Source organism: Haliotis cracherodii, unplaced genomic scaffold (genome assembly GCF_022045235.1).
Source record: "Haliotis cracherodii isolate W230 unplaced genomic scaffold, xgHalCrac1.p SCAF_13, whole genome shotgun sequence".
Classification (NCBI taxonomy): domain Eukaryota; kingdom Metazoa; phylum Mollusca; class Gastropoda; order Lepetellida; family Haliotidae; genus Haliotis; species Haliotis cracherodii.
In genome coordinates, this window is record NW_027266268.1 from 9,667,027 (window position 1) to 9,795,772 (window position 128,746).

At 44.6% G+C, this 128,746-nt stretch overlaps 6 protein-coding genes across 7 annotated transcripts; 4 read left to right on the top strand and 2 right to left on the bottom strand.

Moving 5' to 3' along the window:
- The first annotated feature begins 7,100 nt into the window (after positions 1-7,100).
- LOC139458860 (uncharacterized) lies at positions 7,101-29,787 on the top strand. Its single transcript, XM_071240292.1, has 5 exons — positions 7,101-7,197; positions 9,954-10,581; positions 22,056-22,242; positions 28,027-28,241; positions 28,953-29,787. The coding sequence occupies exons 2-5, from the start codon at positions 10,468-10,470 to the stop codon at positions 29,121-29,123; spliced, it is 687 nt and encodes a 228-aa protein (XP_071096393.1). The 5' UTR covers positions 7,101-7,197; positions 9,954-10,467; the 3' UTR covers positions 29,124-29,787.
- A 2,119-nt stretch (positions 29,788-31,906) lies between these two features.
- LOC139459592 (serine/threonine-protein kinase Nek7-like) lies at positions 31,907-46,799 on the bottom strand. The gene is made up of 8 exons (XM_071241152.1): positions 46,600-46,799; positions 43,970-44,032; positions 42,377-42,487; positions 41,652-41,760; positions 39,841-39,948; positions 38,312-38,406; positions 37,966-38,079; positions 31,907-37,314 (listed from the first exon to the last, which is right to left on the bottom strand). The coding sequence occupies exons 1-8, from the start codon at positions 46,789-46,791 to the stop codon at positions 37,108-37,110; spliced, it is 999 nt and encodes a 332-aa protein (XP_071097253.1). The 5' UTR covers positions 46,792-46,799; the 3' UTR covers positions 31,907-37,107.
- A 6,195-nt stretch (positions 46,800-52,994) lies between these two features.
- LOC139459593 (nuclear pore complex protein Nup214-like) lies at positions 52,995-98,285 on the top strand. Of its 2 annotated transcripts, none has more exons than XM_071241153.1 (28): positions 52,995-53,087; positions 54,665-54,791; positions 56,726-56,952; positions 57,950-58,145; positions 58,714-58,842; positions 59,113-59,216; positions 61,169-61,266; positions 63,334-63,400; positions 72,015-72,150; positions 73,332-73,487; positions 75,507-75,809; positions 76,413-77,066; positions 78,248-78,387; positions 78,980-79,129; positions 79,748-80,016; positions 80,805-80,978; positions 81,080-81,234; positions 82,800-82,883; positions 83,405-83,658; positions 85,222-85,534; positions 85,902-86,210; positions 87,352-87,555; positions 91,880-92,945; positions 93,748-93,816; positions 94,267-94,580; positions 95,550-95,733; positions 96,676-97,047; positions 98,113-98,285. In XM_071241153.1, exons 1-28 carry the CDS (start codon positions 53,046-53,048, stop codon positions 98,144-98,146), a joined length of 6,330 nt encoding a protein of 2,109 aa, XP_071097254.1. In that variant the 5' UTR covers positions 52,995-53,045; the 3' UTR covers positions 98,147-98,285. The 2 variants fall into 2 exon arrangements, with proteins under 2 accessions (XP_071097254.1, XP_071097255.1); XM_071241154.1 differs by having other exon boundaries at positions 76,413-76,952.
- A 2,104-nt stretch (positions 98,286-100,389) lies between these two features.
- On the bottom strand, positions 100,390-103,870 carry LOC139459598 (protein FAM78B-like). The gene is made up of 3 exons (XM_071241161.1): positions 103,677-103,870; positions 102,580-102,693; positions 100,390-100,957 (listed from the first exon to the last, which is right to left on the bottom strand). The coding sequence occupies exons 1-3, from the start codon at positions 103,868-103,870 to the stop codon at positions 100,390-100,392; spliced, it is 876 nt and encodes a 291-aa protein (XP_071097262.1).
- A 694-nt stretch (positions 103,871-104,564) lies between these two features.
- LOC139459602 (polyisoprenoid diphosphate/phosphate phosphohydrolase PLPP6-like) lies at positions 104,565-106,840 on the top strand. Its single transcript, XM_071241165.1, has 2 exons — positions 104,565-104,957; positions 105,746-106,840. The coding sequence occupies exons 1-2, from the start codon at positions 104,672-104,674 to the stop codon at positions 106,126-106,128; spliced, it is 669 nt and encodes a 222-aa protein (XP_071097266.1). The 5' UTR covers positions 104,565-104,671; the 3' UTR covers positions 106,129-106,840.
- A 4,542-nt stretch (positions 106,841-111,382) lies between these two features.
- On the top strand, positions 111,383-121,324 carry LOC139459448 (dentin matrix acidic phosphoprotein 1-like). The gene is made up of 3 exons (XM_071240893.1): positions 111,383-111,526; positions 119,712-119,826; positions 120,048-121,324. The coding sequence occupies exons 1-3, from the start codon at positions 111,383-111,385 to the stop codon at positions 121,322-121,324; spliced, it is 1,536 nt and encodes a 511-aa protein (XP_071096994.1).
- Positions 121,325-128,746: the final 7,422 nt, after the last annotated feature.

Here is a 128,746-nt window from a genome sequence, read left to right on the forward strand (position 1 = left end):
TTACGCCGCTTTTAGCAATATTCCAGCAATATCACGGCGGGGGACACCAGAAATGGGCTTCACACATTGTACCCATGTCGGGAATCGAACCCGGGTCTTCAGCGTGACGAGCGAACGCTTTAACCACTAGGCTACCCGACCGCCCCCTCTGACTACAGGAATAGTCACCTCTAACGACAAGCATGGGTTGCTGAAAACCCATTCTGCTCCGGATCTTCACTACAACTAGTTCAACGTCTAATACTGCATACCCACTTGGACATGTCTTCAACACGAATAACAACTTAAATTTGTCTCGGCCCTGCAACCTTAGGCGCTTCGAAAATTCCTCCAGCCAGACAGACCGTGCACGTGTCCGACTTTATCAGGTCACGATGCTGCTGTAACAGGAACAAGGAGTGGCGGCGCTCTAATGAGTAAAAAACACCTGTAAACAACTCCGTCAACAGTCAGCAATGTGTGATAGTTGTCTGGGCAGGGAATGGCTGCCCTGGGTCAGTGCTTCGCGTAACCGAACAACGCAGATTGCGTATAAATGTCGCAAAGCATATATCAGGTAACTGGACTCTGAAGCGATGTGGCACGCCTTGTGGGTCACGTGATGCTAGGAGGGTGTGGAGGCAGGGTGGATTCAATGACGTCATTCTAAGAAATGTAACGTGAGGTACTGTACGTGGCAATATCCAACAAGTACCGGACTGACAACCTGCCATGAGTAAAGGGGATGTGAGTACACTGTTAGTCTGCCTCACAGTCCCTGAAGGGGCAGTCGGGTAGCCTGGTGGTTAAAGTGTTCGCTCGTCACGCCGAACACCCGGGTTCGATTCCCGACATGGGTACAATGTGTGAATCCCATTTCTGGTGTCCCCCGCCGTGATATTGTTATTATATTGCTAAAATCGGCGTATAACCATGCTCACTCACCCACAGTACCTAAACCACATTATTTCCCTTCTCCCAAGCGCTTTCTCTGAAGCAAAAACTGCACATGAAGCAAGTTTAGATTTTTCTTAGGTTTAGGTTCTGAATCTCTCATCTCACTGGGCCTTCTTTTCAATTTTAATGAAGTTATTTGTTTCTATCAAAATTATATATTTCCAGAGCCTAACACTGTTAGAATCCTGTATAGTGTTGTGTATACACTGTGTTAGTGTCCTGTATTGTGTTGTGTATACACTGTGTTAGTGTCCCATATAGTGTTGTGTATACACTTTGTTAGTGTCCCATATAGTGTTGTGTATACACTTTGTTAGTGCCCCATATAGTGTTGTGTATGTACTGTGTTAGTTTCCCGTATAGTGCTGTGTATACACTGTGTTAGTTCCCCGTATAGTGCTGTGTATACACTGTGTTAGTTTCCCGTATAGTGCTGTGTATACACTGTGTTAGTTTCCCGTATAGTGCTGTGTATACACTGTGTTAGTGCCCCATATAGTGCTGTGTATACACTGTGTTAGTTTCCCGTATAGTTCTGTGTATACACTGTGTTAGTGCCCCATATAGTGTTGTGTATACACTTTGTTAGTTTCCCGTATAGTGCTGTGTATACACTGTGTTAGTTCCCCGTATAGTGCTGTGTATACACTGTGTTAGTTTCCCGTATAGTTCTGTGTATACACTGTGTTAGTTTCCCGTATAGTGCTGTGTATACACTGTGTTAGTTTCCCGTATAGTGCTGTGTATACACTGTGTTAGTTTCCCGTATAGTGCTGTGTATACACTGTGTTAGTTTCCCATATAGTGCTGTGTATACACTGTGTAAGTGCCCCATATAGTGTTGTGTATACACTGTGTTAGTTTCCCGTATAGTTCTGTGTATACACTGTGTTAGTTTCCCGTATAGTGCTGTGTATACACTGTGTTAGTTTCCCGTATAGTGCTGTGTATACACTGTGTTAGTGTCCAGTTTTGTGTTGTGTATACGCTGTGTTAGTGTCCCATATAGTGTTGTGTATACACTGTGTTAGTGTCCCATATAGTGTTGTGTATACACTGTGTTAGTGTCCCATGTGGGGCTGTGCATACGCTTTGTTAGTGTCCCATGTGGGGCTGTGCATACGCAGTGTTAGTGTCCCATATAGTGTTGTGTATACACTGTGTTAGTGTCCCATGTGGGGCTGTGCATACGCTGTGTTAGTGTCCCATATAGTGTTGTGTATACACTGTGTTAGTGTCCCATATAGTGTTGTGTATACACTGTGTTAGTGTCCCACATAGTGTTGTGTATACACTGTGTTAGTGTCCCATATAGTGTTGTGTATACACTGTGTTAGTGTCCCATATAGTGTTGTGTATACACTGTGTTAGTGTCCCATGTGGGGCTGTGCATACGCTGTGTTAGTGTCCCATATAGTGTTGTGTATACACTGTGTTAGTGTCCCATATAGTGTTGTGTATACACTGTGTTAGTGTCCCATGTGGGGCTGTGCATACGCTGTGTTAGTGTCCCATATAGTGTTGTGTATACACTGTGTTAGTGTCCCATGTGGGGCTGTGCATAAGCTGTGTTAGTGTCCCATATAGTATTGTGTACCGGGCAGGTGTTGGGAAAGGTGTATGTGGAAGGTGGAAGGTGCAAGTGGCGGGTGTAGGTGTACCGGTCAGGTGTAGGGGAAGGCGTATGAGGAAGGCGTGGTGGAAGGTGTATGTGTACCGTGCAAGTGTAGGGGAAGGCGTATGAGGAAAGTGTAGCGGAAGGTGTATGTGTACCGGGCAGGTGTAGGGGAAGGCGTATGAGGAAGGTGTGGTGGAAGGTGTATGTGTACCGGGCAGGTGTAGGGGAAGGCGTATGAGGAAGGCGTGGTGGCAGGTGTATGTGTACCGTGCAAGTGTAGGGGAAGGCGTATGAGGAAAGTGTAGCGGAAGGTGTATGTGTACCGGGCAGGTGTAGGGGAAGGCGTATGAGGAAGGTGTGGTGGAAGGTGTATGTGTACCGGGCAGGTGTAGGGGAAGGTGTATGAGGAAGGTGTGGTGGAATGTGTTTTTGTACCGGGCAGGTGTATGAGGAAGGTGTGGTGGAAGGTGTATGTGTACCGGGCAGGTGTAGGGGAAGGTGTATGAGGAAGGTGTGGTGTGAGATGTATGTGTACCGGGCAGGTGTAGGGGAAGGCGTATGAGGAAGGCGTGGTGGAAGGTGTATGTGTACCGGGCAGGTGTAGGGGAAGGCGTATGAGGAAAGTGTGGTGGAAGGTGTATGTGTACCGGGCAGGTGTAGGGGAAGACGTATGAGGAAGGTGTGGTGGAAGGTGTATGTGTACCGGGCAGGTGTAGGGGAAGGCGTATGAGGAAGGTGTGGTGGAAGGTGTATGTGTACCGGGCAGGTGTAGGGGAAGGCGTATGAGGAAGGTGTTGTGGAAGGTGTATGTGTACCGGGCAGGTGTAGGGGAAGGCGTATGAGGAAGGTGTGGTGGAAGGTGTATGTGTACTGGGCAGGTGTGGTGGAAGGCGTATGAGGAAGGTGTGGTGGAAGGTGTATGTGTACCGGGCAGGTGTAGGGGAAGGTTTATGTGTACCGTGCAGGTGTGGTGGAAGGTGTATGTGTACCGGGCAGGTGTAGGGGAAGGTTTATGTATACCGTGCAGGTGTGGTGGAAGGTGTATGTGTACCGGGCAGGTGTAGGGGAAGGTTTATGTGTACCGTGCAGGTGTGGTGGAAGGTGTATGTGTACCGGGCAGGTGTAGGGGAAGGTTTATGTGTACCGTGCAGGTGTGGTGGAAGGTGTATGTGTACCGGGCAGGTGTGGTGGAAGGCGTATGAGGAAGGTGTGGTGGAAGGTGTATGTGTACCGGGCAGGTGTAGGGGAAGGCGTATGAGGAAGGTGTGGTGGAAGGTGTATTTGTACCGTGCAGGTGTAGGAGAAGGCGTATGAGGAAGGTGTGGTGGAAGGTGTATGTGTACCGGGCAGGTGTGGTGGAAGGTGTATGTGTACCGGGCAGGTGTAGGGGAAGGCGCATGAGGAAGGTGTGGTGGAAGGTGTATGTGTACCGGGCAGGTGTAGGGGAAGGCGTATGAGGAAGGTGTGGTGGAAGGTGTATGTGTACCGTGCAGGTGTGGTGGAAGGTGTATGTGTACCGGGCAGGTGTAGGGGAAGGTGTATGTGTACCGTGCAGGTGTGGTGGAAGGTGTATGTGTACCGGGCAGGTGTGGTGGAAGGCGTATGAGGAAGGTGTGGTGGAAGGTGTATGTGTACCGGGCAGGTGTAGGGGAAGGCGTATGAGGAAGGTGTGGTGGAAGGTGTATTTGTACCTTGCAGGTGTAGGAGAAGGCGTATGAGGAAGGTGTGGTGGAAGGTGTATGTGTACCGGGCAGGTGTAGGGGAAGGCGTATGAGGAAAGTGTGGTGGAAGGTGTATGTGTACCAGGCAGGTGTGGTGGAAGGCGTATGAGGAAGGTGTGGTGGAAGGTGTATGTGTACCGGGCAGGTGTAGGGGAAGGCGTATGAGGAAGGTGTGGTGGAAGGTGTATTTGTACCGTGCAGGTGTAGGAGAAGGCGTATGAGGAAGGTGTGGTGGAAGGTGTATGTGTACCGGGCAGGTGTGGTGGAAGGTGTATGTGTACCGGGCAGGTGTAGGGGAAGGCGTATGAGGAAGGTGTGGTGGAAGGTGTATGTGTACCGGGCAGGTGTAGGGGAAGGCGTATGAGGAAGGTGTGGTGGAAGGTGTATGTGTACCGTGCAGGTGTGGTGGAAGGTGTATGTGTACCGGGCAGGTGTAGGGGAAGGTGTATGTGTACCGTGCAGGTGTGGTGGAAGGTGTATGTGTACCGGGCAGGTGTGGTGGAAGGCGTATGAGGAAGGTGTGGTGGAAGGTGTATGTGTACCGGGCAGGTGTAGGGGAAGGCGTATGAGGAAGGTGTGGTGGAAGGTGTATTTGTACCGTGCAGGTGTAGGAGAAGGCGTATGAGGAAGGTGTGGTGGAAGGTGTATGTGTACCGGGCAGGTGTAGGGGAAGGCGTATGAGGAAGGTGTGGTGGAAGGTGTATTTGTACCGTGCAGGTGTAGGAGAAGGCGTATGAGGAAGGTGTGATGGAAGGTGTATGTGTACCGGGCAGGTGTAGGGGAAGGCGTATGAGGAAGGTGTGGTGGAAGGTGTATGTGTACCGGGCAGGTGTGGTGGAAGGTGTATGTGTACCGGGCAGGTGTAGGGGAAGGCGCATGAGGAAGGTGTGGTGGAAGGTGTATGTGTACCGGGCAGGTGTAGGGGAAGGCGTATGTGTACCGGTCAGGTCTAGGGGAAGGTGTAGTTGGAAATTGTGGTGGAAGATGCAGGTGTACGAGGAAGGTGCTCCAGCGTCCCGCCAGTGTAGGCGGGGGCCTTCAGCTGATCTAACAGATATCGGCTATATATCTCTCTTATCCATGCCGTACCGGAAGCTGAACAAGCCGTAAAGAGACACGGAAGCAAGTTTAACCACATATGTCGGAAACTGCGGTTTCCAACTTAGCAAAAAATCCGGAAGTTGTGGTTTAAAAATTGTCGGTTTGAAAATAAGAGTGGAAGATTTCAAAGACAACTCGTACGCTACACGCGATAACCCCACCCTTATCTTGTCCCCCCCTCGTGATGAAGGATGTCAGCTCAGCAAGACATTAACAGGTGCTTCCGAACACTCCCCCCCCCCCCACCCCCTCCTCATTCTCCCACCCCTACATGATCATTAAGACATCACACAACCAGGGAACTATTATTGTTGTGTGCATTTGTTAAGTCAATGTCTATAATTTGGCAACATGTGTATTGACTGATTCACTAAAGCGTATATATTAAATAGGGGTGTCAAGATAAATCGAAATATCGATATATTGCTATTGGGAAGCACTTACAGACAATAAATCGATTGTTAAATCAGTTTCCGATCAATAGTATCGTTTTCAGTTAGGAATATCGATAGTTTCGATTGTATTAAATACATCAATTAATTACATGCAATGCTGTACAAATTTGTTTTTCTTTTGATCATGAGTGGTAGTAATTTACACATGAATTTTCTTTTTTTTAAATTATTAGGGTAAAAAACAACAAATCAGTCATATCTCAAAATTTACTTTTTATTTGTTGTTATTGTTATCACATTCAAAGGAAACTTCAGTTCCAAGATTTAATTCAACTCTAAAATCCATTTAAAATGATACACTGAAAACTATCGATATTTATCGCAATAGTTGCTTGCAATATCAATAGTTATCGCAATAGTTTCTTTCAATAGCAATAGTTATTGCAATAGTGATTTCCAGACCAATAGTCACCCCTAATATTAACTCAATTTTTCAATACGCATATTGCCTCATTTTAATTTGGATAATTTGTGATCTTACGATTATCGATGTGACTTTTCTGAGTATGCAGTTTGAACAATATAAAGGAAGCAATCTGATGCCATCTTCCCGAGGCAATGGAGAATACTGATGATAAAAGTAGAGTTTCCACCCTTGACGAACGAGGCTGAAATTTCGTGGCTCAATCGTAGCGCCATCAGTTGCTTGTACGAGTTATTGAGTTGGATCTCATCAACAGATCCAAATTAAAATGAGGAGATTAACTTAAAGAGTATAATTCATCTCAGTCAATCTGTATAAAATCCAGTCTCGTTTTTCAGCGGTATGTATATTGAAGGAACATTTCAAGCAATGTGTATATTGACTGAACATTTCAGTCGAGTAAGGAGTATTCAGCATTCATGGGTAAGAAAATATGACGGAGTCTAATAATAGATGGTATTCGGGATTCAGGGGAGGGGTTGACACCCTCACATACACACAAACACACGCACGCACGCGCACGTGTTGGTTGTCACGGTCTACCGTGTGGCTGGTGACAAGTCTCACGTACTATATGTGGCTCGTGTCACGTACTATCCACTGCAGTTGTACCAAGTGACAACACTCATTAATATGCCGCGGGGATTCGAAAACCAATTTCTTAGCACCCGTGCTGTCCCGACCTCCATTAATCGATCAGTCCCTCGACATGGCTGTCTACTATGCCAGACAACCCCCCTCCCTCGCCTCCTCCCGCAACATCTCCCTCCCCCCCGCGGCGTCTTCAGACGTTGCCGACACGACGATCTGGACATATCGATCTGATGTTGACGCCGTCTTTGTGTTGACCGCGAGTCCTGTCATGAGAGGTGGATGATTTGGCGGCCGAAGCGCGGACCGAGGGCCGGACAGTTGGACAGACAGACGGACGGACATAGGCACGTGAGTACACCGGCCGCCTTGGTATGTATACATGTGTATGCTTGTGTATCTGTGCATATGGTCGCTTACGTTGTGGATGTACGTCGTGTCCGCTGTCATGTGAAGGCCAGAGGAAACCTGTTCACATACAGATGCAGGGACAGAGGGTCGACCACTGCTCAGTTACTCCGCACCCTGACAGCACACACGCGCACTCATGCACGCAGACACACACACACACACACACACACACACACACACACACACGCACACACACACATGCTCAATTGTTTGGTTATAGAGAAGGAGTCATTGTCTAGATTCAGATAAAACGAAATGTTTGAATAGGTCAACCCCTTCGCCGATGGTAGCCATTGCATCCCTGATGACGTACATCGCTGAAATTCTCTCCTGGGTATCTGTTCTACAACTGATACAGCAAAGTGAAAGACCAATGTCCATGCGTCCACGCAACCACCTGGTACCCGTTCTACAACTGACGCAGCAAAGTGAAAGACCAATGTCCATGCGTCCACGCAACCTACGGATACCCGTTCTACATCTGACGCAACAAAGTGAAAGACCAATGTCCATGCGTCCACGCAACCTACGGATACCCGTTCTACAACTGACGCAACAAAGTGAAAGACCAATGTCCATGCGTCCACGCAACCTACGGATACCTGTTCTACAACTGACGCAACAAAGTGAAAGACCAATGTCCATACGTCCACGCAACCTACGGATACCCGTTCTACAACTGACGCAACAAAGTGAAAGACCAATGTCCATGCGTCCACGCAACCTACGGATACCCGTTCTACAACTGACGCAGCAAAGTGAAAGACTCCATGTCCAAGTGTCCACGCAACCACCGGATACCTGTTCTACAACTGACACAGTAAAGTGAAAGACCCCATATCCATGCGTTCAATACCACCTGGTACCCGTTCTACATCTAGCATAAGAAAGTCAAACACCCTTTATCTTACCTCTATGTCAGAATGATGAGATCTGAGTGGTTCACGTGATCTTGATAAAATACGATGAATCTCGCCTAGGAGGGAATAAATTCTGAGCGGGAGAATAAATCCCTTATACCCCGCCACGAAGAACACTAGCTGCACGTGAATTTCTGACTGGGAGAATAAATCCCTTATACCCCGCTTCGAAGCAAAAAGCCTCACGCCTCACGTGAAAAGCACGCGACATAGCACAACCTAACCTCAGCTGAATCGGACAGCTGTTTTGAATTTGTTTTAATTCTTTCACAATGGCAAATAAAAACATGTCGGTAAGATTCGTTCGTTGTTGCAGTATCACACGGTTTCCGGCTCATGGTATAAAAGCTAACCGCGATAATAATATGCATCAAAGCAACCACGGGTTAGCCGTTCTGCAACTGGCTCACTCGGGTGCATGGGCCAAACGCACCTCGAAACAAGCAACAGACACATATCGTTCATGTGGAAATAGTCGTCAGAGAGAATCTGCCCTACTGCGTGATCAGGCGTGGCCAAGTGTCGCCAAACGGGGACTGTGCTGACAATTACCACTAACAAGACGCCTCCTGTCGTCAGCCCAATGCAGCGTCGCACGTCTAGCGTAAAAGTGCAATCTCGCCAGTCATTGGGTGTGAGATGAGTGTCTATCCCTGCTGTGTCTCCACAGCAAAACACAGTCAAAACACATACGTATCAAACGTATCAATTTCTATATGTATAGTTATCACCTTCTATATGTAGTGTCTACTTAACTCCTCGACGGATAATCTTCTCCCGGTAGACACTACTATTTTTAACATTTTGCAGTTGCGTATGATCTATCGCAGGACTCTTGTATTGTAGACGCGCAAACATCGTTGCAGTTTGCAGGTTCACAGCACAACTGATAAACAAAACATTATGTCAAAAGATCATCACAAAATTCATCGCGGCGTCTACTTACGACCTTGAACTTCGTGATTTAGGCCTAAATGAGAGTAGCTTCCCTTAGATCAAGTGGACGGTCGTTAGAAATCGGTGGTCTCATGTCAAGCTATGTAATTTGTGAGACACGAATTGAACATATTGCGTAGTTTATGAAGTCACATAGCCAACATGATCGACATGGCTAGATGATTCGATCGTTTCACGAGCTCCCGCGACTGCAATGCACTGTGCAAAAACCGAGTTTGAAACTTGATTTTCCGTTGACGGCATATGTTTTCAGCTTAAGGATGTTTGCATTTAAATGCTGTTGTGAACATGATTTTAGAATCGGCATCATCGTTTGTCATTAATAGAAGAAAGCTACGCACTTTATTGCCAGGTTGCACGCGTACCTTGCGAGAACAGGCGGGCCGAATGATCAGTGGTACGAATGTTGTATTCGTACGCCAACCGTAGGCCTATACATGTACCAGCAACGTACTTTTTTCAACGTTGAATTTCAATAATGATTTTGTGAGCCATAAATAAATTACGACACCCGTTCCGTTTTGCATTTCGAAACATATGAAACTTGCTTCCGCCTGTTAACTGGAATTCGTTTAGTAACCCATATTTATCACATGCATGTGTGTTTTCGAAGTCATCATTTGTTCAGGGAACACTTCTGTCTTTGCTGGGAAGATATGCTTGCCTCATAGCAATGGTCGTATTTATTGTGTATAGTGTGTCCTACTGCGTCTCAGCAAATGATCTACTAAACCCTCGCGCGCGATGAATACAAATGACGTTATTCAATGTGTGTGACATGAATATGGAATCTACCATAATCACTGTTTGTGTTTCCAGGCGTACATGCCCCCCATCAGTGACTACGTCCCCTCCATCAGATGACCGGACATCGGACATGCGACATTACCACGAGGATATCTACTCAAACATCCGTTAATTTGTTATAATAGCGTGTAATTGTGGCGCACTAGCGACAGAGCAGGAGGCTGCTGGCCATCTCAGTCTAGATCCATCACTTGGCGACAATTAGCCGACTGATAGTAACCCCTCAATAGCTCTTGCACTACTTGTGTGTATCACTACTCTGTGAATGAAAGTGTCCCGTCACTCATTCTGTAGTTTGCCTCCGCCCCCGCACTTGCCGCCCCGCGCGTGCTCACTCATTCATTGGTTGGAGGAAGCACGCGAGCTCCGGTTTTTGTCATATTAATTGTTAAAGGCGAAATAAAGATGTTGAAATGACATAAAAATAAACACAGGCTTGAGTCAGAGCCAAGCGTTCACAGCTGACCGTTTGTATATAAGGCGGGAGTGTATAGGCGACAGCAGACAGTACGACTGACAAACAGACATGGATCTGATTCAAGTAATATGCGTGTTCCTACTCAGCCTGATCTGCACGTGCAGGGGGAGGGCGTGGCCGTTCACTGACCGGATCAACTTCGTGGGGCCGGACCCAGCCGAGGTGAGACTTGACATTCTTAAAATAAACTTCTAGAACCAAAACTACTTTTGATCAAATAAAGTTGCTTTATAAAACCGATTTCAATACATAACACTGTAAATATGTTTCTTCAGTAATTGTTGTTTGTGTGTCGCGCGAAATATGTGAAATATTCAGAATATTCCAACCCCCTCTTTTGAAGTTGATGATATATTTCATATCTGCGTACATCCCACCTCTCCCCTCCTAGCTGTCCAAGTCAGCGCCTCGACGCTGTGTTCTTGTAAAGGATTTATTTTAGAATTAATTACCTCAAACATTTTCGTCACCCCCAGTCTTACTAAACCAACTATGCCAAATGTGTCTGATATACTCGATTGTCACGGTGTCACGCGGAAAGAGAGATGCTTCATCAACAGTCACTGGCCCATAGCATGGGGCCACGCTACGTATGCCTGCTGTGTCTGTGTGCCTACGGGTATCTTGGGGTTGTGTTTTGGGACACAACCTTGCTTTGTCTAGAGCTGAAAGTGGTTCTGTATATTGTCTGTAGTCAAACGTACGAAAGTTGGTGGAAAGCTATTCAAGATGTGTGTTTTACCGATCCCTGACGAAACCATCCCCAGAGGGGTACCTTAGCACACATCACAGGGATACGTCGGCATTACAAAGTCGCAATATATCCCAAATATATAATTATGTTTTAGTCGAGTTTTGTAGATTCTGTAAAGCCCACATACGTATGTTAAGTCCAGTTTTGTAGTTTTTGTAAAGCCCACAACGTATGTTTAGTCCAGTATTGTAGATTATGTAAAGCCCACAACGTATGTTAAGTCTAGTATTGTAGATTATGTAAAGCCCACAACGTATGTTTTAGTCCATTTTTGTAGTTTTTGTAAAGCTCACATACGTATGTTTTAGTCCAGTATTGTAGTTTTTGTAAAGCCCACAACGTATGTTTTAGTCCAGTATTGTAGTTTTTGTAAAGCTCACATACGTATGTTTTAGTCAAGTATTGTAGATTATGTAAAGCCCACAACGTATGTTTTAGTCCAGTTTTGTAGTTTTTGTAAAGCTCACATACCTATGTTTAGTCCAGTATTGTAGATTATGTAAAGCCCACAACGTATGTTTTAGTCCAGTTTTTAGTAAAGCCCGCAAAGTATGTTTTAGTCCAGTTTTGTAGTTTTTGTAAAGCCCACAACGTATGTTTTAGTCAAGTATTGTAGATTCTGTAAAGCCCACAACGTATGTTTTAGTCAAGTATTGTAGATTCTGTAAAGCTCACATACGTATGTTTTAGGGAGTAGATTCAGAAAGCAGCAAAGTGAAAATAGCGTTGAACAGTTTTCCACTTCAAAGAGTCATGCCAAACATCAGTTATACATGTTCTATCGTTTAGATAGATTATATTAATCGGAGATGTTGTGTTAGTTACACAAAACTTCGGAAACAAGTTATGCCTTTTATATGTAATGGCGTGTAAATCACCGTGATTATTGCTTGTTTAACAACGTGGTGGAGAACTCTGGATTCACAACGCTAATGCCTTCTCAAATATTCACTTCAAACAGTCACAGTATTGTTCCTGTGCGCATGAAGCATGTGATGTAACCAGGGTTTTAAATCCCCCTCCATGCGCAGGTTGCACATGACGTATGCCAACATGCAGCACCATCTGTCAATGGCGGGTCTGCCGTTACTGCAAAGCGCAAAGTCCAAGCGTCAACCTAGGATTTACTGCGACCCCCCTCCCTGCATACAAAGTCAGGCTATGTCGTCCCCCGCAACCACCCCCTTGCACACAAAGTCAACATTTGCCGCCCGCACCCTAGTTGAGGGATAACCAGGGTGTTTTACAAGGGGCCGATAAGACCAAGTCTGACGAAGTAATGCCGCCATTACGTCAGGGCGGAACTATGAGATCTATCCGATCCTTGACGGAGACTTAGTGTCTCTCCCTATACCCTGATTACGGAACGAGACTATGAGATATATCCCGTTCTTCACGAAGTGTCTCTCTCTACCCTGATTGCAGGACGAGATTATGAGATATATCCCATCCTTTACTAAGTGTCTCTATCTACCCTGATTGCAGGACGAGATTATGATATATATCCCATCCTTCACGAAGTGTCTCTCTCTACCCTGATTGCAGGACGAGACTATGAGATATATCCCATCCTTCACGAATTGTCTCTCTCTACCCTGATTGCGGGACGAGATTATGAGATATATCCCATCCTTTACTAAGTGTCTCTCATACCCTGATTGCGGGACGGGATTATGATATATATCCCGTCCTTCACTAAGTGTCTCTCCTACCCTGATTGCAGGACGGGATTATGAGATATATCCCATCTTTTACAGAGTATCTCTCCCTACTCTGATTGCTGGACGTGATTATGAGATGTATCCCATCTTTCACGGAGTATCTCTCCCTACTCTGATTGCAGGACGAGATTATGAGATACATCCCATCTTTTACAGAGTATCTCTCCCTACTCTGATTGCTGGACGAGATTATGAGATATATCCCATCTGTAACAGAGTATCTCTCCCTACTCTGATTGCGGGACGTGACTATGAGATATATCCCATCCTTCACGAAGTGTCTCTCTCTACCCTGATTGCAGGACGAGATTATGAGATATATCCCATCCTTTACTAAGTGTCTCTCATGCCCTGATTGCGGGACGGGATTATGATATATATCCCGTCCTTCACTAAGTGTCTCTCCTACCCTGATTGCAGGACGGGATTATGAGATATATCCCATCTTTTACAGAGTATCTCTCCCTACTGATTGCTGGACGAGATCATGAGATTTATCCCATCTTTTACAGAGTATCTCCCCCTACTCTGATTGCGGGACGTGACCATGAGATATATCCCATCTTTAATGAAGTGTCTCTCTCTGCCCTGATTGCAGGACGGGATAATTGGACAGGAGCCGGGCCTGGGACACTAGACGCAGCTCGATAGTAAATACTTCTTCCGCTCGCCCCGGAAGTGTCCCATTCGCCATATTGTGACCACCCTCTCCTCCCACAAGCCTTGGCCACTCAACACACCACTTGACACGGCATAATGCCGAGTGTGTACATTTAGCAACATATCGGACGGAAAATATTTCATTTCATTTCCGAATACTTGTTGATTCTTACACACCACCTTGTCCGCCCATAGTGCGAAAAATACAACTACTGCATGTGTCAGAGAGTGCACCATGCTTCGTCCTCGTAGACCCGTGAAGATTCCGGGCTAGAATAGGTCTTCAGCAACCCATACTTGCCGTAAACGGCAACTATGCTTGTCGTAAAAGGCGACTAACGGGATCGGGTGGTCAGGCTCGCTACATGTCATCGATCTCAATTGCGTGGATCGATTCTCATGATGTCAATCACTGGATTGTCTGGTCCAGACTCGATTATTTTACAGACCGCCGTCATATAGCTGGAATATTGCTGAGTGCGGCGTTAAACAACAAACCAACCAACCAACCAACCTTACAGCTTACCTGGGCTTGCTGCATCTGCTACAGGCGGGACGCCATGTTTACTGCTGCATCTGCTACAGGCGGGACGCCATGTTTACTGCTGCATCTGCTACAGACAGGGCGCAATGTTTACTGCTGCATCTGCTACAGGCGGGACGCCATGTTTACTGCTACATCTGCTACAGACAGGACGCCGTGTTTGCTGCAACAGCTACAGGCAGGACGCCATGTTTACTGCAGTTTCTACAGGCAGGACGCCACGTGTACTGCTGCAGTTTCTACAAGCAGGAAGCCATGTTTACTGTAGTTTCTATAGGCAGGTCGCCATGTTTACTGCTACATCTGCTACACGCAGGACGCCATGTTTACAGCAGTTTCTATAGGCAGGGCGCCATGTTTACTGCTGCATCTTCAACAGGCAGGACGCCATGTTTGCAACATCTGCTACGTGCAGGACGCCATGTTTACTGCAGTTTCTACAGGCAGGATGCCATGTGTACTGCTGCAGTTTCTACAAGCAGGACGCCATGTTTTACTGCTGCAGTTTCTACAGGCTGGACGCCATGTTAACTGTTAACTGCATCTGTTACAGGCAGAACGTCAGGTTAACTACATCTGCTACGGGCTGGACGTCAGGTTTACTGCATCTGCTACAGGCTGGACGCCTGGTTTACTGCATCTGTTACAGGCAGAACGTCAGGTTAACTACATCTGCTACAGGCAGGACGTCAGGTTAACTACATCTGCTACAGGCAGAACGTCAGGTTAACTACATCTGCTACAGGCAGGACGTCAGGTTAACTACATCTGCTACAGGCAGAACGTCAGGTTAACTACATCTGCTACAGGCAGGACGTCAGGTTAACTACATCTGCTACAGGCAGAACGTCAGGTTAACTACATCTGCTACAGGCAGGACGCCATGTTAACTGTTAACTGCATCTGTTACAGGCAGAACGTCAGGTTAACTACATCTGCTACAGGCAGGACGCCATGTTAACTGTTAACTACATCTGCTACAGGCAGAACGTCAGGTTAACTACATCTGCTACAGGCAGGATGTCAGGTTAACTGAATCTGCTACATGCTGGACGTCAGCTTAACTACATCTGTTACAGGCAGAACGTCAGGTTAACTACATCTGCTACAGGCAGAACGTCAGGTTAACTACATCTGCTACAGGCAGGATGTCAGGTTAACTGCATCTGCTACATGCTGGACGTCAGGTTAACTACATCTGTTACAGGCAGAACGTCAGGTTAACTACATCTGCTACAGACATGACGTCGTGTTTACTGCAGTTTCTACAGACAGGATGTCCTTTTTACTGCAGTTTCTACAGGCAGGGCGCCACGTTAACTACATATTTACTGGAACTGATACAGGGGGGACTTTGTTTACTACAGTTGTTTGACGCACAATAACTTGAGTACCACATACGGAATAGGTTGTGTCTAATGCAAAAGCTCACGATGCAGACATGACATATCAGGCCTATTTCACACAACGTTAGCACTTCAACATGGTCTGACAATAAACATAAGCCATAGTTCCGTACTCCTATACTTTAATATTGCATTATTAAGCCATCACAAAGAAATCCTACACACAGGCACGCGTGTATTTTGGTGACACCTCACACAACCGTCATTTGTGTCAGGCTCCTAAAGTGTTACAGTTTAAACTACAAAAGCAATTATGGACGTCATTACGATATGTTAATTGTAAAATAACATAATCAATGTGACCAGAGCAGATTTAATTGTAGTCAGTATTCTAATAATGTAACGTTACGCCGCCAGATTTGGCGTCGTTAGCTCACCGACTACAAGACGAGACGGGTTATTTAGGGTTTAGGATATCTAGTTCATCCCGACGGGGGACCAGATCCTTTTGATGATGGCGTTAATTAATCATCTCTGTAGCTAGGGACTGATTACCATTGTTTCCGCGATGTGGCGACGTTAAATCACGCCATTCAACTGCAAGTAAGCATATTCTATTACCAAGCGACACAACTGACCACAAACTGAAGTAGTATCTCTGGTCTAACTATCGCAAGATATCTGGTCTAGCTGAAGTAGGATATCTGGCCTAATTGAAGTAAGATATATCTGATCTAACTAAAAAGGGCTTCTGGTTTAACTGAAGTAGGATATATATACTAACTGAAATAATATCTCTTGTCTAACGTGAAATCCTTGATGCGTTCTTCGCGTTTTTGGAAGTGTCAATTCGATTCACTCAGTTTTACAAAATGAAATGTCAATGTTTGAACGTAAAGCAGACTAATTGTTTGGCAAAATATCTATGGAAAAGAATGCCGCCATCTTGGATGAAGATAAGATAAACTTACGACAGGTATGGTGCTATCTTAGATTTACGACAATCTTAAGATATCTTAGGGCTACGATAGTTTCGAAAATATGCTACGATAGCCTACGATTTCCTTACGATAAATTTACGATAATTTTAGGGCTACGATCGTTTCGAAAATCTAAGCCCTGGTCGTCACGGAAGCGGGATCTCTGATCAAACAGACATAGCATAGCTGGTATAACTGAAAAAAGGTTTCTGGTTTGACTGAAGTAGTATCTTTGGTCTAACTGTCTAGAGCAGGGTCTCGTTTCTAACAGAAACTGGGTCTAACTTAAACAGGCCTGTGTGTTTAGCCAGTTCTCCTCATTAGCTGTGTCAACGTGCATGTGTTGACGGGGAATTAGCTCTTGGGGGAATAAAGGACAAAATCGACATCACTGTCCCGGAACGCTTTATGCACAACATGTAAACAATAAACAACAATTGCACAATGAGCGGAATACCTGCTCTGACAACACAAACACAGCAATGAGCAGACTTTCCAGCTCAGGCGTACAAGAGGTGAGCGGATCTCCAGCTCACCTCAGGGCGTTTCCCACGAGCAGCATATCCTGCTCGAGGTCGTCCCTATGCCAGCACTCGGAATACCAAGCCTGACTAACCCCTGGTAACTGTGTAATGGTAGCACATATATAGCAATGAACAACAATGGACAGACAAAGAGACAACGACGTTGCTTTGGACATATGGGCGTGATTAACAAACACAGTTCATGGGATGATCAATTAGGGCAATAAATGCCATACTATAAAAAGCAGTAGTTAAAGGGAAGTGATATGGTAGTCCAGGCTGACTGACAGTCAAAATACAATGAAATATTGGTGAGGATTAACAACGGGGATTAGCGCCTAAAACGTAATGACAATTAAGTTATGGAGACATGGCTACAGGGTAAATTGCCCTTGAAGTCAAATGTACTGCAGACAATGGTAGTCATAAATCAGTCGCTATGACAACTTCCCTCCGTTCCGCGAAGCTTGGACCCCAAGCTTTGACAAGTCCAAATTGATATGTGTGAACTTTTTCACCAACGGAAACAATAGTGCAAAATGTAAACAAAATCAGTTAGATGAATTCGTGATATCGTTGAAATTCTTGTGCAACAAATATACCTATGCAATGACGGTATGAAAGTGGTCATCTAGCCAATTTGATTAAGTGCCAGTTTGAAAGTGATCTTTGTAATGTGCAAATTCACTACGAGTTAATTACCGCTTTGGACAGATTCAATAAATATATTATTGAGGTTCTTTGAATTCAGGAGTCTGGTTTGGTGGTGCGACTCAGTACTGAATAATGATAATGAGTAATGTCATAAAAAGTACAAATTAAACATCTCAGCAAATATTTCACATAAAGAAATTTGAAACCAGGAGTCTAGCTTTACCGCGTGACTCAAACGGTACTTGTGGGTACTATTGCCCTTTTAAGTACAATGGGTGCTCTTCCCGTGTCTTTGACGGAGCTTGCCCAGATATTGTGGGTGCGATGCCCAAGAAAAGAAAATCCTTAATTCCGACATCAAAACTCTGAAATGCTGAATACTGCTGTGCTGTTAGTTACTTATTACTGACATACAATAAACATATGTGTAGGGGTGGCTCACCCAAGAATATCCCTAATCTGAATTCAAAGTCCTAGACAATAGATTCAATTTTGTACCAAACCGTGCACATTAATTACTTGTAACAAATGACAAATTTTGTCGTTTAGATTTTTGAAATTACGAGTCGAGCTTAGAGGTGTGACTCGATAACCCTACAGCTAAGGTTTGTCTGGGGCCCTAGCTGCAACTATATGTCTGGCGTGGCCTGGAGACATTTCAAAGATTCCCTACACAATAACTTCAAAGATCTAGCTTGACTAAAGATGTAATTTGGAGTATATTGCACACATACAAAACTGAATTTTGGAAAGACACATTTTGGCATTAATATGCTGGCTTTGATTAATCATACCTGGTTGCACTATTCAACAGTCACACAATATATATCCTTGATTGAGTCCATGTAAGTAAACACAAATCAGTAAGTCCCAGTGAGATATCTTGTACACAGTGTCCATCTTGTAGGTGCCCGTGAGGCGGTTTCTGTATGATCTGCATCATGATGGCTGTGGTCAGGATCACTGCGGAATAGGCGTTTATACTTCCTTGGTCCTGTGTATGAACGAAATCTTGAGAGATTCGGAGAGATTCCTGTTGTTTTCTTCAATCTTGTTTCTTCATGGCTCGAGTTGATGATTGTTATTCAGGGTGGTAGGCATACAGAGAGGTTACGGGATCGGGAGTAAGCTCAAAAGTTACTCCAGCCGGATTCTAACACCAGTTGTCAACGTGCATGTGTTGACGGGGAATTAGCTCTTGGGGGAATAAAGGACAAAATCGACATCACTGTCCCGGAACGCTTTATGCACAACATGTAAACAATAAACAACAATTGCACAATGAGCGGAATACCTGCTCTGACAACACAAACACAGCAATGAGCAGACTTTCCAGCTCAGGCGTACAAGAGGTGAGCGGATCTCCAGCTCACCTCAGGGCGTTTCCCACGAGCAGCATATCCTGCTCGAGGTCGTCCCTATGCCAGCACTCGGAATACCAAGCCTGACTAACCCCTGGTAACTGTGTAATGGTAGCACATATATAGCAATGAACAACAATGGACAGACAAAGAGACAACGACGTTGCTTTGGACATATGGGCGTGATTAACAAACACAGTTCATGGGATGATCAATTAGGGCAATAAATGCCATACTATAAAAAGCAGTAGTTAAAGGGAAGTGATATGGTAGTCCAGGCTGACTGACAGTCAAAATACAATGAAATATTGGTGAGGATTAACAACGGGGATTAGCGCCTAAAACGTAATGACAATTAAGTTATGGAGACATGGCTACAGGGTAAATTGCCCTTGAAGTCAAATGTACTGCAGACAATGGTAGTCATAAATCAGTCGCTATGACAGCTGTATTGAGCTGCTGGCCCACTAGAGTGGGCAATACGTGCAGCTAAGCTCCTTAATATGGGGGTATTGAGAAACTGTTTAACGTGCGATTGACGATGAGTCCGCTGACAATCCATTAATACACTCACTTGCTGAGTACAGGGACTTGGTGAATGAAAGGACGTATTGATGAAATAGTCAATCTGATCGATCGACAAACGTCTGCCCTCTCTGTGTTGTCTGGCTGTCTCGCTATATCTGTATCCAAACACAAGCTCTGCGTCTGCGTTGTTCTTCTGTCACTGGGGTGCATATCTCTGCACCTGTACCCCAGCACATGTCAGCCCACCCTCTACCCCCACGGCTTGTCCTGCTGTCACTCGGGGACATGTGTCCCTGCACCTGTACACCAACACATGTCAGGCTGACTGCCACCCCCGGTTTAATGCCGGATTATAGTGCCAGACAGCTGAGATACCACGCCGCAATGAATACCCCGACCAGTTTTATCCCGTTAATGATGAGCGCCAGGAAGGGTACCATCTGTTAACCTCTTTTGGTATGACACGGCGGAGGATCGAATCCCCGAATACCCGCTGAAAACCGACGTGCAGGAGTATGGTGCTGACAAACCCAGAGCATTCGAATTCATGATTTGTTTGTTGTGTAACGCCGCACTCGGCAATATTCCAGCTATATGACGGCGATCTGTAAATAATCGAGTCTGGACCAGACAATCCAGTGAATGACATCATAAGCATCGATCCACGCAATTGGGATACGTCGAACTCATGAACACAGCATTAGAAATCATGAACACGGCATTCGAAATCATGATCACAGGATATCCACACATACACACACAAAAACCCACTACACCACACTCACGCACGCACGCACGCACGCACGCACACACACACACACACACCAGACAATCCAGTGATTGACATCATGAGCACCCATCCACGCAATTGGGATTGATGAAATGCTTCAATGCTTCAACCAAGTCTGCGAGCCTGACCACCCGATCCCGTTAGTCGCCTCTTACGACAAACATATCCGCTTTTTACGGCAAGCATGGGTTGCTGAAGACCTATTCAACCCCGCATCTTCACTCGTCATTATTCATTGGGTCACGTTCAGTTCTATTTCCAGTAGTAGAATGGCGATATCCGTGTTTTGTCTTACTTCTTCATTAATTCATTACGTTCGTGACCAAGTCATAGTAAGATCTACCATAGATACGGGAGTACTACGAGAATCTGCCACGCGCTTCAGTCTCATCAATCAACATCGTCAATGCATCATCTGAATATGGGGATTCAATACACCATCGTCAGTGGATAGTCTGAATATCAGATTCAATATCTGAGCGTCAGTTGATAGTCTGAATATGGAGATTCGGTTTCTGATTGTCAATCTGTAGTTTCATCGTCAGGCATTTGATTCCGTCATTACATTTTCGTCCTGTGTGATCTGTGTCAGTGGGGAATATGCCTTCTAGATGACTATAGTGCAAGAGTCACCGTGTCCCGCCCACCCCGGACCTACTTTTCAGTCTCCTCGCCACTGCTAGTTCTGGGTCGGATGTCTCTGGAGAAATCACGTCCAAATACGCCTCCATTGCCAATCAGTTCACAAGTAATTAATCTTTAACTCCATGACGATCGTTTTGGGCCGAGTAATTAACCCTTGATTGGTGCATCCCGGTCTTTCTGCCGCCAGAGGGCGCTGGGGACAAAAACCGAGACACCCGCATGACCGGTTACCATTGTTCTGATGGCATGAAACTACAGTGACAACTTGGTTATAAGACGTAAACTGTAGTTGCGCAATCACTAAAATAAATAATCTCAGCTGGAAACCGCTAAGTACGTAGGTTTCCATACATCCATCCAATGCATACTTCCAACCGATACTTCTTGCCACCCAACCGACCATGCACTTCATGCCACCGACCCTCCACACCCTGCATTCCACCCGCCATGCCCTGCAATCCATCCGCTACTCACTGCCTGCTTAAACCCGCTATCCACCCGTCACACCCTGCTATCCACCCGTCACACCCTGCTATCCACCCGTCACATCCTGCTATCCACCCGTCACATCCTGCTATCCACCCGTCACATCCTGCTATCCACCCGTCACTCCCTGCTATCCACCCGTCACATCCTGCTATCCACCCGTCACATCCTGCTATCCACCCGTCACACCCTGCTATCCACCCGTCACATCCTACTATCAACCCGCCACAGCCTGCTATCAACCCGCCACAGCCTGCTATCCACCCGCCACAACCTGCTATCCACCCGCCACAGCCTGCTATCAACCCGAACCACCCTGCTATCCACCCGTCACACCCTGCTATCAACCCGTCACACCCTGCTATCCACCCGTCACACCCTGCTATCCACCCGTCACACCCTGCTATCAACCCGTCACACCCTGCTATCAACCCGTCATACCCTGCTATCAACCCGTCACACCACGCTATACACCCGCTAAAACCTGATATCCATCCGCTACACGGCCTTTCCTCCCGATATACCCTGCCTTCCTTTCGCTTCATCCGTAAATCTACCCGTACCCGCCACAACACGCTTTACATCCGCTACAACCCGTTGTAAGTGCATGTGTCCTTCTGCTAATATTTTCGAACTCTTGCAGGAACTACCGCGATGTCCTCGGGAGAACAAGCCCTGCAAGGTTTTGGTGCGTGAATACTTTGGCAACGGGACGCTGAAGCAGGAGACCCGTAGCGGCAGCATGTGTCTGTGTGAAGGCGGCACGTGCCCGACTGAGTGGGACCATAACCCGGAGAGATCCGTCACCAGATTCCTCCGCACACCACGCGGTAAGTTTGACCCATCACCATCTTCCCACAGGCACGTGTTAAGTAAGCTCGTCACAATATCCATCACCATATTCCAGCACTCACTTGTTAAGTAAGCTCGTCACCATGTCACGACCATATTCCAGCACACACGTGTTAAGTAAGCTCGTCACCATATTCCATGACACACGTGTTAAGTAAGCTAGTCACCATATCCATCACTATATTCCATGACACACGTGTTAAGTAAGCTCGTCACCATGTCATGACCATATTCCACCACACACGTGTTAAGTAAGCTCGTCACAATATCCATCACTATATTCCACCACGCACGTGTTAAGTAAGCTCGTCACCATGTCACGACCATATTCCATCACGCACGTGTTAAGTAAGCACGTCACAATATCCATCACCATATTCCACCACGCACGTGTTAGGTAAGCTCGTCACCATGTCATGACCATATTCCAGCACGCACGTGTTAAGTAAGCTCGTCACAATATCCATCACCATATTCCAGCACGTACGTGTTAGATAAGCTCGTCACCATGTCATGACCATATTCCAGCACGCACGTGTTAAGTAAGCTCGTCACAATATCCATCACCATATTCCAGGAAGCACGTGTTAGGTAAGCTCGTCACCATGTCATGACCATATTCCACCACACATGTGTAAAGTAAGCTCGTCAACATATGCATCACCATATTCCACCACACACCTGTTGAGTAAGCTCGTCACCATATCCATCACCATATTCCAACACACACGTGTTACGTAAGCTCGTCACCATATTCCGGGACACACGTTTTAAGTAAGCTCGTCCCCACTTTCCACCACTAAACGTGTTCAGTAAAACCCGTCTATATAATTATTCCACCATTAACGTGCTAAGTGATCTAGGTGATTCAGTTGCCGTAAGTTATGCATGTACTTTAATCTAGATGTCGACAATGTCAGCACTGCAATAGAGACGAGCACAGTGGTCGATATTGTGAAGAACAATCAGTTGTTATCCCCATAACACCAGGCACAGGTTGACATGATGAACGATGTTTATAATATAATGGGTAGGTTTCTCGGCAGGATAAAGACAACGAATAAAACGGAGTAGGTCAGGTAGTAGTCTACTACTTTCAGTGTTTACAAAGTTACATGGCGTCGCCCTTGCATATCGAATTGACCATCGGGGATCTGGACATTTTATTGAATCATGTCTAAATAATTGTCTAAAATATCGAAAATCAGTGAATACAACTTTAAAGACATAAATTGCGAAGCGATGTTAGCGAGAAGGCCAGCGGGATCAGTTTCCATATCTGAGACTGTGCTTAAAGAATGTATGGTATGACTCTATATTATCGCGGTCTCCATATTATCATGGTATCGGTAAATCTCGTAAATCCACATCCCCTGTTGACTGTTTATTTATTCAAATCTAAGCACGATATTTCATCGCTTGATCGAATACAGGACAGATATACACGTTAACTTTTTTATAATACATTTAGTTTCTTGAATGTTTTTGAAGTTGAATTGCCCCTACCTCCATTCGAAATTAACGAAATTAGACGCAGTAGCTTGACCCAACCTAGGTCGTATGTACGCTGATTATGCGTAATCCAAAAGAGGAAGTGATGTAAACAACATAATCCTCACGTATCACGCCACAATATAGCCATACCGCGATAATATAGAGTTGTCCGCCCTTGAGTCGCTAATAACAGGTAAAGAATTCGGTAAAGAAAATCAGCATCGATCAATCCTAATTAATGTGTTATAAAAATATAACGAAGAACAAGAAACATTTTGCGTATGACCATATTTGTAATAGGTCTGTAAGCGTGCACCATTACGATCTATTGTGCATTAACTACGATAATATAGCGTACCATCCTATAGATATGTGCGAGTTGGGGGTCTTTTCCCGAATTTAAAACAGTAGGATTTGGTCGTAATATTTTACCTTGTTTCGCTTTGTCTCTGTGTGGGGGGTCTAAACAAACGCGACGTCTCATAAACGAGGGTAACCTCCCTTTAGCAAAGGGCAGTTACTCTAGCGGGCGAACCAATGGATTGCCGCCAAAGGCGATCACTGACATTGAAAGGTTATGTGTTGGCAATTGGGTTTTTTGCCTTAAAGTAGTCACGCCACTGTCTACAAAAGCAATTTTCAGTTTAAGTACATTAACTGTCCGACTGACTAATCACTGACCATGTCACGTAATATATCAATGCACACATTCCAGTAAAATTTGCAATGTCTGGGTATTTTTGTGAAAGATGAGAATACTGTTTTCGACAATGTAAATTAAGAATGACATTATATTATAAAGAGGTTGTCACGCTTGCGTGTATTGGAATGGTAAACGTCCTTTATTAGGAATAAGGGCTCGCTAAATACAATGTCATTAATACAGGATATTTACAATTCCAACACACACTCGCTTGATAACCTCTATTATGTCTATAATATATTATGTATTATGTTGGGCGTCACACGCACATCATATAGTGATATGTACTATGCTGGGTGTCTGACGTCAGCTGTATGTGAGACAGACAACGGGTGAGATGTACAATGTTGCGTGTCTGTCTGACGTCAACCGTATGTGAGACAGACAACTGGTGATATGTACAATGCTGGGTGTCTGTCTGACATCAACCGTATATGAGACAGACACCGGGTGATATGTACAATGTTGGGTGTCTGTCTGACGTCAGCTGTACGTGAGACAGACACCGGGTGATATGTACAATGTTGGTTGTCTGTCTGACGTCAACCGTATATGAGACAGACAATGGGTGATATGTACAATGTTGGGTGTCTGTCTGACGTCAACCGCATATGAGACAGACACCGGGTGATATGTACAATGCTGGGTGTCTGTCTGACATCAACCGTATATGAGACAGACAACGGGTGATATGTACAATGATGGGTGTCTGTCTGACGTCAGCTGCACGTGAGACAGACACCGGGTGATATATGTGCAGTGTTGGTGTCTATCTGGCGTCAGCTGAATGTGAGACAGACACCGGGTGATATGTACAATATCAGGTGTCTGTCTGACGTCAGTTGTGAGACAGACCACAAGTGATATGTACAATGTTAGGTGTCTGTCTGACGTCAGCTGCATGTGAGACAGATACCGTATGTAAAATGATGGGTGTCTGTCTGACGTCAGCTGCACGTGAGACAGACACCGGGTGACATGTACCTTAGTGGGTGTCTGTCTGGCGTCAGCTGCATGTGAGACAGACACCGAGTGATATGTACAATGTTAGGTGTCTGTCTGACGTCAGCTGCACGTGAGACAGACACCGGGTGATATATGTGCAGTGTTGGTGTCTGTCTGGCGTCAGCTGTATGTGAGACAGACACCGAGTGATATGTACAATGTTAGGTGTCTGTCTGGCGTCAGCTGTATGTGAGACAGACACCGAATGATATGTACAATGATGGGTGTCTGTCTGACGTCAGCTGTATGTGAGACAGACACCGGGTGACATGTACAATGTTGCGTGTCTGTCTGACGTCAGCTGTATGTGAGACAGACACCGAGTGATATGTACAATATCAGGTGTCTGTCTGACGTCAGTTGTGAGACAGACCACAGGTGATATGTACAATGTTAGGTGTCTGTCTGACGTCAGCTGCATGTGAGACAGATACCGTATGTAAAATGATGGGTGTCTGTCTGACGTCAGCTGCACGTGAGACAGACACCGGGTGACATGTACCTTAGTGGGTGTCTGTCTGTCGTCAGCTGCATGTGAGACAGACACCGAGTGATATGTACAATGTTAGGTGTCTGTCTGACGTCAGCTGCACGTGAGACAGACACCGAGTGATATATGTGCAGTGTTGGTGTCTGTCTGACGTCAGCTGTATGTGAGACAGACACCGAGTGATATGTACAATGCTAGGTGTCTGTCTGACGTCAGCTGCACGTGAGAAAGACACCGAGTGATATGTCCAATGTTAGGTGTCTGTCTGACGTCAGCTGCATGTGAGACAGACACCGGGTGACATGTACAATGTTGGGTGTCTGTCTGACGTCAGTTGTACGTGAGACAGACACCGGGTGACATGTACAATGTTGGGTGTCTATCTGACGTCAGCTGTACGTGAGACAGACACCGGGTGATATGTACAATGTTGGGTGTCTATCTGACGTCAGCTGTATGTGAGACAGACACCGGGTGACATGTACAATGTTGGGTGTCTGTCTGACGTCAGCTGTACGTGAGACAGACACCGGGTGACATGTACAATGATGGGTGTCTGTCTGACGTCAGCTGTAAGTGAGACAGACACCGGATGACATGTACAATAGTGGGTGTCTGTCTGACGTCAGCTGCATTTGTTACAGACATTTGTACACATTAAACGACCATTTTGGTCTTGCGTGTGACGTCATGTATATTTGTCAGAGGGACTGATGTTCCTCTCCCCAGTGTTAGAATACTTAACTGCTGACAGTAAGAGGTCAAGGGTTATCATCCGGGTCTCCAGGAGATTGATGTGGCTAATGCTATTGACAAAGGTATTAGTGTCGTATCGATGTGCAGACAATTGTGGGCCCTGGGTAAACGGTCGACCGGCCTCTTTCGGCGCCAAGAAGAGCTGGTCGCCATTATCTCTAGTATTCGCCATCCCCCGACAATTCCCATTGACACTGACCTTGTCAGTAGTTGGGCAAGGACGCAGCGTGTTATTGCCCTTGTGGGGAGGGAGATCAGCCGCAAGTGTGTCGCTAAATGTGCAGTTTTCTGAATAGTTTTAATGAGAGAAGTGAAATGACATATCACAATAACAATTGTTAAAGAAGAGACCATGGTTAAAGATGGTATAATTCCTTATGTCTCCCAGTTCTCATACCCGGGTATCCGATAGCTAGGTCGCTGTGTGGTTTAAACCCAGATCACACTGCCGGCGAGTTGTTTTGACCCAGATCAACACAAAGTCGGCGTGTTGTTTAAACTCAGATAACACAATGTCGGTGTTTTGTATAAAAAAAACCCAGATAACACACTGTTGCCGTCTTGTTTAAACCCAGATTACGCAATGTCGTTGGCGTGTTGTATAAACCCAGATAATACACGGTCGGCGTGTTGTTTAAATCCTAAATAGGAAATAGTCTGCGTGTTGGTAAACCAAGATAACACTGTCGCCGTGTTGTTTAAACTCAGATAACACAATGTCGCAGTGTTGTTAAACCAAGATAACACACTGTCACCGTGTTGTTTAAACCCAGAAAACACACTGTCGCCGTGTTGTTAAACCAAGATAACACACTGTCGCCGTGTTGTTTAAACCCAGAAAACACACCGTCGCCGTGTTGGTAAACCAAGATAACACACTGTCGCCGTGTTGTTTAAACTCAGATAACACAATGTCGCAGTTTTGTTAAACCAAGATAACACACTGTCGCCGTGTTGTTTAAACCCAGAAAACACACCGTCGCCGTGTTGTTAAACCAAGATAACATTGTCGCTGTGCTGTTTAAGCCCAGATAACACTGTTGCCGTGTTGTTAAACCAAGATAACACTGTCGCCGTGTTGTTAAATAGGACCGCGTAATGTTTTCCTTGGGCCACGTTCACTGTGTGGTGTGGTCTAATATTATTTATACGGTGTTGACTGAGGCAGTTTGTACCGATCTTGTGGAAGCGTAACTTAGTTTAATAGATGCGTGTGTATAGTGGTGAAAATGTCATCTTTTCTGACATTATTAGAACCAGTAGTTATTAGACAAATGTTTTGGGTAGCCTGAAGTCACGTGGTCTATTTTGCAGGCTCGGAGACAACGTTACAGCTCAAGTTCTGTCAGACAGTCCACGCCGAGCGAATCTGTCAGCCCCACGAGGTAGCACTATCGCTCAAGGGTAGATCCATTCTGCCTTCGGAAGTGACGTCAATCAACTGTAGGTGCTCGGACAACCGGCCTCTGCATCTCCAGAGTGTACTGTATGAAAGTTACGAAAGGCACGAGAACTTCGTATGTTCTATGGTACGTGTGATCTATTTCTTGGCTAAATTTGATAAATATACTGATTACAAAATAACGGAACATATCGCCATAGCAGAATGTTGACTGCTGCATGCAACGTCGAGTTTTCATCATTGTAACCAAAGAGAGTTGGGTTTAACGCCGGTTTAAACAGTATTATATCAGTTATATCAGCTTAATGTGGGAGGAAAGCCCCAAGTGAGGCATGTCTCAGACGTTTACCGCTTTTGTGAAACCCACGAGCACGGGTATGGTGCTGACAAACCTAGATACTTAAACTGGGCGAACCGGGATTTGAACCCACGATCACAGGTTTCTGGCGTGCCCAAGGGACGCAACTCTGCACAGCGTATTGTGGCGCCTCAGACGACTGGGCCACCCGTGCCGAGGTGCCTTGTGTAACAGGCACTGAAATAAACCAAACACTGTGGTCAATTTGTAAAATGCCTACGCGGGATTGTGGATAATTGAATTGGAAATATATACATTGTGAATTTATTCAAAGCAGGACTCTGTTTTATGGTGTAATGTGAAATATTTTGTCTACTTATGAAAGAAATCGGGTGTGTTATTTAAAGACGCCTTGAAACAAGCGTTTACGTTTTGACAGTTTCGCTACAATAATGATAGAGTTAACAGGCGGGATGGTATTGGGTTTTGGGGCCATGTTTATGCCCAGGGTTTTCTTGATTGACTTTGTTTTGTCCACAGCCGGACTGTGCCCATCCCTCGCGAGGCAGCGCCACCTGTCAGCTCAACTTCCGGAACTCCACACGACGTGAGAGCCGGGTGTTGTGCAAGTGCCCGGAAAACAAGCAATGCTCCTCACAGCGCAGCCACGGTTCCGAGTATACGTTTGGGTACTGCTTGACGTCGATGTGAGGAGTCCAAGCGAACTGCGGCGATGACCACCTTGCCCGGTTGTGTCCAGGCATATATTCTTGGGTTCTTATGCTAGTGTTTACACAGCTTTTCGCCCCGAGATGGAGGAACTGTTTTCAGTATTCGTTGTATAATATTTATTATCATTATAATGCCATTGTACGTCACGGCTTAAGGTTTGTCAATGGACACCTACAGCACCTGATATACACCCAATATCTGACCTTCCTATTGGTTGTGAGTTGATGACATCACATTGAGCGATCACGTGACATGTCAGTGCTCCTGATCCGACATCAGCCACGCCCACACGTAATTTACGTCCGCTCTTCGCTAAAGTCTGGAATCCAGAATTGGACCTTTTTTAGAAGTAAGGTAATGTACAATGGTTAACCCCTCAATGAGGAGTTAGTCACAGATGGCAATTGCTACACTTTGTCCCGAGTGTCATGTGACATGATACGTCACTGCTGCCATGTTGTCCCCTTCGTACAGGGAGATGGGGACAGTTGTGTATGTGTGGGGCGTTACCTACTCAGTTGTGTATAAATAATTCGTTGTAGTTGTATGATCCTATTCCTGTCTAAAACGTGGCGTCATATGATGTCCCCCGCGTACATCTATTATCTTGACGTATAGTTATGTCCTCATTAAAGACATTCATTCCAAGTTAGTCAGTGTTGCGTCGTATTTGGTAGAGACTGGGGTGCCAGTCGTACTGTTGGACATGTAGGATTTTGGTTTGGTTGGTTTGTTGTTTTACGCCACACAGTATTCCAGCTATATGACGGCGGTCAGTAAATAATCCAGACTGGGCCCCGTTCCTCAAAGCGATCTTAGCGCTACGGCGATCGTAAACCTATGTTAAAGTATGGGACTTAAGATCACCTTGGTGCTAAGATCGCTTTGTGGAACGGGGCCCTGGACCAGACAATCCAGTGATTACTATCACGAGCATCGATCCACGCAATTGGGATATGATGACATTCATCAACCAAGTAAGCGAGCCTGACCACCCCGTCCCGTTCGTCGCCTCTTACGACAAGCATAGTCGCCTTTTACGGCAAGCATGGGTTGCTGAAGACCTATTCTTCCGCGGATCTTCACGGGTCGACATGTAGGAAGCACCAAGGTGTGATTGCATATGATAGGTTGATAAACTGCGGGTTTTGTTTTATACGCTTGTCTGGGCCAGACCAGTGAGTGATATTATGTTTGTTTGTTTGTTGTTTCACGCCACCCTCAGCTATAATCCATTGATTGCTATCATGAGCATAGATCCATGCAATTGGAATACGATGACATGCATCAACCAAGTCAGTGTTAGTCGCCTCTGACGGTAAGCATGGGTTGCTGGAGACTTATTCTACCCCGGATCTTCATGGGTTGATTCGTATTATGAGGTGAAATGGGGTTTAGCGTAGATTCAAGATTACTGCACTTTCATAGGGTTTTGGTTTGTTTAACGTCGCACTCAGCAATATTCCAGCTATATGACGGCGGTCTGTAAATAATCGAGTCTGGACCAGACAATCTAGTGATTAATATCATAAGCATCGATCCACGCAATTGGGATCGATGACATGCATGAACCAAGTCAGCGAGCCTGACCACCCGATACCGTTAGTCACCTTTTACGGCAAGCATGGGTTGCTGAAAACCTATTCTACCCCGGAATCTTCACGGGTCTACTTTCATAAGGACGTGCATTCACGTGTGTGTGGCATCTTGTACCAGCCAGGTGTGATGCCGGTTTTGTAGTGTTAGCCCACTGAAATACCATGCCGCAGTTTAACATGGACACCCCACTCAGACTCCGAGCCGACCAGTCCTTGTGTTATCCCCTTTATGCCGAGCCCCAGACAGGGAAACAATAAGTACCATATTTTTACGTATTTTGGTATGACCAGCCGGGGATCGAACCACCCACCTTCCGAACTCCAGAAAGACTATATCCAGACAGACTGCAGTCATTGATATCATGAGCAACGTCCACCACTTGTCGTGGGATCAGGGGATTGTGTGTCGGGGTGTGCCTCGTGTTTCACACTGGTGGTTGGCAGTAGGGTAGACGACAAACCCCTCTTAACCAGGGTTTCGATTCAACACATGGATACACCGTTGGGTTTCCCTTGCTGTGATTTTGCTAAAACATTGCTCAACACGAGCAGGTATTTGAGGAAAAACAAATACTCGTAATTGGGGCGAATCTAGAATGCTTTCAAATGACAAAAGCATCGTTGCCAATATGGACCCAGTATATCATCGACAAACCATCGAGAGTACAGTGACACACAACCATCCCAGCCCACAAAGCCCGACTACCTGTCCCTTTTTTTCTGTAGACTCTAGCAACAAAATGTTATCGACTCTAAACAGACAGATAAGCATTGAAGAGGCTGCCAACCCCATTTTGGTACGCGGGATTCGGGGTCTATTTATGGTATTCGGGACTTATTCGTGTGGTGCGCGGGACGCATAAATAATCGCAATTGGTATGCAGATTCAACATTTAAAACAAATCTTTATATATTCGATTGTTTTGCACAAGTATCGCACCCTTTTATGACCTAAGTAGGTATGGTTGCCTGCGACCGCCATTCTGTCTTGTAGATTGAATTCTAGATGTGCTCTTGATATTTGGGTTAAGTAGTATTCGAGATTCATTGAAATAAAGTGGAACGGCCACGCCATCGGGGTACGATGACCCTCGTCTCAGACCATGGGCCACGCCAATGAATCTCTTCACAGACATACACAAACACAAGTGGATGTTTCCTGTATTATATTTATTCATAGATTACACCCACATCAACCCCCTCTCCATCCTGACGCACCCCGGGAGGGTACCTACATCACGCAGACACTCTAGGTTCACAGCATTTGACAGGTTTCAATGCAGAGAAAAGTATGCCATTCCGTGCAATTTGTGATATTTTTAACATAAAATCTTCAACTCATATCTTCACATCAACATTAGATTAGAATGGACATAAGTGAACTCCCCAAAGTAAGCAACACGTGAACAATGACATTTACTTCGGTGTGTCTTGGTTACTAATAGTCTACTATTCGCTACATCCTTCCTTATATCCTAGTTGAGTGTATACATGGGAGGGATGGAGAGGCTTTCATGGCCTGTGGTATATGTAACTGACGCTGGAATGTTTGTGGAATCATTTCCCTGGTTGAGCAATACACTCTGTGGTATTTCTACATGACATATCACACGATGGCGCCACCGCCCGACTACAGCAGAGGAGTCACCTGCAATCTGGTCTGCCATGTGTCACGAAGCGATCGCTCATGGTAACTCCCATACTTCAACACGGAATTACAGTCGTAGTAGTGTTTGTTACAAGGCCCAGTGAGTCTTTCCATAAAACGATCTTACTCACATACTTTAACATATACTTACTACAGTCGTAGAGCTAAGACCGCTTTGAGGAACGGATCCGGGCAGTAGCAGTGAGTGAATATCGATAAACGCCCAAGGGAGGGTGTCCAAAATATCAAAATCCTCTCTCCCATAATTTTACTGCCTACAACCTACTACATGAAGTGGACACCACTCTGGATCCGCCTATGACACCAATCTGAGGTTAAACATAAATAGTTCAGGAATGTCTTGTGGGAAGAAAGTGGAGCAGGCAGCAGCCGAGAGCTTGTGGCAGGGTACAGTTTAGGTCAAAATAAATTTATAAAATTCAGATAGAAAAGTTGCCGATTTTGTTTACCAGCAGGCTGAAGATGTGTCTCCCTTCTGTTGTCAGATGGTGGCAAGAAAAATGTAGTGAAACCAGACAGGATGTATCAAGGCTACGGAAATACAATGACACCAGGACAAAGTATGTGTTGATTGATGGTGAAAAACCAGGTGTCATATTGGTATCATTGACCAGACGATAACATGCGGTGTACAGTGACACCAGGGTATGGAGGTGGGAAAGGGATGACAATACAATACTTTCTATGTACAATATATCTATTAGACACCTAATAACAATAAGTGCTTGTTTCATCTGTGACTGGATAACACAACAACTGTATTCACAAGAAACACAGGGCAACATTCAATGTCTTCACAGACGAGGTTAACAACAGCAAACTAACATGCTTGAACTAAAGCTAAATTCCAATCATACTGTGGACTCCCCTCATCTCAGAAAGAAGCAACAGTCTGGGGACCAGCAGATATTAGGGGACACAAGAACACCAGGGGTTGCGGAATAACATCCTCTTTTATCCCCTGTATCTCTGGCTATATACCCTGTACCCATTCCCACCACCCCTTCCTCATAAGTCTGGTTGAAATTACACAACCCTAAGTACAGTCATCTGATCACATAACATAACAATCAAATGTGAGAGAAAAATTCTAAGGACTGATGAGAGAAGGGAGGTGGTGATTTCCCTTCCCAAACATAATCATCCTGCTAAAAGGCCCGACCATTAGATATTTGGGGGTTATTTCATCAACAACAAAATCGTTACAGAAAATGCTTGAAAAAAGTAATTATGCTTCAGACTTTAGGGTAAAAAGGTACTGTCTGCTACAATAAGCACATTGTTGCAAGGTTTTGTTAAAAAAATTTATTTTGGCTCATACATTTGATTAAACCAATATCCATTTTTTTAGCTGTAGCTTTAAAAATATCTAGTCTCCATACCAAATCCCAAACATCCACCCCTAAATATCAAAAGGTCAGTCCCTAATGAGCCCAGGATAATTATCATAGGAATGGAGAGAACATATTAGAATATTTGAGGAATAACAGATAAAGGTGAGTTAGTGTGAGTTGGGTTTAACGCCGCTTTTAACAATATTCCAGTTATATCACAGCGTGTCAGCTTAATGTGGGAGGAAAACCCGAAGTGATGCAGGTCTCAGACGTTTACCACTTCGGTGAAACCCACGAGCACGGATATGGTGCTGACAAACCTAGAAACATAATTGGGGAGAACCAGGATTTGAACCCACAATTGTAGGTTTCTGGCGTGCCCAAGGCACGCAACTCTGCACAGCAAATTGAGGCGCCTTAGACGACTGGGCCAGGCGTTCCCCCAACAGATTAAGGGTGACGTTAAGGATGAGATAAGGAAAGTCCACCGTACTCGGAGATATCACATATTTGATCTGTCTTCTGTGTAGTTATGTAGACAGTAGACTGTGGGGTCTGTACCACGGGACCCAATTCCTTTTAGTGGCCCATTGGCAGTTCAACAACTGGCTACATTGGTGCTATTGAAGGTTTAACACTGTGTGCTAATAGCTATTGCTTGCTAAGTAAATACTCTTCTTGGCAACTGAAGAGACAAGTACAATACGCCTACAATATTGTTGCCTTGGTGACCAGAGTGTAAAGCTGTGGATGACTACAGCTCAAACCTAGTTACAGGCAGGGGAGGCAACTCCACCTAAACTTAATACTTTTGCTGAACAGCACAAAAATAACACAAAAGTGACAAAACAATGGACGGATTTCTAGAAAAACAACAATATCTAAATATAAGACATGTCAAACATCTAAAGGATGATATGTAAAATATAATATAAAATGCTTCTGAACAATCACGATGGACGGTTTCTGCAGAAGAAAGCTCCTGCACGGGTGAGCACAAGTGTTCCAATCATGTGGCATCTTCTGAATAATTATTGAGTAATCATGATTATGACTATGATGATGATCAGATCTCAACCTGGTAAGACCATCTTTGGCTAAAATAAACAAACTAAATAAATACTCTCAGAGAAGCAGTAACTCAGCATCAGTCGAACATCGCGAAGTCGGTCATTCTGCTAGTTCAACAGAGGATGAAAATAATTATGAGAGAAATAACTAATAAAACAAGAAAAACTTGCCACACAACATCATCTCAGTGTGCACACATGTAAAGCAAACCAATCAAGTCAGGAGGTTCAAGGGGGGTAACTCTTGGCCCCTGCTGTGTAAAAACAATGGACCAATACAGTGTTTATTTGTTTGTTTGTTTGTTTGTTGTTTAACGCTGCACTCAGCAATATTCCAGCTTTATGGTCGTGGTCTGTAAATAATCGAGTCTGGACCAGACAATCCAGTGATTGATATCATGAGCATCGATCCACGCAATTGGGATCAATGACATGCATTAGGACCAGTTCAGTGAAACCCATAAGACCAGCCATTGCTTAATGCAATATTCCAGCAGTATCACGGCCTACAAGAAGTAAAATATTATATTTCCACTTCTGGAAAGCTTCTGGGCAGATCATGTCTGACCATCTGTGATCGGTCCATCCTAACACGATCCCAATGAATCTGAACAATCAACAGGGTGGTGTGCTCACAGCACCATTGTGCAGCAAGGGAAGCAAGGGAGACAACTAAGTGTCAGACAGATGTACAAACTTAGACAATAATACTGGGATAATACTGTGCTGTGTCTGGAGGCCTACAGCGGATGGGAATAAGGTAACATTCATTTCACAGGCTTATCATCTTCCCATGAAGTTTTAGACAAAAAGCTGTCAATACATCTTCAGAATCAAATTAATTTGTCAAAACAGCTCACAGTTGATAAGTGTTATCGCCTGATGCCCGAGCCACACAACACATGCATCCAAACACAGCTAATTTGTTGAATGTATCCACACAATGCTCACATCCAACCACAGATAATCTGTTGAATGTACCCTCAAAACGCTCACATCCAACCAGATAATCTGTTGAATTACCCACACAACACTTGCATCCAAACACAGATAATCTGTTGAATGTACCCACACAACACTTGCATCCAACCACAGATAATCTGTTGAATGTACTCACACAACGCTTGCATCCAACCACAGCAAATTTGTTGAATGTACTCACACAACTCACATCCAACAACAGCAAATTTTTTAATGTACCCACACAACGCTTACATCCAACCATAGCAAATTTGTTGAATGTACTCACACAACACTTGCATCCAACCACAGCAAATTTGTTGAATGTACCCACAGAACACTCACATCCAAACACAGCAAATTTGTTGAATGTACACACATAACACTTGCATCCAGCCATGACTAATGTGTTGAATGTACCCACATAACACTTGCATCCAGCAATGACTAATGTGTTGAATGTACACACATAACACTTGCATCCAGCCATGACTAATGTGTTGAATGTACACACACACCGCTTACATGAAACCACAGATAATCTGTTGAATGTACCTACACACCGCTTACATCTAACCATAGCAAATTTGTTGAATGTACTCACACAACACTTGCATCCAACCACAGATAATCTCTAGAATGTACCCACACAACACTTGCATCCAGCCATGACTAATGTGTTGAATGTACCCACACAGCAAAATCAATTGCCATGGTTATCAGAACTGTTCTGCAGCAGCCCCAAAGAGGCCACTTCCTGGAGGTGGGGACTACATCAAGACGTATCTATGAGTGTTCAAGTGGCTACATTATGCAAGCAGTAAATAAACAGGACCACTATGCAAAACTGACTGATCTATCATGAATGATGCAACTGGTTCAAATTGCAGGAAGGTCAGTGTGTACTTCCAGCAAATAAGCATTCTAGCAGTTGTTGTGTTTTGACTAGCGAGGTCGTTTGACCTGCCATCTAGGTGCAGGGAAGTATAGAGTCCTGGTGTATACAACACACATATCCGGGCAAGACATGACCGAGTGTGACCATTCTAGGTCACGTGAATACAGTGATCATCACAGGTCAGCTCACACCGTGGCAACAAAGATAGACCATTTACAACCTAACAATGTCAGTCTTAATAAAATCTCTGGATTTAACACTTTACACAACTGCAGTGAATTAAATAACATGACCTGCATAACGACAGTGACCCCTACAATGAAGGACAAGGTCAAATAGACAAGTGAAAGACAGCTCTCTGTAACCTGATGATAGTGACCTCTAAAGTGAAGGTCAAGGTCAAATGACACATGAAGGTCAAGGTCAAAATGAAGTCAAGACTGCTGGGGTGTGGACGTAGCCATGGCCTGGAACTGCTGTGGTACAGCTGGCTTCTGCGCCTGTGTGGTGGCACCAGCACCCTGCTGTTTCTGTTGCTGCTGGAAATGAACATTCATCTTCTGTGCTACGGAGTAGGCATAGTCGATACTGGGCCTCTGTTCAGGGTCTGGGTTGATACACATGGCTACCAGTTCTCGCAGCTGTAAACAAGTAATTGTGAAGTGGTGTTATGGATGCAGACATAAACAACGAATGTGGAGCTGTGTCACAGACGCAGCTGTAACCAGCAATGTTTAAGTAGCGTTATAAGGTTATGGATACAGCTTTAAACAAGATGGAAGTCTGTGTTATAGACAGGAACAAGTTGTGAGTAATTCAAGTCTGTGTTGTACAGAGTAATTCAAGTCAGTGTAATACACAGAAACAAGCATAGAGTAATTTAAGTCAGTGTTGTATACAGTAATTCTTTTACAATAAGAGCTATTTGCAACATTAATCATCATCCAATGTAGCTATATGCTATTTTTAATATCATCAAGTAATATTGGCCTGTGTTTTTGTTTCGTTTGTTGTTTTACACCGTACTCAGCAATATTCAAGCTATATGACAGCAGTCTATAAATAATCAAGTCAGGACCAGGCAATCCAGTGATTGAAATCTTGAGCATCGATCCAGGCAATTGGGATATGATGACTTGTATCTGTGAAGTCAGTGAGCCTTACCACACGATCCTGTTAGTCGCCTCTTACGACAAGCATGGGTTGCTGAAGATACATTGTAACATTTTCACGTGTCTATTGGCCACTGGGAGCCCCTGGCTAGGGGGCACCTGCGAACACATGTATCTCACCTCGCGGGAGTAGTGGTCAGATGGCAGCGGTGGGTAGTCACAGGATTCAATCTTCTTACACAGCGAGTACAAGTTCATCTTATCTCCATAGAACGGGGACTGTAGTGCTGCCATCTGGAAGCAAGGGAGACAACTCATTGTCAGACAGACATAGCAAGTAAATAGTAAGTAAATATCTATGAATAATAAATTGTTAAAATATCAAACACTTGATACTGACAGAAGGACTGTCAACAGAGGTCACCATGGTGACATTACTGAGAGCGAGACACAGCAGGACTGTAGTGATAACACAAACACACAGGGCACTATCGGTGTGGGTCGTACTATCAGACTATATCATCACCTCATACAGTAGACAGCCCAGTGACCAAATGTCAGACTTGAAGTTGTAGCCATTTTCATGAATTCTCTCTGGAGACATGTAGTATGGTGTCCCCACTGCAACAAAAACACATACCTTACAAACAACACAAACATCAACAGTTCAACAACAAACATCAACAGTGTCAATGAAAGCCTGACTTTGTGAATAACCTCTTTATTTCAATCATTGTGACATCAGTATACTTATTAAAACCTCAGGACAGGAAACATGACAACTATTGTGCTGCACCTGCCTACAGGGCACATACCAAGGGAATGTGTCGCAGCTGTGTAACTACCCAGGAAATGTGTCACAGCTGTGTAACTGCCAAGGAAATGTGTCGCAGCTGTGTACCTACCCAGGGAATGTGTCGCAGCTGTGTAACTACCCAGGAAATGTGTCACAGCTGTGTACCTACCCAGGGAATGTGTCGCAGCTGTGTAACTACCCAGGAAATGTGTCGCAGCTGTGTAACTACCAAGGAAATGTGTCGCAGCTGTGTACCTACCCAGGAAATGTGTCACAGCTGTGTACCTACCCAGGAAATGTGTCACAGCTGTGTACCTACCCAGTGAATGTGCTGCAGCTGTGTACCTACCCAGGAAATATGTCACAGCTGTGTACCTACACAGGAAATGTGGCGCAGCTGTGTACCTACCCAGGAAATGTGGCGCAGCTGTCTACAGTGTACCTACGTAGGAAATGTGTCACAGCTGTGTACCTGCCCAGTGAATGTGCTGCAGCTGTGTACCTACCCAGGAAATGTGTCGCAGCTGTGTACCTACCCAGGAAATGTGTCACAGCTGTGTACCTACCCAGGAAATGTGTCACAGCTGTGTACCTACCCAGGGAATGTGTCACAGCTGTGTACCTACCCAGGAAATGTGTCGCAGCTGTGTACCTATCCAGGAAATGTGTCACAGCTGTGTACCTACCCAGGAAATGTGTCACAGCTGTCTACAGTGTACCTACCCAGGAAATGTGTCACGGCTGTGTACCTACCCAGGGATTGTGTCGCAGCTGTGTACCTACCCAGGAAATGTGTCGCAGCTGTCTACAGTGTACCTACCCAGGAAATGTGTCACAGCTGTGTACCTACCCAGGGAATGTGCTGCAGCTGTGTACCTACCCAGGAAATGTGTCGCAGCTGTCTACAGTGTACCTACCCAGGAAATGTGTCACAGCTGTGTACCTACCCAGAGAATGTGCTGCAGCTGTGTACATTGTACCTACCCAGAGAATGTGCTGCAGCTGTGTACCTACCCAGGGAATGTGCTGCAGCTGTGTACATTGTACCTACCCAGGGAATGTGCTGCAGCTGTGTACATTGTACCTACCCAGGAAATGTGTCGCAGCTGTGTACCTACCCAGTGAATGTGCCGCAGCTGTGTACATTGTACCTACCCAGGGAATGTGCTGCAGCTGTGTACATTGTACCTACCCAGGAAATGTGTCGCAGCTGTGTACCTACCCAGGGAATTTGCTGCAGCTGTGTACATTGTACCTACCCAGGGAATGTGCTGCAGTTGTCTTGGAACTGAAGAATCGACCAAGACCAAGGTCACCAAGTTTGACAACACCCTGAGCAGTAATGAAAACATTGGCTGGCTTGATGTCTGAAACATAATACTTGATAGTAGAATCATAGTATGGTATAATGTAGTATGATATGATGTATGACTTCATTCTTTAGTGACATAGTTTTGTGAACATCAAGGCATGTCAAATCGGTTTGGGAGAAAATATCATAGGATCCTGGCAGACCAAAGGAACGCAATTCTGCAAAGTGAGTTTGTTGCTTATATGATAGAACCACAACAGCCACATCTCCGACTACAGCAATACTAAGACTGAGTGGGAAATCAGCTCAGACAGTGAGGAACTGTTTTCTTGCTGAAGGTATGAAGGCTATCTGACCAGTCCGAGGTGTCACTTTGACGGACCTGCATTGTCTGCTTTGATGAAATGGTGTAAAGGTCACAGTGTATGGCTACAACTGTCATGGAGACATATTTGGTTTAGTGACGAGTCACACTTTAAGCTTCACCATGCAGATGGTAGACCTTGTGTTTACAGGCGTCACGGGCAACGTTATGCATGAAACTGCATACAGATTTGGTGGTGGAAGTGTGATAATGTGGGCAGTCATCTGGTAGAACACTGGTAGAACAGGCTTGGTCAGTTGGTGCAAGTTTGGGGGAATTTAACTACACAACAGTACATGGATGAGTACATTCATTTGGTCACATGTCCTTTCCATCATCCAACAAACAAACATTATTTTCCAATGTCATTAAAATCAGATCTTAGTTCTCGCTACCGCTAAACAAATATCTGAGGACATCCCATTACGGGCCACGTCCACCGGACCTTACAGGAACTGTGACCGACCAATGGAATGACCAATCAGAAGGCAGCTTTCTTGTGCTTTACGGCACTAATTTCAAATTGGCGACTACGCTTCGAAACATTTTGACAAAAATCTCGATTACGAATTTGAAACCTGTACAAAAGAACATTCTGGAATGGCTAATAGATGGTCTACATAGTATGGATTCAGTTGTTATACCTGTAACTATCGTTCGGAGTTAAAGTTTTCGAGGTTGCATGATTAAAAATCACATTCCGACTGTCACTTTCATAATCTGGTAAGCGATGCTCTGTTGGTTGGATGAAAGGTCGTTCTGACTTGACCCCTAATGGGATGTCCTCAAATCTTTGTTAAGCGGTACTGAGAACTGAGGTCTAATTTTTATGAGACTGATTATTTTCCAACAAGACAAGACAATGCCCGACCTCACAGGGCAAGACTGACAACAGCCTTTTTCAAGAATCACAACATCCATGGCCCTCAATGTCTCCAAAATTTAAACCCAATCAGACATTTATGGTGTGATGCACTGGATCAATGACTGCAAGGACGTCAGCAACAACAGCAACAGAATCTACACTTGGCACAAGCACTACAGGCAGAATGGGTGAACATTTCCTGGCCACAAGTCGAGTTCTGATCATGCTGATTGCTTACTAGGGATGACGATGCCAGTCAGTTTTGGATTCTAATGGTGGCCATGCAAGATATTGAGAACAGATGACCTTCACATTGAAAATCTACTGTTCCATGAGTGCCACACATGCCATATGGAACCTTGGTCAATGACACTGATGAACACCTAAAACCACTTTTCCGGAGATTTTTTGCCATGTTTGCTTAGTATATTTCCAGTGTACACACCCATCTCTGTGAGAGATCCCTGTATATATATCTACAGTATCCACGCACTATGCATGATTTCATGATATATCTGTGTAGACCTACCTCTATGCATGATCCTCCTGGAATGCATATGATCAAGGGCACTACAGATCTGCACAAAGTATTTCCAGATGGTTTTCTCAGGGATGAGGCGGTTCTGCTTCTTAAAGTGCTGAACAAGAAATAGGAACATGATCAGGAGACAAAAATATTCTCTGTACATGAGAAGTCTATCTTTGGTAACAAAAGAGTAGTGTAAAAGTGCCGTCAAATACCTTTCACCACCAAAGAAAAACATCCCCACTGGAAAATATGGAACAGCTAGAAATAACCTATATTACCCATAGGGTTAGAAATACCTGAGTTCCTACAAATTGTATGTGCAGTGGTGCAAATATTACTTCTTGCGCACATGTGCATTGTTTCCCTTCTTCTGGACATCATTTAATCTTATTGTGACGTGAGGTCGGAATGACGTCACACTAGAAACGATGTCAAAGCTGAAGATTGTTGACGTCATTCGACAAATTGTAGTTTTCTAGGACAGTGGTGGTGATAAGAGCATTTTTCTAAAAGTGAGCTCAAAAGAATTAAGAAATAATGGGTAATAAAGAAATCATTACACTCACATATGTGTCATACTGATTTTATTAAACTTGGCTTGGGAAATACAAGAATTCTGATACTCATTTCGAAAAATCAGTATGACACACATGCTTGTATAATAATCTCTATGAATGTTGTGCATAAAAAACACATGTTCTTACAACCGTCTCAAAACTCCATACCTTGATCATCCTAGACAGGTCCCCAGCATCCGCCAGCTCCAGCACGATGTTCAGCTCATTGTTACCAATAAAGTTGGCCAGGTATTTGATGACATTTGGGTGATTAAGTTGCTGCAAGAAACAATTGTACTGATACATATGTAATGCTAGGGTTCATAAAAAAACTTGAGCCACTACATTAAAGGCCTCTTCAAGACTGTTTTCAAACTTTAAAGGCTAAAACTAAATCACATCATCAATAATCAAACTTTGGGATACAACCTATAGGCAAATTAATAACATGATCGATCAGTGCACGACTAGCCATCCCTTTGTATTATAGACAAATTAGTGTAACATCACACCAGTTACCACACACACTGATATACACCAGTTACAACACACACTGATATACACCAGTTACAACACACACTGATATACACCAGTTACAATCCACACTGATATACACCAGTTACAACCCACACTGAAATACACCAGTTACAACCCACACTGAAATACACCAGTTACAACCCACACTGGTATACACCAGTTACAACCCACACTGAAATACACCAGTTACAACCCACACTGGTATACACCAGTTACAACCCACACTGAAATACACCAGTTACAACCCACACTGAAATACACCAGTTACAACCCACACTGAAATACACCAGTTACAACCCACACTGAAATACACCAGTTACAACCCACACTGGTATACACCAGTTACAACACACATTGATATACACCAGTTACAACCCACACTGACATACACCAGTTACAACCCACACTGACATACACCAGTTACAACACACATTGATATACACCAGTTACAACACACACTAATATACACCAGTTACAACACACATTGATATACACCAGTTACAATCCACACTGATATACACAAGTTACCATGGTTTCAACAGATACTGACATACACCAGTTACAACAGATACTGAAATAAACCAGTTACAACAAACCCTGATATACTCCAGTTACAACAAACCCTGATATATACCAGTTAAACAGACAGTCACACTGATATACAACAGTTACAACACACACTGATATACACCAGTTACAACCCACACTGGTATACACCAGTTACAACAGACAGTCTCACTGATATAGACCCATTACAACACTCACTGAAAGAGATCAGTTACAACACACACTGATATAGACCAGTTACAACACACATTGATATACACCAGTTACAACACACACTGGTATACACCAGTTACAACAGTCACACTGGTATACACCAGTTACAACAGTCACACTGGTATACACCAGTTACAACACACACTGGTATACACCAGTTACAACACACACTGTTATACCTCAGTTACAACAGTCACACTGGTATACACCAGTTACAACACCCATTGATATACACCAGTTACAACACACACTGGTATACACTGGTATACACTGGTATACACCAGTTACAACAGTCACACTGGTATACACCAGTTACAACAGTCACACTGGTATACACCAGTTACAACAGTCACACTGATATACACCAGAGACAACAGACACTGACCATGCTGATATACACCAGTTACAACACACACAGATATTACACAAATTAGCTGAACTTACCCTCAATAAATCGATTTCCTTGATGCAATCCTGCCTAGCCTTGGCATCCATCATCTCAAATATCTACAACAGAGTGGGTATCTATCAGTCACATCAGGGATAGAAATGTATTTATATTTTCAAGTGTGTCACAGGGCAACTATAAATTTGTTTACAAGTGCAGTTTGGAATAAAAGTGTGCCAACTACACGAAAACATATTGCCATTCTCTAAGACTACATAATAAACAGCTGTAATTTGGAAAGCTTGCCTCATTCCTTTCATTATGATTGATCATGTTGATAATGTACCCTTTTTTATTTCTCAAAACCCAAATCAATATTTACAAATCATACTGTACATAAAACATGTTCGTATGTTCATCATTTTCCATGTGTTTGTCATATATATTTGTTGTTTTATATAAAAAGCATTGTCACAAGGTATTGTCAAACATAATATGTTTTCTAAGTGTGCCCTTCAGGCATCAGAAACTTATTTCAACCGCACATTTATAATTTTACAATGCCATCGGCATTAAACTACAAGGAATCAAACCATGTAATACTATGTCTATAAGGCATGGCGACTTATGACAATATAACCACTTCAAACTACTACCACTGTTCAGGTAGAGCACTGGGAGTGAAACCATGGTTTTCTCACCAACCTCCCAAATAATCATGAAAATAACCTTGGCTAACTATGACTCCCCCGAACATGCTTGAGGTTACCTGGACTTTCCTAACATGCTTAGAACTACAATATTGTTGACAGACTACAGACTACAGTCCGTTTGACTCCAAATGAGAACGATGAATTGCAAAATAACTCGAAATCCAGAAAAGTGTATGAAACATCAATACGGTACTTGACCATGAATACCCTGTACCCAACAAAATCTGAATTTTGTTTATTTTAACACCCATGACGGATGAAGTTCTTTAAGAAACTATCATGTAATTTTGTATAGAAATGTGTACATGACACGTAGGGGGGGACAAACCGTGGAAGGCACAGCGCAAGCACTGCACGTTCTGTGGTAGGGGAAATGACAGAACATTAGAGGGGCCATCTCATGATAATTTCAGTCGCAATCTGACTCGCTCATGCCATAGATCTCGTCGTCGGAACTGCTGGTGCCTGAACCGACTGCCACTATTATAGGTCGGACTTTTGCTGGCCGTAGTCCATCTCATGACCAATGACGTGGTTCTATCTCGTCAACGACTGTGGCCAAACAACGCCTCCATGTTTCTACTGTTACCCGACCAAGGGATTCCTTTACCATGTTTACGAGTTGTTCAACGTCTCGTAATTTGAACGTTGTGTTCGATTGTCCAACGTCACCCTTGACGAAGCCCCATACCAACTCGATTGAATTCAGGTCGCAGTGATAAGGTGGCAGTCCAAAGACAGCATGACCCTGACCCTTGATGTAACTGTCAACTTTATACACAGGGTCAGGTTTCATAGTTTTAATGATTTCATAGAGCTGTGGTTTTGTCGCTCGAGAAAGAGAGGTAATGTTCCTCTGTTGCAGCCAAGTAACCATGTCTCCTTTACGGTTATTAGAGTATGGAGTCTTGCTTTCTGGATCCTGCACACTATGATACGGTGCATTGTCCATGACAATGAGAGGCTTGGTAGGCAAAGCAGGGACTAATTTATCTTTCACCCACTCCAGAAATACATTGCCTTTCATTTCTGTGTGGTAGTCCCTGTTGTCTTCGGCCTTGGCTCTAAAGACGAGGTCACAGTCTGGGAGAAAACCCTGACTAGCAAAACCAGCATTGAGAACTATGTGTCTTTCACCCTTTCCCATTGGTAACTTTCTACCAGACTCCTTACAGTCACCACTGGGTACCCACTGGCTGCTGGCTGTGTGTGATGCATTTACCATGTTTACCCATGTCTCATCTAAGAAGATGGGCTCATATCCTTCTTCACGTTTCTGCTTGATGGTACGAAGGTAATGATTTCGGAGACGAACAATGTCAGACCGTTAACACAACACAGCCCTATTTCCTCAAGTTATCTTTTTGTATTTGTAACCAAATGTATGCAAAAGCTGCCATAGTTTGTACTTTGTAACACGTAAATCATGGTCAGTTTCAAGGTGTTTCTTCAAAATTCTTAGGGACAGGTACTTAATTTCTGAGTGCAGTTTAACAATTGCACGTCTGACTTGATCCCTCTGAAAACTGTCTAATTTAACAACCTTGCGTGGTTTTGACATGTTCCCTACCTCCTTGGCCTGACTATTTGTATCTCGTCGACTAACAACATTTTTCAGTTTCTGAGGGGACATACCAAGTGCTTTTGATGATCGTTTCAAGAATTTATTAATTGCATAAAAAGGCTTTGCTCTTTCTGCTTCACTTCTAAAGAAATCATACACATTCAACATCAACTGTTTAAAATCTGCTGAGTAGCGCATCTTGTCATTGAATGAACACGGTCCCTGTGTAGCACGTGCAGACCGTGCTTGCGCTGTTCCTTCCACGGTTTGTTCCCCCTACGTGTCATGTACACATTTTCACACATTGTACCCATGTCAGGAATCGAACCCGGGTTTTCGCTGTGACGAGCGAACGCTTTAACCTCTAGGCTACCCAACCATTCCTTACATACTATAGACTACTACATACTTGCACTTTCTTGAGAGCGACAATACTGTTGTCGATGAGGTTGAGTGCCCTCCAGACCTCGGAGAACTGCCCCTTGCCGATCTTCTTCTCTACCTTGAAGTTGGTGAGGCCACTGTAGATGTTGTCAGAGTCCTGTGTGACGCACACCTCGGACTCCACATGGCTCGGGTCACACTCCATCGGGTCCATCATGGGGACGGCTGTAAACACACACAGGCATTGTAAGGTGGATGGTTGAAAAGTATTTCTGTATTATTTTGTTTGTTGTTTTACATCATTATACATTGCAGTAGACAATTTCAAAGCTACATCATCGCAGTAAAAATAACTCAGCCTGGGCAAGAAAACATGCAGTTTACCGGGCGCAGCTTATTCATGTTATTTATCGCTAATTGGATCAGGCTGCCACTCTTGCTTCGCAGATCTTACTTGTCTCTTTGATCCTTAAGGTTAGTTGTGTTAGCGGTTAGAGTAGGTTACCTCTAACTCTATCCTTAACCTTTGGATCCCCTCTCTGATAAAGTGCCCCTTTTATGATTATTAGGGTAAGATACCCCTTCCCATCAAACATCACTTCACGATCCTTAAGGTTGGGCAGCACTTGCCAATCAAACACCCATTACGATCCTTAGGGTTAGACAACCTTTTACAATCCTTAGGAAGATTAGTAATGAGGTAGGGTATGGGCTAGCTATTTCTTTAACAAATTAATCCATTGTTATTTGAAGAAATTTTGATTTTTTTTTTACCAAGTTTCGCTGAGAAAATGTGTACTGTGAATGCACATAAAGGTAAACAATCGGGTGCTGATGACTTGGAAAACAAGTGCCGATGTTCCCGTGTTAGGATGTTGGCAAATTTATTAGATTATCTTGTCAGTCTAGGTTTGCTTCAAGCTGTCAATGTGAGTTGGATTCCACACGCAGTGCTAACTGAAATCCGAAAAGTGCACTAGGACTACTTCCAGTATTTTAACCTTACATAAATTATTAAAAGTCTATTTTGTCACCAGACTCCACAAAACGATGTCGTGGTGTGTTCACGACTCTTGTCATTGGTGCCTGACATTCTCCAGACGTGGGGACTAAAGGTACAATGATGAAATGTACTGCAAATTGTTCTAAATGTATTTGTTTTCTACAAAAATGAATTGTCTCCGCGATATCGATGTCATATTAGAGACAATATTTTGTTGATTATCACTCTACCCGAAAATCGGCCTGTCGTCGGCCATGTTTGTTGACATAGTCAAGGGACTTGTCACACAGTTACTGCACGAGATCGTCTGCTTAACCTCTATCTCAATCTTTCCTAGATACCAGCCTTTCATTTATACTAGTCGTCAGGATATTGACATATATCACACGTACCTATAATGTGGACGGATGAAATTAGGAGGGGTAATTCCAAACAAGATCTGTCAGTCCCTTACTCCTTGTCCAGCTGAATTTACAGGAAATAGGACATGCGCATGCGCAAATTCAGATGTCAACAAATGACGTAAACAATTTGAGTGAGTTTGGTTTGGTTGAGCAAGTGATCTACCTTATTTATTCATTTGTTGATATGGACTAATTAATCGAATCTCTCATTAATTAATTATATTAATACTAACTTATTCATTTAATATCTCACTCTTCGTTTCAGTAATATTCAATTAAGCTTGATTTTATTGATTCCTTTCAATAGGTTTACGAATGTACGTCCCTTATACCGTATTAATTAAGCGTCCATGATTAAACAATCTACCTGCACTGTACATGTATATCCCTGCGGGGCCCATATGCAATATAATAACAATACTTTTATTATTTACTACACGAGTGTATTTGAAAAATAGGTTTTACCCTCCGTAAATGTTGGTCTTAATTGTTATTACCTCCAATCCCCGTTGTTTTTGTATCTAAGGGCTCCAGATAATGTTATGAGCCATTGAATATTTAGTCACAAGTTATTGTTCATATTAGGTATTGGTAGTTTTCCTTGGGTATTCAATAATATTAATACTTACTTGGGTCTAATCTATTGGTACTTTCACATCAATGAGAAGACATATGAAATTGTTTGATAGAAGTTGGCGTATCTTTATCGAAACGTCGCCATTACAGTAATTAAAGAAGTTGTTATCCATAAATTGTGTCTACTTTGAGAAGACATATGATCTTTGATAATCTGCTTACAATGTTGTTTCAGGTGACTTCTAATTTGTATCTGTTCGTGTGCTGGCCCAAGTGTGTAACATGTCGCATAAACTCATAACAGCTATGTAATATGTCTGATTAACAAAAAGCGAGACGTAGCGCCATTTCATTACCTTCAGTAAATAAAGATCTGTAAAGAAATATTATTTTGTTTATTTCTTCATGCGTATTAATACGCAGACTACTCCAAATTAATTACGCAATGGGGATTTATTATGTATATTTTACGCAAATATGCAGCTTAGCTGCGTCACATATGTGCAACGAAATGAATATTTGTAATTGATATAAACAAATATACAGACATAAACATTTAAAATATTTTAATTGTTTAATTGATTCATTTTCTTTTTGTATTAGAAAAAAATGAATTGTTGGGAAAATATATAAACAAAACTGTTTCTGTCGTCTTGTGGGCGGTGGTGCAGCCCAGACTGGGGTTCAATTCCCCACATGCATGGGTACAATATGTGAAGCCTATATCTGGCGGACGTGAGCGTACGAGTAACCACGGACCTATATAAGTACGTGGAGTAACTAAATATTGTTTAAGTCCAAGCGGACGTGAGTGTACGAGTATGTGACTATTGTTATTCATCGTATCAGCAATTTGGTAGCTACATACGTAGACCCACATACACATACAGACGACGTTTTTGTCTGGACTGGAGAGGCCACTGAAACATCTGCCATGTAAGAGTCAAAGTGTCGTCCTTCACCTTCAGGTAGTGCGCGCAATGATCCATCATTTATGTATCTAATTATCATAAAACCGCCACTGCTGTGGAATCTCTGTGGTATAAACTGTATACCTCTACGTATGAAACCGCCTCCGTGGTCCAGTGCTAGAGCGTCCGACCGGAGAGCGGAAGGTCGGGGGTTCGATCCCAGGCCGCGTCATACCAAAAGACGTTAATAGATGGTACTGTCTGTTACCCTGTCTGGCGATAGGCGGAAGGTCCGGGGTTCGATCCCAGGCCGCGTCATACCAAAAGACGTTAATAGATGGTACTGTCTGTTACCCTGTCTGGCGGTAGGCATTAATGGGCTAAAACAAGGACTGGTCGGCTCGGAGTCAGTATCCTGTGTCCGAGTGGGGTCTTCATGTTAAACTGCGGCATGGTATCTCAGCACTATAAATCGGCATCAGTTCGGACTAGTACAAGCAGCCACACACACACACACACACACACACACAAACGTGCATGCACGTCGCTATATAAGTGCAATAATCTTGGACGCGACGTTAAACCCCATTTCACCTCACCTCACTCTACGTATGTAACAAGATTATTCAAAAGACGAATGTTCAAATCTCAGACCATATCAAAGCGAGAAAGTTGCTACTTTCTACATGTGCATTTCGTGTCAGTACCAGCTGGCTTTAACCGTCAGTATTTGTAAGGAGACGCGTGTACGTATTTGACAGAAAGGAACTCTTCATTTGATCACCTATCTATATGTTAAATAGGTCCGTGATTGGATGTAAGTCTGTGAGGATACGTCTATATTTACCGGAGTTTGGTTTGAAGCTTCATTGAACACTATTTCAGTTATAACGACATATATATTTGACGTGACTCAGCAATAACAGTCTCTATTTGACGGGTGGTTATGTAAGGAGAAATATGTGCTAGACGTAAGTCTGGTATCACAGACCCCGAAACAAATATAGCCAAAAGAGCCCATGCAAGTGTATATTAGTTTGCAAGTCTAGATTACAGCCGTTTCTGAAAATGGAGAGACACTGGGCTCCATTTATTGTGTTTGACGTAAGTCTATAAGTCATAAAATTAAGGGAGCATTCATTGGAATTGTAGGGATTTATTTGAGAACAATCAATTTTATTTCCAGATATATCCAACAAACTATTTATTTACCGAACACCACACCAAACGAACTATCATTTTCACCATAAACAAACAAGTTTTGACGTTTGTGTATTTTCTACAAAACATACTATACATTTTCTTCACCACTGCCAACAAACTATTCATTTTGGGCATACTTCTAAACAAACTATTCGTTTAAAAAATACCCACCCATTATAAAAACCAAATGCATGTTTCCTAACGCTATTTTGATGCAAACGTCTGTGCATGACATAAGAAGGGATATGTGGGAGTTTCTTTTGAATGTTTATGTCAATTCTTCAAGGCATCCATTTTATTCTGGGACAACTTTGCGCCTCTCAATTTTAAACAGCTGATCAAATGACCTCTAAGACCTATCAGCTGGCTATAGCTGGTACACCCATTATATGAAAGCGCTATAGAGTTCATGACAAAACATTGACACCGCTAAAGAGGGGCTGGGGGCATGAAAAAAGCTCACAGTTCTGTATTTCTATTAAAATATGATACAGTCTAAGCTAGATGTGTGGATCGACAAACATAGTAATGTACATGTGTGTTATTTGTCCAAATCTGCACACCACAACACAAAGCTGTAGGATATGTACATTGACTACGCACACCATCTGCGTCCGCTATGAAACGACTAAACGTCGGAAACAGTGCATGTTCTCGCTGGTCTTTTCCCAGTCTTATATTGTCGTCTTTTAGCCTGAAACCATGACAACTATTAACGAGGGTGCCAAACCCCTCCTCCACTGAATCCCGATCGAATACCTTATGTACTTTCACCATTGAGTCTCATTGCGCACCCCTGAATCCCAAATTCTACTTCACACAAATCTCAAAAGCATTGACATGTCAGATCTGAACGTCTTCATCCAATCTCATTAAAATCAGATCTTACTTTTCGCTACCGCTAAACAAAGATCTGAGGACATCACATTACGGGTCACGCCAGACCGACCTTGCGCGAACTTTGACCGACCAATGGAAGGACCGACAAGAAGTCGACATTAGCCAATCAGAAGGCAGTTTTCTCGTGCTTTACGGCACTAATTTCAAATTGACGACTACTCTCCGAAACATTTTTTTTTATGGATTCAGTCGGTAAACCCGTACCTATCGTTCGAAATACCCCGCGTTAAAGTTTTCGAGGCTGCATGATTACAGAGACCATATATGGTCTCTGATGATTAGAAATCACATTCCGACTGTCACTTTCATGGTCTGGTAAGTGACGCTCTGATTGGTCGGATGAACGGTCGTTCTGACGTGTAGGGCTGGGACGAGTCCAAAATTACTACCCGGGTACTCGACCCCCTATTACCCGACCCTACCCGGGTACCCACTGTAGGTCTCAAGAGTTGGGAACAAAATGTCTGACTGGGAATTGTATTACCGTAGCCATGGCAAAAACTATTTCGATAATGTATCAAACAATCTGATCATGGGTAAACCGAAGTTGACTGAAGCTTTATCTTTACTGAAACATATACAGTCAAACGGGATGTCTGCATCGTCAGAAAGAAATGCGACGTTAGCTACTTGTAGTGTAACCCGGATCCGGGTAGTACTGTGGGTACCCGGGCCCTACTCAGGACCCACCCGACCCGTGTACCCGAGTTACCCGTCCCAGCCCTACTGACGTGACCCCTAATGGGATGTCCTCAGATCTTCATCCTGCCTGTTGATGACATTATGGAAATTTGTGAGAGCTACATTTTCAAGAAAATAATATCCATAATCAAATAATATTTTTGTTGTTATGACATTTTTATTGTGGCTGTTTTGACCATGGGTTGTAGCCGTTTTGACTTTTTCTGTGGCCGTTTTTACTTTAGCTTTTGAGACCGTTCTGACATGAGGCCGTTTTGACCTGCACCCCCCTCAAACATGCCCCTGGAATCCCCGTGTACCAAAAGGGGGTTGTAAGCATAATTAATTTTCATACATGATGTCAATGCACACAATTTATTTTGTATTAAACTATATATTTCACTCAGTTATTGATATATTTGTTAGCTAAACATAATATGTGATGATACACTAAGAGCCCTGGTGAAGCCCACTTGAAAGAGGCGCAATAGAAGGGAGATAACTATGATATTCTTCATATTACAGGGGAGTAAGCATTTAATGAAAAATACAACATCAGAATGTAAGGTATTTGCCGCTTCATGTTTATTTAAAACATATAATACTGTTCAGAATTAATTTTAAATTAATTTTAAATACATATTTAAAGATAAATTGAAATTAAATACACAAATTAATTTTCTGAATTATGTTTATGAACGTAACTATTTAGTTTGGTATAATGATAACTCCCTAGGGAAATTCCCAGTTTGGCGCAGTAACCAGACGAAGTCCATGTATTTTGTTTAAGACGATGTCTCAGAGTAACGATGGTCCACCCGAAAGGGACGTGAAGGTAATGCTGCACGTTGGCTTGATACGGCAGGATTTGAATACAAGTCCGTAACCGAAAAAATGAATCTTCCTTGGCACACCCGTTTGAAATCCAACTTTGCAAAATGACTCCAGTTGGTCCTGTATACACACTCACAGAAACTACATGATTGAATAAATAGATATTATTTGTAGCGTAGTATTTGATGAGTGACTGGCACACCATAAAAACTGCGATATTCGCCATTTCTATTCAGTAGTCTTATCTGTCATGAGATTTATCCCCAGGTAGTTTTTAGTTTTGCAACCAATATGTCGAACTTTCAGTTTTGCAACCAAAGTTTTGTCGATCAAAACAACGCTAGAACTAGGCCTATAGGCTTATTTTATAACCATGTAAAATGAAACGTGACTCATCTCGAATAAGGCAAGGATTGTCTTACTAACATAGTTTGGATGTTTTTGTTTAAACACATCATTTTTTTTGTCTGTTAGTGTCTACTCCAGGCTTCTTGTCTTTGGATTCCTCTGTTGTGTTACTAGTGTTAGACAGCCTTCATTGTGTACATAGGTCATTAACGTGAAATATCATGATACCTTATCTGAACAGTCATCACAAATTGGGTATTCAGCAATTGTTGCGACAGTCAGAAAGTCATTCCAATATGCAAAGGGTAGCTATCATAATGTGCTTTTGCTTGTGTGACACCAGAGGGTACGTACCATCAGATATACTGTTGTGTGCTGGTGTTCTGGACATTGATTCATGTCTGCATGTCTTATACTTGGTCATGTTTATTTATCAATACTTTAACATAGACTTAGGACCGTTGAAGTACTGTGATTGCTTTGAGAAACAGGCCATTGTAGCTTATCTTTACTGTGCTGTTATGATTTTGACCATGCCAACAGCACTAAAATACAAGGAATTTCGAACCCTGATTACATTCACAGCAAAGTGTTTCACAATGGGTAACAGGATTTAATGGACACAAAATATTGTGTCTTATGCACATTAAATATTGTGTCCTGTTCACATAAAATATATATTTTGTGTGCTAGTGTTATAGACTGGTTTATATCTGCATATATGATGCTTGGCCTTGTTTATTCGTCAACTGCACATTATTTCTTCTGGCTGTGCAGGCCGATCTAAAAAGCGTTTGGAGAACTTCAGGTTACCAGGGAAAGAATGTATTTTTTGAGTGTTTTATATGTTTGGGCGTGCCTTTTGGAATTGAAATGTGCCATCTTGAAGAATAAAAACATTCATGATTGACAAAATGCCTTTCACCCAGGGTAGATAGGTAGCTGTAACTTAGAAAATTTGTCTCCCCCCTTTTTAAGGGTCGATATGTCCTTATTCTGGACATTCAGGTTTATTTTGTGAATCATACTCATCTACTGTGATTCAGCTTTTCTTTATATGTTCATCATTTTCAATGTGTTTGTCATGTTTATTTGTGGTTTCACATGATAAACATTGTATGTAATAAGGTATTGTTGTCAATCACTCAGTGTCCCAGAAAATGAACTGATTTAGAGCCATTTTGGATCTGCTAATCAGCAATGTCATTTGAATATTTCTTCTGTTGTCAGGACTTCAGGTTCCAGCAACTGTGTAAAGTGCGTGTGTCAGCACCGCTCGATGAAGTCCGCACAGATCGGTCACAATGGATTGCCACAAGCAACAAGTTCGGTCTGATCTTTGTTGGCCTCAAGGATGGTAGGCATCATGTATATGTTACTGTGTTTATCCTGTATACTGGACCCTCACTTATCCCTCCCCTTCATGGCTGCTGGTATAACTGGACCCTCACTTATCCCTCCCCTGGCTGCTGGTGTAACTGGACCCTCACTTATCCCTCCCCTTCATGGCTGCTGGTATAACTGGACCCTCACTTATCCCTCCCCTTCATGGCTGCTGGTGTAACTGGACCCTCACTTATCCCTCCCCTTCATGGCTGCTGGTGTAACTGGACCCTCACTTATCCCTCCCCTTCATGGCTGCTGGTGTAACTGGACACTCTCTTATCCCTCGCCTACATGGCTGCTGGTGTAACTGGACCCTCACTTATCCCTCCCCTTCATGGCTGCTGGTATAACTGGACCCTCACTTATCCCTCCCCTTCATGGCTGCTGGTATAACTGGACCCTCACTTATCCCTCCCCTTCATGGCTGCTGGTATAACTGGACCCTCACTTATCCCTCCCCTGGCTGCTGGTGTAACTGGACCCTCACTTATCCCTCCCCTTCATGGCTGCTGGTGTAACTGGACCCTCACTTATCCCTCCCCTTCATGGCTGCTGGTATAACTGGACACCCTCTTATCCCTCGCCTTCATGGCTGCTGGTATAACTGGACCCTCACTTATCCCTCCCCTTCATGGCTGCTGGTGTAACTGGACCCTCACTTATCCCTCCCCTTCATGGCTGCTGGTGTAACTGGACACTCTCTTATCCCTCCCCTTCATGGCTGCTGGTATAACTGGACCCTCACTTATCCCTCGCCGTCATGGCTGCTGGTATAACTGGACACTCCCTTACCCCTCCCCTTCATGGCTGCTGGTGTAACTGGACCCTCACTTATCCCTCCCCTTCATGGCTGCTGGTATAACTGGACACCCTCTTATCCCTCGCCTTCATGGCTGCTGGTGTAACTGGACACTCCCTTACCCCTCCCCTTCATGGCTGCTGGTGTAACTGGACCCTCACTTATCCCTCCCCTTCATGGCTGCTGGTGTAACTGGACCCTCACTTATCCCTCCCCTTCATGGCTGCTGGTATAACTGGACCCTCACTTATCCCTCCCCTTCATGGCTGCTGGTGTAACTGGACCCTCACTTATCCCTCCCCTTCATGGCTGCTGGTGTAACTGGACCCTCACTTATCCCTCCCCTTCATGGCTGCTGGTGTAACTGGACCCTCACTTATCCCTCCCCTTCATGGCTGCTGGTATAACTGGACCCTCACTTATCCCTCCCCTTCATGGCTGCTGGTGTAACTGGACCCTCACTTACCCCTCCCCTTCATGGCTGCTGGTGTAACTGGACACCCTCTTATCCCTCCCCTTCATGGCTGCTGGTATAACTGGACCCTCACTTATCCCTCCCCTTCATGGCTGCTGGTGTAACTGGACCCTCACTTATCCCTCCCCTTCATGGCTGCTGGTGTAACTGGACCCTCACTTATCCCTCCCCTTCATGGCTGCTGGTGTAACTGGACCCTCACTTATCCCTCCCCTTCATGGCTGCTGGTGTAACTGGACCCTCACTTATCCCTCCCCTTCATGGCTGCTGGTGTAACTGGACACTCTCTTATCCCTCCCCTTCATGGCTGCTGGTATAACTGGACCCTCACTTATCCCTCCCCTTCATGGCTGCTGGTATAACTGGACACTCCCTTATACCTCCCCTTCATGGCTGCTGGTGTAACTGGACGCTCTCTTATCCCTCCCCTTCATGGCTGCTGGTATAACTGGACCCTCACTTATCCCTCCCCTTCATGGCTGCTGGTATAACTGGACACCCTCTTATCCCTCCCCTTCATGGCTGCTGGTGTAACTGGACACTGCCTTACCCCTCCCCTTCATGGCTGCTGGTGACATACCCTTCCTTCCTTCATGGTTGCTGGTATAACTTCCCATTGCTTTTTTTGCAGGCTTTAAAGTGTTGAAGACAGCTGACATTTGTCATGTTGATGGCGTCAATGCAAGGGACCGAAGCACTGCCGTCATCAGCGACTTCCCGTTCTGGTCGTCAGTGACGATGACCAACCCCATCAGCCACCTGGCCCTCAGCTGTGATGAACTGACACTGGTGGTTGTGATGAAGGAATGTGGCAACCTGATGCTGTGTATGTACGATGTGCGCCAGTTCGCGGTCAAGGTAAGTCCACATGCTCAGCTTGACCCTTTTGGGATACCCATGGACTCGACTTGACCCTTTTGGGATACCCATGTGCTCAACTTGATCCTGTGGGGATACCCATGTGCAAGACTTGATTCTATGGTGATTCCCATGCACTCATCTTGACCCTGTGGTGATACCCATGTGCTCAAATGGATCCTGTGGGGATACCCATATGCTGTACTTGTACCTGTGGGGATAGCCATGTGTTCAACTTGACCCTGTGGGGATACCCATGTGCTCAACTTGACCCTGTGGGGATACCCATGTCCCTAACTTGATCCTGTGGGGATACCCTTGTGCTCAACTTGACCCTGTGGGGATACCCTTGTTCTCAACTTGACCCTGTGGTGATATCCATTGCTCAACATGACCCTGTGGGGATACCCATGTGCTCAACTTGATCCTATGGTGATACCCATGTGCTCAACTTGACCCTGTGGGGATGCCCATTTCTTCAACTTGACCCTGTTGGGATACCTATGTGCTCAACTTGACCTTGTGGTGATATCCATTGCTCAACATGACCCTGTGGGGATACCCATGTGCTCAACTTGATCCTATGGTGATATCCATGTGCTCAACTTGACCCTGTGGGGATACCAATGTGCTCAACTTGACCCTGTGGGGATACCCATGTCCTCGTACTTGATCCTGTGGGGATACCCGTGCAAAATGGGTGAATATATGCTTGTATGAGTAGACCAAATTGAATATACGGTGGTTATAGTATTTTTAGACTACTGGCTAGCATCAAGGTGTGTTTGTATGAGTAGACAAAATTGAATATATAGTGGTTATACTATAGTATTTTCAGACTACTGGCTAGCATCAAGGTGTGTTTGTATGAGTAGACAAAATTGAATATATGGTGGTTATACTATAGTATTTTCAGACTACTGGCTAGCATCAAGGTGTGTTTGTATGAGTAGACCAAATTGAGCATACAGTGGTTATGTTTTTTTTTAACTTTTAGACGGACAGCTCTGTGGCGTTTGCTCGATGTCGCCTTAACGCATCCCCGGGGTCGAGTCTGCAGGACATCATGTGGAACCCCCTGGACCCCACACTGCTGGCGGTGTGTGTGTCGGACGGCAGTGTGGAGCTGATCCGAGTCACCAACACGGTCCAAACCGTCGGATCTCTGCCTGTGTCAAGCAATGCCTCTTGTTGTAAGTACTCAGCTTAAAAAGATGTTTGCTGCTATTTGACTTTTTATCCCCCTGGCATGTAATGCGGGTGGATATATAGTCATCATCAGGTCTGTGTGTCTGTCCGTCTGTCCATCTGTCTGTATTTTGTTTCCGGAGGATAAGTTGAAAACTGTGAAAGATATTTTATCCAAACTTTGTACATGTATTCTTGACAGTGTTAGATTCAAGATTTCAGTAGATGTAGAATAATATTTTGAACAGCATTATAATGATGTTTCAACAGTATTCAAGCATATTTTAAACATATTTACAAGTTTATTTGAAATATTGTTGCCAGAATGTGTTCATCAGTGGTGCAAACATTTTCAGCAGTTCAACAAACATATTTTCAAAAGTCTTACAAAAGTTTTTTTAACAGTGTTGCAAACATGGTTTCAGCAGTGTTATGGACATATTTTTTCTAGCAGTCTTACAGACATGTTTTCAGCAGTCTTACAAGTCTGTTGCCCGAAGGGTGTACAAGAAAGGAATGTGATTTCTAATGCTGCAATATTCTTCCTTACATCAGTTGATCTTATCTTGTCAGTGAATTGGAGTCCTAAAGGGAGACAACTCGTGGTTGGAAGGAAGGATGGTACGATGATTCAGTTTGACCAGGAGATGAAGGAGAAACGCAGTTGGCCAATGCCCAACATCCTGGCCACCACTCACCAAGGTAACATCAGGAGTTTCATGGAAGACTTCACACACAAACAAGATTCATCTTAATGTCTCCACGATGGGGAAGGTGTGGATAACATGGATAAAGGCCAAGCCATTTGTTGCAGTAACAGTTGATTTGTCAGATTCATGTGTGGGAAATACTGCTGAAATTGAACAGCCTGGCACATGTAATGGCATAGTTCCAAATATGTTTGGCCTTAAGAAACTCTTAAGATGACATTGCACAGTGATGGTGAGTCTGTATCTCCTCTGTGTGTTTCAGTTGTTGACGTGACGTGGCTGTCAACCTATGTGTTTCTGGCAGCATATCTTCCCAGCACAGCAGAGAGCTCAGACCAGCCACAAGTCCTGCTCACTGTCTCATCTGTAAGTATCTCCTATCTCTACCACCTTACTGTCTCATCTGTATCTCCTTTATCTACCACCTCACTGTCTCATCTGTATCTCCTGTATCTACCACCTCACTGTCTCATCTGTATCTCCTATATCTACCACCTCACTGTCTCATCTGTATCTCCTATATCTACCACCTCACTGTCTCATCTGTATCTCCTGTATCTACCACCTCACTGTCTCATCTGTATCTCCTACATCTACCACCTCTCTGTCTCATCTGTATCTCTTATATCTACCACCTCTCTGTCTCATCTGTATCTCCTATATCTACCACCTCTCTGTCTCATCTGTATATCCTGTATCTACCACCTCACTGTCTCATCTGTATCTCCTATATCTACCACCTCACTGTCTCATCTGTATCTCCTATATATACCACCTCACTGTCTCATCTGTATCTCCTATATCTACCACCTCTCTGTCTCATCTGTATCTCCTATATCTACCACCTCTCTGTCTCATCTGTATATCCTGTATCTACCACCTCTCTGTCTCATCTGTATATCCTGTATCTACCACCTCACTGTCTCATCTGTATCTCCTATATCTACCACCTCACTGTCTCATCTGTATCTCCTGTATCTACCACCTCACTGTCTCATCTGTATCTCCTACATCTACCACCTCTCTGTCTCATCTGTATCTCTTATATCTACCACCTCTCTGTCTCATCTGTATCTCCTATATCTACCACCTCTCTGTCTCATCTGTATATCCTGTATCTACCACCTCACTGTCTCATCTGTATCTCCTATATCTACCACCTCACTGTCTCATCTGTATCTCCTATATATACCACCTCACTGTCTCATCTGTATCTCCTGTATCTACCACCTCACTGTCTCATCTGTATCTCCTATATCTACCACCTCACTGTCTCATCTGTATCTCCTATATCTACCACCTCACTGTCTCATCTGTATCTCCTATATCTACCACCTCACTGTCTCATCTGTATCTCCTACATCTACCACCTCTCTGTCTCATCTGTATCTCCTATATCTACCACCTCTCTGTCTCATCTGTATATCCTGTATCTACCACCTCACTGTCTCATCTGTATCTCTTATATCTACCACCTCACTGTCTCATCTGTATCTCCTATATATACCACCTCACTGTCTCATCTGTATCTCCTATATATACCACCTCTCTGTCTCATCTGTATCTCCTATATCTACCACCTCACTGTCTTATCTGTATCTCCTATATATACCACCTCACTGTCTCATCTGTATCTCCTATATCTACCACCTCACTGTCTTATCTGTATCTCCTATATCTACCACCTCACTGTCTCATCTGTATCTCCTATATATACCACCTCACTGTCTCATCTGTATCTCCTGTATCTACCACCTCACTGTCTCATCTGTATCTCCTATATCTACCACCTCACTGTCTCATCTGTATCTCCTATATCTACCACCTCACTGTCTCATATGTATCTCCTATATCTACCACCTCACTGTCTCATCTGTATCTCCTACATCTACCACCTCTCTGTCTCATCTGTATCTCCTATATCTACCACCTCTCTGTCTCATCTGTATATCCTGTATCTACCACCTCACTGTCTCATCTGTATCTCTTATATCTACCACCTCACTGTCTCATCTGTATCTCCTATATATACCACCTCACTGTCTCATCTGTATCTCCTATATATACCACCTCTCTGTCTCATCTGTATCTCCTATATCTACCACCTCACTGTCTTATCTGTATCTCCTATATATACCACCTCACTGTCTCATCTGTATCTCCTATATCTACCACCTCACTGTCTTATCTGTATCTCCTATATCTACCACCTCACTGTCTCATCTGTATCTCCTACATCTATCACCTCACTGTCTCCCCTGTAGATATGTATTTTGATGTATTCTTGCAGTCACCATGGTTACATTACATGTTTACAGAAAGATGGGCCAACATCATATGTGAACTTTGAGGATGTGTGCTACGGCTCTGGGGAAGACAGGAGACACAAGTACTTCTTCATGTTCCTGGCAAAATGGTGAGACTGGTATCACAACCACATTCAAAGTTTATAATGTTAATTTTTATGCTTGTGTCTACAGGGACATGGTGGTGTTCAGTAAGTGTATGCTTGTGTCTACAGGGACATGGTGGTGTTCAGTAAGTGTATGCTTGTGTCTACAGGGACATGGTGGTGTTCAGTAAGTGTATGCTTGTGTCTACAGGGACATGGTGTTCAGTAAGTGTATGCTTGTGTCTACAGGGACATAGTGGTGTTCAGTAAGTGTATGCTTGTGTCTACAGGGACATGGTGGTGTTCAGTAAGTGTATGCTTGTGTCTACAGGGACATAGTGGTGTTCAGTAAGTGTGTGCTTGTGTCTACAGGGACATGGTGGTGTTCAGTAAGTGTATGCTTGTGTCTACAGGGACATAGTGGTGTTCAGTAAGTGTGTGCTTGTGTCTACAGGGACATAGTGGTGTTCAATAAGTGTGTGCTTGTGTCTACAGGGAAAGAGTGGTGTTCAATAAGTGTGTGCTTGTGTCTACAGGGACATAGTGGTGTTCAGTAAGTGTATGCTTGTGTCTACAGGGACATGGTGGTGTTCAGTAATGTATGCTTCTGTCTACAGGGACATGGTGGTGTTCAATAAGTGTGTGCTTGTGTCTACAGGGAAAGAGTGGTGTTCAATAAGTGTGTGCTTGTGTCTACAGGGACATAGTGGTGTTCAGTAAGTGTATGCTTGTGTCTGCAGGGACATAGTGGTGTTCAGTAATGTATGCTTGTGTCTACAGGGACATAGTGGTGTTCAGTAAGTGTATGCTTGTGTCTACAGGGACATAGTGGTGTTCAGTAAGTGTATGCTTGTGTCTACAGGGACATAGTGGTGTTCAATAAGTGTGTGCTTGTGTCTACAGGGAAAGAGTGGTGTTCAATAAGTGTGTGCTTGTGTCTACAGGGACATAGTGGTGTTCAGTAAGTGTATGCTTGTGTCTACAGGGACATGGTGGTGTTCAGTAAGTGTGTGCTTGTGTCTACAGGTACATGGTGGTGTTCAGTAAGTGTATGCTTGTGTCTACAGGGACATAGTGGTGTTCAGTAAGTGTATGCTTGTGTCTACAGGGACATGGTGGTGTTCAGTAAGTGTATGCTTGTGTCTACAGGGACATGGTGGTGTTCAGTAAGTGTATGCTTGTGTCTACAGGGACATGGTGGTGTTCAGTAAGTGTATGCTTGTCTCTACAGGGACATGGAGGTGTTCAGTAAGTGTATGCTTGTGTCTACAGGGACATGGGGGTGTTCAGTAAGTGTATGCTTGTGTCTACAGGGACATGGTGGTGTTCAGTAAGTGTATGCTTGTCTCTACAGGGACATGGAGGTGTTCAGTAAGTGTATGCTTGTGTCTACAGGTACATAGTGGTGTTCAGTAAGTGTATGCTTGTGTCTACAAGGACATGGTGGTGTTCAGTAAGTGTGTGCTTGTGTCTACAGGGACATGGTGGTGTTCAGTAAGTGTATGCTTGTGTGTACAGGGACATGGTGGTGTTCAGTAATGTATGCTTGTGTCTACAGGGACATAGTGGTGTTCAGTAAGTGTATGCTTGTCTCTACAGGGACATGGTGGTGTTCAGTAAGTGTATGCTTGTGTCTACAGGGACATAGTGGTGTTCAGTAAGTGTATGCTTGTGTCTACAGGGACATGGTGGTGTTCAGTAAGTGTATGCTTGTGTCTACAGGGACATGGTAGTGTTCAGTAAGTGTATGCTTGTGTCTACAGGGACATGGTGGTGTTCAGTAAGTGTATGCTTGTGTCTACAGGGACATGGTGGTGTTCAGTAAGTGTATGCTTGTGTCTACAGGGACATGGTGGTGTTCAGTAAGTGTATGCTTGTGTCTACAGGGACATGGTGGTGTTCAGTTAGTGTGTGCTTGTGTGTACAGGGACATAGTGGTGTTCAATAAGTGTATGCTTGTGTCTACAGGGAAAGAGTGGTGTTCAATAAGTGTATGCTTGTGTCTACAGGGACATGGTGGTGTTCAGTAAGTGTATGCTTGTCTCTACAGGGACATGGTGGTGTTCAGTAAGTGTGTGCTTGTGTCTACAGGGACATGGTGGTGTTGTCGTCCAGCAATGCAACAGAAGCTGCAGTGGTTGCCAAGCATCCTGATGGGGTGAGTACCACCAGGGACCATTTATAATAAACGTTGTTATACCACACCAGGACCACTGATATGTATTGTTATACATCAACATGGACCACTGATATGTATTATATATCAACATGGACCACTGATAGGTATTATACATTAACATGGACTACTGATATGTATTGTTATACATCAACAGGGGTTGAAAAATACCATTGCCCGACGCCCGTGCCAAGTAAGGTTTAGATGTCCGGCGTGTAATATACGTTTTCTAGCATGCCTGGGAATGAGGCACGTTATTCCCCGTTAAATAAACAAGTCAAAAATATCATGTCGGGCATTTTAATTAAACAGAAACAGAAGACAGAAACACAAACCTTCATTGCCACACTAACTAAATCGCCCCAAAATGTAATGTTTCTATATATTCATCAAAAGTGAATAATTGACCACTTTCTGTTATAAAGTGGATAATGGAAGTTAATTCTAGTATTAGCAAAGGCAATCTCCTGACTGGAGCTCTGAGGACGTCTTCGTCCCACAACGAATAAATGTCAACTTTCACATGTTACCCCCGTTCAACGTAGTGGTCCGTCTCATCAGCATGACACGCACGAGATTTACCACAAAAAAAGAACATGAGCAACAGGTGCGTTTGGGCGAGCACTTCCATATTAATCGAGTGTATTTGGACGAGCTATACCAACCCAACCAAGAACAACTGTTTCCTTCTGTTCATACCCCCCTCCTTGACAGATTCCTGGCAACACAATACATACAATATCAACACAATATCAACACAATACTAACACTTTTAGCTTTTTCAATGAATTGAAATAAAACTGTACCATACTTACAAAATGATTGAAATTATAACAATCCATTAGTCCTTGAATATCCATGAATGCTCATATCACATTTTACAATGTCACAGTTCAAGAGTCACAGTTCACAACACATTTCAGTTTCACGATGTCACTGTTCACGACGTCAGTTCACGATGTCACTGTTCACGACGTCAGTTCACGAAGTCACATTATCCAAAGTCACAATATCCGAAGTCACAATATCCGAAGTCACAATCCCGGATCACAGTTCAGAGTTGACCACTCCAGTGGACAAATCTTGTTTGCTGCTCTAGTAATCACTGATTGTCCGATGCGTACATCCACGACACGCACATGTCCATCTCTTCCTGGGTATGTCTTGACAATTCTACCAAGTGGCCACTGTCCCCGTGGAGTGTCAGGAGATATCACCAGCACAACATCATCGATACACAGGTCTCTGCTTGGAGTTCGCCATTTCCGTCTTGGGTTCAGACCTGGGAGCCATTCCTTCATCCAACGCTTCCAAAAGTGCCTCATCAGTTCCTGAATACGTCTCCAGCGCTTCCTTGGGTGATAATCGGTTGTGTCTACGGATTCCGGAGCAAACATTCCTCCAATCTGGCCATGCAGGAAGTGATTCGGAGTCAGAGGAATCTCATCTTGGGGATGAGTCGACTGATATGTCAGAGGGCGCGAGTTGATCAGCGCTTCAGCTCCGGTGAATGCTGTTTCCAGTTCCTCATCTGTGACGTCACCATTTCCCAGGATAGCGAAGATAGCACGCTTAGCCGATTTTATCATCGTCTCGAATACCCCTCCAAAATGCGGCGAGTATGGAGGGTTGAAGTGCCATTTCACTCCTCGATTGGCCATGGAACGCCGAACAGCATCTTGATCCAGCATGTGAAGAAGTTCCTTGAGTTCTTTAACGGCACCAACGAAGTTTGTTCCATTGTCAGATATGACATCTTGTGGTAGACCTCTTCGATTTACCATTCGGTAAAACGCATTTAGGAATGCGCTGGTGTCCAAGCTGTATGCCATCTCTAGGTGAAGAGCTCTTGTAGTCAAACAGGTGAATAGACACAAATAACGTTTCTGACGCGATTTTCCTCTGCCTTGGACTGTTATGAAAGGTCCAGCATAGTCAACAGCAGCCTGGCTGAATGCACGGAAGGATTTTCGAAGTCTCATTTTTGGTAACGGAGCCATCATTGGATAGGCAGGTTTTGCTTTGTCCCTATGACATCGAGCACATTCTTTCTCCCATTCACGTATTGCTTCTCGTGCTGAGATAATCCAGTATTTAGATGACACTGCAGCCAATGTTTGGTTTGTGCCCAGAACATGTTTACCATCTTCGTGATACTGTTTTATGATGAGCTTTGTCACCCAACTTCTACGAGGTAGAATTATGGGAAATCGTGCTCCAAGTGGCAAACATTCAGCATCGCCTAAGCGTCCACTCAATCTCATGACCCCATTTTCATCTAGTTGTGGCTGAAGTGCAAGGAGTTTGGAACTGGAAGCCAACATCTTACCTGACAACAAAGTTGCATATTCAATTGCAAATGCTTCCGCCTGTGCATCAGCAATTATTCTGTGCTCAGAATCTGCTATTTCCTCTACCGTCAGTTCACCTTTCATTTTGTAATCGTCTGACGTGGAACAGTTATGCAAGAATCTGAAAAGCCAAGCATTCACACGTGTCAATTTTCTCCAGCTGGAGAATCTGGAAGGGTCAAGTCTCCACGTCTCAAGGTCAGGTTTCTGTATTGAAACTAGAGCAACCTGCTTATTGCTAGTTCTTCTTTCATCATCATTGATGATATCAAGGGAAAATGCTTTATCAGATGGCCATTCAGTTTCATCTCTGAGCAAAAACGTAGGCCCAGACCACCATAACTCATTGTGTATGAGTTGTGAAACAGACAGACCTCTTGTTAAGTGATCTGCAGGATTTTCTGCAGATGGTACGTGTCGCCATTGAGATGGATTTGTAGTGCTGTGTATTTCTCCAACTCTGTTGCCAACAAACGGTTTGAAAGTACGACTATTGTTTCTTATCCAACACAAGACATTCCTACTATCTGACCAGAAGGTAACCGTTTCAATCTCAATCTGAAGGACTTTGACCACTTCAGATACAAGTCTGAGGCCAAGTACAGCTGCCATCAGTTCAAGGCGTGGTATGCTACAGGCTTTCAACGGAGCAACACGACTCTTTGCAGCAACTATCCTGCTTGACTTCTTTCCGTCCATGTAAGTATAGATGGCGTAAACAACGGTGCCATATGCATCCTGTGATGCATCAACAAAGGTATGAATAGAGACTGAACAAACCTCAGCATCAAGGCGCAAACATCTGGGTACCTGAACACCTTGTACTTCTTTCCATTGTACTAACCATTTTTCTATTTTCTGTTGCAGGTTCTGAGGCAGTTCATCATCCCAATCGTGTCCTGTTAACCACATTTCTTGTAACAGAATCTTTGCAGTGATTATAAATGGTCCTATGAATCCAAGCGGATCAAACAGTCTTGCAATTTGCCTGAGAAAACCTCTTTTAGTGGTTTCTTCTTCAGGAAACGTACCAACTTTGAATGTGAACATATCTTTTTCAGCCACCCACATTAACCCAAGTGCTTTCACTGATGGTAAATGGCCTTTACAAAGATCAATTTCAGAAGCCCTATCTTCTTCAGGAATGTTATCAAGGACATTCAGGGAATTGGACAACCATTTCCGAGCATGCATTGAAGCACTGGACCATAACTGAGTTAATTGGTTGTACAGTTCTATACCTTCATCCACATTCTCTACCGAGTCCATACTGTCATCCATGTATGTGGATTTTATGACAGTTTCTGCAGCCATAGGCAGATCTACCAGATGTGCCTTAGCATGTTCCTGGGTAACATACTGAGCCAAGAAAGGAGAAGAGGTGATACCGAATACAAGACGACTGAACTCGTATACCTCAGGAGGCATATCTGTATTCATAGATCTCCAGAGAAATCTGTGGTAAGGTCTATCTTCCGGTGATATTTTGATCTGCAAGAACATCTCTGCTATATCACAAATGAGAGCTACTGGTTTTCTCCTGAACCGTATCAGCACATCAAAGAGCTCACTATGAAGCTTCGGACCTGGACTGATTACATCATTCAATGATGTGTCCTGATACTTTGCCGAAGCGTCAAAAACAATACGGACCTTTGTTGTGGTCTTATCTGGGCGCAATATCGGGAAATGAGGAAGATACCACACATCTTCCCTCGATTCCTCATGATCTACTTTATGGATATAACCTTTTTCAACATACTGCAAGATGATATTGTCATAGGCTAGTGCCGTGTCCTGGTCTTTGGATAACTTCTTTTCAGTGCTAAGCAGCCTACGAAATGCCATGGCATAGTCATTTGGTAATGATGGAACGTTCTTCCAAGGAATACCAATCTGGTATTGGCCATTCATATACACTAGTGTCTCCTGTGCTTTGTGAAGAGCTTGCTCGTCATCTGGTATAAGGCGTTTGAGAGGAGTCTTCAACTCTTCAATTTCCCAAAATGACTTCACTAATGAGCACAATTCACTGTCTTTGCTGTATGTGTGGTATGTATATGCACAGTGTGTTTGGGATGTTGCCTGACTGCTTACATTGCCTATGCATGTCCACCCAAGAGGCGTTCTCCTTGCAATAGGATCGCCTACATCTCCACAAACATCTTCGAATGACTGATGTAATTGCACATGATCAATACCTATCAGGAGATCGATAATTGGACGTCGCCCAATACTTGGAAAGCTTATGTTCTTCAAGTGACTCCATCTGTGTCTACATTTTTGCCAATCAATCACTTGCAAGTCGCCCGTGACCCTAGTAGTAGTCAGTGCTGTCATTTCCATATCCACCCTACCATCTTCACTCTCAATTCCAAATACCACTGGCTTGGTCTCAAATGTTTCTTTCTTACCATTCAAGACACTTACAGATATTTTCTCTATTGACCCCTGCATCCCTAATTCTGAAGCTACATCAGCATTAATGTATGACTTGGTACTTGCATCATCCAATAATGCGTTGACACGGATCCTTTTAGTTCCATTCTTCAGCACTACTGGAACTGTCCGAAGTGCTGTGAATGGATGGTCAAATTCCAATGGCATAGTTGCATGTGCTCTTTCAGAAAAGCCCTGGTCATGACCTTTTGTTTGAGAACCTACCTGAGTATCCTTCTCCACAACTAAACTATTTTCTGCAATGTCAATTCTGGGTATGTTCTCATGTAAGAGTCTATTGTGGGTTTTCGTACACCCATTGATCCCACAGCGATATGCATATCTACATTGTGAGCCACGATGATTACCACCAAGACAGCGAAAGCATACTTTCATTTTCTTAGCAGTGTTCCATCTCTCAGAAACATTCATATTCTTGAACACATTGCATTTCCATAACACATGCTGTTCACCACAAACCTTGCATATGACCTCCTTCTTTGACTTTCTATTCAGCTCACCGACAAATGAGCACGATTCTTTTCTTTTGAACTCTAGTCTTTTGTTTTTATCAGAAACACCATGTATTGTTTCCGCTGCTATCGTTTGGTATTCAGCTTCCTGAAGTACCCATTCTCTTAGAGTCTCGACAGACTCTTGCCTATCTCTGTCATGAATCCATCTTTGGTATTGTGCGATCATTGACTCAGTCATTTTCTTTTGTAAAGTGGCATAAAATAACCCATTACCAAGCTCTTCTATTCTATCTGCTTCTTTCAGACTAACGACTGCAATGTCCAAGACATCAGCAAATCTTTGAACATCTCTAGCATTCCCTTGGCGAATAGGCTTCAAATTTGTCACTTCTTCTAACTGTAACGCTACTTGACGCCTCCTACCACCATACTTCCTTTCTAGGCGCTCTAATGCAATGTCATAAGCTATAGCACTATGCCCCAAAGCTTGTACTGTTTTCAAAGCCTCACCAGAAAGATACTGCCTTAGCTGTAATAGCTTGTATTCAGCAGTTGCTGGTGCTTGGTCTATGCATGTCAGAAATGCAGCCTTCCAACTTTCATAGCATTTAACATCTCCAGAAAATACTGGGATAGAAACACGCTTGAGTTGTTTCCATAGATCAGTGCCTATTGCATAACTGTGTGACTCTGCTTTATAAGCATGTGTGTGTTCATGTGGTATGCTATGAACACCATGCCCAATGTCTTTCTGAATACATGGCTCACTTCCCGCAGCCTGTTCAGGTCTATACAATCTATTGCGTCCCTTACTTGACAAGGAAGTCACATCTGACCTATTATCTAAGTGAAATTGTGCCTGTTCAACTACAGCATTAGTTTCATCCTCAAGGTGACTAATCTCTCGTTCAGTTTTAGCGACATTTTCACCTTGCTGATTCTTTGCAAAAGCCAGAGTGAGTTGTGTCATAACATCGATTGCTTTCACCAGACTTTCATTTACTTTATCTATACCATCTCGTATGTCTATTCGAGATGGTTGGTCAGAAGATTCTAGTAAGCTGTACAGCTTGTTTTTTACTTTTGTAAAGGTTGATTTAACATTTGCTTTTTGTTGTTTTAGTTTCAAAATATTCTCCAGTTTTAACAGAGACCCTTCTGTTTCTTGGGCCAGAGACTCATTGCTCTTTACAGAGCCTCCCTCCTGCAGATACGACATAATTTATTTGACTTGCCTTTTGAAACCACGCTCTGCTACCATATGGGAATGAGGCACGTTATTCCCCGTTAAATAAACAAGTCAAAAATATCATGTCGGGCATTTTAATTAAACAGAAACAGAAGACAGAAACACAAACCTTCATTGCCACACTAACTAAATCGCCCCAAAATGTAATGTTTCTATATATTCATCAAAAGTGAATAATTGACCACTTTCTGTTATAAAGTGGATAATGGAAGTTAATTCTAGTATTAGCAAAGGCAATCTCCTGACTGGAGCTCTGAGGACGTCTTCGTCCCACAACGAATAAATGTCAACTTTCACATGTTACCCCGTTCAACGTAGTGGTCCGTCTCATCAGCATGACACGCACGAGATTTACCACAAAAAAAGAACATGAGCAACAGGTGCGTTTGGGCGAGCACTTCCATATTAATCGAGTGTATTTGGACGAGCTATACCAACCCAACCAAGAACAACTGTTTCCTTCTGTTCAATGCCCGTGGACAAGTAGAGCACACAAAATGAACTGGGTCAAGTTTCACGCGAATGTAATCATGTGATCATTTTACGGTATTTGATTGGCTAATATTTTGTTAGCGCCCCAGACTGACAATGTAATTTGTATACAGCTACGCCAGTCAACCAGTGGCAACGAGAACCAGGCTTGTTGCATTGTTAAATTGTAGTAACACTTCCATATATGGCACATGTTTCTTGGAAATGGAATTTCTTGGAAATTGTAATGCGAGGTTGAAACATTTTCGACTTTAGATGCTTCGTTAGGCCTAGCTTTGATGAAATATAATTTTGTCAAACTACAACAAACGGAACTTTTAACGAGTGAAAGTATGGCATTTATTTAATATGTGTTTCTTTTCATTGTCAACTAAAGTTCATTTGAGGCGCTGACCGTGGTTGCTGTAAATAACGGCGAGTTGTGCGATCTATCGACCCCTTTACGCACGATTTCGGCAAAATCTAAAGATCTAAACTGTATTGAATAAAATTTTAAATAAAATTAATAAAATATGCTACAAACTTATGTTAAGGTACAAACGTATTTTTTTTTATAACCAGATAGTAATAATAGGATTTAATTGCGGAATTTGTTGATTGGTATTTCCGGTGATGCGTGCAGGTGGTAATGTTTTTGCGATGGGGAAATGACATCGTGTCAGTGACTTGAGTTTACTAAAAGTGTATATAAGTTTTGGGAACCATGTGTTACCGCACACAATAACCGAGTTAGCGCTATATTGAAGAGTGCAATAGCGAGAAATCACTGTAAGTAAATCTGTTCTTTCAAATGAGTAAGCTAGTAAAGGACAGAGTAGCCTCCCTTTGCCTCATTAGCACCCAGAGGGGTATCTGCAATAACAATTTATAATGCCAGTACCGCACATGGCCGATCATGTCTCAGCGGTCTATTTTAAGTTTCTTTGGCGTTGGGGACGAACTTAAAAGGAAGGCAGAGGGAAATTCTGAAAGTTGTATATCGGCAAAGAATAAGAAGTATGACGAATATAAACGAAAATGAACATTCATCGCTGGGTGGAAAGACCAGTTTCCTTGGGTGGCGTATGATGACACAGCGAAAGTCTTGAAGTGCACCATTTGTTCCAAGTACCCAAACATACACGCTTGCAATCGTAAGAGAACGTTTATTGATGGATGTTCAAATTTCAGAATTTTATTCTCAGTTTTGCAGCAGTAACATTTTACTGAATTTATTAGCTAGATTTTGGGCTAGTACATTTTAAAATAGGGCAAGTGAGAATGTTGGTCATACTTGCCCTTGGTCAAGTAACATTTTTAATAATTTTTCAACCCCTGATCAACACGGACCACTGATATGTATTGTTATACATCAACACGGACCACTGATATGTATTGTTATACATCAACATGCACCACTGATATGTATTGTTATACATCAACATGCACCACTGATATGTATTGTTATACATCAACACGGACCACTGATATGTATTGTTATACATCAACACGGACCACTGATATGTATTGTTATACATCAACATGCACCACTGATATGTATTGTTATACATCAACATGCACCACTGATATGTATTGTTATGCACCATCAGGGACCGACATCGGTGTGGGAACACTGGACACTTGAGGATTCTGGACGAGCTGAGCTGCCTCTGACTGCAAACCACCTGGACTCTTTCCCCATGGGTGTGACCCTCACCCTGGGGTGTCAGACACCGATAACACTGGGTAGGTGCCCCTGGTTCCCTTCCCCATGGGTGTGACCCTCACCCTGGGTTGTCAGACACCGATAACACTGGGTAAGTGCCCCTGGCCCCCTTCCCCATGGGTGTGACCCTCACCCTGGGGTGTCAGACACTGATAACACTGGGTAAGTGCCCCTGATCCCCTTTCTCATGGGTGTGACCCTCGCCCTGGGGTGTCAGACATCGATACAACTGGGTAGGCTCCCCCTTCCTCATGGGTGTGACCCTCCCCCTGGGGTGTCAGACACCGATAACACTGGGTAAGTGCCCCTGATCCCCTTTCTCATGGGTGTGACCCTCGCCCTGGGGTGTCAGACATCGATACAACTGGGTAGGCTCCCCTTTCCTCATGGGTGTGACCCTCCCCCTGGGGTGTCAGACATTGATATAACTGGGTAGGCTTCCCCTTTCTCATGGGTGTGACCCTCGCCCTGGGGTGTCAGACATCGATACAACTGGGTAGGCTCCCCCTTCCTCATGGGTGTGACCCTCGCCCTGGGGTGTCAGACATCAATATAACTGGGTAGGCTTCCCCTTTCTCATGGGTGTGACCCTTCCCATGGGGTGTCAGACATCGATATAACTGGGTAGGCTCCCCCTTTCTCATGGGTGTGACCCTTACCCTTGGGTGTCAGACATCGATATAACTGGGTAAGCTCCCCCTTCCCCATGGGGTTGACCCTCGCCCTGGGGTGTCAGGCATCGATACAACTGGGTAGGCTCCCCCTTCCTCATGATCAGAGGTAGAAATTGGCACTTGTCCTGTAGTCCTTGCCAAACTGCCCAATAGTTAAGGTATCATAAGGACTTGTAGAAATTTGTCATTTTTAAGAGTTTTGCTATATGTTATCATTATAAGGACTAGTGGACTAAAACTGTTAGTTTCTGGTGCTGCTCATGGGTGTGACCCTCGCCCTTTGGTGTAAGACATCTATACAACTCGGTAGGCTCCCCCTTCCCCATGGGAGTGACCCTGGCCCTGGGGTGTCAGACATTGATACAACTGGGTAAGTCTTCCTTGTCCCACCTTCCCATTGGTGAGATGTGATCCCCTCCTTGCATTGACTTGGCGTGTCAGATGAAAAGGAAGTACCCCTGCCCCCTTCCCAATGAGCTAAAACTCATGCTGAGGGTTGTTTATATATGATTGTTTCTCTACTCCAGGTGATAACAAGACTCATCCCCCAAGCCCGATCCTAATGATGTTGTCAACTGATGGCCTCCTGGTGCCCTACTACCTGTTAAACCTTAACAATGGTGCCCCCAGCCTCACTGTGCCCCTGGAGCAGCTCACAGCCACCGGGGCACGCACATCTACAGGTAGGTGAACCTCAGCACTAGTGCCCCTGGAGCACGCACATCTACAGGTAGGTGAACCTACGCACTAGTGCCCCTGGAGCACACACATCTACAGGTAGGTGAACCTCGGCACTAGTGCCCCTGGAGCACACACATCTACAGGTAGGTGAACCTCAGCACTACTGTCCCTGGAGCACACACATCTACAGGTAGATGAACCTCAGCACTAGTGCCCCTGGAGCACACACATCTACAGGTAGGTGAACCTCAGCACTACTGTCCCTGGAGCACACACATCTACAGGTAGGTGAACCTCAGCACTAGTGCCCCTGGAGCACGCACATCTACAGGTAAGTGAACCTCAGCACTAGTGCCCCTGGAGCATGCACATCTACAGGTAGGTGAACCTCAGCACTAGTGCGCCCGGAGCACACACATCTACAGGTAGGTGAACCTCGGCGCTAGTGCCCCTGGAGCACGCACATCAACAGGTAGGTGAACCTCAGCGTTAGTGCCCCTGGAACACACACATCTACAGGTAGATGAACCTCAGCACTAGTGCCCCTGGAGCATGCACATCTTCGTGTAGGTGAACATCAGCACTAGTGCCCCTGGAGCACGCACTTCTACAGGTAGGTGGACCTCAGCGCTAGTGCCCCTGGAGCATGCACATCTACAGGTAGGTGAACCTCAGCACTAGTGCCCCTGGAGCACACACATCTACAGGTAGGTGAACCTCAGCACTAGTGCCCCTGGAGCACACACATCTACAGGTAGGTGAACCTCAGCACTAGTGCCCCTGGAGCACACACATCTACAGGTAGGTGAACCTCAGCACTAGTGCCCCTGGAGCACACACATCTACAGGTAGGTGAACCTCGGCACTAGTGCCACTGGAGCACACACATCTACAGGTAGGTGAACCTCAGCACTAGTGCCCCTGGAGCACACACATCTACAGGTAGGTGAACCTCAGCACTAGTGCCCCTGGAGCACACACATCTACAGGTAGGTGAACCTTAGCACTAGTGCCCCTGGAGCATGCACATCTACAGGTAGGTGAACCTCGACACTAGTGCCCCTGGAGCACACACATCTACAGGTAGGTGAACCTCGGCACTAGTGCCCCTGGAGCACACACATCTACAGGTAGGTGAACCTCGGCACTAGTGCCACTGGATCACACACATCTACAGGTAGGTGAACCTCAGCACTAGTGCCCCTGGAGCACACACATCTACAGGTAGGTGGACCTCAGCGCTAGTGCCACTGGATCACACACATCTACAGGTAGGTGAACCTCAGCACTAGTGCCCCTGGAGCACACACATCTACAGGTAAGTGAACCTCAGCACTAGTGCCCCTGGAGCACACACATCTACAGGTAGGTGAACCTCAGCACTAGTGCCCCTGGAGCACGCACATCTACAGGTAGGTGAACCTCGGCACTAGTGCCACTGGATCACAGCCACCGGGAACACACATCTACAGGAGGCAGGCATGATGTTGTGCTTGGCTCTTGTTTACCTACAAAGTTTCATTCAGTTCAGCTTGGGTCTTAATTGGGTCACAACAGGCTTTTTGCTTGGTAGCTGTTGATTAGTTCAAACTGGTGTCAGAGCTTGGTGGCTCTTGTATGGTTCACAAGGGATTGTGCTTGTGTATCAAGCCAACCAACCACATTTTGGACAGTAAATACTCTAAAGAGCTGTATAGTTTCTAGAGGTTTGAAAAATTGTTTTGTTCAAGTTTTTTGGTCAAAGTGTTTAAATATGAATGAAGCAGGGATTTGTCTAGGTCATGTGTTGTGAGCACTGATTTGATGGCTTGGTCAAGGTGACTTATAGGTCACTGATAACAGGAAGAGGAAAAGGTTTGAATGTTAAAATACCTATGCATTTTAGAGAATAATAACTTTAAAATGTTTGAACAATATTACAATTTATTCCAAATTTGCATGCTGGCAGTACTTAATTTGTACTTAGTTTGTAATCCTGTGTAAACGACAGACGTGTATATTGTCTGCTGTATCTGTTCCAGACACCCTCCAGCCTTCTACACCAGGATCAGCCATGTTGGGAGCACAGAAGTTGAGCCAACCTGTGTCGACCTTGGGTCAAGGGTCAACTCTGCCCAAAACAGGAAGCTCATTCCAGTTCGTACAGAAGGCCCCCACTACAGCATCAGACACTCCAGGAGCGTCCTTGTTCTCACAACCCAAGACAGGACTGGACACACCAGGAGCATCCTTGTTCTCTCAGCCAAAGGCATCTTCTCTGCCGACCACTGGCAGCTCTTTCCAGTTTGTGACGAAGCCCAGTCAGCCGACATCTGACATGCCAGGTGTGTGTTGGGTGTTGGGTGTGGGGTTGGGCGTTGGGTTCTGGGTTGGGTTGTGGATGTGGTGTGTGTATCTGGAAATAGTGGGTGTGGGTGTGGGGTTGGGCATGGGGTTGGGCATTGGGTGTTGGGTTTTGGGTGGGGTTGTGGATGTGGTGTGTTGGTGTACGATATGGGATGTGGATGTGGATGTGGGTGTTGGGTGTTGGGTGGGGTTGTGTGAGTGTGTGCAATTCATGGTACAGACTTGTGTCCCTTGGGAATCCCTGTTCATCCCATTCACATTATGTTTCTAGGTTTGTCAGCACTATAACCATGCTCATGGGTTTCACAAAAGTGGTAAACGTCATGCATCACTTCGGGCTTTCCTCCCACATTAACCTGACATGCCATGACATAACTCGAATACTGTCATTAAGCAGCATTAAATCCAACTCGCTCGCTCGCTTGCTCGTTCACTCACTCACTCGCATGCTGAGAAATTTTAGTAGACTTGGGCTACAGACTAGTGGCTCAAGTCACGGACGGTCACAATGACTTTCATAGTTATCCCTGCGACACAGTTACTTCCTGCTTGTCAGTTCATGCTTTGTTATTTGTTGACAGGTCGCCAGGCCTTCACACCAGTCGTCACTCAGGTAGCCAGTGTGACACCTGCCTCCGGCAGTCAGAAAACAGGGATGCCCTTCACGCCATCATCCTCTGGGGCAACAACAGCCTTCTCTCCTGCCACCACCAAAGTACAGGTGCTCTCTACACCCTCCATTGGCACCAAGTCTGTGTTCGGGGTAAACACAGGAGCCCTTGACCTTGGTGCAACCAAACCTGATGCAGAAAAAGCAGCAACGTTGCCGTCTTTTGGGTTCAGCACCGTGCCGTCCACGACATCATCGAACACCGCTGGAGGGGTCAGTGGGTTCGGTCAGCCAGCGGGCAAGTCCATGTTTGGGGGATCTACAAGCTTTACCGGTTTCGGTTTCCCCAAGCCTCCACCTACAACAGCCCCAGCTACCTCTGCTGCAGCTGCACCGACTGCAACATCAACACCAGCTGCTGCTCAAGGTGTAACATCAGCAGGATTTGGAGGGAACACCTTCACTAAACCCACAGAATCTTCAGCACAGAAAAACTCGACAGGGGGATTTGGTGGGTTTACCATGGGTCAGACTGTCACACCCATCCCAGCCCCGGGGCGCTCTCCCCCGTCACAAGCCCCACCCTCGCTCCCACCAACCTCACTACCCCAAGCCTCGAGTAAAGGTGAGGTCATGTTCATTCTTTGCATGATAATGTAAATAGAGTTGTTTGAGTTCTCTCCAATATATAATCAGCTGAGCTTTGTCACAAGATTCCCATCCCTGACACAAGGTTCTCATCCCCAACATAATGTTCCCATCCCTGAAACAAGGTTCTCATCCCCAACATAATGTTCCCATCCCTGACACAAGGTTCTCATCCCCAACATTATGTTCCCATCCCTGAAACAAGGTTCTCATCCCCAACATAATGTTCCCATCCCTGACACAAGGTTCTCATCCCCAACATTATGTTCCCATCCATGACACAAGGTTCTCATCCCCAACATAATGTTCCCATCCCTGACACAAGGTTCTCATCCCCAACATTATGTTCCCATCCATGACACAAGGTTCTCATCCCCAACATAATGTTCCCATCCCTGACACAAGGTTCTCATCCACAACATAATGTTCCCATCCCTGACATAAGATTCCCATCCCTGACATAAGATTCCCATCCCTGACATAAGGTTCCCATCCCTGACATTAGGTTCCATCCCTGACATAAGGTTCTCATCCCTGACATAAGGTTCTCATCCCCAACATAATGTTCCCATCCCTGACACAAGGTTCTCATCCCCAACATAATGTTTCCATCCCTGACATAAGGTTCCCATCCCTGACATAAGGTTCCCATCCCTGACATAAGGTTCCCATCCCTAACATAAGGTTCTCATCCCTGACACAAGGTTCTCATCCCCAACATAATGTTCCCATCCCTGACATAAGGTTCTCATCCCCAACATAATGTTCCCATCCCTGACATAAGGTTCTCATCCCCAACATAATGTTCCCATCCCTGACACAAGGTTCTCATCCCCAACATAATGTTCCCATCCCTGACCTAAGGTTCTCATCCCCAACATAATGTTCTTATCCCTGACATAATGTTCCCATCCCTGACATAAGGCTCCAATCTCTGACACAAAGTTCCCATCCCTGACTCGAGGATTGATCTATTTGAGTCATATTTGTATAAGGGGACAGCCCTAGCTTGGGTTTCCAATGTGCCACATTTCAGTACTAGATCTACACAATTGGGATACACTGACATGCATCATCAGTCACAGAGCCTGACCACCCGATTTCGTCGCCTAACCCAAATATTCACATGAATATAGCAATGTATGTTGATGTTGGCAGGTGTGACGCTGGGAGTAAAGAGAGACATCGAGGAGGAGGCCAGGCAGTCAGAGGAGGAGGCACCACTACCGCCACCGTACGAGAAACCCTGGGTGAATGAGACGGTGGAGAGTACGTTTACCAGGTCCATCATGGAGGAGGTAAGATGCATCTTCTGTTGCAGTGTACAGTCTGTGATATCATCCACAGCTGTGTATAGAGATGTCATATACGGTCATATAATGTCAATGACATTATGTTTAGCTGTATGTACAATGTCTTAATATCATTGCATAAGGCTAAAAAATAATAATCTTGGTTCTCAGGCACTGCATACATCATCATAAAGCCTGCCACGCATTTCATTTTTATTTCCATTTTCAATTTTTAAAAAAAATCCTAATACTTAAAAACAATGCAATCCAATATAACATACTGATACTTCCCTTTGCATGCTCACTGCTTTACTGCACATCTTGTGTTATTGTCATGGCGGCAATAGGAGTTTGTATGCTTGTTTATGTAGGGAGGCCCTTTCCAAGATTTATGGTACACAACTGTTTAGTTGGTTACATACTAGTTAGAACAACCAAAAGATTAAAAAGCAGATGCCGGGACTATTTTCTCAAAAGTCATTACCTGAGAACCAATTCTTTTATATCTTTAAGCCTAATATCACAACACTGCCTTTGCAAATCCTTGTATCCATTTGTGTCCCTGCTAGTGGTTACACAGATTTGATCTGTGTTGTAGATGCAGCACTTTGAGAAGGAGCTGCGCGATCTGAAGCTGAGGTCAGGCAACAGTCTGAAGGAGGTCGGCACCAGGAAGGAGATGCTGGACTTGAGACGAGCAACAGAGGACATGGCCAAGTTCTGCCACGACATCAAGGAGAATACCAAGGTTGACAGTCAGTTCCTCCAGCTGTACCCTTTAGGCTTCCAGGGGATCCATCATCTTCCCCTACACCTACCCCCAGCTCTAACCCAACTGGGGATCCAGTCATCTTCCCCTACACATACCCCTAGCTCTAACCCAACTGGGGATCCAGTCATCTTCCCCTACACATACCCCTAGCTCTAACCCAACTGGGGATCCAGTCATCCTCCTACCCCTTTAGGCTTCCAGGGGATCCTGTCTTTTATCACTAACCCTTTAGGCTTCCAAAGATGCAATCCTGTCGTTTACCACTGCCCTTTAGGCTTTCTTGGTATCCAGTCACAATTTTATGATCACAGGTTTTAATCCCAGATTATCTCTGATTACGATTCGAGATTTTTCTCAGAGCTCATGGATTTAACCAAAGTGGTAAATATCTAAGGCCTGCATCACACTTTCCTCAATGTTTTTCATGAAGTACTGATATACTGATGTACCTGTCTTACGACACACAGCTGTGATACAGCTGTCTTACTAAAACTGCTGTGATATTCCTGCCTGATTACATACTGCTGTTGTGTAGCTGCCTTATTGACTACTGTTACATAGCTGTTGTGTAAGACATTGCTGTCCCGACCACAGGAGCAGAGCCGTGAAGTCCATGACCACAAGTCGCTGTGTCTGGAGCTGTTTGCTATGGCGGAGGAGTGCCGGGTGCGTCAGGAGCGCAACGATGACCCCAAGTACCACCAGCTGTTGAGGTCACGGGCCCTGGACCCAGCCAGTGCTGATAAGCTGAAGCAGCTCCAGGCCCAGTATCAGGCCCAGAGTCAGGGCCTGGTGGAGGTCGACCTGATCCTGGACCAACAGTGGGAGGAGCATCAGGACCGGAAGAAGGCCATCAAGGGGAGGTCAGTCTGTGTGAAGGGGAGGTCAGTCTGTGTGAAGAGGGGTCGTTTTTTGTGAAGGGGAGGTCAGTCTGTGTGAAGGAGAGGTCAGTCTGTGTGACGGGAAGGTCAGTCTGTGTGAAGGGGGTTCAGTCGGTGTGAAGGGGGGTCAGTCTGTGTGAAGGAGAGGTCAGTCTGTGTGACGGGAAGGTCAGTCTGTGTGAAGGGGGTTCAGTCGGTGTGAAGGGGGGTCAGTCTGTGTGAAGGAGAGGTCAGTCTGTTTGAAGGAGAGGTCAGTCTGTTTGAAAGGGGGGTCAGTTTGTGTGAAGGGGAGGTCAGTCTGTGTGAAGGGGCGGTCGTTTTTTGTGAAGGGGAGGTCAGTCTGTGTGAAGGGAAGGTCAGTCTGTGTGAAGGGGGTTCAGTCGGTGTGAAGGGGGGTCAGTCGATGTGAAGGATAGGTCAGTCTGTGTGAAGGGGAGGTCAGTCTGTGTGAAGGAGAGGTCAGTCTGTGTGAAGGGGGGTCAGTTTGTGTGAAGGAGAGGTCAATCTGTGTGGGAGGTTAATCTGTGATGGGGAGGTCAGTCTGGGGGAAGGAGAGGTCAGTCTGTGTGAAGGAGAGGTCAATCTGTGTGGAAGGTCAGTCTGTGTGGGAGGTCAATCTGTGTGAAGGGGAGGTCAGTCTGTGTGGGAGGTCTGTGTGAATGGGAGGTCAATCTGTGTGGGAGGTCAGTCTGTGTGAATGTGTGTTTCAGACTGCAAGCACCCAATTAGGACATAGCTTACTGGTTGCATGTGTTATTTTATCGTTTTAGACTGCAGGCTCCGACGTCAGACATGGTCTACCGGGCAGTGAAGAGCAACCACAACCTGATCCGCACTCAGAAGACGCAGCTGGAGAAGCTGCAGGAGAACCTGAAGAATCTGCAGCTGTACAACCGCTCAGCAGACTGGCAGAACATGTCCATGTTCCAGACAGACACCTCCAGGTAACACCGTGTTCCCTTCCTCCGTCTGTGTGTTCTGTGTACATCCCAAATAGTCAGAACTCCAGAGTCTAATCCGTGGCTGTGTTTGTACTTGCTTCTAGATCCCCGGATATCACGTCCCTGGTCAACTCGCTGGGGAGGGGGAGTGCCCAGCCCGGACTTTCCCTGGCAGGATCTGTGTCCCCGGAAAAGACTGCACAGCTGAGACAGTTCCTGGCCCAGAGAACTGTACCCCGCATCAGATCAACCAAGCCAGGTATGTTGTACCATTCCTGTATCCTGTCAACCAAACCAGGTATGTTGTATCGTACCTGTAACCTGTTAACCAAACCAGGTATGTTATATCGTACCTGTGTCCTGTCAACCAAGCCAGGTATGTTGTACTGTACCTGTAGCCCGTCAACCAAGCCAGGAATGTTGTACCGCACCTGTATCCTGTCAACCAAACCAGGTATGTTGTACCGAAACCTGTAACCTATCAACCAAACCAGGTATGTTGTACCATGTACCTGTATCCTGTCAACCAAGCCAGGTATGTTGTACCATGTACCTGTATCCTATCAACCAAACCAGGTATGTTGTACCATGTACCTGTATCCTATCAACCAAGCCAGGTATGTTGTACCTGTTTCCTGTCAACCAAGCCAGGTATGTTGTACAATGTACCTGTATCCTATCAACCAAGCCAGGTATGTTGTACCTGTATCCTGTCAACCAAGCCAGGTATGTTGTACCTGTATCCTGTCAACCAAACCAGGTATGTTGTACCATGTACCTGTATCCTGTCAACCAAGCCAGGTATGTTGTACCATGTACCTGTATCCTATCAACCGAACCAGGTATGTTGTACCATGTACCTGTATCCTGTCAACCAAGCCAGGTATGTTGTACCTGTATCCTGTCAACCAAGCCAGGTATGTTGTACCATGTACCTGTATCCTATCAACCAAGCCAGGTATGTTGTACCTGTATCCTGTCAACCAAGCCAGGTATGTTGTACCTGTATCCTGCCAACCAAACCAGGTATGTTGTACCATGTACCTGTATCCTGTCAACCAAGCCAGGTATGTTGTACCATGTACCTGTATCCTATCAACCAAACCAGGTATGTTGTACCATGTACCTGTATCCTGTCAACCAAGCCAGGTATGTTGTACCTGTATCCTGTCAACCAAGCCAGGTATGTTGTACCTGTATCCTGTCAACCAAACCAGGTATGTTGTACCATGTACCTGTATCATGTCAACCCAAACCAGGTATGTGTGACCGTACCTGTATCCTGTTAACCAAACCAGGTATGTTGTACCATACCTGTATCCTGTCAACCAAACCAGGTATGTTGGGCCGTACCTGTATCCTGTTAACCAAGCCAGGAATGTTGTACCATACCTGTATCCTGTCAACCAAACCAGGTATGTTGGGCCGTACCTGTATCCTGTTAACCAAGCCAGGAATGTTGTACCATACCTGTATCCTGTCAACCAAACCAGGTATGTTGGGCCGTACCTGTATCCTGTTAACCAAGCCAGGAATGTTGTACCATACCTGTATCCTGTCAACCAAACCAGGTATGTTGGGCCGTACCTGTATCCTGTAAACCAAGCCAGGAATGTTGTACCATACCTGTATCCTGTCAACCAAACCAGGTATGTTGTACCGTACCCGTGTTCAGTCATGGAAATGTCCTGATTTCTGAGGCCTTCTAGAAATGCTGTTGAATGGGCTGATTCTGTTTTAGCAAATACTCACAAACACCTTTGTACTTTTTCTCTGATGTTGGGGATCGAGACATTCCTATATGTCTATTTCCTGATGTTTCAGGGAATCTGTCCATGTCGAGGATCGTAGCAGCCAAGGGACTCCGAGAGAAACTGGAGGATGTTCGAAGTCCTCGATCCTCCCCTGGTATGTACTCGACTCACTAAGAGAATCTTTGCTCCACTGTCTGGTAGTCATGGTAACTACAGAGATGTGGCAGACATTGTTTCTTTGAAGTTAGAGTAATAATTATCCCCAGCCATGAAGTGTTCTAATATACGTCCGCTTCTCAATGTGGTCAAATTTCCTCCCAGATTATAAGTTCGAGAAATGAAGTTTTACACACTGTTATCACTCCTGATCTTAAATAGGTTTGAATATTGGTGTCTTAAATTCATTTTTTACAGAGTTATGGCCCTTGCTCCATGCTTTTCAACTTTCATCTCGAGTAATGTTCAAAGTGGTGTTAACCCCAACCCAATCACTCATGGTGGGGGATACTAATAACTCTGTTTTCTTGTCAGCTACTATATTGAGCTATGTCATATACTTTTATATACTCAGCGGCCAATGTGTTTTTCAAATTATGTGGTTTTCAACTTGTGGAAACTGCTAAAAGTCCTAACAGTTTGTCATAATTATGAATGTAAATACAATGTGATGGCCAGGTGGTGACCAGACCACGCCCCTTCAGTTGGTGCGCCCTAGAGAGGAGTATTCTGACCCCACAGGAGACCGTGCAAGGTTCCTACCGACCGGTCAGGGCAACGTAAAGAAGCTCCCCCCTACCAACAACAATGCCATCTCACAGGCGAGATCTCAAAGTGACCTTCACCCTGCCAGAAGTGTACAAATAACAGCAGCCATGAAGAACAACAACAGCAGAACTGACTCGCAGCAAAGGGGCTTCGGGGGTCTGGAGGTTAGTGTTTGATGAATCCCCGACCCATCACCAAATCTCCACCTCATCACCAAACCTGAACCCCCATCACCAAACCTCAACCCTATCACCAAATCCCGACCACCAAATCCCCACCAAACCCCTACCACATCACCACACCCCTATCCCATCACCACACACTCATCCCATCACAACACCCCCACCCCATCACCACACACTCATCCCATCACCACACCCCCACCCCATCACCAACCCGCACCCCATCACAACACCCCCACCCTATCACCACACCCCCACCCCATCACAACACCCCCACCCCATCACAACACCCCCACCCCATCACAACTACCCCATCCCATCACAACACAACACCCCCACCCCATCACAACACCCCCACCCCATCACAACACCCCCATCCCATCACCACACCCCCACACCATCACCACACCCCCACCCCATCACAACACCCCCACCCCATCACCAACCCCCACCCCATCACTACACCCCCACCCTACCACAACACCCTCACCCCATCACCAACCCCCACCCCATCACAACACTCCCACCCCTATCACCACACCCCCACCCCATCACCACACCCTCACCAACCCCCACCACCCCATCACAACACCCCCATCCCATCACCCCCCCACCCCACCACCCCACCCCCACCCCTCACAACACCCCATCACAACACACACTCACACCCATTACCCAACCCCCACCCCATCACAACACACACTCACACCCATTACCCAACCCCCACTCCATCACAACACCCCCACCCCATCACAACACCACCACCCCATCACCACACCACACCCAATCACAACACCCGCACCCCATCACCACCCCCACTCCATCACCACACCCCCATCCCATCACCAAACCCCCACAACATCACCATACCCCTGCCTAATCACCAAACCCCCACCCCTCACCAACCCCCTCATCCTATTTCCCTCCAAACCCCACATCACCACCACCAATTCTCTGATTATAATCCTGTTGTGAAAAACATTTCACCCCCCTGTATACTGACCCACACATCCTACCCTCCACACCCTCACATCACCACCTCCAACACCAATTCCCAAATCTCTGTTAAGAATTAGCAGTTTATAGGAAAGAAACAGGCCTTATGTTTGTAGTTTTGATAATTATCCCCCGCCGCGCGAAAGCGCGAAGCGGGGGATATAGTATTCACGACCGTCCGTCCGTCCGTCCGTACGTCCCACCTGTTTGTTGCCGCGATATCTCAAGAACTAATCGCTGGATTGTCTTCATATTTGGAACTATGGTGTATATACAGACACCGCATACACCTGTCAGATTTGGTGACCTTGACCCCATTTTCAAGGTCACAGCAGGCAAATCTGTTTTTGGAGTTGGAAAACGGTGTTGCCACAATATCTCAAGAACTAATCGCTGGATTGTCTTCATATTTGGTACTATGGTGTACAGGCGGGGGATATTTCGTCACTCTGTGACAAATACTTGTCTAGAATGTCTTTCCTGTGAAAACCAGTGAAAACTGGAAATGTAACTTGAAGCTTGTAGTAATCAGTTAACTTCTTCTGCCAGCCTGTCTACAGGAACACTGGTCGTGGAGTGAGCTCGGAGGAGCTGACGTCGGCGATGTTGCGTATGAAGGAGACTCTGAGTGCGACATACTCGGGTGGGGGTCAGCATCCAGATGTGGAGGACATCTCCCCCAGCTTCACTCCCGAGCTAGAGAGTGATGAGCAAGAGGGTCTCACAGAGGAGGATGAGGGGGAATATGATGACGAGGAGGACGATGATGATGAGGAAGAGGCTGGATTTGGTGTAGAGTACTCCCTGGAATCACGAACAGACGCATCTGGGGACAACGAGCAGAACCAGCACAAGCATGGAGGTAAGGATTTTTGTTGTTGTGAATTCATGAAATTACAACCCCAACATTTATTTACAACTGATTGTTCTCTCTTTTACCTTTTTTTAAAACAATTGATATAGAAGACATGTTGTTGGGCAATATGACAGCATTGGAGTTCTAAATAATACCAATATATCTCAATGCAAATTTTGTATTTCTGTCAATGTCAATGAGTTGTTATTATTGGTATGTTACTTTAAGTGTTTCTGGGTCACCTTGACACAAGTCAACATCATGTGATTTGAATGATAGAATTCTAGTAATGTGTAACTGACGAGCACATTAATGTGTAGACTAGTTTTCTCTGTGTGTATAACTCTTAATCTGAGAGTGAACTGTCACCCAGGTTCTGCCGACACCCCTCTGTCGTCCCTGCAGTCAGCTGTTCCCACAGATCAGAAGGCTGGAGTCAGCAAGAATCTATTTGGTGGATCAAAGACCTTCATCTCCGATCAGCTGTCGACTGGCAAGCTCTCCACAAGCACTCCAGCCATGATAGCTAAACAGCCCAGTAATACACCACCAGTCCCAGCTTCAGGCTTTGGGTTTAGCACCGGGCTGGGAGCGTCAGGACTCGCTGGCAAATCTTTGTTTGGGTCTGGATCTGCTGGAGATCCCAGAGTGAAAACACCAGACGTTGATGCATGTGCTGAAGGTAGCGTGCTTTGATAATATACACCGATTACATGATAATATACTGTTTACATGATGATGATGATGATGATGATGATGATGATAAACATTGATGATGATGACGACAATGCACAGAGATTGATGACAATGCACACAGATGATGACAATGCACACACATGATGATAATACACACAGATGATGACAATGCACACAGATGATGACAATGAACACATATGATGACAATGCACACAGATGAAAACAATGCACAGATGATAATGCACACAGATGATGACAATACACACAGATGATGACACTACACAGATGATAATGCACACAGATGATGATAATACACACAGATGACAATACACAGAGAGGATGACAATGCGCTTGAGAATGACAATACACAGATGATGACAAGACACAGATGATGATAATACACACATATGATGACAATACACACAGATGATGACAATGCACACAGATGATGACAATACACACATGATGACAAAGCACATAGAGGATGACAATGCACTTTGAGGATGACAATACACACATGATGACAAGACACAGATGATGATAATACACAGATGATGACAATACACACAGATGATGACAATACACACAGGTGATGACAATACACACATGATGGCAAGACACAGATGATGATAATCCACACAGATGATGACAATACACACATATGATGACAATACACAGATGATGACAATACACACAGGTGATGACAATACACACAAATGATGACAATGAACACAGATGATGACAATACACACAGATAATAAAATACACAGATGATGACAATGAACACAGATGATAACAATACACACAAGATGACAATTCACACAGATGAAGACAATGCACACAAATGATGACAATACACACTGATGATGTCAATGCACACATGATGACAATACATAATGATGATAATGCACACAGATGATTTCAATGCACACAGATGGTGACAATACACACTGATGATAATGCGCACAGATGATAACAATACACACATGATGACAATACACACAGTTGGTGACAATACACACATGATGACAATACACACACATGATGACAATAGACAGATGATGACAGTGGAGTGAATGGACTCAGATAGAAGATGATGCTAATTGTGATGCATGTTATGCCATCAGATGAGGCTACGGCAGGCAAGATCCAGGCCAAGGGTTTCAGCTTCTCGACAGCCCCTTCCACCACCACTGCATCCCCCTCAACCTCTGATGCATCCACAACAACAGCGTCCACCGCCCCAAGTGGGTTTTCCTTCACTGTGCTGGGGGGGAACGCCACTGCCACCAGTGGTGCCGCTGCTGCTGGGGGATTCTCTTTTGGTGCCAGTAAGTCTGCATTGCCTTCTCATTGTAGGATACCATGGAGACCAGGGTCGAATTATGTTACCAGCACTCTTGATCTTGTTTTGTTTGTTTGTTGTTTAACACCGCAGTCAGCAGTATTCAAGCTATATGTGGTCTGTAAATAATTGAATCTGGACCAGACAATCCAGTGATTGACATCATTAGCATCAATCCATGCAATTGAATACGATGACATGCATCAACCAAGTCAGTGAGGCTGACCACCCGATCCCGTCAGTCGCCTTTAATGGCAAGAATGCTTGGTGAAGACCTATTCGACCCCGGATCTTCATGGGTCCTATGTCTTGTAGTAAGAGGGGCGGTCGGGTAGCCTAGTGGTTAAAGCGTTCGCTCGTCACGCCGAAGACCCAGGTTCGATTCCCGACATGGGTACAATGTGTGAAGCCCATTTCTGGTGTCCCCCGCCGTGATATTGCTGGAATTGAGTAAATTGAATAGGGTGGGCCAAGGTCTGTGACTTGACAGATTGTGTGTCATCATGCCCACAGTGTAGGATGTTGCTATTGAATGTTTTCAGTCACTGGTCTGCCTGGACAAACTGTCGTGTTATAGCTGGATTACTGCTGACTGCATCATTTACAATGTTGACTGTATCTATTGATGTGATTGTTAGCTGTATGGTGAAACATGGCTTTCTTCAAAACTCATCTTAGGCAATTCTAAAATCTCTTCACATATTAAAAACAAGAATAACCCAAAAGTTTGAACTGTGTTGTCTGGCTCAAACAAGGTTTGTGGACTTGTTTCTCCTCATCGTCATGAACATCACAGATCATGCTTAACTTCTTATGGTTACATTCTCTGTTATTATAAAAACAACATTTATATTCTCTTTCAGATTAAATCCTCCTTGGGGCACTTATTGCATTTTCCTTGCTCAAGAAAATCTACATGACATAGTTGTAACCATTTTTCGTAATAAAAAATGTTACCACACAAAAAACTCCGTTTTTGTATGATATACGACCACCCTTATGGGGCCTCACGCCTCATGCTTGGAAGCAGCCGCTTCCTTCAGGTAAGGGCGCCGGGAGGAGCAAGAGAGGCAGGGGCCGGGGCAAGGCAGCTGGTCGAAGCCAGCAGCTTTTTCGCGGGGCTGGGAACCCATTAGCGCCCGAAGAGCCCCGGGTGGACCCACAGTCGCAAGTTATCAAACTGCCGACAGCCGGGGTCCACTGCCTCAAGCTGGATGTCCCCGTAGGCGGCCGACTGGCTCTATTCCTGAAGGAATGGGAGACAGTTACATCACAATCCCCGGACCCCGTCCACTTTAAGGGATGGCCATTTGCCTCGGTGGAAACTTCATCCACCCCCCTTCTCCGGGATAAAGCACACTCCGGTGCCTGCTACCCTAGAGAGGGCGGAATTCCTCCGTGCCGAGGTCGACGCACTTCTTATGAAAGCTGTGATCGAACCAGGTCCCGAGGGACAGGAAAGCGAGGGCTTCTACTCGACTTATTTCCTAGTCACCAAACAGTGATCTCAGCTGTCGAGACGGGAATGGCTAACGTCAATAGACCTAAAATACGCCTATCTCCACATACCCATACACCCCGAGTTCAAGAAGTACCTGAGGTTTTCTTTCGACGGGAGGTGTTATCAGTTCAGGGTTCTACCATTCGGGATCTCCACGGCCCCGAGGGTGTTCACCAAGCTGATGTTGATTCCTGCCCAAGTGGCCAGGTCGAAAGGTCGGTTCTGCCATCCGTACCTTGTCGACTGGTTACTAAGAACTCTATCGCAATCCCTGAGTCAGATAGCTACACATTCTGATCACTCTAGGGTGGATAGTCAATCTCAAGAAGTCAGATCTGAGCCCCACTCAGAATCTAGTCTTCCTAGGGGCGAATTTCACCACGGTGAGAGGACGTGTATCTCTGTCACAAGATAACAAGTTCCTTATGCGCATGTCACACTGCTCATACATGGCTCCAGTTACTGGGCAACATGGTGGCGACAGTGGATGTGGTCTAGCGGGCGCGCTTGAGAATGAGTCCCATTCAACAAGCACTCCGTCGGCTTTGGGAGAACTCGGAAGATCACGAGACTGTGCTCGAGACTCCGTAGTGGCTCATTACACACCTTCAGTGGTGGACTGAGGTCGGGAATCTGTCCCGGGGGCTCCCCCTCGACACTCCCGTACCGTCTCTCACAGTTCAAACAGACACGTCACTCTCCGGGTGGGGAGCCGTTCTGAATGATCACACTGCGTCGGGACTATGGTCCCAGCAGGAGATCAAACTGCATATCAATGTGCTAGAACTGAGCGGTCAGGTTGGTGTTCCAACGCTTCCCGGATCTGCTTCGCGGCCAAGTGGTTCGTCTAGAGATGGACAATCAAACGGCGATGACTTACATCCGGAAGCAGGGGGGAACGGCGTCTCCGTCGCTTCGCCAAGAGACGTGGCAGTTCCTACTATGGTGCGACTCTCACGATATCAGGGTGCTACCTGTTTATCTCCCGGGGGTGGACAACATCCGTGCGGACGCTCTGTCTTACCGGATCCTCGCTCCTCACGAGTGGAGGCTCGACCCGGGGATATTTGGGATTTTCTCCCTGTTATACAGGTCGTTACAGGTGGATCTGTTTGCGTCTGGGGTGAATCACCAGACACCAATGTTCTGCTCCCGAGTCCCAGACCCGAGGTAGGTGGCACTGGACGCCTTCCAGCTAGGCTGGACGGACAGAGTTCTGTGGGCATTCCCCCCAGTACCTCTGATTTCCAAGGTCCTGTCTCAGCTAGGCACTCAGCCTGCGCGACTACTTGTGCTCCTGGCACCTCTTTAGTCAGCGCAGAGTTGGTTTCCAGTAATACTCAGGTATTTGGCTCAGCCTCCTGTTATATTACCTTTATGACCGACCTGTTATGTCAGCCGATCCCGAAATAACTGTCTTCCACCAGGACAGAGTCAGTTTTCGACTACCGGACTCTTACCATCCTAAGGTCACACAGGCCTTCCACGTGAATGGCTCCTATTGAGCTACCTGCTCTTTCACAGCTTTCCTCGTCGGGGACCACTGCAAGACATGCTCATGTCTTGGATGTCTGCAGGACCCTCAAGGCCTATATCAGCAGAACTATTGGGGTCAGTAAGGATAACCAACTATTTTGCTGTTACGGCGGTAGGAAGGCTGGCTCACCTGCGAGCAAACAATCTATCTCGAGGTGGATAGTTTCAACCATTTGTACAGCGTATACGCTTACAGGCAGGGACCCCCTACCAGGTTGAAGGCTCATTCGGTTAGAGCAGTGGCTACGTCACAAGCGTACGCCGCGGCTCTGCCCTTTTGAGGAGATCTGCTCCGTGGCTATTTGGAGCCAGCCGAGCACGTTCATCAAACATTACCAACTTGACAAACACTCAAGCAAGCGTGCTCGGTTTGGTCAGTCAGTTCTCCGAACTGGGCAAAGTTCTAATCTCTAGCCGATTGAGCATTCAAGGTTTTAGACAGTCCTCTGGTTATACTGCTCAGTAATGGTCCGGATTTTATCTTCTGCGGTCGATAAATATCAGTCCTACTACTCGATAATACTCGTATTTTGCACACGCACTCCTTCGATCCTCGGGGACCCTCTGGCCTAGCTCAGCGCTGGTTATAGTCTCTCGTGATCTACGCCCCTATATCACTTGTTCAAAAAAAAGTGTTGGGGTGGGGAGTGTTTCGAGTTCTCAACTTATGACAAGCCGCAAAAACAGGCTTTATCATAATATATGGTAGACCACGCCCTGTCTCTAGCCCCCGCCTTTTGACGGTAGTGCCTCACGATAAGGTTGGTTCCATTTATTGAACTCAATATTTTATTCTATTGAATAATCAAATACGATGTATTTATTTACGCCTGTTGCTGACGGATAAAAAAAATGCCACTTCCTAGATTATCTTTGTCTTGATGCAATAAGTGCCCCAAGGAAGATTTAATCTGAAAGAGAATTTTACAAACCTGTAGAGGTTATGAATTCTCTGATGAAATCCTCCTTGGGGCACGGCCACCCACCTCCCCACATTCCGTCAGCATTTGACATATGGAAAGTGATTTGGGTGAGAGTTGCTCCCCCTGGAGTGAGGCGCCGTGGGGGGTGAGGCCCCGTGAGAGTGGTCGTATATCATACCAAAACGAAGTTTTTTGTGTGGTATCATTTTTTATTACGAAAAATGGTTACAACTATGTCATGTAGATTTTCTTGAGCAAGGAAAATGCAATAAGTGCCCCAAGGAGGATTTCATCAGAGAATTCATAACCTCTACAGGTTTGTACAAATTTTGGATGTGTTTTTTTCCCAGACAGTGGCATCTTTTCCAAGCCATCGACTGAGACAGCAAAGCCACAGTCAACATCATTCTCAGCGTTTGGTGGAGGGACATTTGGTGGTAAGAGTGACACCACCACCACTACCACTCCCAGTGTCACATCTTCTGTCTCAGCAGCGGCAGTGACAGCAGCCCTCAGCAGCAGTCTACTGGCTGCCCTAACTGATACTTCCACAACGTCCACATCAGCAGCATCAGTAACTGCGTCTGCTGCACTAGGGAGCAGCCTGCTGGCAGCGCTGACCGACGCTTCGTCTACTGCACCCCAGGAAGCTGCTGCAGCTCTCAGTAGTTTCAGCTTCAAGCCTGGTGACTCTCCCTCGCAGCCCACTCAACAAGGCAACACCTCACTGGCAGTCAGCGGCGCCACTACAACAGCAACTACATCGGCAGATACACCCGCCACAGCTGTTACTGCAGCAGCATCAAACCTGTTTGGCTTATCTTCTGGTGGATTTGGTCAGCCGGCCAAGTTTGGAGGCAGTCCTCCAGGTGGCGCCACCACAACCACCACGACTGCCCAGTTTGGGGGCAGTGCAGGGGTGTTTGGTTCTACAGGCCCGACATCGTTCGGCGCCCTAGCTACGACTACCCAGGTGTCCAGCACTGATGACACAACAACCACCTCGACCACTTCAGCCACGGTCACTAAGTCCTTGTTTGGCACTACACCCACAACTTCAGCAAGCACTGCTGCCTTTGGACAAACAGCAACAGCATCAACTGAAGCAGCAGCAACTCCATCCCAAGCGGCTGCAACAACAACAACAGCAGCATCTACTAGTTTTGCATTTGGTAGCTCATCTTCCACCACATCTATATTTGGTGGGAGCTCTGCAGCCAATACTTCATCGGCATTTGGTGGCGGAACAGCCACGACAGGAGTGTTTGCATCATCCACAGCTACTACAACAACTCCATCTGTCTTTGGGACTACAGCGCCAGGAACAGCCACGTCAGGGTTTGGGTTCGGACAAAGTACAACAGGGTTTGCCAAACCAAGTTTTGGCCAGTCGCCAGGTTTTTCCCAAACATCAAGGTAACTAGATTGTGTGTGACGTCCTTTTATGATAATTTCTTTTATTAATGTTCATATTTTGAAAGATCAATTTAGGTTTATATTGTAAAAAGAAATCCTCCAAAAATAAATGTTATATGAAAAATACAAACATAATGTGTTCAAGATTCACATAGTTAAAGTCAATCTTATGAAAATCAGATCTTAATTCTCGCTGCCGCTAAACTAAGATCTAAGGAAATCCCATTACGGGTCACGTCAGACCGACCTATCACAAACTCTGACCGACTAATGGAATTATTAACAAGAAGTCGACATTAGCCAATGAGAAGGCAGCTTTCCCGTGCTTTACGGCACTAATTTCAAATTAGCGACTACATTTCGAAACATATTTTGACAAATTCTCGCTTAAAAATTTGAAACCTGAACAAAAGAACATTGTATAGATTCAGTCGTTAAGCCCGTAACTCTCGATCGGAATATCCAGTTTTAAAGTTTTCGAGGCTGCATGATGAGCTATCACATTCCGACTGTCACGTTCATGATCTGGTAAGCGACGCTATGATTGGCCGGATGAAAGGTCGTCCTGGCGTGACCCCTAATGGGATGTCCTCAGATCTTTGTTTAGCGGTAGCGAGAACTAAGATCTGATTTTAATGAGACTGAGTTAAAGTTAAAGCATATTTTTCACTCTTTTTTAACAGAGCAGATTCATCCAGATTGGTGACGTATCAGATGATGTCACCCTGACTCAGCTGGGTTAACCGACTATCTTTACTTGACTTCACATAAGGACCTGACAGATCAATAATGTCTGTTTCAGTTTTGGCGGGGGTTCTGGAGCTTTTGGTGCTGGAGGTTCTGTGTTTGGTCAAACAGCGACCACCACAAGGTGAGCTTACAAAATTATTCTTTGCTTGCTTGGTTTGTTGTTTAATGCCCCACTCAGCAATATTCCAGCTATATGAGGGCGGTCTGTAAATAATCGAGTCTGGACCAGACAATCCAGTGATAAATATCATCAGCATCGATCCACGCAATTGGGACACGATGACATGCATCAACCAAGTCAGTGAGCCTGACCACCCGATCCTGTTTGTCGCCTCTTACGACAAGCATAGTCGCCTTTTATGGCAAGCATGGGTTGCTGAAGACCTATTCTACACCGGATCTTCAAAGGTCTGGACTCATGTCTCTGAGTGGATAACACTTCCTGGACACTAAGTCTATTGATCCTTAGTTTGTCAGTACTATACTTAAACTCATAGGTTTGCAAGTAGTTAATGTTGACAATAAGTATCACACGACTAACTCACTTACATGAAGTTCTTTTCCTTTCCAGTTCTTCTGCATTTGGTCAATCTACAACCACCACCACTGCCAGTTCTGACGCGGTGGTGTTTGGTGGGGGAGGAGGAGGAGGAGGGCTGTTTGGGGGTCTTGGTGGGAAACCCAGTGCAGATAAAGCGAATAAAAACGTGTTTGGGGGAGGGACATTTGGCACCACCGACAACACCCAGAACACTGGTCTCTTTGGCAACGGTGGATCAACATCTTTTGGCGGCAAGTCCGATGGAGGGTTTGGGTCTGGAGGTGGATTCAGTGGTGGAAGTGGCGTGGCAGCAACAGGGTTCGGTGTTGGGCAGAGCACACAGGGTAAGTCAGCTGTATATATACAAGGTAGCAGTGGTCAGACAGTCCACAGGGTAAGTCAGCTGCAGATACTTAGTAGCAGTGGTCAGACAGTCCGCAGGGTAAGTCAGCTGCAGATACTTAGTAGCAGTGGTCAGACAGTCCACAGGGTAAGTCAGCTGCAGATACTTAGTAGCAGTGGTCAGACAGTCCACAGGGGAAGTCAGCTGCAGATACTTAGTAGCAGTGGTCAGACAGTCCGCAGGGTAAGTCAGCTGCAGATACTTAGTATCAGTGGTCAGACAGTCCGCAGGGTAAGTCAGCTGCAGATACTTAGTAGCAATGGTCAGACAGTCCGCAGGGTAAGTCAGCTGCAGATACTTAGTAGCAATGGTCAGACAGTCCACTGGGCAAGTCAGCTGCAGATACTTAGTAGCAATGGTCAGACAGTCCGCGGGGTAAGTCAGCTGCAGATACTTAGTAGCAGTGGTCAGACAGTCCACAGGGTAAGTCAGTTGCAGATACTTAGTAGCAATGGTCAGACAGTCCACAGGGTAAGTCAGCTGCAGATACATAGTAGCAATGGTCAGACAGTCCACAGGGTAAGTCAGCTGCAGATACTTAGTAGCAGTGGTCAGACAGTCCACAGGGTAAGTCAGCTGCAGATACTTAGTAGCAATGGTCAGACAGTCCACAGGGGAAGTCAGCTGTATATATACAAGGCAGCAATGGTCAGACAGTCCACTGGGCAAGTCAACTGTAGATACAAGTTAGTGGTCAGACAGTCCAAAGGGTAAGTCAGCTGTATTGTGTATATATACAAGGTGGCAGTGGTCAGACAGTCCTCAGGGCAAGTCAGCTGTTGATACAAGTTAGTGGTCAGACAGTCCAAAAGCCCAAAAGGTAAGTCATCTGTAGATGCTCTCTCCCTCCCACTCTCTCTCGGATATTGGACAGACAACATCATAATTGCAAACCGTCCTCTGTTCACAGCACCTGCAGGGTTTGGGGGTCAGCCCTCATTTGGTGGGAGTCCGTCCCTGGGTACTTCTTCGTTCGGTGGAGCACCTTCATTTGGCAGCCCAGGGGGAGGTTTTGGGACCTCTGCAGCGTTTACCAGCCCGGTCGGCACCACTGCAACATTTGGCTCAGCTGGGGGACAGGGTGGCTTTGCCAGGTGAGGATTCCACCCCTTACAGCTGCCATGGTTTACTGCAGGTGTATAATACAAGTTGTCTATGAGTCACAGTATGATACAAGTGGTCTTCTGGGTCACACAGTATGATACAAGTGGTCTTCTGGGTCACAGTATGATACAAGTGGTCTTCTGGGTCACAGTATGATACAAGTGGTCTACGGGGTCACACAGTATGATACAAGTGGTCTACGGGGTCACGCAGTATGATACAAGTGGTCTATGGGTCACAGTATGATACAGGTGGTCTGCGGGTCTCACAGTATGATACAAGTAGTCTTCTGGGTCACACAGTATGATACAAGTGGTCTTCTGGGTCACAGTATGATACATGTGATCTTCTGCTTCACACAGTATGATACAAGTGGTCTTCTGGGTCACAGTATGATACAAGTGGTCTTCTGCTTCACACAGTATGATACAAGTGGTCTTCTGGGTCACACTATGATACAAGTGGTCTGTGGGTCTCACAGTATGATAAATGTTGTCTGTGGGTCTCATATAATTTTAATGACTCTAAAGAGCCATAACTTCATACTCCATCAAGATGGAATTCTTCCTGAAACATGTGGTATTTGAACCTTAAAACTGAAGAACTGACGAAGTAAAACAAACATCAAAAGTTATACAAGTTGTCTTCTGGCTCGCAGTATGATACAAGTTGTCTTCTGGGTCAAAGTATGGAACAAGTTGTGTGTAGGGCTCGCAGTATGATACAAGTTGTCTTCTGGGTCAAAGTATGGAACAAGTTGTGTGTAGGGCTCGCAGTATGATACAAGTTGTCTTCTGGGTCAAAGTATGGTACCGGTTGTGTGTGGGGCTCACAGTATGATACAAGTTGTCTTCTGGGTCAAAGTATGGTACAAGTTGTGTGTGGGGCTCACAGTATGATACAAGACTTCTGATGTTTGACTTTTGTTTCAGTTTTGCCAGTGGGAACAGTCCAACATTTGGAAACATAGCTCAGTCCAGTGCACCATCATTTGGTAACCTAGCAACAAGTACAGGAGGAGGCTTCGGTGCAACCGCAGGAGGATTTGGGAATACTGCAGGGGGATTTGGGAGTCCAGCAGGAGGATTTGGGAGTCCAGCAGGAGGATTTGGGAGCCCTGCAGGAGGTGGATTTGGAGCAACTCAACCCACTGGGGGATTTGGTGCCACACAGCAAGGGGGTGGATTTGGTGCCACGCAGCAAGGGGGTGGATTTGGAGCCACACAGCAAGGAGGTGGATTTGGAGCCACACAGCAAGGAGGTGGATTTGGGAGTCCTCAGCCTGGAACTGGGGGAAACTTTGGGTAAGTACACTATCACATGTGAGAGGCGTGTACAATGAGGTCAACTCAGATGAAGGAGTTATGTCAGTCTGTCAGATGTTCAGGGTAGGTGGTGCAGACATTAGCCACTAGTCTGAAGCCAGAGTGTAGTAACATTTGTTGCGGTCAAGTAAGTTGAGCTCATGATAGTCCAGATCATATTGTATCAATATATCAACTTCTGATACTTCAGTAGTATGAAAACTCGGCCTATCATGATGCATCAATTTGGTCCCACCCCTAACTATTATAGGGTAGACCACTTCAATACCAGGTATGTAACCATGGTAACAGGAAGAGCTGCAAGGAGCCTCATACCAGCTGCTGCTTCCCTCACACATGGCAGCCAGTCTCAGTGTACCATTCCTCATCACCCTGGGCCCTTGACTCTACTAGCCAGAACTAGTCACTTGGCATCATTTTCAGTAGCTATCAGTATGCTTCTTATTGTGGCTGTGCAGAACAGTGCATTGTGGCATTTTGCAGCAATGGCTGTTTTTTTTTCATTAAAATGTCAGCTCTGGACCAAGTATCTTTCATAATCAGGTTGTGTCATTCTTTGACCTAGCTATCATATGTATTGTTTCATTACTTGTATTGTCTCAACGCTATACATGGTAAAGATAAATAAGTGATTTGATTGTTGGTTTGTTGTTTTACATGGCACTCAGCAATATTTCAGCCAAATGACTGTTGTCTGTAAATAATCGAGTCTGGACCAGACAATCCAGTGATTGATATCATGAGCATCGATCCACGCAATTGGGATCGATGACATGCTTCAACCAAGTCAGTGAGCCTGACCACCTGATCCCGTTTGTGGCCTCTTATGATAAGCATAGTCGCCTTTTACGGCAAGGATGGGTTGCTGAAGACCTATTTTTCTACCCCGGATCTTCACGGGTCAAGTGATTTGGTAATGTAGTAGTAATCATGACATTGTGTCTCATTACAAGCTCATTAACACATCAGATGAGGGGCCAGAAGTGACCATGTAAAAGATGGGAGAGTTGTAAAAAACAAGTGTCAAATCTTTTCTCTTTCCAGGTCCAGTCCACAGTTCACCAGCTACAGAGGCTAGACAGGATGTACAGATGTGTGTCTCTCATGTGACTGCATGCCTACAAGTGGGATAACAGAGACTGCAAGCATATGTTTTGGACCTACTTCTATTACAGTCAATGTGAAATGTTGAAATGAATTTTCTACTGAAATAAAAAGATTATTATGTTAAAGCAGGTTTTGTGTACTTATATGTATTGTATTGTCTCATCCCACAGGAGTGTTGCAGCTGTCACGACACATACTAGAACACACACTGACTGTTGTAACTCCCATACAGGAACATTAACTGTGGTAACTCCCATACATTAACATAGACTGACTGGGGGAACTCCCATACATTAACATACACTGACTGTTGTAACTCCCATACAGGAACATTAACTGTGGTAACTCCCATACATTAACATACACTGACTGTGGTAACTCCCATACATTAACATAGACTGACTGTTGTAACTCCCATACAGGAACATTAACTGTGGTAACTCCCATACATTAACATAGACTGACTGTTGTAACTCCCAAACATTAACATAGACTGACTGTTGTAACTTCCATACGGGAACATAGACTGACTGTTGTAACTCCCATACAGGAACATTAACTGTTGTAACTCCCATACAGGAACATAGACTGACTGTTGTAACTCCCAAACATTAACATAGACTGACTGTTGCAACTCCCAAACATTAACATAGACTGACTGTTGTAACTCCCATACAGGAACATTAACTGTTGTAACTCCCATACATTAACATAGACTGACTGTTGTAACTCCCAAACATTAACATAGACTGACTGTTGCAACTCCCATACAGGAACATTAACTGTTGTAACTCCCATACAGGAACATAGACTGACTGTTGCAACTCCCATACAGGAACATAGACTGACTGTTGTAACTCCCATACAGGAACATTAACTGTTGTAACTCCCATACATTAACATAGACTGACTGTTGTAACTCCCAAACATTAACATAGACTGACTGTTGTAACTTCCATACGGGAACATTAACAAAGATTGTGGTAACACCCATACATTAACAGACTGTCATATTTCCCATACTCTTAAGACATTGTTTACCTGGTAGTCTTGTTAGTTGTCATGCAAAAGAAATTTATGTCTTGCAGATGCCTTCATTTATTGTGCTTTCTTTCACTTATTCACTAAGTTTTGTTATAGATGGGTATATATGGAGCTAAAACACAACACAGATTATGTTTTGAAAGATTCTTACACCAGCTCAGAGTTTAGAGGGGGACTGTATAATTGTCTGATATAAAGCTTTCCCTAGATGGCACCTGGTGGGGTAGGTTGGGGTGGGAGATAAGGCAGGCTGATTGTTTGGCCCCTGCATTACGACATCCAGGCAGCATCCCTGGGCAGAGCTATCCCAGTCATCCAGGCAGCATCCCTGGGCAGAGCTATCCCAGTCATCCAGGCAGCATCCCTGGGCAGAGCTCTCAGCAGTGGTAATGGAGCAATTATACTGAACACACATGGACCCCAAGGCTTTCCACAAAACAGAATTCTTGGCATTTTCCGTTTAACAGATCAAAGAAACACTGTAAAAAACAGATTTTATTTCAACTGCAAATACATGTATAAAATGATAAATACATGTGAGTAAACAAAACGAAACAAATGTGTAAATAAACCTTTGGCAGCTTAATTCTGACTAGGAGTGGTTGTCTACTGATATTTACATCTTGCTGCACCTTGTCCAAGACCAGGTTATGGAAATTGCACTTGCCTACTAACTACCTGTATTCTAAACAACAATGGATTAAACCTGTGAATATTAGTAAAGAATCCTTAAGAATTATACATTCATATCAAAAGTTAAAAATATCTATAAAATGTTTGAAAAGACCCTATACAAATTGAAAGTAGAAAGTTCTTAAAACGTTACACATGTAACAGGTGAAATATGGCCACAGTATTCTTCCATCGTATATATATATGTCCACAGTTATGGTGGAAGCCATGTCAGGGATTAGTGATTGTGTGTTTTTAATTCTTTAGCCTGCTGTGTGTCCCTGATACTAACACTCCATTTCTAAAAATACCTAGATACTGATGAACACAAGATAAAATGGAAATCAGCCTGTTCTCAATAACATGGCAAAAGGAACCTCATTAATACCATGCAGAATGTATAAAAGCAACCAGTTCATGCACACTGGATCGTTCACAAATATAAAGTCTGTAAAAGAGGGATTGGTCATTGCTGAGGACCACCCATGTGAGAGTTGACTAGAGCTTGCTGTCACACTTGACCACAGGGTCGTTTGGTGACCAGACTGGAGGAATGATGCACACCGGCTTGCCCCGTACTGGCCGCCAGACCAACATCTGCGCGCTGTTGGCGTTAGGGGGCACAAGAGCACAGCGGGGGATGGGCACATTCTTGTCCAGGATCTGAGGCTGTCTGGCATTGGGGTTGCTTATGAGTCGAGCTCTCTTTCCCAGCTCGCTGTGAGGTTGGACATCGATCTCGAGCTGCATGCCCCATCTGATGGTGGCGAGGATGTATGACTTGCTGGCTGTCTGGTTCCAAGCTACGAGCCACACGTAGAAGCTCTGGTCACGCATGATGTGCGTGAGGTTTGGCTCCACTTGGTGCCGGTTAGCAGGATTACGCCACGTAACGTGCGGGTGGAAGTTGTCGTTCATGGTGATGGTGGCAGTCTGGAAGCTCTTGCAGGGTCCCTTGATTAAGGCGGTCTCGTTGCGTGAGCCGTACCAAGGGTAGTGTCGACCATCACAGTCGCTGATCATCACCTGCTTGCCGCTTGTCAGCTCGGGGAACTCCCAGCTCGTGCTACACACAGGAGAAACACGTACCATCATGTCATACACGTCATCAACATTACTGGATACATCTCTGCTTTAGCTATTACAACCATATATACTTTTCATTGTAAAAAATTCAAAATGACCGAAGCGACATGTAAAATTGAGACAAGAATAACACCTTAGGGACAGCTCTTCCGTTTCCCACAAAATTGTTGGACATATTGCTTGTTATTGCAAAGTTCCGAATATTTCTTTGGTAACAAAATGTGTATCTAGTACTTGATTCATAAAAATCCAACAACAGTTTTGAAGAAACTCAAATTATGATAAATTGGATGATTAAAAATGTCACTTATTCAAAACACCACTGCTTTGAAGTTCATACAAAGGTGGAATCGCATGCGCTTTGTTTGAATTGAATATAACATTTCCTGAGTACAAAAAGCCTTTACTTTTATGCTCGTATTTTGATTTTTTAAACATGTTTAAGTTATGCAAAAAAGTGTTTTGAGCAAAGGACTGTAAGTAAAACAAGGTTAGGTTTCAGGAACATTACATAAGAAAGACATCAACTTGATCAGTAATAATGTCTGAAAAAATATCAGAAAACTTGAAAAATATCAGCGAAAACTCATTACATGTATGTCACATAGTATGTTTTTACTTTTAGTACAATTTAAGTGGTTTTAGTACATCCATGCCACTCGGGTTCTCAATCTCTAAATAAAAGTGAGTTTCGGTACCTCTGGAACCCTGGTTTTAACAATGAATAGATTATTCCCACTGAATATATATGAATTCCCTTGAAAGAAAGAGTGAGTGTATTTTGTTTTACTGCGCAGTCAGCAATATTCCAATCATGTAACGGTGGCCTGTAAAGCATGTCTGTGCCCGACAAACGATGGCTGATATGCGCAACGTCCCACGCCGTCGAGGTATCACCCAAATCACCCAGACTCACCAACCGAACCTCTTCTTACAAACAAGGGAGTGCTGAGGACTAGTCTGTCTACCAGACCCAAGAGAATAAATCATAAAACTAATCCAACTCAAATCTGTAATGATTTGGCAAGTCGATATTGCCTCAGCTCCAGATATAATTGCAATTGAATCTAGCATCGTAGAAAAGACAATTCTGACTGCACATTGTAAGTTCAATATTAAGCAGAAAATATCAGGAAAGAGTTATTGAGTTGTTCCTGAATGGAAAAGAAGTATTATTTTGTTCATCAACTGGAATTTTAAAATCGCTAATATTTGAAACTGCATCATATTTATACAAAGAGTTCGAAAACACGAAGAGCACAAGAGCAGCAGTCTTAGAGGAGGCATTCAAAGGGAGGTGACTGGGTGTGGTCAGAAATATGCTGGCAGAGGAGCAGAAATGAAGGTTGACACTGACAAGATTACAGAAATTCCAACAAATAGAGCCTTACAGATTGGGTTAGTCCTTGAAATTAAGCATTGTTCCAGGCTCCATTGGGATATTATTTCTTATTTTGTAGATATTATTACATATATATAATTATATATATTTGAATATGATAACTTTATTTCTTGGACTAAATGTTAGTCCAGCTGGGGACGTATTCTTCCCCCAGTCCGTGACTCCCATTGGAGTATGGATACAGGAGTCGAAATACTTACTGTCCCTCCTCGCCGTACTGGTTGTGGAAGAGCATATCTGTACAGGCCTGGATCCAGCCCACCTTCCATGCCTCGGTGTGGGACAGCGGCGCCATCTCAATCCTTGCACTTGCCCTGAAACACCCCGTGTCAGAATTCAACGACAGCTATACACCCCATACTGCTCGGTCAACGAAATTACAGACCCTATGTGGGCCTATTTCTGCCCCAGAATTCCTCTGTCAGCTTATTAAGGGGTAATTTCATCCACGCCAGGGGTCCATATCTGTTTAGGTCTGCACGTTGTAATTCAAGTGCCTTGTTAGACTAACATCTAGTCTCTGAAATGAACATATTTTACAGAAAAAAAACAATTGTTAAATTATAGTTATGAAATATAATAAAAAGGAGCCCAGAAACTTTCATTGTTTTAAGAAACTGCAGTAATCTAGACTTGCCAAACATTAAAGACTTGCATGGGCTGTATTGGATATTTTTGTTTCAGGGTCTGGATGACAGACTATATAGTGTATTGTGTGAAACTGAGGCTCCTTCGCTTGTTGCCTACAGTGTACTTTGTACAGTGCAGTTAGTTTCCAGTGCAGTTTGCCGATAGCAAATTACACCTTTACCTTTGCATATGAACAAGTCCAATAACACCTTCAAAGTGAGCTTATGTCAAGGCTCGCCCGTCACAAATCATGCACCGAAAATGTCACCAATTCCAGACTGTACTTTAGACAAAGGCTTAGTCACTAAAATATACAATTTTGATAGAAACAAACAACTCCATTTAAATTGAAAATAAGCCCGACTTAGATGGGAGATTCAGCTGTGGAAAGTCTAAACTTGCATCATTTAGGGCGATAGCATTACAGTATGGCTAGGCGGAAGTTAAAATAATATGGTTCAGGGACTGCATGTGAGACACTCTAGCTGCAAATGTTCATGGCTGCAAGATTGTTGACGTTTTATTTTTAAATTGCCGCCGCCACCAAACAGTTTTGTGAATAATACACCGACAAAGTAAATTCTACCCAATAACTTACATATTCAATCTGGATATATAAAACACGGGTCCAAAATATATATGCTACCTCATTTTGGCCTATACAAACCTGAAATTCGGAGTTCTGTATTTCAGAACAGCCGGAGAATTCTCGTCGATCTGCGTTGCTTCATTATCGATTCTAGTATCAATATTCACGATTTTGATTTTACTAGGAATCCCTTTGGGCGCTGACACGGATATATTGGACAGTTTCTTGTTTGAACTCCCAGCTGTACCCATGTCTCCTTCGGCGAAATCCATGGGAAATAAACCCACGCTGGTTTTTAATCGCCACCTGGGCTGTTCGAAAAATACCCAAAGCCTGATTTTCGTTGACTGATGTTGCCGTCTTCTGATATTTCGATCCGATGCACTTGTTTATGGTTCTCGGGATCCATTACGACGTTTATGAGTATTTTCAGCCATTTCAAATTTGGAGCGTCTGCTACTGTTGTTATGTTGACAAGGAGATAGCCCCGACACCAAAGTGATTTTGTTATATATTTCATTTTCTTCATATCGTTTAATCTTGATTAAGAAATTATAGTGAAAATATTAACAGTATCTTCATTGCAACCTATAGATTAAATTATTAGTTAGTTGCTTTTGTTTTGACAATATGCAACTGTAAAGTATCTGTATTATTTATGGTTAGAGAGTAATAACTGAAATGTCACAACTATCAGTTTCGTAGTTGTTGTGAAAATATATGGTTGTCGTGATAACTAATCAACTTTTAAATCATAGAACAAATATTTACAAGTGATTGTATTTCATATAACATATAAACAACCATAGACATATAAACAGCGTATATTGGACCTGTGCCTACGTTAATAATCAGCTAATATTCATTTGTAGAAGGATAGTAGTATATTTAGTGCGTCATCAATTGCTCTATCGCAGCGCGTGTTACCATTCGTAAAGTATCGAATAGAACGGCAGTATCGCTGTACAGAGTTCGGCAAATTATCTCAGGAAGTCAGCTGTCTGCTTTGGAGAAGGAACTGAATCTCACTTCCTGATCATCAAAAGCTTCGTGTAACCACACAAATTACCACAATGAGTGCACGCAGGCGACAAGCTAGATCTGCAGAAACCGATAGAAAGAACCGATCACGCAATTTAGCAAAGTCACCATGGGAAACCATTCTGAAGTACGACCGGCGGTGTACGAAAGCATTCGGCCTTTGTGCGACACAGAACTCGGCCTTAGGTCAACTTCGGCCCTTGATGAAAGTTTTAGAGATCAGCTGTCACGGCGTGCCTTGGTTGATTGGGACAGTAATTTGGTTTGTCTGTGTCCACAAACCAGAAGATGTTGAACTTTCAGTTAACCTCTTTCTAGGTAGGAAAACATCAAGCTGTAGCGTGTAGAACGTATTTCTGAATATTGTTTCTCTGCTAACTAGCCTAATATTTGTCATATGTTTACTTCAATGAGAACCGTTGACCCGCCATATACAATGTATGTGGTGGTCAATAGAGTATCTAATTGTGGACATCAAAGCTGTTTAATTGCATGCTATGAACTGGGTATAAATATCACAAAATTTGCGTATGGAAAATATCGCAATACATAAGAAGTTGATAATACCAGACATTTAAAAAAGAAAAGTATATTACTTAGTGTTCATGTTTGTTTTTGTTTCATTAACACCAGAGATTTCTTTCAGATGAATATTTTTGAGAAATCCTTCACATTGTGTCTTCTTTATATTGCTTGTGCATACAAATGTAATCAACTAATCTGATGCAAGAGTGGTATTGGGTATATTTAAATATGGGGTGAGTCAGTGAGTATGGTTTAACACCGCTTTTAGCAATATTCCAGTAATGTCACGGCGGAGGACACCAGAAATGGGCTTCACACATTGTACCCATGTCGGGAATCGGACCTGGGTCTTCGGCGTGACGAGCGATCGCTTTAACCACTAGGCTACCGACCGCCCCTATTTAAACATGGCAATTGTCAACTACCTCATGACAATTACTATGAAAAGTTTACTTTTTAAGTTGTTTGACTTCTGCCACCTCCAGTTACTCGAGCCTTCATGTTTATCCAGGCTGTAGGTATTATGCCTATTGACAATTTGATTATTACCAAAAGAACGTTTCCTACATCTGATGTTTCAGCACTCATCTTTGACCTGGTGATTGTGGCAGTGTTGAAGATGCTTGTTCAACGTCCACGTCCCGCCAACAATCAGATGGACATGTTTGCTACGGTTTCCATCGACCACTACTCCTTCCCCTCTGGTCACACCACTAGAGCGGCCATGCTTGCGTGTTTCTACATTGAACGTGTGCTGATCAACCAACTCCCAATGACCCTGATTCTGACCTGGTCCGCATGTGTGAGTCTATCGCGTGTGATGCTAGGACGTCATCATGTCCTAGATGTTCTCAGTGGATGCCTGATCGGTGTTCTGGAGTATTTGGCATACTCCCAATTCTGGATTCCACAGGATAAGTGCTTGCTGTGGCTGGAGCCTTATTTTGGTCATGTTCATTTGTGAATAGGACATACGGATGTCTACATTGTACTGCATGTACAACATACAACATGTCCATAATACAACATCTGTGTGATGATTATCTCAGCTTCACACATACAGATGTTTACATTGTACTGCGTGTACAACATACAACATGTCCATAATACAACATCTGTGTGATGATTATCTCAGCTTCACACATACAGATGTTTACATTGTACTGCGTGTATAACATACAATATGTCCATAATACAACATGTGTGTGGTGATTATCTCAAGGTGCATACCAGTACTTTTCTGCATGGCTGGTAAATATATCATAAAATGGCTCTTTTATACATGTTTATACAAACAGGGTGTTATATTGAAGATTGGTTTGAAAAGATTGTTGGTGGTTGTGATTATTGAATCAATCTCAGTTTGAACAATAGCATCTTCCCGAGGCAAGCGTGTCCACTAGCCTGTATCAAAGCCTAGTTTCTACCCTTGCCACATCAAGGCCACTTATCTTGGCTCGACTCTGGCGCCATCTAGTGTAGATGACGAGTTATGCTACTTGTAATGAAAACGCAATATCCAATCAGATCGCTGTTCTTATCTGGTATAGCTTCAAAAAGATGGCGCTACCATAGGTGACATCCTAGTCAATCAGATAACAAAAACATTCACGATTTCATCCTGACACAGAAAATAGGAAATCCTTTGGGCGGGTGGGGGGGTCAAAGGATGAAAAAGACATAGCAGTGCCAACAAAGACAGGCAACAGTAAATCACCTTCATACGAAGGTGTTCAGTCAGGAATGTTGATTTTATGAAATGTTCTCTGATTGGACTGTTGATATCGGCGATAGTCCAATCATATGTAGCACAGGAAAGTGGGCTTGATGTGGCAAGGGTGGAAACAAGACTTTGATAAAAAGGTTAGTGGATGCATTGCCTCGGGAAGATGGCACAAAAGTGACACGTATGACCCATATTTTAAGCTTTCATGTATAACATACCAAGTAGGAAATTATGAAATCAGAGGGCATTTCACAGAATTCTAATTCTTCTGAGGACCTTTGTTGGAAATGTTGATGAATTTGGTTTTATGAATGTGAGAGTTCTGGTTCAGGATTCATTATACCGGTAATGTAAACAGGCAACACAGTGGTCTACATTTATGCAGACAAAGTGAAACATATGAATATGTGTAATGGACAGAATTTTGAGTAACATTTTATATTTCTTGAAAGATATTCTTCTTGTTGACATTCTTAGATCCAAAAGGGCACAGCTAAACACTGAGTCCCTCTTGGCAGATTTTGGGAAAAACAACACCTACATTAATCTTTTCTCTTCTATTCACATGTCATGCTTTGATGCATGGGACGCAGCATGCTTGTTTTGATGGCAACAGACGCCAGTATACAGCGTTGGTCATTACTCCTTATAAGGATAACATATAGCAAAACCCTTAAAAAGGGTATATTTCTTCTAGTCCTTAGGATACCTTATCTACTGGCAAGTACTACAGGACTAGTGCCAATTTCTAACACTGCTGTATATGAAGTGCATGTTTTTTGTTGTTGTTTAACGCTGCACTCAGCAATATTCCAGCTATATGACGGCGGTTGAAGTACATGTGAATATTGGTGTGTATCCATTCATGGAAAACGGCACCAGTGTGTGAAGTGCATGTCAATATGAGTGAGTATCCATTCATGGAAAACGACACCAGTGTGTGAAGTGCATGTCAATATGAGTGAGTATCCGTTCATGGAAAACGGCACCAGTGTGTGAAGTGCATGTCAATATGAGTGAGTATCCATTCATGGAAAACGACACCAGTGTGTGAAGTGCATGTCAATATTGGTGTGTATCCGTTCATGGAATACGACACCAGTGTGTGAAGTGCATGTCAATATTGGTGTGTATCTATTCATGGAAAACGACACCAGTGTGTGAAGTGCATGTCAATATTGGTGTGTATCCGTTCATGGAATACGACACCAGTGTGTGAAGTGCATGTCAATATTGGTGTGTATCTATTCATGGAATACGACACCAGTGTGTGAAGTGCATGTCAATATTGGTGTGTATCCATACATGGAATACGACACCAGTGTGTGAAGTGCATGTCAATATTAGTGTGTATCCATTCATGGAAAACGACACCAGTGTGTGAAGTGCATGTCAATATTGGTGTGTATCCGTTCATGGAATACGACACCAGTGTGAGAAGTGCATGTCAATATTGGTGTGTATCTATTCATGGAATACGACACCAGTGTGTGAAGTGCATGTCAATATGAGTGAGTATCCATTCATGGAAAACGACACCAGTGTGTGAAGTGCATGTCAATATGAGTGTGTATCTATTCATGGAGACAGACACCTGTGTGTGACGTTTTATTCATGGAGAGAGATACCAGTGTTTGAAGGACTGGGTCTTGTCTTCAGTTCCATATTTCCATTGTTACAGTGATAATGCCCGATAATGCAATACAGTTACCCAACTTACTGATATTGGGTCAGTAGTTTGTGTTGTAGTTTGTGTGGTGTACAAGGACTGCTGTGTACCATGTATGCGTCTGCACCCCAACCTTGGTTCAGTGTGATGTTTAGATGCCTGATTTATCTTGGACTGGGTTCAAATCTACCAACACATTGTCAATAAAATGTTTTATAATATTAGATAAGAGGATATATCTATGAGAAATTCAGTGACTACATAAAGGCACATGGAGTAAGAGGATATATCTATGAGAAATTCAGTGACTACATAAAGGCACATGGAGTAAGAGGATATATCTATGAGAAATTCAGTGACTACATAAAGGCACATGGGAGTAAGAGGATATATCTATGAGAAATTCAGTGACTACATAAAGGCACATGGGAGTAAGAGGATATATCTATGAGAAATTCAGTGACTACATAAAGGCACATGGAGTAAGAGGATATATCTATGAGAAATTCAGTGACTAACTGATTACTGTTTTGTGCCTAGTATTTATTTTCTTGTGTTTAATATTCATCCAATTTTTTGTGGTTCCTTTTTTTAGTGTTGGGGAAATATTATCATTTTGATTCAAGTGAAGTCTTTGTTGAGGCAAGCTGGAGAACAAATATGTCTGTGCAATGCTTGAGATGAAAGGCTGTAAGGCATGATTCTTTTTTTGTGACAGAATCTTTTGATGTGTTTTACAAATAATCCTAAATGTGAGAGGCATATCGGAATGTATAATGGATGACAGTTGACAGTATATCAGGTTTGGGAGCATCCCTTCGTAGATGAAGCATGTTATGTGTCATATCCTTGAGTCGAATATAAGGAGGAATAGTTAAAGTCTTACAAATGACACCAGGCAAAAAAGATATTTACAGTGTGAGGTCAGTTTTAACACATGGGCAGTACCGCATCATTCGAGATCCAATGCTGTCTTGAGCTATGACGTCATTGCCAACCGTGTAACATATATATTTACAAAATATAATATAATGTATTTGTGTAACATATATTTACAAAATATAATATCAAATCCAAGCCCAATGCTTAATTATAGAGAGGAGGGATATCTAGACTTGCCAAATCACTGACTCAAGTTGGATTTATTCTTTAATTTACTCTCTAGGGTCTGGGAACAGTGTATAAAATATAAAAATGCCAGGCTACCATCAGGACACACATCCCATACACTCTGCAGCCCCTTAATAAACTCTTCAGGCCAGTCAATTTTTACACATGGGCCCAGTGCCATGAAGCAGTCACTGCCCTAAGACTGTTGTAAGTCTATGTTTAAATGTGGTTGTAATAGTTGTAGTCCAAAGATTGATTTTTAAACAAGGACAGCAAATAGCTAATGTGTATTAGTTATAGATTATTTGGTGATCGTTGTGTAAGAATTTGTACCTATGTCTTTCAGAAAAAGCAATAAATATGATGGTCCTTTTTCTTTTGCTTGTCTATTCTGTGTTGTTGCAAGAATGACCTGACAGAGTGGTACAAAGGAGAAGAGTGAGAGTAGCCTACTTATAAGAGGGATAGAAGTGGGAGGGGCGTGCATATACAATGAGAGAAGAGTGGGAGGGGCCTGCATGTACAGTGAGAGAAGAGTGGGAGGGGTCTGCATGTACAGCGAGAGAAGAGTGGGAGGGGCCTGCATATACAGCGAGAGAAGAGTGGGAGGGGCCTGCATGTACACTGAGAGAAGAGTGGGAGGGGTCTGCATGTACAGTGAGATAAGAGTGGGAGGGCGTGCATATACAGTGAGTGAAGAGTGGGAGGGCCCTGCATGTACACCAGAGGGGCCTGTATATACAGCGAGAGAATGGGAGGAACCTGCTTATAAAGAGGGATAAGAATGGGAGGGGCCTGCATGTACACTGAGAGAAGAGTGGGAGGGGTCTGCATGTACAGTGAGAGAAGAGTGGGAGGGGTCTGCATGTACAGTGAGAGAAGAGTGGGAGGGGCCTGCATGTACACCGAGAGTGGGAGGGGCCTGTATATACAGCGAGAGGAGAATGGGAAGAACCTGCTTATAAAGAGGGATAAGAAAGGGAAGGGCATGCATGTACAGTGAGGGAAGAGTGGGAGGGGCCTGCATGTACAGTGAGAGCAGAATGGAAGGAACCTGCTTATACAGCGAGAGGAGAATGAGAGGAACCTGCTTATAAAGAGGGATAAGAAAGGGAAGGGCATGCATGTACAGTGAGAGCAGAATGGAAGGAACCTGCTTATACAGCGAGAGGAGAATGAGAGGAACCTGCTTATAAAGAGGGATAAGAAAGGGAAGGGCATGCATGTACAGTGAGGGAAGAGTGGGAGGGGCCTGCATGTACAGTGAGAGCAGAATGGAAGGAACCTGCTTATACAGCGAGAGGAGAGGAGAATGAGAGGAACCTGATTATAAAGAGGGATAAGAAAGGGAAGGGCATGCATGTACAGTGAGGGAAGAATGGAAGGAACCTGCTTATACAGCGAGAGGAGAGCAGAATGGAAGGAACCTGCTTATAAAGAGGGATGAGATTGGGAGGGGCCTGCATGTACACTGTGAGAAGAGTGGGAGTGGCCTGCATGTACAGTGAGAGAAGATTGGGAGGGGTCTGCATTTACAGTGAGAGAAGAGTGGGAGGGGCCTGCATATACAGCGAGAGAAAAGTGGGAGGGATCTGCATGTACAGTGAGAGAAGAGTGGGAGGGGTCTGCATGTACAGTGAGAGAAGAATGGGAGGGGTCTGCATGTACAGTGAGAGCAGAATTGAAGGAACCTGCTTGTAAAGAGGGATAAGAATGGGAGGGGCCTGTATGTACACTGAGAGAAGAGTGGGAACGGCCTGCATGTACACCGAGAGTGGGAGGGGCCTGTATATACAGCGAGAGGAGAATGAGAGGAACCTGCTTATAAAGAGGGACAAGAAAGGGAAGGGCATGAATGTACAGTGAGGGAAGAGTGGGAGGGGCCTGCATGTACAGTGAGAGCAGAATGGAAGGAACCTGCTTATACAGCGAGAGGAGAGGAGAATGAGAGGAACCTGCTTATAAAGAGGGATAAGAAAGGGAAGGGCATGCATGTACAGTGAGGGAAGAGTGGGAGGGGCCTGCATGTACAGTGAGAGCAGAATGGAAGGAACCTGCTTATAAAGAGGGATAAGAATGGGAGGGGCCTGTGTGTACACTGAGAGAAGAGTCGGAGTGGCCTGCATATACAGCGAGAGGAGAGTGGGAGGGGTCTGCATGTACAGTGAGAGAAGAGTGGGAGGGGTCTGCATGTACAGTGAGAGAAGAGTGCGAGTGGTCTGCATGTACAGTGAGAGAAGAGTGGTAGGAACCTGCTTATGAAGAGGGATAAGAATGGGAGGGGCCTGCATGTACACTGAGAGAAGAGTGGGAGGGGCCTGCATATACAGCGAGAGAAGAGTGGGAGGGGTCTGCATGTACAGTGAGAGAAGAGTGGGAGGGGTCTGCATGTACAGTAAGAGAAGACTGGAGGGGTCTGCATGTATAGTGAGAGAAGAGTGGGAGGAACCTGCTTATGAAGAGGGATAAGAATGGGAGGGGTCTGCATGTACAGTGAGAGCAGAATGGGAGGAACCTGCTTATGAAGAGGGATAAGAATGGGAGGGGTCTGCATGTACAGTGAGAGCAGAATGGGAGGAACCTGCTTATAAAGAGAGATAAGAATGGGAGGGGTCTGCATGTACAGTGAGAGCAGAATGGGAGGAACCTGCTTATAAAGAGAGATAAGAATGGGAGGGGTCTGCATGTACAGTGAGAGCAGAATGGGAGGAACCTGCTTATGAAGAGGGATAAGAGTGGGAGGGGTCTGCATGTACAGTGAGAGAAGAGTGGGAGGGGCCTGCATATACAGCGAGAGAAGATTAGGAGGGACCTGCATGTACAAAAGGGAGAAGAATGGGAGGGGCAATCATGTTCAGAGGGAGTAGAGCCGGATGCCTGCATTTACGCATTTACATAAAATATAATATCAAATCCAAACTAAACCAAATGCTTAATTGTAGAGCGGAGGCATATCTAGGCTTGCCAAACACTGCCAGGCTGCCTGACACACAGCCTTTACACGCTGCGTGCCCTTAATAAACTCCTTAGGCCATTGGACCCGTGAAGATTCGGCGTAGAATAGGTCTTCAGCAACCCATGCTTGCCGTAAAAGGCGACTATGCTTGTCGTAAAAGGCGACTAAAGGGATCGGGTGGTCAACCTCGCTGACTTGGTTGAAGAATGTCATCGATCCCAATTGCATGATCGATGCTCATGATATCAATCACTGGATTGTCTGGTCCAGACTCGATTATTTACAGACCGCCGTCATTTAGCTGGAATATTGCTGAGTGCGGCGTAAAACAACAAACCAACCAACTTTAGGCCATAGTTTCAAAAGCGTAGCTTTATTGTGGGAAATAAATCGATACTTAAATTTATTGCAACCATAAGGATCCATACAAATTTGAAACGAAGGGCCCGACCTGAACTCTTCCTGTCACGGGCCTACGGGCAGGCGCATATTTCGAACACTGCCTGAGAGACCGACGAGTCATCACAGAGCCGTGTTTCCCGTGACTTTCCTGTAGGACCCCCTTGAACTTATTTCATTGACTTGACCTTTTGCAATGTTTTTGACCTTATTCAACAAATGAAATGTGTGCACAAAACTTTGATTTCTGATGGTGATTACCAGATTTACTGTGCACGTAACAGTGTCAAACATATCACTTTCACTTCTCAGGCGGTGTCTTGGCTTTCAGTGTGTGTATGAAGGGAAGTGGTGAGGCGCACGTACAATCATCCGGGTCTCGCCACCGGCCCAGCTGGTTACAGCATGGGTACTGCGTGTGTTTGTGTTCCATGCCGCAGTCTGTAGTCAGCAATATTCCAGCTACATCATGGCGGCTGACTAACATTCAGTCTCAGAATTTTTAATTTTTTTATTTCCTATGTCTTTAAAATATAATACAAATAGAGCCCAGAAAAATGCTTAATTTCAGGACTTGCTTAATCATTCTGGAGTGACTGGGGTTCCTTTTATATTTGTTCTCTAGGTTATGGGAGACAGGCAGTCAGCAATATTCCTGTTTATATCACGGCGGCCTGCAGTCAGCAGTATTCCTGCTATAACACGGCGGCCTGTAGTCAGCAGTATTCCTGCTATATCACGGCGGCCTGTAGTCAGCAGTATTCCTGCTATATCACGGCGGCCTGCAGTCAGCAGTATTCCTGCTTATATCACGGTGGACTGTAGTCAGCAGTATTCCTGCTATATCACGGCGGCCTGTAGTCAGCAGTATTCCTGCTATATCACAGCGGCCTGTAGTCAGCAGTATTCCTGCTATATCACGGCGGCCTGTAGTCAGCAGTATTCCTGCTATATCACGGCGTCCTGTAGTCAGCAGTATTCCTGCTTATATCACGGTGGCCTGCAGTCAGCAGTATTCCTGCTTATATCACCGCGGCCTGTAGTCAGCAGTATTCCTGCTATAACACGGCGGCCTGTAGTCAGCAGTATTCCTGCTATAACACGGCGGCCTGTAGTCAGCAGTATTCCTCCTTATATCACGGTGGCCTGCAGTCAGCAGTATTCCTGCTTATATCACGGCGGCCTGTAGTCAGCAGTATTCCTGCTATAACACGGCGGCCTGTAGTCAGCAGTATTCCTGCTTATATCACGGCGGCCTGTAGTCAGCAGTATTCCTGCTATATCACGGCGTCCTGTAGTCAGCAGTATTCCTGCTTCTATCACGGCGTCCTGTAGTCAGCAGTATTCCTGCTATATCACGGCGGCCTGTAGTCAGCAATATTCCCGCTTCTATCACGGCGGCCTGTAGTCAGCAGTATTCCTGCTTATATCACGGTGGCCTGCAGTCAGCAGTATTCCTGCTTATATCACGGCGGCCTGTAGTCAGCAGTATTCCTGCTATAACACGGCGGCCTGTAGTCAGCAGTATTCCTGCTTATATCACGGCGGCCTGTAGTCAGCAGTATTCCTGCTATATCACGGCGTCCTGTAGTCAGCAGTATTCCTGCTTCTATCACGGCGTCCTGTAGTCAGCAGTATTCCTGCTATATCACGGCGGCCTGTAGTCAGCAATATTCCCGCTTCTATCACGGCGGCCTGTAGTCAGCAGTATTCCTGCTTATATCACGGCGGCCTGTAGTCAGCAGTATTCCTGCTATATCACGGCGTCCTGTAGTCAGCAGTATTCCTGCTTATATCACGGCGTCCTGTAGTCAGCAGTATTCCTGCTATATCACGGCGGCCTGTAGTCAGCAATATTCCCGCTTCTATCACGGCGGCCTGTAGTCAGCAGTATTCCTGCTTCTATCACGGCGGCCTGTAGTCAGCAGTATTCCTGCTATATCACGGCGGCCTGTAGTCAGCAGTATTCCTGCTATAACACGGCGGTCTGTAGTCAGCAGTATTCCTGCTATAAGACGGCGGTCTGTAGTCAGCAGTATTCCTGCTATAAGACGGCGGTCTGTAGTCAGCAGTATTCCTGCTATAACACGGCGGCCTGTAGTCAGCAGTATTCCTGTTATAACACGGCGGCCTGTAGTCAGCAGTATTCCTGCTATAACACGGCGGCCTGTAGTCAGCAGTATTCCTGCTATAACACGGCGGCCTGTAGTCAGCAGTATTCCTGCTATATCACGGCGGCCTGTAGCCAGCAGTATTCCTTGCTTATAACACGGCGGCCTGTAATCAGCAGTATTCCTGCTATATCACGGCGACGTGTAGTCAGCGACATTTCATCTATATCACGAGGGCTTGCTGTCAGCAATATTATCGATATCATTATAATCAGAATTATTGCTTGCTACCGTTCCACAAAGATCTGACGACATACAAATACAGGTCACGTGAAAATGACGAACTTCGACTGATCATTGAAATTGTTAACAAGAAGTAATTAGCCAATCAGGAAACAGCTTTACGGCACTAGCTTCAAACTGGCGATTTCCATTCCAGATTACGCTTTGAAAAATATCTAGACAAAGTTCTCGATTCACAATTTGAAAACTACACAAAAGAACATTTTTGGGCTATGGAGAGTTTCTTCCTCTTAAATGTTTAACCAGCTGAAGCGAGAGATAGACGATGATTTTGACGGAATCATTCGTACATCCCGTAATTGCCGTTCGGAGTACCCCGTGTTAACCTTTTCGAGATTGCATGATTAGAAAACACATTCCGACTGTCACTTTCCCGATCTGGTAAACGACGCACTGATTGGTCGGATGAAAGGTCGTTCTGTCGTGAACCGTAATGGGATGTCCTCAGATCTTTGTTTAGCGGTAGGAGAACTAAGATCTAATTTTAATGAGATTGGCAATATTCCGTTATTGTGTTATGCATATAAACCGAATTCATCACACGACTTGTCAGGTGAAGTGACGCAGGTCTCATTCTATGTATCAATGTTTTGTTTGTTTGTTGTTTAACGCCACACTCAGCAATATTCCAGCTATATGACGGTGGTCTGTAGATAATCGAGTCTTGACAGACAATCCAGTGATTGACATCATGAGCATCGATCCACGCAATTGGGATACGATGACATGCTTCAACCAAGTCAGCGAGCCTGAAAACAAGATCCCGTTAGTCGCCTTTTACGACAAAGCATGGGTTGCTGAAGACCAATTCTAACCTGGATCTTCACGGGTATGTTTCAATGTCAAAACCCAAATCCGAAAGCTCAGCAGGTTCTTTTTACCAAAATATTAAACTGTAGGTACTGGTATGAATGTATGATGTGTTGGTATATAGATCGAAGTACTGATTAGGTTTGCTCGTGGAATTTCACTGGTGTCCATCAGGCCGAGTAAGTAAACTGGTTTTACGATACTTGTATAAATGAGTGAAAAGGTTTTACTGCACTCGTAGAAATGAGTGAGTGAATAGATTTTACGACGCTTGTATACATGAGTGAAAAAGTTTTAATGCACTCGTAGAAATGAGTGAGTGAATAGATTTTACTGCAGTTGTAGGAATGAGCGAGTGAATAGGTTTTACTGCATATGTTGAAATGAGCTAGTGTATAGATTTCACTGCAGATTGTAGGAATGAGCGAGTGAATAGGTTTTACTGCATATGTTGAAATGAACGAGTGAATAGGTTTTACTGCATACGTTGAAAAGTTACCGAGTGAATAGGTTTTACTGCATATGTTGAAATAAACGAATGAATAGGTTTTACTGCATGTGTTGAAATGAACGAGTGAATAGGTTTTACTGCATATGTTGAAATGAGCGAGTGAATAGGTTTTACTGCATATGTTGAAATGAGCGAGTTAATAGGTTTTACTGCATATGTTGAAATGAGCGAGTTAATAGGTTTTACTGCACTTGTAGAAACAGTCTAGCCATATGAAGGTGTGGACACGGAGAATGGGCGTGGCACATTGTACCCATGTGAGGAACTATCTCTTGTGATTAAGCATGGCTGAGGAATCTGTGGAGGTACTGTGGGTGAATGTGACCACACCTGTATCCACAGTGGGCGTTTTGGAACACAGAGCAGTCCTGTTGGCGTAACGAGACACTCTTCCCATCGCAGAACGCGCCATTAACCGCAAGCATGTATACACGCGTCGGCATATTACAGGAGACAATAAGGTTGTTCGCGCAGTGTTTCTTTCTATGACTTCGCTGGTAATGTCAGTAGTGAGCACCCTGGTTGATATTTGTCGTGGTATGTACATGGAAATGAAAACGTAAAACTCCGTCTGAAATGCTGTCGAGTCACTTCTGTTTCTCCAAGGGCGAACACAACAACCCTAGCGAGCGCAAAGTAACTGACTTGTTGTGCACCACAGAACGTTACAGTGCTTGGCGAGTCCAACCTCCAACGACACAATACTTGGCGAGTGCCAGTGATAACGTAATAGTTCTTAACGAGTGTCTGTGATAACGTTACAATATTTGACGATAGACTGTCATAAATCACAATACTTGGCGAGTGCCTGTGATAACGTTACAATACTTGACGAGTGCCTGTGATAAATTTATATATAGAATACTAAACGAGCTCCCGTGTAATACCAATTTTATGAAACGAGTGAATAGTTCTGGTATCTGACGAGCGAACATACAACAGATACAAATATTCACGAGTTTCATAAAATTGGTTTTACACCGGAGCTCATTTAGTATTTTATTTATTACTTGCCATTCATAACGCTTTCAGAATTATACTGTTGAGTGTGAATAGGCTGACACCTACACGACTCACAGCATAATCCAATTGAGTTCAACATAATAATGCTTCAAACACGTCAAAAGTTGAAACGTATGAATTTAATACCATACCACACCACGATCCACCTTTAGAATTCAGGCGTCCGTTCCACAAACTTATCGTAGCACTAAGGTTATCGCAACTCACATACTTCAACTTAGACTAATAGTGACTGTTGTTGCGCTACAATACGACCGCCTTATGGAACGGGGCCTTGCACCTCAAAGTTTACAATCACGTCACAATACCTGATGACGTAATTTGTTGAATTTGTTGCAAGATCCATCGGCGAAACAATGCCATGTGACGTCAGCCTAACAACAAGGTTGTTGGGGTCATCGAGTGTGCGTAAGCTCCTCTCAGTGATCTATCATCTCCACACGCAATGTCGTTGAATAAGCCAAGGGATGTTGAGAGCTTTCAATATTTGTTCGTGAAAGCACGCGTTTTTCTATTACATAATGTGTAATACAGCTGTATGTTTATCAAACGGGTGATCTCTTCGCGGGCAAGTAATGAAATTATAATACTGGACGAGTGCCTGTGATAAAATTATAATACTTGACGAGTGCCTGTGATAACGTTATAATACTTGACGAGTGCCTGTGATAACGGTACAATACTTGGCGAGTGCCTGTGATAACGTTATAATACTTGACGAGTGCCTGTAATAACGTTATAATACTTGACGAGTGCCTGTGATAACGTTATAATACTTGACGAGTGCCTGTGATAACGTTATAATACTTGACGAGTGCCTGTGATAACGGTACAATACTTGGCGAGTGCCTGTGATAACGTTATAATACTTGACGAGTGCCTGTGATAACGTTATAATACTTGACGAGTGCCTGTGATAACGGTACAATACTTGACGAGTGCCTGTGATAACGTTATAATACTTGACGAGTGCCTGTGATAACGGTACAATACTTGGCGAGTGCCTGTGATAACGTTATAATACTTGACGAGTGCCTGTGATAACGTTATAATACTTGACGAGTGCCTGTGATAACGTTATAATACTTGACGAGTGCCTGTGATAACGGTACAATACTTGGCGAGTGCCTGTGATAACGTTATAATACTTGACGAGTGCCTGTGATAACGTTATAATACTTGACGAGTGCCTGTGATAACGTTATAATACTTGACGAGTGCCTGTGATAACGGTACAATACTTGGCGAGTGTCTGTGATAACGTTATAATACTTGACGAGTGCCTGTGATAACGTTATAATACTTGACGAGTGCCTGTAATAACGTTATAATACTTGGCGAGTGCCTGTGATAACGGTACAATACTTGGCGAGTGTCTGTGATAACGTTATAATACTTGACGAGTGCCTGTGATAACGTTATAATACTTGACGAGTGCCTGTGATAACGGTACAATACTTGGCGAGTGCCTGTGATAACGTTATAATACTTGACGAGTGCCTGTGATAACGTTATGATACTTCACGAGTGCCTATGACTGATTATAGCTGGGCGAGTTTAACCTGGAAAGCTTGAAACTTTAACGAGCGAATCACAGCGTTACAATACTTTGAAAGCGCCTGCATGAGTGCGTGGGCTAGCCCAACGTATAGCGTGACAAAACTCACTCAGTGCCACTTTAACGCAGGCTATCACATACTACGTGCGCTGCAATCTGTTTCATGCCTGGAGCGGACTCTTTTTGGCCAGAAAATTTTATTTATCATAATACTGAGCGTAAAGTCGATCTAGAATTTGGTCGCACCAGGGCTCCGTGGGAATATACACGGCTCGTGTTGCCGGGTGTCCCGTTCATGTAGCTAAGTGCTAGTGTTCATGTAGCTAGCTGCTAGTTCTTATGTAACTAGATGCCAATGTTCCTGTTACTAGATGTCGGTGTTCTTGTTGCTGGTGTCGGTGTTCATGTTGCTGGTGTCGGTGTTCATGTTGCTGGTGTCGGTGTTTGTTGATCGTGCAGTCATTTCAGGCTACTCCAGTCAATGCCGTAGCCAAGGCCCCTTGCAGCAATTTAGGCGTCACGCGCTGTGGCAAGAGTTTGCTAATGAGGTCTGAACAAGGTTTATGTGTTCGCTCATTTAAAATTCTTTTGGTTGAGGCGGAATGCATTCTTTACGACTCTGTTGTTTGTAAAACAAATAAAAAACTGATAATAAGGTTCCGACTGCCTGCGTTTGAATGAATAACTTTCCGAACGTGATATAACAGAGAAAGAAGAGAGATTTGTGTTAAATAGTATTCGGGACTCAGGGGTGAGCAATGAGATACGGAGTGAAAACGTAGACGGTATTTGGGATTCAGGGGTGATCAATGAGACACGGAGTGAAAACGTAGACGGTATTCGGGATTTAGGCGTGAGCAATGAGACACGGAGTGAAAACGTAGACGGTATTTGGGATTCAGGGGTGAGCAATGAGACACGGAGTGAAAACGTAGACGGTATTCGGGATTTAGGCGTGAGCAATGAGATACGGAGTGAAAACGTAGACGGTATTTGGGATTCAGGGTTGAGCAATGAGACACGGAGTGAAAACGTAGATGGTATTTGGGATTCAGGGGTGAGCAATGAGACACGGAGTGAAAACGTAGACGGTATTCGGGATTCAGGGGTGAGCAATGAGACACGGAGTGAAAACGTAGACGGTATTCGGGATTTAGGCGTGAGCAATGAGACACGGAGTGAAAACGTAGACGGTATTTGGGATTCAGGGGTGAGCAATGAGACACGGAGTGAAAACGTAGACGGTATTCGGGATTTAGGCGTGAGCAATGAGATACGGAGTGAAAACGTAGACGGTATTTGGGATTCAGGGTTGAGCAATGAGACACGGAGTGAAAACGTAGATGGTATTTGGGATTCAGGGGTGAGCAATGAGACACGGAGTGAAAACGTAGACGGTATTCGGGATTCAGGGGTGAGCAATGAGACACGGAGTGAAAACGTAGACGGTATTCGGGATTTAGGCGTGAGCAATGAGATACGGAGTGAAAACGTAGACGGTATTTGGGATTCAGGGTTGAGCAATGAGACACGGAGTGAAAACGTAGACGGTATTTGGGATTCAGGGGTGAGCAATGAGACACGGAGTGAAAACGTAGACGGTATTCGGCATTCAAGGGTGAGCAATGAGACGCGGAGTGAAAACGTAGACGGTATTCGGGATTCAGGGGTGAGCAATGAGACACGGAGTGAAAACGTAGACGGTATTCGGGATTCAGGGGTGAGCAATGAGACACGGAGTGAAAACGTAGACGGTATTCGGGATTCAGGGGTGAGCAATGAGACACGGAGTGAAAACGTAGACGGTATTCGGGATTCAGGGGTGAGCAATGAGACACGGAGTGAAAACGTAGACGGTATTCGGGATTCAGGGGTGAGCAATGAGACACGGAGTGAAAACGTAGATGGTATTCGGGACTCAGGGGGGAACAATGAGATACAGGGTGAAAAAGAAGATGGTATTCGGGACTCAGGGGGAGCATGAGTAAGTGAGTGAGTGGGAGGTAACGAAGCTTTCAACAATATCTCCAGTTATTCACCAAGTAATAACAACGAGACAATTCATTCCGAGTCTTCATTTGTGTGTTGGAGCCCCGTGAAGATCCGGGTTAGAATAAGTCTTCAGCAACCAATGCTTGTCGTAAGAGGCGACTAACGGGATCGGGTGGTCAGGCTCGTTGACTTGGTTCATGCATGTCATCGTATCAAAATTTCATGGAGCAATGTTGATCACATCAATCACTGAATTGTCTGGTACAGACTCGACTATTTACAGACCGCTGTTATGTAGCTAGAATATTGCTGAATGCGGCGTTAAACAACAACAACAACAAAAATTATGTGTTGGGCATGTTGGCCCAGATAGTTGTTTACGAGGTATCAGTAATGGCTCTCAGTAAACTCATGTGACTGATAGGGCGCGCATAGCGTCATTCTACACGATGACGTCACTGATAGCCAAGCTATGTTTGCGGGGCTGAATTGTGGGCATTTGACGGACAGTTCGTGTGTGTGCGGGGTACACAGATGACCCAGTCATCTAAGGCGCCGCAATTCGCTGTGCAGAGTTGCGTCCCTTGGATACGCCAGAAACCTATGATTCGATTCCCGGTTCGCCCCGATTATGTTTCCAGGTTTGTCAGCACCATCCCCGTGCACGTGGGTTTCACCAAAGTGGTACACGTCTAAGACCTGCATCACTTCGGGCTTTCCTCCGACAATAAACTGACACGCCGTGATAAAACTGTAATATTGTTAAACCACTCACTCATTCACGCCCTTATGTGTGTGCGGGACAACAGGCGCACGTTCCCTCTGATCACGTACGACCACAGAAGTCGGGTTATGTTTAAAATACCAGGAGGGCTTTCCATGAGAAGTGAAATACACGGCATACCACGTGCCATGAGCTCAACCTTCTCAGGTGCCAGACGGCAGAACAAACACTTCACTTTCCACGTGCACTGACCTCAGCCTGGGTCGCATTGTGCACGTGCAAGCTCCAGGCGTCAGGTGCACGTATAGTTCTGGCAACTGCAGGTTGCCTGATCGGTTGGCGTCGGTAGGATGAATTAAACGACGTCGGCGTGAAGGAAGCGGCGTTTTCCGAGATATTCACCCGCTGACAGACATGGATAGATCTTCACCCGGTCATACATGGATAATCTTCACCCGCACATAGACATGGAGAGATCTTTACCCGTTAGTAGACATGACTGAATCTTCACTCGTTCTTATATGTGGATTGATCTGCACCCGCACATAGACATGGATTGATCTGCACCCTTTAATAGACATTACAGTATCTTCACTCGTTCGCAGACATGGGCGGATCTTCACCCGATCATAGGATCGGGGGTAGAATAGGTCTTCAGCAACCCATGCTTGCCGTAAAAGGCGACTATGCTTGTCGTAAGAGGCGACTAACGGGATCGGGTGGTCAGGCTCGCTGACTTTGTTGGTGCATGTCATCGATCCCAGTTGCGTGGATCGATGCTTATGATGTCAATCACTGGATTGACTGGTCCAGACTCGATTATTTACAGACCGCCGTCATACAGCTGGAATATTGCTGAATGCGGCGTTTAACAACAAACAACAACAATCCGCGCATAGACATGGTTGGGTCTTCAACCGTTCATAACACCGGCATCAATTATGTCTATGGCCCCTACGGCTGGCTCCAAGTCTGTGTGTGGCAGCTACCCGGGGCTGCTCAAATTGGGTGTCGTCCAACTCGCGGGTATCCTCCTCAAGGTAGACAAACGGGGCGTTTTATATTGCACTCTTTGTTTTTGTAGTTTTGGGGGGCATGGATTATTAATACACGCGATGTGTTATTTCGCGGGGCAAAATTCTGGGTCAGACTGGAAATAGCTCCAAACATCCACGTTGACCAGGTCATTGGCCACATTCTGTAGGAGGCCATTGACAGGGACAAGTCGTTCCCGCTTGTACCACACGTTTTGGTGGTAATTCTGTAATATTCTAAGTAGCCACAAGTGGGATGTGAGAGGGCGGACCCCGAGATCAGAGATGCCACGCAAAGGTCAGAGGTCGACTAGTGCACGTGAGACGGATATATGACAACACTACAGGTCTGATGTGTGCAGACTGCGCCCAGTTTCTTCTACTGGACATGGCAGTCACTACAGGTGCCCGGCGCAGTGTTTTGCCGTCTCCCACCAACCACCGCATCAACACTTTCAGCAGTGTAAGATATATTAAAGCGAGTGAGAATTGTTTTACGCCGCTTTTAGCAATATTCCAACAATATCAGGGCGGGGGACACCAGAAATGGGCTTCACACATTTTACCCATGTCGGGAATCGAACCCGGGTCTTCGGTGTGACGAGCAAACGCTTAAACCACTAGGTTACCCCACCGCTCGCAGATATCTTTAAAAGTTACCGCCGTGATATAACTGGAATACTGTTAAAAGCGGCGTTAAACCCAACTAACTCACTCTTTAAAAGTTAAATAACATGTTGTATTGTTTGTTTATTTTAGTAAAGCCTTTTTTATAAGGTTTATGTTATCCACGAGGAAGTCCGGCGTTTCAGTAAACTTCAGATGACACTTGCTCGACAATTTGTCCTCAAGCTCTGAAGATAGTGATGTTGCTGTATCGATGGCCCGTCGTTCAGTGAAGAACGATCCATGGAACAAGGAATGTAGTTTTTCCTTTAGTTTATCGTGTAGAATAGTGGTGTTCAGAGATTGCAAAACGTCGAACAAATCCTTGGTGTTTTGTAAAATCCACATGGGAGTGAGTGAGAATTTTTGAGAAATCCTTCACATTGTGTCTTCTTTATATTGCTTGTGCATACAAATGTAACCAACTAATCTGATGCAAGAGTGGTATTGGGTATATTTAAATATATGGGGTGAGTATGCTTTTACGCCGTTTTTAGCAATATTCAAGCAATATCACGGCGGGGGACACCAGAAATGGGCTTCACACATTGTGCCCGTGTCGGGAATCGAACCCGGGTCTTCGAACGCTTTAACCACTAGGCTACCCGCTTTAACCACTAGGCTACCCGACCGCCCCTAATCCACATGTTAGTTATTCCACTCGTCTCAAATACTTTCTGTGTGTCTTTGACTGGTTGTAATTGAGGATAATGGTTAATCTTTGAGACAGGCAAATTGGTGGTACATTTGCTAGACCCTGGATTCTGTACCAATATCAAACGTATCAGAATATCAAATGTTGTGTTTCACATATTGGTTCACCCGTGAAGATCCGGGGTAGAATAGGTCTTCAGCAACCCATGCTTGCCGTAAAAGGCGACTATGCTTGTCGTAAGGGGCGACTAACGGCATCGGACGGTTAGGCTCGCTGACTTGGTTGATGCATGTCATCGTTTTCCAAATGCATGGATCGATGCTCATGGTGTCAATCACTGGATTTTCTGGTCCAGACTCGATTATGTATATTTACAGACCGCCGTTATATAGCTGGAATATTGTTGAGTGAGGCGTTAAACAACAAACAAACAAACAACAAACATATTGGTTCTGTTGCGGAGTGTCTGTTGTAATATTAGTGCACGACAAGGTGAAACATTGTCACCCTTCATATTGTACACTGACTGTTATACGGCAATTCAGATCACGTTGTTACAGAAAATGAAGCTATATTTAAGGCAGTACAACATTATATATGTACAACTAAAAGATTTATCTCATTCTTGGGATTTTTTTTGTAAATACTAGGGAGAGGGCATGCTAAGTTGGAAGAACTTGTCCCCCAATCCCGTTCACTCCTTGTGAATAAAAATGTTTAAATCATAAACCCTTCTTATTTACCGTACCTTAACGATCTAAAAACGTTTCTTTCTGAAAATGGGTTTTATGGGCTGCAAAGTATGAATAACCGTATTATCGATCCCCTCAATTTGCACATAAATTGTTTAGTCATATTATCTACTGATGACACTGTTTTAATGGTAGAAGTTCAGAAAAATCTATGAAAATGTTTAACTAGATTTGAAGAATGCTGTAATAAATGGAAACTCAAAGTAAATGTAAAAAATACAAAGGATGTCAGATTTTTGGTGATAAAAAAGGCAGTTTTTATGTTAAATGATAAATGTTCTCCGGGTTGTGAAAGAATATGTTTAACTTGGTGTCATATTACAAACTCCGTGTAAACTTGTATAAAGCGCAGAGAAGATTGACAGACCAGGCATCGAGGTCTATGTAATATTTAGAACAATAGACTTTCAGAATACCTATCGATTGTCAGCTTAGACTATTTGACCAACTCGTTCAACCCATACTGTTATGTGGTTAATACAAAAGGTCACCCCAGAGAATATCCAGTCTCGATTATCCGCCGAAACAGATTCCACTGGGCGTAAATAGCGGTGAAAATTATGTCAGTGTATCACTGAAATTCAACGATGACACGCGAAAAGGGTAAGCATGTCCTGCCCTACCGGTAACACCCGCCAATTACACAATTTGCATAAAAAAGTGTTTGTTGCCTGACGTGCCATGCGACGGCGGCCTGTAATCAAACCAGACAATCAAGTGATCGATGGAACAGAAAGAAATACGGTTTGAGACACCAATGTTCTTGGAACCTGCACATTTATACACTGTACTTATATACAAACAGTCAACACCAGTGTATTTGGTGTATGTGATGCATGCGTGTGCTTATTCAAGGATAGCCAGTGAGGTTATCCTTGAATAAGCACTGGACGTTTTTATTTGTATCCGAACGTTCCTTGATCCATTACTGATTTGAGAGAAGGATTTTTTCAAAGAGGCGTTTTGGAAAAAATGCTCTTGGTCTCATGTCTCCTGAAATAAATATGCGGTGTGTCCTAAAAAGGTTGTTTGGCTTTTATAGTCGGGACCGGAAACCAGGTTCGAGATAACGTTGATCGAGAAAAAGAGGTTCAACTGTACTTTCAAAGGAAAAAGACTCACCACCCCCTCCCCTTCTCACCGATTGTAACTGGTGGATCTTTAAGCTTCATTTGAAGCAAACACAAAAAAACAAACAAAGGCATGCAACATCCAGTACATAAAACATGTGGGGTAATGAAAAACATGATTTTTACGCCATGCACATAACCAGGTTATGCTCCGATAAACCGTTAGATACATCATCTGACTTCAGTTTTAATTGACTCGAGGTTTACTGCCGCAAAGCATCTAGCTGAGCCGGACCAGACCCTCGTGCTTGTGATAGTTTCGTGAAGGTTGTGTGCATGATATCATTAGGCAAAAGGGTATTATGGTATGAAAAGGTTATGGTAATAGAAATTCAGAGAGAGTCAAATATTTCGTGAACCAAATGTGAGTTTATCTCCTGTCTGCTTTCCTTCTATATTCTGCAGTAAAGACTCTGTCATCCGTCTTCTTGTCGCGGTCGTGTAACTAGATCCCCGTCACTTGAGCCCGAGTCTGCTGACGCCGTATCGCTCAGCCGATCAACTGCCGGATGTTGGAATTTAACTCACGGTGTTAACAACAAATTTGGGATCATTACATTACAAAATGGCGTCAGACGACAGGCTAAAGTGTTATGTAACGCCAATTGCCCCGACTGGCTTTGCACAGGATGTCACTCAGTCTAATTGTTTCTTTAGTTGATTGTCTTCAACTGTCACTCTCGGAACATGGTTTCTGTTCTCACTGAGGTGGGAGCAATTAGAGTTGGGCAGCCCCAGACGAACAGTGATCGTGGCTGGGAACAGTTGGAGAAGTGCAGAATGAGTTGAACAGCGACCAAGGCTGGGAACAGATAGAGAAGAGCAGAATGAGTTGAACAGCGATCGAGGCTGGGAACAGTTGGAGAAGAGCAGAATGAGTTGAACAGCGATCGTGGCTGGAAACAGTTGGAGAAGAGCAGAATGAGTTGAACAGTGATCGTGGCTGGGAACAGTTGGAGAAGAGAAGAATGAGTTGAACAGCGATCGAGGCTGGGAACAGTTGGAGAAGAGCAGAATGAGTTGAACCGCGATCGAGGCTGGGAACAGTTGGAGAAGAGCAGAATGAGTTGAACAGCGATCGAGGCTGGGAACAGTTGGAGAAGAGCAGAATGAGTTGAACAGCGATCGTGGCTGGGAACAGTTGGAGAAGAGCAGAATGAGTTGAACAGTGATCGAGGCTGGGAACAGTTGGAGAAGAGCAGAATGAGTTAAACAGCGATCGAGGCTGGGAACAGTTGGAGAAGAGCAGAATGAGTTGAACAGCGATCGTGGCTGGGAACAGTTGGAGAAGAGCAGGATGAGTTGAACAGCGATCGAGGCTGGGAACAGTTGGAGAAGAGCAGAATGAGTTGAACAGCGATCGAGGCTGGGAACAGATACAGAAGTGCAGAATGATTTGAACAGCGATCGAGGCTGGGAACAGATACGGAAGAGCAGAATGAGTTGAACAGCGATCGAGGCTGGGAACAGTTGGAGACGAGCAGAATGAGTTGAACAGCGATCGTGGCTGGGAACAGTTGGAGAAGAGCAGAATGAGTTGAACAGCGATCGAGGCTGGGAACAGTTGGAGAAGAGCAGAATGAGTTGAACAGCGATCGAGGCTGGGAACAGTTGGAGAAGAGCAGAATGAGTTGAACAGCGATCGTGGTTGGGAACAGTTGGAGAAGAGCAGAATGATTTGAACAGTGATCGTGCCTGGGAACAGTTGGAGAAGAGCAGAATGAGTTGAACAGCGATCGAGGCTGGGAACAGTTGGAGAAGAGCAGAATGAGTTGAACAGCGATCGAGGCTGGGAACAGTTGGAGAAGAGCAGAATGAGTTGAACAGCGATCGAGGCTGGGAACAGATAGTGAAGAGCCGAATGATTTGAACAGCGATCGAGGCTGGGGACGGTTGGAGAAGAGCAGGATGAGTTTAACAGCGATCGAGGCTGGGAACAGTTGGAGAAGAGCAGAATGAGTTGAACCGCGATCGAGGCTGGGAACAGATAGAGAAGAGCAGAATGAGTTAAACAGCGATCGGGGCTGGGAACAGTTGGAGAAGAGCAGGATGAGTTGAACAGTGATCCAGGCTGGGAACAGTTGGAGAAGTGCAGAATGATTTGAACAGCGATCGAGGCTGGGAACAGTTGGAGAAGAGCAGAATGAGTTGAACAGCGATCGAGGCTGGGAACAGATACAGAAGTGCAGAATGAGTTGAACAGCGATCGAGGCTGGGAACAGTTGGAGAAGAGCAGAATGAGTTGAACAGCGATCGAGGCTGGGAACAGATACAGAAGAGCAGAATGAGTTAAACAGCGATCGAGGCTGGGAACAGTTGGGGGAGAGCAGAATGAGTTGAACAGCGATCGTGGCTGGGAACAGTTGGAGAAGAGCAGATGAGTTGAACAGCGATCGAGGCTGGGAACAGTTGGAGAAGAGCAGAATGAGTTGAACAGCGATCGAGGCTGGGAA

Excerpts from the sequence above, each read along its gene's own strand:
- LOC139458860 (XM_071240292.1), top strand. The coding sequence starts at position 10,468 with ATGGATCTGATTCAAGTAATATGCGTGTTCCTACTCAGCCTGATCTGC. Across the intron at positions 10,582-22,055 it reads TGGGGCCGGACCCAGCCGAG|GAACTACCGCGATGTCCTCG; the intron begins GTGAGACTTGAC and ends GAACTCTTGCAG. Across the intron at positions 28,242-28,952 it reads AGAACTTCGTATGTTCTATG|CCGGACTGTGCCCATCCCTC; the intron begins GTACGTGTGATC and ends TTTTGTCCACAG.
- LOC139459592 (XM_071241152.1), bottom strand. The coding sequence starts at position 46,791 with ATGATGGACCCGATGGAGTGTGACCCGAGCCATGTGGAGTCCGAGGTG. Across the intron at positions 41,761-42,376 it reads ACCTGTCTAGGATGATCAAG|CACTTTAAGAAGCAGAACCG; the intron begins GTATGGAGTTTT and ends TTTCTTGTTCAG. Across the intron at positions 38,407-39,840 it reads AACTGCAGCACATTCCCTGG|TGGGGACACCATACTACATG; the intron begins GTAGGTACAATG and ends TTTTTGTTGCAG.
- LOC139459593 (XM_071241153.1), top strand. The coding sequence starts at position 53,046 with ATGTCTCAGAGTAACGATGGTCCACCCGAAAGGGACGTGAAG. Across the intron at positions 54,792-56,725 it reads CTTTGTTGGCCTCAAGGATG|GCTTTAAAGTGTTGAAGACA; the intron begins GTAGGCATCATG and ends CTTTTTTTGCAG. Across the intron at positions 58,843-59,112 it reads CCTGGCCACCACTCACCAAG|TTGTTGACGTGACGTGGCTG; the intron begins GTAACATCAGGA and ends TGTGTGTTTCAG.
- LOC139459598 (XM_071241161.1), bottom strand. The coding sequence starts at position 103,870 with ATGGATTTCGCCGAAGGAGACATGGGTACAGCTGGGAGTTCAAACAAG. Across the intron at positions 102,694-103,676 it reads TACAGAACTCCGAATTTCAG|GGCAAGTGCAAGGATTGAGA; the intron begins GTTTGTATAGGC and ends GGGGTGTTTCAG. Across the intron at positions 100,958-102,579 it reads CAGTACGGCGAGGAGGGACA|CACGAGCTGGGAGTTCCCCG; the intron begins GTAAGTATTTCG and ends TCCTGTGTGTAG.
- LOC139459602 (XM_071241165.1), top strand. The coding sequence starts at position 104,672 with ATGAGTGCACGCAGGCGACAAGCTAGATCTGCAGAAACCGATAGAAAG. Across the intron at positions 104,958-105,745 it reads TTCAGTTAACCTCTTTCTAG|CACTCATCTTTGACCTGGTG; the intron begins GTAGGAAAACAT and ends CTGATGTTTCAG.
- LOC139459448 (XM_071240893.1), top strand. The coding sequence starts at position 111,383 with ATGGGAGGGGCCTGTATGTACACTGAGAGAAGAGTGGGAACGGCCTGC. Across the intron at positions 111,527-119,711 it reads AGAAAGGGAAGGGCATGAAT|ATGTCGGTGTTCTTGTTGCT; the intron begins GTACAGTGAGGG and ends TCCTGTTACTAG. Across the intron at positions 119,827-120,047 it reads AGGCTACTCCAGTCAATGCC|AGAAAGAAGAGAGATTTGTG; the intron begins GTAGCCAAGGCC and ends GTGATATAACAG.